Genomic DNA, 112233 nt, shown 5'->3' with positions numbered 1-112233 from the left:
TGGTGGAAATGAAATGTCACCCATAATCGCGGCAGTAATGCGGCAGCAAACGTCACTAATGTCGTCAGTAAGGGTAACATTCCATTTCTGACCGCAGCTACACTACCTACTGGTACTGAACGCGTCGCTGTCATGGTTAATTTCCATAGTAAAATTGACAGTAATACAGCTGCGGTTAGAAATGGAATGTTACCCTAATGTCGCAACAGTAATGCAGCTGCAGTTGACAGCCGAATGTCACCTTGATGTGGATCGCGGTGTGCGAGCGAGAAAGCCCTATACACTTATATAGCGATTTCCCGCTCGCGTACCGGAGCGGCGCGCGGATCTGCATCCAGTGTAAAGACCATCTAACGCAAATGTGAAAAATCGAAAAAAATGCCCAGAAAACCGACTGTAGACTAGTTCAGAGTGAGATGGAAGATATGGGAACTGGGAAGGGGAGGGAGAGAAAAAGCGGATAGTCTAAATTATTACATTATACATAAATATTCGGGAGGTTTCGCAGTATACGCGGGGGTGTGAGATTATTCTTGTTTTTTTTAAATAAATGGAAAACTACATAATTCACTTGTAAGCGAAAATTTTTATTCACTTTAATGATTTTAATATCCAATAAACATTATACAATAAAACCAACAAACAACAACAGAATAAAAACACACAACACAAACAACACACAAACGCAAACAAACAAAAACATTACTAAAGAAAATTTAAAAAACGTCAACTCGCTAAATATTAACGCTAGGAATTTTCTAGGTTTAGTCATCATCATCATCATCATTTCAGCCTATATACGTCGCACTGCTGAGCACAGGCCTCCTCTCATGCGCGAGAGGGCTTGGGCTATAGTCCCCACGCTAGCCCAATGCGGATTGGGGACTTCACATACACCTTTGAATTTCTTCGCAGATGTATGCAGGTTTCCTCACGATGTTTTCCTTCACCGGAAAGCTAGTGGTAAATATCAAATGATATTTCGTACATAAGTTCCGAAAAACTCATTGGTACGAGCCAGGATTTGAACCAGCGACCTTCGGATTGAAAGTCAGCCGTCATATTCACTCGGCCACCACTACTTTCTAGGTTTAGTGTGTTAGAGTATTTATTATGACATTATAAGCCCGGCATAATCATGTAACTGATTTAAGTCCCTAAATAATTAATATAAAAAAGTCGAAGTAATAGGAAACGTAAGGGGCCTAGGCAGATAAAGCTTATTTTGTATGGTAGATTTTTCGAACTGTTTTTATATGCCGAGCGGGGCCGTAATAATTTTCTCTTAGGGGAGACCGAGGTGAGTTATAACAGAGGAGAGTTGTGACATCGCCGATTTTTTGAAATCTATTAACTAGAAACTTGGTCGCAATAGCGCGCGTTTTTTAGTTCAAGTTACGAGCTAACAAACGCACACTGTTGCGACCTAGTTTCTATTTAATAGATTCCAAAAAATCGACGACGTCACAACTCTCCTCTGTCACAACTCACCTCGGTCTCCCTGAGAAATACTATTAAAATATTTACATACATTCCACCACTCTTCTGTTTCCGCACATAGAGTCTGTGCGGAAAGAGAAGAGTTGTGGAATGTATGGGGCCCCATACATTCCACAACTCTTCTCTTTCCGCACAGACTCTACTCTAGTATTTGTCCTACTTCTCTCTTGAGCAGACCAATGGGCCCATTTTTATTTTATTGTCGATTTTTTTTTGACGACCGGTCTGGCCTAGTGGGCAGTGACCCTGCCTATGAAGCCGATGGTCCCGGGTTCGAATCCTTATTTGTATGACGATACAGACATTTGTTCCTGAGTCAGGGTTGTTTTCTATGTATTTATATATTATATATATCGTTGTCTGAGTACCAACAACACAAGCTTTCTTAAGCTTACCGTGGGGCTCAGTCAATTTGTGTAAAAATGTCCTGTAATATTTATTTATATTATTTATTTATTATTATTTTAGATGGATACTTAATATAAAAATATCTTCATCTGCTATAAATGCATATACTACAATACTATAATCGTATTGTCTCCATTTTCTTAGAGGACGCCGAGCGAGCCCACAACACACCCCTTAGAACTGCCCCCCATCCACCCCAAATCCGACCTTCACTGGAGCGTATAAGACTTAAAATCGTTTGAACACGAGTGGGAGTTAGGTCTTTTAAGGGGGGGTTTGGTTGTAGACTCGCCGGCGCGCGGAGTCTCACCACATAATTTAGGGTTAAATTGTGGGGGGGATTCAAGGTCACGTCAGGTTCTCGTGACATGTCTGGGTTTAGCTCGTCTCAGCACTGATTGCATCGTAAAGGGTTTCAGGGTCTGGTGTAGGCGCTAATTTTTACAAAGCAACCGCCGTCTGATAACTTACTAGTATTCCTTTAAGACCTTTAAAGATCTTAAAGGAATACTAGGATTTAGCGGGATTAGGTACCCTGACGATGTTTTGTTTCGCTGAAAAACTCTCGGGGAATCTTAGGACACGTTTTTAACATGACTAATGGAAATTTTCATAAATTGTGAGGTTCTCCATTTAAAAAGCAATTTAAATTTCCACCATTTTATTTTGAACAGATTCTTTAAGTGCCATGAGATGGCCGTCAACGTCGTAACACTTTGGGGTTCTACAAGAAGCGGATATGAATGAATGAATGAATTAATGAATGAATAGGTAGATAGGTAGATATTCAATATTTCATTATAGGACGATTCCTGTTTTGCCATGACTGGCGTACAAATATTACTACAACTTACTAACTAGCTAAACTAAATATGTACAAATAATCGGATAATCAGGCTTCTAAAGGGTTAGCACCGCATAAGTGGCTTCTCCGATGTTGCTGTCCATGGGCGACGGTGACCTACTCCCTTCAGACGGCTCGTGTGCTAGTCAGCACATCACACAAAGAATTAAGGCCGAGCCACACCGGCTTGCGTGTGCGTGACGTGCGCGTGTGCGTGCGCTAAAATGTTGGAGCCGTACACGCACACGTCACGCTAGCGGTGTGCCATCTATCATAAGGATCTGTATACTACAACGCCGCACGCGCACGTGCACGTCACGCACACGCAGCCGGTGTGCACAGGCCTTTAAATGTCAACTTCCAGCGGTTCAGTAAAATTCCTTATGCAATAGGTATTCTGAAGATTGCAAGACTTTTTTTAAATTTAAAACAAATTCTGAACTACGCATAACTCAGTGACTCAGAGCATTAAAATATCGGCAAGGGAAGCTCTGAAATTGTACCATCTACAGCGTGTACCGCCGAAAACAAAAGTGCTGAAAAAAAACGTAAGTTCTACCCGCGACTTCGTCTGCGTGGAGTTATTAACCCTTATACCTTAATTATAGTAAGTAACCTTATACCCTTATTTGATATTTGATATTTATTGAAATCAAATTTTACAGCATTACAGCTAACACCAATGCACTGTAAAATTAAGTAGTAAAATTAAGTACCTAAGTAATAATAAAGCGATTAATAAGCTCATTACATGGTTGATTCACAAAAACGTAAAAAATCTTTAAAAAGTTTATGACTTTCGTCGGCTAACAAGTCGGAGTTAGGTGCAAAAGATAAGAAATTATTAAGGAGTGTCCGGGAACGGCCAAATTAGATTTTTCCAGTAATTAATTTCCAGCAAGCCGGAAATCATCTCAATGCCTTCATTTGGTCCTAAATTAGTGTAATCCGAGTTTGCTCCATTCCAGGAATCGTGGTTTTTTTTTGCTCTTTTTCAGTTTTTTGCTTGTAGTTCAAACACGGTACGTCTGACGGAAAATTTGCTCTACTTATGATAAAAATTGATATCTGAGGATCCGAAAGATACTTTAATATTAATTTGTAGGCAAAATATAGCAGATTAAAGATCAATTCGAACGTACACTGATATCAAAATGACATGTAATTGATAAATAAATGTGTCAATAAATAAAATAAATGATGCCATTCAGATAGAGTGCATTTCACTCGTACTTGTCCGTACAACGTATTGATGTGAGCGAAACGCACGATAAGTAATTAAATTATATTGTTTTAATGTTCAAATTTGCCTGTTTGTCAACCATATTTATTTGTCATGTAATTATTAATAATAACAGAAAAAAAGAACTAAGCGTTAACATTAAAACTAAAATATGACAAATTTCAAACTAAACTTATAAGTAAAAAATGGTCCCCAGGTCAGCTTCATACGTTATGGTGCCCAGGAGGCTGGCAGCGTTACCTTTTTGGATGGCCAGGCTTATCCTCTGGCCGGGGTAGCTGCCAGCCCTCCGGTCACCTGAGGTGTCAATGAGGCGCTGGAATATTTCCCTACAGAAGGTTTCATGTAATAGTTAAGTTATGTAGTAGTGTTTAAAAAATATATTCGTGGTAAATTAAAGTGAAAAGAGTCAATCATTTAACAAGCAGCGTTTTTAAATCGCTCCTATTCAAAAATAGTTTTAAGTGGTCTAAAGTGAAGTGATTACCTTGATATTTATATCAAATTAATCCGCAAAGAACAGTGAATATATATTTGTTAAAACAAGTGCAAACAGATATTGGATTGAAGTACAAATAACAAAAACATAAATCAAAACAAAAGTGCGCGCGAATCTAGGGACCGTCTCAACAAAACGCGAATGATATATGAAATCCTGCATCGCTTCCGCCCTTTTGGACTTCATGTACGCCAAAGCTAATTCCTAGAAAATTTAGGCGGTTTCCGCGAATTGACGAACTGTGTTGAACTTTGCGCAAACGGCACTATTTTGTGAATTTATGCGTACTCGTTAAAAGAAATGGATTCCAAGCAAATTAAATCACATGATTACTTAAAATGCACATCATGTAATAAAGTATATGACATATTGAATACTAACGTGTCTACGAAAAGATTTCTGTTGATGACTAAAGAAAATAAAAATAATTGGAAATGTTCCTATTGCCATAACCTCGCGCAAATATCACAATTGAAGTCCTCTCTTGACAACATAGCAGGCCCGAATAGAACGATGATCACAAGAGAACCTAGGCAGCAACCATCCTCGTTAGAAACATCTGCTACCTCAGAGCCAGATCGAGAGACCCCCAGTACTACTATAGGCGACGACACCTACCGCAGCCTACCAAATATTTCTATGGCGGAAAGTGTAATGGTAGCTGATCTACGACATCAAATCGCTTGCTTAACTACTCAGCTATCCAGTGCGCGCGCGGAAATAGATAGATTGAACCTAGAATCTATAGTCTTAAAAACCGAATTAGAAGATCAACGTAAACAATACAATATAGTCACCAGTACGAACAAAGTAGAGAGCACGCCTCAAACTATTGCACCACAGAAAAATCTTACTGGAGGCACGGATTCGGTTCGCCTAAATCCCAACATGTCCGTGATTAAATCACCTATCAAAACTAGAAACGAACCTGAGTGCCAACCCTCGCCGATTGTAAGCAAGCCAAGACTCCGAAATAAACAGAAGATACCATCACATTCGCATCCATATCAAATGCAAATCACGAAGGATCAAAAGAACGAACAAAAACCAGAGCATAACAGAATAACAATTATAGGAGATCAAGAAGCAAGAAACCTACCGACATCGCTGTTGCTTCACAGAGACAAATACAAGACTCCAAAGAAATATACAATAACAGGATATACTTACACCCATGCAACATGCGACTACATAACCCAACAGTCACTATCATTCACTAATGACTTTAACGAAAACGACTGGGTTGTACTGTGCGTAGGTTCCAACGAGAACAATCCGACAAAGTTCTTTGCTGAATTGTCGGTCCTGCTAAAAAAGCTAAGCAAAACAAATGTTATTATAACACCTGTAGCAAAGAATCGTCATTTGAATGAAAACAAGTTAAATGAAATGATGGCAACGTTAGCTAAACTCTTTCCAAATTGCAGCTACATTGGGTTAAATAATAATATCAGAGATTATGATAGTCAAATTCTGGCAAAATACCGACTTGAATCAATTAACAAGAAAATCGACACATCCGACTATGAGAAACTCTACCTGTCTAAAGAATCGTTGGCGCAGACATCCAAGCAAAATAGAAAAACTGCAGAACCTAAGCAGATTACCCCTAAAATAGACTCCGCGAAAGAAAAAAAAGACAGCCCCGCCATTAATAAAATAACAAATTATTTTAAGACATCAAGTAAGGCTAATGTGAGTCAAACTAGTAAGGAACCTACGATTATAGAACATAACACGACTACTAGAAAGACCTATGCTGAAATAGCAAGCAATAACAGTCATACATTTCGTGAATAAACATTCCATACAATATAATTTTTGTAACAATTTAAATATTCTATACCAAAACATACGCAGTATGAAGAATAAACGACATTTGATTGAAACAACATTAGAAGAAGATAAAAATATACACATACTTTGCCTCGTAGAAACATGGATAACGCCTTCGAAACTAGATCTCCTGCACGTCGACGGGTTCAAGCCAGCATCAGTTTACTGCAGATCAAATCAAGAAGGAGGGGGAGTCTGTTTGCTATTAAAAAATGATATAGACTATATAGAGTGTAAGGATATTGTATATTTGTCAATAGAGTCGATATTTGAAGTGTGTGCTATAGAAATACCGGAACTAAATAATGTTATAGTAAATGTATATTGGCCAGATAGAAAACGAAAGCCTGATATATTTTTCGAGTCAATGGACCTCCTTTTAAAACATATACAAAAAAAGTATAACAAGAGGAATGCCATAATTGGAGGAGATTTTAATGTAAATGTGTTTGATAAATCCATACTCACCAGAAGATTACTTAACTTAATGACTAGTTATAATTATAAACAACATGTTGATAAACCTACCAGAATAACAAAAAATAGTGCTACTTGTATAGATTTGATTTTCACAATTTTTTCTTGTAAAAACTTAAGCATAAATGTAAATGAGTATGGCTTTTCAGACCACATGGGAGTGTTAATTAATATACCAAACAAAAAAATAAATACACGAAATACATGGATTACATCAAAGAGGCAATTTAGTGACAAAAATATCCTAAGATTTAAAACAGAATTAAATAAAATAAATCTTTGTAACATAATCAATAAAAATAAAAGTATAAATGAAAATTATAACGCATTAAATAAAATACTAACAGATATTCTTAACTCATGTATACCAAAAACTAGTATAAAAATAAAAACAACTACAAAAAAGACCTGGTTAACAAAAGGTATAAAAATATCTTGTAGGCACAAACGACTTAAAAGTACTAGCATCTCAAGCCGATAACCACATACTAAATAAAAATTACAAGTTATATGAAAAGTTATTGAAAAACACAGTCACAGCGTCAAAAAAACTTCAAAATATTAAACGTGTGTACAAAACAGATAATGTAGTAAAAACAATGTGGCATATAGTTAAAGAACAAACTAACAAACTCACACAAAAGAATATAAATAATATTGAGTTGAACATTAATAACAAACTAACAGGAAATCCTATAGAAGTCGCAAACTCGTTTAATAATTTCTTTTCTTCTGTAGGCGCAGTGAGTTGCTACTCTGAGCCTCCGCGAGGGCGACCTGTTATCTCACCATCAGAAAACTCTATGTATCTAAGTCCTGTCACCCAACAAGAAGTTTTTAAAATAATTAAAGATCTAAAAAATAAAAAAAGCTTTGGCCAAGACGAGTTACCACCGTATTTAGTGAAAAAATGTGCTGAGGAATTAACGCCTCCGCTAACGCTTCTTATTAATCAGTCATTTAATGAGGGCACATTTCCAGATTCGCTTAAGACCGCCGTTATAAAACCTATTCACAAAAAAGGAAACCAAAACGACTGTACAAATTATCGACCCATAGCCCTGCTACCTACTTTTTCAAAAATGTTTGAGTCTGCTATGTCCAAACGATTGTATTCTTTTTGTGAGAAGTTTAAAATATTTAATGAATCTCAAAATGGTTTCAGAAAAGGTCGTTCAACAACGTCAGCCGTGTTCAAGTACATAAACGAAATATTAAACATAATTAACGATAAAAACTATGCTATTGGTGTGCTGCTAGACATGAGCAAAGCTTATGATCGTGTTTTATATGATATTTTATTGCAAAAATTATATGGAGTAGGCATTAGAGGGACAGCCCACAATTGGTTTATTTCATATTTAACAGGTCGCACCCAATTTGTAGAAGTAGAACACCATAATTATATTACAGGTATCATACAAACATTTAAGTCTGAAAAAACTGATATTTCTCGTTCAATTCCTCAAGGTAGCGTTCTCGGATGTATTTTATTCTTAATATATATAAATGATTTACCCAAAACTATAAATTCATTCTGCACTCTTTTCGCTGATGACTTATCTTTAATAATACCTTGCCAAAATGAATCCCATTTAAATAATAGCTTAGATTCAATCCTAATAAAAATTACATCCTGGTTAGATGATCATAATTTAATACTTAACTATGATAAAACAAAACTTATGCAATTTAGACCTTACCAGAAACGTAGCATAAATATAGAGTATTCATTCAAAAACACCACACTAGATTGCGTAGAAGCATTTCCACTACTTGACATACACATTGATTCGACAATCAATTGGAAAGAGCACATAAATGCAATATCAGTAAAGTTAAGTCGATTCACCTACGCTCTTTACGAGTTAAAAAAATGTACTGATGTAAAAACAGCGTTATGTGCCTACTATGCATATGCACACGCATGGCTACAGTATGGTATAGTCCTATGGGGGAACAGTTCCGATACAACAAAGCTATTTATTCTGCAAAAACGGTGTCTTAGATCTATTGCTAACATAGATATTATGACAAGTTGTAAAGAATACTTCATCAAACACAATATCTTAACTCTACCGTCCATGTACATTTTAGAAGTAAGCACTTTCGTTAAAAACAACATTTCGCTTTTCCCACAGTACTCTCGTCCATCTAACTTACGACCCAATACTAGATTAGCCCGCCCTAACTCCAACATGAAAATGATCCACTCTGGTCCGTTTGCCATGTGTGTCAATATATTTAACAAAATTCCTAAGACAATTCAGGTGGAAACAAATATACATAAATTTAAATTGCAATTAAAGCGTTTTTTAATTAATAAAGCATATTATTGTATACAGGATTTTTTAAGTGAGAATTAGATGTATTAGTTATTTAGAAAAAATACTAAATACCTACTGCTATTAATATTTAATTTGTTTTTTTTTAGTTTATGTTGCTATACCCTTGCAGGGTTCATGTTGAGACTGTATTTATATTATAAGATCCTCTGTACACATGAAACGCAATAAAATATATGAGTATGAGTATGAGTAAGTGTCAACAGATAAAATAGCCTTGTCAATAAAAAAGCAAATCGGGAAATAAGCTATGTTTTAAAGGCGGGATGTAGAAGTAAAAAAGCTATAAAGCACCTCGTCGTAAAACAGATCTATCGGTTTATAGGAAGGTTAAAAAAGAATCCGAAACATCGACCATATTCTCTATGGAAAAAGGTCTAAGTTACTTTGGCCGCCATGAGAATGAAAATTATATTAAAAAAACTTATTAAACCAGCTACAGTTTTTTCCAATGACGTAATCAATAGAAACACTAGCGGCGCAATCCGGAGGTCGCGGGTTCAAACCATTGTACCAATGAGTTTTCGGAACTTATATATTACGAAATATCTTTTGATATTTTAACAGTTCGCTTTTCGGTGAAGGAAAACATCGTGAGGAAACCGGAATAATCTCTGTTACATCAAGCAGAGATAATTATATATAACTCCGTATAAGATAAATAAAGTCTAAGAAAAAAAAGAAAAAGTCATTAATAGATGGGGCCATTAACTTGGGCCTATTCTTGGCTAAATGGCGTTGACCGTTTGATATTTAACAATTTTAACACATATCAGTGAAAGAACATGGGTCAGTACCTATGGAACAATAAAAATTAAGAATCATTTATCCGTAAACATATTTTGATTATTTTATACATTTTCAATTTTATTTTAAGTTTTAATCGTGTGTCGATAGATGGCAGTAAATGTACTGTGACTACAAAATTGACAATGACAGGACCCCTCTATACTATCTATTCTTTTTGATACTATCTATTCTCTTTGCATCAAGTAAGTAAGTAAACACTTTATTGTACAAAAAAAAAAGAATATTGGTTACATGACATAAAACATAACATGTGTAGTACAAAGGCGAACTTATCCCTAAGAGGGATCTCTTTCTATTAAAATTACATGAATAATATAACAATTGTGTGCGCGACTGTCGCCCTGCAGGACACTCGGCGCAATAAATGATTACGCACTTTACGCCCCATATGCCCTTGTTTATTACATTTCATGCCCAACAGTGGGCTATTCATTGATATATTTATTCATAAAATATAACATTTTACATCTAAAAAACATAGACAATTTATTCACTAGATCTTAGGTAGGTAGGTATTTAACAGGTATATAGGTATATTTCTGCTTCATCATCATCATCATCATCTCAGCCATAAGACGTCCACTGCTGAACATAGGCCTCCCCCTTATTATTTCTGCTTGCATTTCATTATTTTCTAAGTTTGAAAATAAGGTTCGTAAGTTTCGTAACTTAGATTTAAATATTTGGGTCACTACACCTATAGGTACAACTATATGTTACATTTCACGCCCAGAAGTGGGGTATAGGTACTTATTTGTTCATTTTTGATCTAGAATAGAATTATCATTCACAGGGATATTCGCCCTAAAAAGCGCTGGTGGCCTAGCGTAATGGCTCCTCTACACGATGGTTCTGGTTCGTACCAATGAGTTTTTCGGAACGTACGTTGTACGAAATATCATTTGATATTTACCAGGTTGCTTTTCGGTGAAGGAAAACATCGTGAGGAAACCGGACTAATCCCAATAAGGCCTAGTTTCCCCCCGGGTTGGAAGGTCAGATGGCAGTGGCTTTCGTAAAAACCAGTGGCTGCGTCAATCCTTGGGATTAGTTGTCAAGCGGACCCCAGGATGAGCCGTGGAAAAATGCTAACATAATATAATCGTATCTAAACGTAATATTTGACGTACATCATAAAGTTCGACGGCCCGAACGGGCAGCGAATCACGCAGACAGTCGGCGCGATTCGGGAAATGAATTAGAGATTAACTAGATACGAAATAGTAAAGATATGTGACGTCCCACGGCAAAAGGTACCTATTGCGGTTGGCGCATACGCTATTATTGACGCTGCTCCAATAATACGGCGCTATGCGACGTAAGCGCCAGCCGCCATAAGGTACCTTATGCCGTTGAACGTCACATATCTTAACTATTTCATATCTAGTGAATCACTAATTAATTTCCCGAATCGCGGCGCCAGCCGCCATAAGGTACCTTTTGTCGTGGAACGTGACATATCTTTACTATATCGTATTTAGTTAATCTCTAACTGCTGTATTCGAACTTCAAGATATTCACAAGAGACGACACGTACTAGATCCATTCTAGATACGTTATAGTTTAGATATGAACTAGTTTTCTTTTGCAGCGCAATTCGGGCAACTAATGTCACTTTTACGTTAGATAGAGTAAGATATCTATTAGATGTGAATTAGATCTCTAAGTCATTATCGTGTGGAAATCGTTCAAGAGTAGGTATCTCCAGAATCGCGCAAATGTCAAATTTAACAGGTTAGATCTTAAACATATCGTTATCGTATCTTGGTGATGTCTAATAGATGTCTATTTCATAATCCGAATCGGGCCTTAATTCATTTCCCAAATCGCGCCGTGTGTCCTTTTCATAGCCGCGTAGCACTTTGCTACGAAATCGTAGCGCGCAGCGCTCTTGTCACAGAATAAATAATAGTACTAGGTACAGAAGACTCACACTCTAACAAAACGCGTCTGTCACGATCACCACAGATATGGCCGCTAGGTGGCGACAGCGCCACGCGCGGCTTATGGCAAACCCCAAAATTGGGGTCGAACGGATGTACTTTTTAGCAGCAAAGCGACGAAATCGCGGAGTGAGCCACGCCTGGCCGCCTAGCCAAGGTTACAATCGCTATCGCTTCGACAACGAAAAGCATTATGTATCTCTATCACTCTTCCCCATTAGTGTGACAGTGACAGTTGCTTTTCGATCGCTACGGAGCGTTAGCGATTGGCATCTTGGCTACGCGGCCTTGTTCTTGTAGCCCGAAGGGCCAACGAGTTCTTATGAATATAATAGTGTAATATTTAAAACTTGTGAACACAAAAAAAAAAACATTAAAATTTTTATGGATTTTTTTATAGTTTCCTATAAAAATCCTCATCAGAATTGCTTTAATTTATTTTGAAAAATTACAAGCATTTTCGCGTAACAAGCAAAATAAATAATCTTGTTAGTATTTTCCCGAACATTTTGATGAAACAAATTTTCTGCTGACGATTTAATCAAGGATCACAAATCCACGCAAGGGCAGCCAAGGGCTAAAAAATAACCCGAACTAATAAGAACGGACGCACAACAAAAACGTTTAACTTTTCTGTAAATCTCAGCGTAACTCTCTTTCGTAGACCAGTCAACAGAGTATTTTTATCTTTAGACTAATTAATTTTGTTGGTGGTCACTAGACAAATCATTCTTCAAACTTCAACATTTATTCAGCAAATAAGCCACAATTTTTACCCGAAACTAATACATATATGTATTACGTAATTGTTTGCGGATTATGGGAAAAATGGTAAAAAATTATAACTACGATTTTCACTGCGAAATCTGTGTTAGAAGTTGAATAGGCTAAATCGTAATTTTCAGTAATAGATATATGAAAAATTTTACTACCATTGGAAGGGTACACTGTTTGTGATATACCTATGATAAAGATTTTAAATATAAAATAATTACAAACCCCGAAAACATCGTTCAAAATCACATACTAAAAATCATCAACTTCTGGGTTTCTCCAAATTTTCCGACATTTCGTCTTAAAACAAATTTAATTTTTGTAAATTAAGATACTGCGTAAATTTATGTAAAAAATCAGAAAATGGATTAGTGTTGAAAGTTGACAGTCTTAAAAATACATATCAATCACTTCCGAAAGCACCTTTATTTCATGAGGACAATGTTATGATGGAAAACTCGTCCGCTACCGCTCGCGCAAGGCAGCCGCGTTATTCTTGCTCCTCTTGATTTTAAATTATATTAGTGCATAAAAGCATCGGGACCACAGCTTTGTTTACATTGTTTTAAAGCCAGTGAAATAAGGAATGCAGTGCAAAAGACAATATCAAAATATATGGTGTAGTTTAAAAGTTATGAGCAAAAACATTTTAAATATCACAGCCTAACGTCTTTTAAACAATACTACGAGTCGAACAGCGATGAGTCACCAGTAACCTGTTCGCGCCGCTGGCTTAGCGCTGCGCGCGCAGCGCAGGCGCTGACATACGATTGAAGCGGACTTAAACACAAGAGCAAAGGACATCAGTGAAAATACACCCGAGAATCGGACCCAATATCTTGACGAAGAGCTACAGATATACTTATCTCTGTTATAATGGAGTGCCTAGTTTGCCATGAACAAATAAACCACCAATCAGAGCTGCTAATATGCATAGCTTGTAAGGAGCCGTATCACTACAGGTGCGTAAATATGACTTCGGCTTATTACAGGGAAAACGTACATGAGCTGCAGCACGCTTGGCGTTGCCCCACTTGTAACACACATATTGGAATCACACGCAGGAAAAATGACAATACACCAGTAAGACACAGATCAGCACTACTAAACGACACCACAATGTCAGTAGACGACATCTTAAACTTTGAGGAGAGCACAACATTCAGTGGAAATACCGTCGAGAACAGATATACGCTTAGTACTTCCGGTACCCAGACCACTGTACAAATCCAACCAGTCACACTGGAACAAATAAGTAGTTTGCTAGAACAAAATAACCGGGCCATTGTTACCGAAATGAGAAAAACAATAAACTCCGAAATAACGAATATAGTGCATCAATTAAAACAAGAATTCTCAACAGATATAAAAAACGTCACCGCAACCCAACAATCTCTGAAAGCTGAACTAGACAAAACAAACAAAGTTATATTGAACCTACAAAACGAAAACCAAAAACTGCAACATGAAATAAGCGAGTTGAAGCAACGGTTTCAAGAAATTCAGGACCCGCAGATAAATAAAGCAACCCCAGACAACACTAAAAAAATTGTTTTATTCGGGCTAGAAGAGCATATGTACGAAACTGAAGCGGACTTGTGCCAGCGTATCGACAATATGTTTTATGACATACTTAATATAAATATAAATGGCTTCATTGAAGGAGTGTCTAGAATTGGAAAGAGAGGATTCCGTCGCCCTATACAGATAGAGCTTCTAAGCAAGCGAATGGCTACGTATGTTCTTGATAACACCCACCTATTTAAAAGCACGGGATATTCAGTATCGATGTTCCTGGACAGCAAATCCCTAGAACAACGAAAAATCCTTAAAGACGAACTCATAAAGGCACGCCGAGCTGGAAACTATGCCATAATAAGAAACAATAGACTTTACATAAACGGGAAAGAAGCGACACGAAACGAAGAGAGCGTCCAATCGACTATCAACCAGTCCAATAACTCGGCTACAGATACAGTTCAAATAATAATAGACAATGAAGGGAAAGTTTCATCAAAGTTGCAACCTAACTTACCAGCAACACCTACAACACCAAGCATTAAGGACGAAAATCATTCCTTTCGTAAGTACAAGAATTTAAAATTCTCATCCAGAACACTCAGAGCCTAAAAAATAAAGTCTACATCATAGAATCATTCTTACATGAAAAAAATATCCAAGTAGCCTGCTTATCAGAGACTTGGATCTCAGATAACCAGAAAGATCTGTTAGCAGTGGACGGATACAATTTTGCAGCAGCTTATTACCGTCAACACCACCAAGGAGGCGGCGTGGCTATACTGACACAAAAACATATAAATTGCGTGGAGCGACCGGATATTTCTAACATGTCACGCGAGTGTATAGTCGAGTGCTGCGGTATAGAAATCCCCGAACAAAATATGTTAATTATAAATATTTACCGACCAGATAGAGACATTAACACATTCTTTGACTGTTTAAATCAGATACTCTCTAGAATTAAGCAAAAAGAACAAAAAAATAATGTACTTATTGTTGGCGATTTTAATATTAATATATCCTCAAATTCTATGTTTGCGAAAAGACTTTCTGATCTAATGTTAAGCTATAATTTACTGCAAATAGTCAATAAGCCTACACGAGAATCGAATAACTCACGATCATGTATAGATCTTGTATTTACGAACTCTAAAGATCATACCGTTGAAGTGGCGAACCATGGCATATCGGACCATAACAGCGTGTTGTATAAGGTCCAGAGTCAAACCGCACGGAAAGCACAACACCAAAACGTATGCTTCACAACAAAAAGAATATTTAATGAAAAAAATATGTCGTCGTTTAAACAGGCATTAGCCAGTATAAATTGGAATGAGATAATTTCTGATAAAAATGATACAAACATTAATTTTAATTTATTTAGTACCAAATAGCTTTTAAATAAACATATACCAAAGAAACGCTTAAAATTAATAATGCCTAACCGCGTAAAATCTTGGCTTACAAAAGGCTTACGCTTGTCGTGCCGACATAAAAGGCAACTTAAAGTCATAGTTAACAAAAGTAATAACGAAATAATCCGAAAGCATTACAAAATATACGAAAACATCCTTAAAAAATCTATTAAAGTGTCAAGGAAAATTGGTTATATAAATAAAATGAAAAAGTCCAAAAATAAAATGAAAACAATGTGGGCCGTCATAAATAGTATGACAGGGAGGCAAAAGGATCGCGCGTATAAAAATATGTCATTAAAATTAGCCGATACGATCGTAACAGCGCCAGAACAAGTAGCTCACATATTTAATGAACACTTCGCGTCGGTAGGCGAGACGGACTTTAGAGCCGGAGCGATAACGGCGCGCGCGCGCCGTGTGCATACCCCCACCACTAACTCAATATTCATACAACCGGTGACCGAAAACGAAACCATAAAAATTATAAGGCAGCTTAAAAATAAAAATAGTTTTGGTGTCGATGAAATACCGCCCGTTCTAATAAAACTGTGTGCATTAGAGTTAGCACAGCCACTGACAAAACTGATAAACCAATCATTTAATGAAGGAATATTCCCGGACTTACTTAAAATATCCATTATTAAACCTATATTTAAAAACGGTGATGTAACCAATCCAAACCAATATCGACCTATCGCACTCTTACCAACTGCGTCAAAAATATTCGAAAAATGTATGATAAATCGAGTCTACAAGTTTTTCGAAAAGTTCAACATCTTAGATAAAAATCAATACGGATTTAGGAAGAACCACTCAACAACACTAGCGGTTTATCAATATATACATAACATCTTAGGTCATATAGACAATAAAACATATAGTATAGGACTTTTACTGGATATGACAAAAGCGTATGAAAAAGTATCACACGAAATCTTACTATGTAAATTGTACGGGATGGGTATACGCGGCACTGCATATAACTGGTTCAAATCGTACCTCGGAAATCGTAAGCAATGCGTACAATTAGACCACTTCGATGAGGACCGCGAGGAATTAAAGACCGTGACGTCAAATTTGCGTCATACTACTTGTTCAATACCCCAAGGAAGCGTTTGTGGATGCCTACTATTTCTGGCATATATTAATGACCTGCCAAAAATACTCAACACAGACACAACCTGCGTTATGTTTGCTGACGACGTCTCTCTATTGTTTAGTTGCAATAACAGCTCCGAATGTACATCACAACTTCAGAACATTTTTAGTTCCGTACAGAAATGGCTCGGTGAACATAACTTGGAAATTAACTTGAAAAAGACCAAAATCATACAATTTAAGCCCACACAAAAAAAGCCATTGGAACTAAGTTTAGACACTGCCACATGTAATATAGAAGAGGTCGCGGAATTCAATTTGTTAGGTATAACCATAGATTCCGGTATGAATTGGAAGACCCACATACAAAACATAAAAACGAAAATGTCAAAATTTGTATGTGCCCTAAGCATACTAAAAAAGAACACAAATTACGAGTGTGCATTATCCGCATATTACGCATATGCCTACGCATGGCTTCGGTACGCCGTAGTCCTTTGGGGTGATAGTGTCGAGGCCGAACAGCTTTTTATAATGCAGAAAAAGTGTATTCGAATTTTGGCGAATGTGCGTATACCAGATAGCTGCCGTCCGTACTTTGTTCGTTACAAACTTTTAACACTGCCCTGCATCTATATATTGCAAGCTGCTCTTTTTGTTCGCGAAAACCCTCATTTATTTGAACTAAAACAGGATAAGCAAACAACTAGAGCACAGTACAGGAATAAATTGCTGTTACCCAAAACGAACTTACAAATGTGTAAAAATGGTCCACATTACAAATGTATCCTAATAACTAATAAAATTCCTGACTCGATTAAGCAAGAACCTCAAAATGCGATCTTTAAAAATAAATTAAAAAACTTATTACTGGATAAATGTTATTATTTTGTTACTGACTTTTTTAATGATAATTTATAATTCTTATTTTATTATTATAATTAACCTTATTTATTGTGACATTGAATTTTAAATTATTGCATGAAATGTTATTATATTACTTTGACTATTGCTAAAACTTAATGTGTGCTATGTTATTTAATTTATCTTTTGTTGACTTTTACAATGTTAAATTTATTGGACTTTTTTTTTTCTTATACACGCTAATTATACGGTAGATATATTATAATGAAATGTTTAATAGGTATTAGCTAGTAAGTTAAATATTGTGTGCCCTAACAGGGTGTCATGAATTGGCCAACTTGACTGTAACATCTTATTATGTAATTTATGTTCATGACTATGCAATAAATGAAATATGAAATATGAAATTTCCATCACCATGCAAAGAAGGGTTAACACATCCTGATGAACCGACTTTGATATCGACTAAAACTGCACCGCAATTAGTTTACCAGCTAAAAACTTATAATGTGACAGACAGTCACACACGCACATTTTTATATTAAAGAAACACACAACACATATACACAAACACATTGCAGACATACTCGCTTTTAATAGGTTCATAATTTGAATTTCTTTGCGGATGTATGCAGGTTTCCTCGCGATGTTTTCCTTCAGCGAAAAGCTAGTGGTAAATATCAAATCATATTCTGTACATTAGTTCCGAAAAACTCATTGGTACGAGCCAGGATTTGAACCCGCGACCTCCGGATTGAAATTGTACAAAGTACAATAAAGTACAAAAAATAAACTTACATTACTAACTAAACTTTACTTGATTTATTTGTATTTGTGTTGCGCAAATTCCTCGTTGACTGGACTACAAAGCAATAAGCGCGTTGTTTAAATTATGACATCTAAAGACGAGACGAAGCCGTCAAACTTTCCTCATCCCATCCGTCCCAACACTTATAAAAAGAACCAGAATAAACTGACCCCTAATTAGCCTTAGTTACTATGAAGTTAGAGACCAAACTTGGCCGGTCCTAAAATATAGCTATAAAAAAACCAGAATAACTTGATCCCTAACTAGCTTTAGTTACTATGTAGTTAGAGACCAAACTTGGTCGGTCTTTAAATATAGCTCGGCTAGTGACCGAAATTTAGCTGTCATTTCAAATAAACCTAAATGGAATATCCAAATATATCGCTCTTATTTCAAATTTAAACGGTTATCATGCAAATAAGAAAAAATCGGCCAAGTGCGAGTCGGACTCGCGCACGAAGGGTTCCATTTTACGCAGAAAATGGCAAAAAATCACGTTTGTTGTATGGGAGCACCAGTGGCGGCGCGTCAAACATATCCATAGGCAAGCCGGGGCTAATTTGACTTCCATATTTCCTTTAAAACTCTGCTCAACGTCCAAAAACAGGCAAGCCGTTGGGAATCGGCTTTAATGGACGCAGACTAAGTCTGTGTATGGCAGCCTCACTTAAATGTTTATTTTATTCGTTTTCAACCAAAATATACCACATTGTCGGTTGTCGATAAGGTTGATTTTAAATAGAAGCTATATAGAAAAACAGCGCCTTATTGGCCGGCAATAAGTACCCTATTGGTTGAGAATGACACATTTTTTGTTATAGCGGCAACAGACTGCCATATTCGAACTTCAAGATATTCACAAGAGACGACACGTACTAGATCCATTCTAGATACGTTATAGTTTAGATATCAACTAGTTCTCTTTTCCAGCGTAATTCGGGCAACCAATGTCACTTACGTTAGATAGTGTAAGATATCTATTAGATGTGAATTGGATCTCTAAGTAATATATCCTGAGCAAATCGTTCAAGAGTATCTCCAGAATCGCGCAAATGTCAAATTTGACAGGTTAGATCTTAAACATATCGTTATCATATCTTCGTGATGTCTAAAAGATGCCTATTTCAAAATCCGAATCGGGCCCAGAAATACATCATCTGTGAACATTTCAACTGCCTAGCTATCACGTTTCATGAGATTCCGCCTGGTGACAGATAGACAGGCAGAGGGCCCCAGACCCAGGCCCCGTTTTTACCCTTTGGGTACGGAACCCTAAAAAGTGTCTTGGGAAAAGTCACCCTTTCTGATTAAGGCTTTAAATTGGCAGCTCTCTTGGTTATAGACCGGGGTGGCACGTGACCGGGGTGGGTAAAGCTTGAAAATGTATAAGGGCTATTTTATTTAAAATTGTAACATTACACAACTAGGGATCAAATGAAATCATTTTAAATAATGTATGTTGCTTCAAACAATACATTTTAATTTGATTTTATTTTTATTATTGACAGTATCGATTGAAAATTTACTATTATTTTTTATTATTCTTTAAATTTATTGTATAATAAGTGTTTTAAAATGAATACAAAACTAAAATTAACTACAACTAAAAACTAAAGCTAAAAAATTAAAAATATCTATCAAAATTTTGCGCCATTGGTAAGGTGCCCATCACGCAGGCAGCGTTCCCGCGCTGGATTGCTATGGCCAATCTTTGCGCGAGAAAGCGCGGGGTCACCTGTGGCCTGCCTTAGGCGTTTGCTGAGCTCCTTGTGGAGCCCCCGAGCCCTCCTACAAATTTTGTTCGTATACACTTGACGATGTTTTTGCTATTTTTAAGGAAAAATAACATGTAAATTTTCAATCAGAAATAAATGACATTGATATTTCCGATACATATCGTAATTTTAGCAATTTTTTGACGTATCTTAAAGTTCGAATGAGATCTGTAGCCAAACATTGTGCTACGCCGTAGCGCGTAGCACCAAACTAATGTTGATCGTATTCAAGTCTTAACACATTCAATACCACTAAGTGCTACGGGTTACGCTCGTAGCGCGTAGCCACGGTTTCGTCGTATGTAGCGCGTAGTCGCTACGAACAGTGTACCCGACAGTCGGGTTCTTGGTGTTGAATGTGTTAAAATTCGAATCAGGATAGTGATTAGTGGTACTTAAGGGTGAGGAGAGTTAAACTGGTCCTCGAATAGGACCACTGTGACGTTCTAATGTCAACAGCAGCCATTGTAGGAAAAAAAAACAGAGAAACGATTGTATCATATAAAATATAGTTTATAAAGGCCCCTTACTTGTATTTTGTATATTTTTTTATTGAGTTGTTCAGCAATTATTTACAAATACTTAATACAACATCAATTTGGTATTTTTTATAATTTTCAGGCTATGGCTTCCCGCACCCCGTACCACTAATATTATAGTTCGTTTTTTTTAGCATTAGAAAGAACTTCAAAGAAGGTAAGCGATCTTGGCATATCTTTTAATTGAAAAACGCTTTTAAAAAATCAATAACTATTACTTAATTATGAAAGCAGAAGAATATAAATGATCGTATTAGATTCGTAATTGTAACATATTTGCCGTAACTTATTTTTAAAATGTGTTTTTCAATTAAAAGACACATCAAGATTGTTTACCTAATTTCTAATGCTAAAAAAAACGAAGTTAATTACCTACGCGGGCTACAAGTATTATAACTGCAGATAAACACATCAAATGCCATTATCATATTAGCTTTAAGTTTTCTTATATAGTGTTGTATATTCCCAATCACGCAAAGTTTCGAAACGTCACTGAAACTTAACCGGCTGCACGGTCGGATGCAGGCAGCGGCGCGCGCCAGTCTGCCCCGGGCCTCCGAGCGTGCCACACGCTATGCGCGCACCCGAACCCAGTTGTTGACAGTGTGTGTTACGGTGAAGTGTGTGCCAGCGTACCAGGCTCGTAAATTTATTACTACACGCATGCGAATTCAGTCATTAAAATAGGTGCGCTCCATTTTAGATGTCAGTAAAGCTTCGCAAAGTTACACGCTTCGCTGTAGTGATGCTTTGAACCCACGTGTGTCAGGTAAATACATAATTGGGGCCACGTGGTCCAATTAACCCCCCCGTTGCCACGCGCGCTGCTAATGGCTTTAACAACCTGTTATTATGTAATTGATTGTTATTGAAATCACGCTTGAGGCTTCACTGTTTCTAATCTCAAAAAATTGATTTTCCTATGGTAATTAGTTTATATTCATGCGGGATGGTTCATTTGGCAGAACACATTAGGCGTGCGTGTATGCGTGTCTATGCGTACGTGTGGGGTGGTGGGGGGTGGGGGGGAATGCGGCGGGCACATGGCGCGATCGATCGGGAGCCCGACGCTGTCATTTGCGTGTGGTTCCGCGCCCCGCCCCGTCTCGCTGTCTGTTATCGCTAAGGGACCATTTTTTAGGCCCCTGAGCGGCTAGAGGACAGCCTAAACATCTTCAGCACGCCAAACCTCATGCACCTTTAAAAGCCCACTGATTAACAGTCCGCCGGATATCGGCCTGTCAGTTGTTCGGAACTGTCGAAATTTTGTTCTAACTGACAGGCCGTTCCGGTAGACTGTTAGGGTAACATTCCATTTCTGACCGCAGCTGCACTACCAGTACGAACGCGTCGGTGTTATTATAAATTTCCCTATTAAAATGAATGGTAGTGCTGCTGTCGTTGGAAATGGACTGTCACCTTTAATCATGCCCCCCTTTACAGTATGGGAGTTTGGCGTGCTGACGATGTTAAGTTTTTAGCCGCCCAGGGGCCTGGTCTCACATCCCATTAAATAGCGTCCCATTTTATTCAATTTTGATCTTTATTATTACCGGGTACGTTTGGTCTATCCTGTAGCCACTTAGCCTATGAAAAGGACTTGTTCCATTCAATTTTGAATATTTATTTTGACCGGGTCTGTTTGGTCTATTCTTTAGTCGCCCAAAGGCAAGGGTCTTCCATTCAATTTTCAATTTTTATCTGGACAATTCAAAATTAAACTTGTCCTGGCAAGTAACGTGTCAGAGGCTAGAAAATATACTCGTAGTTCAAATTTCAGCATTTCTGTACAAGTAAATAGACCCGTCTATGTTCAGCAGTGGACGTCTTATGGCTGAGATTATGATGATGAAATAGACCCGATTAGTTTTTAGAACTGTCCTTCGCAGTTCAAATTCGACTGTACAGCTAAGAAACTTAATAGCTAATTAAAAATATTTGTTTAAAGCTTAATTCACCTTTTGTATGTGTACTATTATGTTATACTTAGGTAATTATGTCTAATAGCCATTTGATTTTCATTGATTATTTCACCCTTGAAATAAACACATGCTACATGAAAATAAAACTGCATTGCTATATTGAGATGTTTCTTAAAATGATTTATTTTAATGAATCGATTTATTATAATAGGTACTTTATCGGAAAAGGCATGACATTCTCTATATCGGAACACTGTTTTGCTAAATAAACTTTGTGAGACTGGCAATAGCATATATTTTTCAATAATTATTAAGTTTTCGGCACTTGCTCTTGCGTCTGGATATCGAGCTATTGAGATTTTAAGAAATCAATTAGTTTTTTCGTACGTGAATCAATAAATAAAGAAAAAACGTTTATAAATTAATTATTGAGCATTAGCAATAACTTTTGCCGTTTTTAACAGAACTTCGCACTTTGAGTCAAAGCATTTTGCCAGTAAAGAAACTAAGAGACAAGTAATTTAATATTATTTTATAGGATTTTAAATTCAAATCCATCATTAATAGAAAATGTACTTAATAAGAGGAAATATAGATATCAGATGTATCTTCCATATCTTTAATGAAACGGTTAGTATCGGCGCGATTCGGGAAATGATTTAGATGTTCACTAGATATGAAATAGTAAAGAAATGTGACGTTCCACGGCAAAAGGTACCTTATGGCGGCTGGCGCTTACGCTATTATTAAGGCCGCTTCAATATTCAGCCGGGGTACCTTTTGCCGTGGAACATATCTTTACTATTTCATATCTAGTGAATATCTAATTCATTTCCCGAATCGCGCCGTAATAAAAGAGGCAAACGAGCATGCGAATCTTCTGATGGTTAGCAAATACCGTAGTTCATTGATGCCTGCAACAGCAGACAGGCTACAAGTTCGTTGCCGGCCTTTAAGATAGGAACACGCTCTTGTCTTGAAGGTTTAAAGGTCGTATCGGACCGGAAACACCTTAGGTGACAGTTCATTACAAGCTTTTATTTAGTTTCACCTGACCGTTGTCTGTCTGTCTGTCTGTAATCAAATCTTGCAAGTTAAATTTGATCCACTTCCCGGTTTCCGGTTGAGCTGAAATTTTGCATGTATGTATAAATCGGATGACAATGCAATATTATGGCACCATCGAGCTGATCTGATGATGGAGACAGGAGGTGGCCATAGGAACTCTGTGATGAAACAACGTAACCTAATTGTGTTAGGGGATTTTAGAATTGTCTCGATGAGTATTAGTTGTCTGTCGTAAGAAAAGTAGAGTCAGCGTAAAAAGCTTGTACCAAAAATGAAATTTTTGCCAAAAACTTATTTCCTTCGATGCCTCCTTCCTTTACTTGGATGGATGGATAATGCGCCTCAAGACGCGAAACGGTCGAACGGGTTAAATCTTACGAGTAGGTACCTATTTACCAGTCATCAAATTAAATTAAAACAAGTGCGAGTTGGACTCGCGCACGAAGGGTTCCGTACCACAATGCAAAAAAAAAAAAAAAACGGTCACCCATCCAAGTACTGACCACTCCCGACGTTGCTTAACTTTGGTCAAAAATCACGTTTGTTGTATGGGAGCCCCATTTAAATCTTTATTTTATTCAGTTTTTAGTATTTGTTGTTATAGCGGCAACAGAAATACATCATCTGTGAAAATTTCAACTGTCTAGCTATCACGGTTCGTGAGATACAGCCTGGTGACAGACGGAAGGATGGACGGACGGACGGACGGACGGACGGACAGCGAAGTCTTAGTAATAGGGTCCCGTTTTACCCTTTGGGTACGGAACCCTAAAAAGAAGTTACGACGTAGCGGGACTCCTATTTCTGGGCAGTTTGCCCTTCGGGCATCTGAAGCAACCTAACGAACCTATCCTACCTATATATTGGTTTAATGTGACTATCGTCAAAACATTACACAGGAACATTACGATCTGCCTGATCTTACGATCGGCCGCCGACATATACATGACGTATGTACGCACATTATGTTTGGTAAAAAGCTGCGTAGTTACCTTGTAAATCACATTTAGTAATTGTTGAGCATTATTAGTATTGACAGATGTAAACTTTAATGTAATATAAGAGAGTAGAGACTGCACGATCCCACAGTCAAACCGTGTAAACTGTTTTGTGGGACATTGTATCTGTATAAGCTGTATACTTTTATGTTAATAAATAAATAAATAAAAAAAAGCTGCCTGTAGCGATACTCTCAGGAGTAAATAGAACCATGGTCGCTTTAGCTATTACACAAATGTATATTCCTTTAAAACGGGACACACGATCTCTCAAAAAAGGAAAAAAGGACAATCCAGCGTTCTCGCCAGACCGAAGTAGGTTGCGGTCACTGACCCCAGGCTAACTCGAAATAAAACGCTCTCCGGGACATTCGAAGCACTAGCTTGGACAAAATTGCGATTTAGATTTTGCGCTAAGCTTTTTGGTTTACTTAATTGAGTTTCGGTTGCCAATAATTTAAGATCGTATCTATTTAAATAGTTTCAAGCGTTTTTGATAAGGATTTTACGTTACCTTACGGGTACGGAACTCTTAAACATGGGTCATTTTTGGACCGTTAGCCATATTGTGCGAGGTGATTAGGTAGGTCATACTGAACAAATAGTGAATAGAATCAGGCGTTGCTTTGCGGAAATCCATATCCCACCAAAAACATTCTGTAAAAAACTAGCCAAGTCTCGATGGAGCTGCTTGTTTATCTCTAAAAAGTAATGAAATCTAGACAAAGTCGTGCCAAGTCTAAGGTTCCTTACTGCGATTTCTTTATTATTATAGTTAATGTTGTGTGACTTGGCCGTTGAAGGGTACACAAGGGTACAAAACCAGGTGCTCCATGACACCATTGCACCAATCTGTCGCCAGAACCGCTACCCATTGACGATGGAAAATTGCCACTTGGAAAACGTTGATTCAATAACCAGTCAATTGTAGGCTTGATAAAGCTGCGTATTTCAATAATACTTATGTATGGGCGAGCCTGAAACAAACACTTCTTTTTGGTGCAATGGCAGATTGGTGCAATGGTGTCATGGAGCACCTGGTTTTGTACCCTTGTGTACCCTTCAACGGCCAAGTCACACAACATTAACTATAATAATAAAGAAATCGCAGTAAGGAACCTTAGACTTGGCACGACTTTGTCTAGATTTCATTACTTTTTAGAGATAAACAAGCAGCTCCATCGAGACTTGGCTAGTTTTTTACAGAATGTTTTTGGTGGGATTTCACTTCTTTTTGTAGAAACCCCCTGGCACTGATTAAAATAACCGACTTGGTTTCACATTACATCTCAAAACTTTTTTGTAGTAAAAGCGTTGCGAGACTTGCACCTTTTTACATGTAATGTTTTTGATGGGATCTCATCTCTTTTTGTAGGCAGTCGTTCTTTTCGGGTACTCATACCCATACTATGTATACACATATCATAACTAAACATATCTTCATTCATACTCACATCGTACATCGTAGTGTACCTTTACTTTACCTACTATTTGTAGGAACTGCAACAGTAACTTTGTAATATCATATATTTATATGGGATTACAAACTTACTTATGCAGTTCTTAGATCTTTAAAACGTGACTGATATTGCAATATTTTTAGGTTTTCCCTTTATGTGGCCATTAAACCCTAACTCTGTACCAAATTTCAACTCTCTGAGTTTATGGGAAGTACTAGTTCTATTCTGATGATCATGAGTGAGTTTCATAAATGCGAAACTTTGCTTTCGCTTAACTTCGGAACTAAATGACCTACAGACCTGAAATTTTGGATTTTAAGTATGTGATCATAGCTTACTGGATGACCTAAATTTCTGCGTTCTGGCCTTATCCAGAGGTTCTCAAATAGGGGCCTGAAAATGCGGCGAAATGGTTCCAGTAAAGGATGGTACGGCAGTGTTTGCTTCGCGCTCGACTTGGCGGGGGCACTGCCGTGCCCCCCGATTCCTTCATCGTAAATTAGATTCAGCAGTGCCCCTCGCATCGAGTGTCACCAACTTTGTCATTGACCGATTGGTCCCAACCCGGGCAGTTGGCAAAAACCGCGGATATCAAATAACTACTCTAATAAAAGTTAGCAAAACATTTCACAAACTTATCTGATGCTGTTATAAAAATAGCTAAGCGACAAGATCTCATACAATATGTATCTTAACAAGAAGAGACAGCGCTTTCGTCAGCAGAAAAAATAAGTTTGTTGCTACAATAATGTTAAAGTTTTGGGGTGATCAAATATTGGGTCGCGTAGTTTTTTACAAGTTTTATGTTAGTGGACATTTGAAATGGGAGGTTTTTTGGCAGTAAATTAAACCTAGATTTAGGGGCTTCGGGAAGATCCGTTCTTATTAAAAAGGTTTGTAAGAAACTATGCCTAGCAAACTAAGATCTTTAGTGTTGGGGTTCAGCCGACTCACGATCGTTATCATTTTCGATCCCGTCTCTCTAAGAAAATTGTGCTAGATTTGTGCAATCCATTATATATTACAGATTAGTATGATTTATTTTATTTGTATGACTGTACGTATCGTAGTGGAAACTACAATCCCACCAAAAACATTCTGTAAAAAACTAGCCAAGTCTCGATGGAGCTGCTTGTTTATCTCTAAAAAGTAATTAAATCTAGACAAAGTCGTGCCAAGTTGTAACTAGACGCACTAGCTGATCTAGTTAACATAAATAATGATTGATACAGCTGATCAATCGATCTATATTATTTTCATAAACTTTAAAACCTCAATTATTATATACAAATGTTAATTAAAATAAATACATGTAAGTAACTATAATATATGCATTCAGTAAATTAATTTTAAATAACAGCAAAACATTCTCACGAGAAATTCGAAACAACAAACAAAAACTTAACTGAGTCAAGTTTGTAGTGGGCCATTAATCAGAAAAACTGATTCGCTGAATCCAAAGAGAATGGAATGTGTATAGAGAATTACTGTCGGTGAATTTTGTAGTCACGAAGATTATGCTGCCATCTGTTGACGCAGTATTGAAACTAAAGATGAAAATGTATAAAAATATCAATAAAACATATATATTTACATATAGACATAAATGATTTTTATTAATTTTGGAACGCCATGTGTTTTGATCCATGTTTTTTACATTGATGTGCATTAGAATTGTTGAATATCAAGAGAGTGGCGCCATCTGTTAGAGAGTGGCTTTGTCTTGATTTCCGAGGCAAGGGGTTTCTTTTGACTTTGCTTGTCTTATGGGATTCACATCTCTTTGCTAAAACTACTCAAGATTGGAACTCGAGTTTAAAGGAAATAAATAACAAAGTTTTTATTTTGAAGTGCGCCTAACGCGTCAAATGCGTCAAACGCGTTTCGTTAATGTCTTTTATGGTTATAAATACCCCCACGCCAAGCTGGGAACGGGGGATTCTATTTTTGTCCGTCGGATTGTCACGATCTCTGGCTCGCCCGTAGACGTTAAAACAAAGGTGTTATTTTTACGGTTGAATGTTTGACATTACGTAGCTACTATGCTGCTTTTTGTCAGACTGTTCAATTGTTAGTTCAGTGTAAATACTTACGTGTGTTTTGGTGTTTTTGTGTTTTAGAGCCAGATTAGTGTCTGATTGCACGGTCAATCAACCGAAAACGCCTAACCTAGCGGTGATAAGCAGGCTTTTCCGGGAATCCAGTAGAGTGTTAGGTCCAGGTCGCGAGAGGGGCCTGGCGTCAACCTTTTTACCTACACAGGTGACGATTATACCTCTTACGTTATCTTCAAGGTCTGACAGAGGGATGTGAGGATCTCACGTGTGGATCATTAAGAGTAATCTTTACTCACTGAAATCTGTTGGTAATTGAAGAAGCGTGGTCTTGTTATATATATTTATATATTCACATTTTATATTTGGAATAGGGCGCCTTATTCGTCAGTACCCTTGGCTACGGCCTATACTGCGGAGGGAGGCAAATTACACAGACACTAGGGTTTGCAATACCTCGGTTTTGTCGGCCGAACGTTTACAGCTTAAATTAGGGTCCCTCTCACACACTTCCCCCCCCCCTGTAATACTAGAGGTTCGCTTCTAGTCTTACACATTAGAATAGGTGAAATTGGGGTAGAGTTAGGGTAGAGTCATTATTTGGGTGTTAGGGTTAATTATTTTTTCTTTCTTTATTATTATTTATTCTTTCACATGTATTTTGGTTACATACAGTGTTAAAATCATTAGAGAGTTAATTGTTTTAAAATACAGAATAAATTAAAGTCTAGTTTTAGTAGCATATGGATGGGTTACTGAGGCTCGTATATTAAATATGATTTAAAGGTAATACATTTTTATATTTGGTGAGATAGGGGAACAAAGTTATTTGAGGACATACTAAATAATTTTGTTATAGGGAGCTAGTGACAGGCGAAGCAGTTCACTAGTGACAATTTGAGCTTTTCTATATTGGGTATCTAAGGGTTAAAAAGTCATGTTTATTAGACGATCGCTTCAGTATTCCATACATTTATAGTATATTCAGATAAGTTTCTTGGCGTTTCTTCTTGTCTGAAAATAGGTTCCGAAACGCAGATAAAAGTAAATATTACATAGTGTTTAGGAATACCTATTAAAAACAAAACAAAATAAAATAGGTATTATTTAGTTTAGAGACCCGACTTCATCCGAGGCGTGACAGTAGATAAAGTATGTTTGTACGTATTAATTTTTGCAACATTTACATATACATATTTTCCTTTAGCTAGCTAGATTAGCGAATGGATATAAAAGGAAAATATAATTACAAACAACAAGGGCTTACACTACTGTTCATGGTAACTGGTCACGGTAGGGCTCGGTAGAAGATAAATTCTAAAAAATATAATTTATTATTTAATTTTTTTCATATGATAGTGTTATAATATAGAAATACAGTAGAAATATTTACAATTACATAGGGTATTTTAGGGGTAGTATTTTAAATCCAAATCTAATCAGTCTGCACATAAAAGACGAAGGGTACTAAGGTTCACAACGTATTAATTTCACTAGACGATCACATGGCCAAATTTATTTATTTTTATTTATTTATAATTAATTCTGGATGAGTTTTATTAAAGTAGATTAGCTAATATTGGGTTAAGGTACATTTTTGGCACCGGAATGACCAGGATTAAATATATGAATAGTTTGTTACATAAAGTAGCCTTTTTGGCTACATTTTTGCTGCCGTAAGAAAACTGGAATGTGAACTGATTTGATTTGGAGTTAATTAAATATAAAATAAAATATTTCTATATACTAGTATCTAAATTCTCTTCCTCTGCTTCATTGTATTGACGTAGCTTGCGTGTTAGGGACTTACATCACCTGAAACAAACATAAAAATACGTTAGTGTAAATAGACAAATAAAACTACCTAAAAATACGAAGCGTTATACAAGTCCAAAAGAAAATAGGGGGCGATAGTAAATGTTATCAATCAAATATATGCATATTTGTATATGTACGGACATATACATATATGTATTAAAATTAAACTATTAATACAGTGTAGAAAACCAGTGAAAGTTAAGTGTTTTAAATAAGTGTTAAATTAGTGTTATTTTATAAAATTAAAAATAAGTGTTAAATAAGTGTGTTTCTTAAGTGTTTTAAATAAGTGAAAAATAGTGTTAAAACAGTGTCATAAAGTAAATTAATTAACTAAAAATATATTAAAATGGAGAGATCTACAAGACAGCGAAAGGCCGCAACCAAGTCTAAATCTACACGTCAAAATATACAACAAACTACGCCATCTATCAAGAGAAGCACTGTTGATCGAGTTAATCAAAAAGCACGAGTAGCTCGTAAAAACATAAAGAAGAAACCAGATGTTAGACGTGGATTGTTCTATCATTTGCTAAGACAGACCGAACAGAAAATGACAGCGGGGCTTAGTCAACTACGTAACGAGCTTGCAACGGCAATTAGTCCTGTACAAGTGGAAACTATAGAGACTGCGGTTACAACATCGGAGCAACCAATGGAAGATACAGAGCATGTTGAAACAGTTTCAGGCAGTGAAAAGGAGCTTTCTACTGAAGAGAAGAAGACAATCATATACAATATTAAAAACACTAATATTGAACGTCCCAAGTTTGGCAAAACTAAATCGCATCCAGTGACATGTAAGGTCGGAATAACATTAGTAGAAAGTGAGAAAAAAGCTTTACATTCGGTATTAACAAAACATAAAACATTATTTGACTCAAAATTAGGCAGGGCTAACTGTTATCAACATGTGATAAAAATGGAATCACATGCACCTGTAGTAAAGAGAACGTACCCCGTGCCATATGCGTATCGCGAGAAAATAGAATTAAAATTACGCGAATTAGAAGAACAGGGAATTATTAGTCGTTCACAAACTGAATATTGTAGTCCGTTAACATTTACATTAAAGAAAGACGGAACAATAAGAGTCTTATTAGATGCGCGTGAAATCAATAAGAATATGATTTCTGAAACCGAAAAACCAACTTTACAATTGGACGTATTAAACTCATTTCACGGAGCGAAATTTATAAGCGTAATTGATTTGAATAATGCGTACTTTCAAATATCACTATCGGAAGAAAGTAAAAAATATACAGGTTTCAGTTTCAATGGGAAATCTTACGTGTATAACGTGTTGCCGCAAGGACTCAAAACATCTGTGGGAAATTTTAGTCGTGCTATGGATTGCATACTTGGTCATGACGTTCGCGAATTTTGTGTCAATTACTTGGACGATTTAGCCATAATTACTACCGGTACCTTGCAACAACATTTAGAACACTTAGACATAGTGTTGGGAAAGTTAGAAAAAGCGAGCCTAACTTGCAATTTAGAAAAATGCAAATTTCTATGTAAAGAGGTGCACATGCTAGGATATATAGTATCGGTAGATGGAATAAAGACCGATCCGGATAAAATTAAAGCGATTCAGGAATTTCCAGCTCCAAGAAAAATTAAACAATTAAGAGCTTTCTTGGGATTGTGTAACTTTTATAGAAGATTTATCCCTAATTATAGCGAAAATGTACAATCATTGTGTCATTTATTGAAAAAAGGAGTGACGTGGCAGTGGGGCGTCGATGAACAAAAAGCTTTTGAGACAATAAAAAGGACTTTCGTAGATGTTATTCAATTGCAACATCCTGATTTTAGCAAACCTTATTATTTGCAAACAGATTCCTCAGGTATCGGCTTATCAGGCGTACTTTATCAACTTGATGATAATGGGCAAATGAGAGTTCTCGGGTTTCATAGTAAATCTCTAAGAGGGGCTCAGTTAAATTATTCGACGACTGAAAAAGAATTTTATGCCGTTATTAATTGTTTAGAAAAGTTCGAAACTTATTTGAGAGGTACAAAGGTTATTATTCAAACGGATCATAAGGCTTTATTGTTTGTCAAAAACTGGAAATTATATAATGCGCGAGTAATACGTTGGATCAATTACTTAGAGCAGTTTCAATATGAAATTGAACATATAAAAGGTAAAGATAATATAGGTGCGGATGTGCTATCTAGGTACCCACCTCAAACTGATCTTTTGCAGGAAGATAAAGTACGGCTGCCTGAGATTCTTTATACTGAAACAGAAATAAATAAAGAATTGATAAGTAAATTAAAAAAGGTTAAAGAATTACAAAAACAAGATCCCGAAATTGACGAAATAATTCAAGGCCTAGAAAATGATGATAGTAGTAATAAAATCGGTCGAATAATTCAAAGATGCTCGTTACATGATGGTGTATTGTACTTCACTCCGGATAATAGTTCGAATAAAGTTCTATTTTTGCCAAGAATGTTAGTATCGGATATTATAAAACAAATACACTTAGAAATGGGTCATCAAGGGGCTTACAAGGTCATAAAATACATAAAAGACAGATTTTATTGGAGGGGTATTACGCAAGATGTTAAAAAACTAATAAGAACTTGTCATACTTGTCAAATGGTGAAAAATGATAATATCAAACACGTAGGACCGTGCAAGTCAATAGTGAGCAATGATATCGGAGATTTAGTCATGGCAGATCTTTATGGGCCTTTACCATCAGGACAGTTCGGAATGAGTTACATTTTGGTAGTTCAAGATTCATTTAGTAAATTCATCAAACTATTTGCATTACGGAAGGCTACAGCGTTATCTGTGGTAGTTAGTATGAAAAAATTCTTTAAAATCATTCAACCAAAGGCAATTTTAACAGATAATGGCTCGCAGTTTATTAGTGATCAATGGAGGCGTTTTATGAAAGAAAGGGGGGTCAAAACTATATATACAACAGTTAGAAATCCTCGTCCAAATACGACAGAACGCGTGAATAGGCAACTTGGAGTATTATTCAGGACTTACTGTGAAAAACGACATCAAAGTTGGGTGAAAATATTACCAAAGATAGAAACTCTATATAATAATACGTTTCATGATAGTACAGGGTTCACTCCATGTGAAATAATGTATGGTCAGCCTACGCAATTAACATTTGACAAGGAAATTATTAGTCATATGAAGAAAAACATAGCGGACATTAGGCAAAAGGTTAGAGAAAATTTAAAGAAAGCAGCTGAGATAAGGCAGGCAAAGTTTAATCAAAATTATAGACTGATTCAGTTTCAAATAGGGGATTGGGTTAAAATAAAAAAATTAAATAAATCAAATGCTCAGCAAAAGATAACAAAAAAGTTCGAAGCAATTTATGAGGGACCTTATGTAATTGCAGCAATTCCCTATCCAAACGTATATATTTTAGTAGATCCATATACAAATATATACCGAGGTAAATACAATACAATACATTTGTCAAGATATTATAAAGGCGAATTTAGTAAAAATAGCTGATCCGGCAAACGTTGATTTAAATGTAATGTTTGACTGATATTTGTTAAAGACTGTATTTTTATTATTATGTATTAGATAAATGAATTGTTATGTTTCATGTTGATAAAAAGGTTTGTCTAGAAAATAATTGTTAAAAAACAATAGGTTAGATATTATAAGGATAGGTGTATTAGACATTGAATAATATTTTTAAATTTTTATAACATTGAGATTAATGACGTGTTTAGATGTACTTACCAAGTTTAGAGTAGTAGCATAGAGGTTTTATTATGATGAGTCGAGTGCGAAGGTGTTGAATGTTGTATTGTAGCTGAAATCATTAAGAATTTTATTTTATTAAATGTAAAAAAAAAAATATACATAATTATTATTGTTATAAAGGTTATAATAGAAAAAAAAATGTCAAATTAGAATAAGTAATTTTTTGGACTAAGTAATATTGTTATAGAGATTTTTAGTAGATGTTATAAAAAAAGTGTCGAATTAGAATAAAGATTTTTTAGAATGAAAGAAAAAAATGTAAAAAAAAATAAGTAGGTAGGTTAGAATAGGGTCTTCAGTCCACATCCGGCATAACAGTAGTCCGTATGTGTGAAAGTAACACTATTCACATATACAAGTCGTTTCATGCATATACAATTAGACTAGGTAACTAACTTTGGTTTTGATTTTGTAATAACTTTGATTTTGTGTAATGGTAATTATCATTTATAAAAAAAAATATATTAAATTACAGTAATCTTTTAAGCATGTATTCTAAAGGGTTGGACTACCTTATGTTACCCGAAGGCACAAATAGCGGTAGTGGATTATCTTTAAAAAAAAATATATATATATTATTATAAAAATTAAATAATTAGTTAAATATATAAACAAAATATTTTTAAAATAAAAGTGAGATAAACAGTAAATATTTTGAATTAATTAGTTATTCTGAAAAAAAAAGTATTAATTAAAAATAGTATCATTATTGGTATGTTAATAACAAGTAAGCATTTTAATTACCTTAAAATAAAAAGAAGGGACAGCATTCAGCGACACTCGGTCTCTTGTCATGTGGAACATCTGAAAAATGGGAAGTATTCAGTTTAGACAGAGAACATAGATGTTTTGTAATTATTTTGGCAGACATAAATTTCAGTGGATGAAAATTATCAATAATTATTAATTAGACATACATATGTAATACTTAAAAAAAAAGTAGTTGGAAAAAAAAAATCATTTGAAAAATAATTGGAGTAAATGTTTCATTATTGTGATATAGTTCATTAAAATTGTTTTATTTAAATAAAAAAAAAATTAGGTTATGAAAAACATACTTACTTAGAAAATGATGTTTCATAATTAGGAAGACTAATTACATATAATCATCTTACACGAACGCCTAATGTATCCTGAAATCATATTAAGTAAAAATTTAAAAATCTTAAATTCAAAACAAAAGTTCTAAAAATAGCTTAGTACAGTCATTATATCCAAAAAACCGACCCTACCCGTGAATAATTAGTTCTTGGATTTTTTTTTCGCAGGTCCCTCGGGGGGGTCACTGGGAGTCTAAATTCAAAAAGTAGGCTGAATCAGGCTCCTGCGTGTATTCGGAAAATGGTTTTTTTTCCAAAAAAACGGTTTTTCTTCAATAACTCGGCCATTTTTGATTTTACAGTAAAACCGTAAGGACAAAAATTGTAGGAAATTTGATTCTCTACAAGTTAGTCTAGTCATTATATCCAAAAAACCGTCCCTTCCCGTGAATAATCAGTTCTTGGATTTTTTTTCGTACGTCCCTCGGGGGAATCACTGGGAGTGTAAATTCAAAAAGTAGACTGAATCAGGGTCCTGTGTATATTCGAAAAACGGTTTTTCTTGAATAACTCGGTCATTTTTGATTTTACAGTAAAACTGTGAGGACAAAAATTTTAGAAAATTTGATTCTCTACAAGTTTGGTCCTCACAATTTTTCTTCTAGGATCGATAGTTTGGAAATAAAATTTGAAAAAAGTGACTAATTCAAAATATTTTCAACATCTCGTTTATTTTCAACTTTACGACATAAATGAAGAGGACTAAACTTGTAGAGAATCAAATTCTGAACAATTTTGGTTCCCACCTTTTTTCCCCCAAAATCGATATTTTAGAAATTAAACCTGAAAAACGCGACAAATACAAAATATTATCATTATCTCCTATGTTCCACGCTTTACGGCATAAATGAAGGGAAACAAACTTGTAGAGAATCAAATTTTCTAAAGTTTTTGTCCTCACGGTTTTACTGTAAAATCAAAAATGACCGAGTTATTCAAGAAAAACCGTTTTTTGAATATACACAGGACCCTGATTCAGTCTACTTTTTGAATTTACACTCCCAGTGATTCCCCCGAGGGACGTACGAAAAAAAAATTCAGGAACTGATTATTCACGGGAAGGGTCGGTTTTTTGGATATAATGACTGGACTAACTTGTAGAGAATCAAATTTCCTACAATTTTTGTCCTTACGGTTTTACTGTAAAATCAAAAATGGCCGAGTTATTGAAGAAAAACCGTTTTTTTAGAAAAAAACCATTTTTCGAATATACGCAGGAGCCTGATTCAGCCTACTTTTTGAATTTACACTCCCAGTGACCCCCCCGAGGGACCTACGAAAAAAAAATCCAAGAACTAATTATTCACGGGTCAAAATCTATAATGACTGTACTAGCTGAAATACATCGTGAGATGCATTCAGCCACTTATAAAAGATCGGGAAAAAAAAAGGTTAGCAGGTACTCCTTTAGTGTGTGTGACGACGCTTTCATGTCGTGTTAGTGTAAACAAAGATTTTAAACGAGAAAAATAATATGGTGTAAATCAATGAGTTGGATTTACTAATCATATTTATATACGTTATGAATAAATAAAATGACACTAAAATAGTATAACAGATTAAATGTTAAGTATAAATTAGCACTACGTAATACATACTATATACTGAAAGTTCTGATCGTGTGATACCAAATTGATATTCCTAGAAAAACATTGTAGTTTATATTAAAACAAAAATGTATGATAGTAGAAAGAACAGAGTATTACTTACATTAAATAGGATCATCTATGTCGTCTAATAATCCGGCTTCATTTATGAGGGCCTGAAAAAAAAAAATTAAAAATTAAATAAACATTATTAAGATTCTATGGAATCTGAAAGTAAAATAAATGTAATTCAAATTAAAACAACTTACATTGAAATCCAGCGGAGGTTCTTCGTTTTCATCTACTTGCTCCGGGATATCAAATAATAAATTTTGTAAACTTGGTGTAGGCTGTAAAATAAATAAACATAGTTAAATGCAATAAGCATGTTTATATGTACAACAATAACATTATTGATTTCTTAATCATACATACTTCAACATTAATAACAGCGTGGTGTGAAGACCCCGGAGCTGCTTGAATTATTTGTATAACATATCTGAATCGTTGTCCGTTGGCTACTAATTTTTTCTATAACAAGAAATATTTTGTTTTAGCGTTAAATAGTATTGTGATAAAAATTTACAGATTATTAAAATAAAATAATTGCCAAAACATTGATATAATATAATAATTATGTAAATAATAATATAATTATGCAATATAAATATAATTAAATAAATGTATACAAAAAAAAATTATATACCCTTAATCTGCGGAGACGGTCCTTGAAATTCCTGATTTTCTTGTTTAACATTTCAAAATTATAATGAGGTTCGTCATTCATACACAGTATTAAAAGATCTAGACGGGCAAGCTCGGTCAGAAATTCATCACCATGATATAAATTGTTGATGTCCCAAATTATTGGAAATTGCAATATCTTATAGTCAATTTTTTTAAGTTGCATTTTTAATAGTGTACACTTCACAAACACAAGCTAACACTTCAAATGAGGGTTTTTCGTTGCGTATAACCAATTGACAATTTGTAACCTATGGTTTGTGCCAGGGGGCGCCACTGTGGACACCATAGACAAAGCAAGGGAAGTACTTATAGTATTCACCAATGATGTTGCTAGCAAACAAATTAATTGAACAATTTCAATCGTTTACAATATTTAAACTTGGATTTAAGTAAATATCATTAAACACTGTCATGAAAACATGTTGAGGTCATAAAATTTAGAAAGTTGAAATCGAATCTATCGATCGTATAAACAAAGGACCGTTTAAGACAATAGAATTACAAGGAAGGGTCATATTGAATGCACATGTTGGAGTTTGTAGTAAAAAAATCAGCCAACGGTTCGAGGGGTTTTTTACCTGCTGTTGAAATGCGTGGTGTTTTGAGTACAAAGTTAGAGATAAAGTGTTATTTAGTTAATTTAGATAGTAAAAATACACACAATACATATTGAATAAATATATAATGAATAGTGATTTAGATTGAATACTGATTATTCAGCAAAGGTGGTCGACTAGGTAGAATGCCGAATAATTGCAAATATTTGTAGCATTTCTAGTATTTATAGTGTACAAAATAATAACAAGTTTAGAAATAGGCTATATAAAATATGAAAACAATGGTATTTTTGAATATAACATAAATACTTTAACCTGAAATTTGTTACATTATCATAAAATATGAAAACTATATATTAAATACATGAAATTAAATATTTATCTTACTCTGCATATAACAAGAGGAAAATCTATATTTGAAGTTATTACTTTAAAAATAATATTATATATAACAATAAATAATTTATGCGAGAATTGGTGATAAAATAATACACGTGGAATATATCATACAGAAACATTGGCATAAATGTACAAAATTAACGAGTTAATTTGTATAAATAAATAATTAGATAAGATATAGAATTAAAAAGTAAGAAAAACATTCAAACTTACCAATTATTTGTTCAACAGCAAAATACACTATAGCATTACACTTCACAATAGCACTCAACTTCACTACATCGGGTAAAATTCAAAACTGGTCAATGACAACGGACAGTTATGCGACGCATCTCCCTATTATCATTTCCGAGACGCATCTTTGCGGGGTTGCCATAATAAAATAATGAGTTATTGTATTACCATAGTAAGATATAAAACGAAACGTTAACTAAGATAGTATTAACGTTATTTCAATTGTTTTTTTTTAACTTTAAAATAAATAATTTTGCAAAAACAGATTCTGTTTAGTATTATTATTATTAAATAGGAGGGAGATTGGGGTTATGTCAGAAACATTGTTTTTATGTTTCATAAAAATTTAAGGTTTATTTGGTACATTTTATTATGATTGCAAATCATTGACGTTGGCTATCTGTAGAAAGGGCCTAGTAAGAGTTGAATGAACTGGCAATTGAAAGGCAATGAAAGATTATTAACTGATTTAATTATAATAATAGATAGATGGACATTTGTTAATTTTGCAAGAAGTGTGTGAAATTTTGTTTATTTTGTAAGAATGATTTTTACGGTTAGACAAATGTTAAATTGCAATCAACCTGGATTTGTTGGTATTTTGTTGCGAATAATACACAAAATAGTCAACAAATTCTTATCAGTAGGCTAAAATCGTATGACGATTCGACCCATTTCAAAGGGTAGTTTTTGTTGACTATACACTCCACAAGAAGCTAAGACCATGACTAATTACACACCTCATCGTGAATAAGATCTTTGATATCAAAACACGATGATGACATGTCAATGAACATGCATTATCACATTATTATATGCGAAAAGAGTTATTGAAGCATTATTTTTAAATATATTTTATCGAGTTATTTGAGATATGGTTTTGTATAAAAAATGGTTTTAAGTTTTTTTTTTTTTAATAGAAAGATAGATAGTTGTATTAAAATGTCTACAAGTAGGACTTATTTTCATATATTATAATGATGAAGTGTTTACAGTAGTGTAGGTATTTATAAATTAAATGTTTTTGTATGTTTTTCTTTATAAAGATTTTCAATGGGATTTATTTACAAACATTACATAGTAGTTTTGATTTAAATCTATGTTATGTTTGTGAAGGTAATATTTTGATACAAGTATCAGGATATTATCATGGTATTTTTAGGTTTCATTAACACTTTATTATTAATATGGGAGTAAGTCTGAAGTCAAATATCTTGTTCATGTATGTGACATTTTCCAAGAAAACTTGATTGGCAGGGGTGATTTGGTAATGGAATTTGGATTGAATTTTGATTAATGAAGTATGAGTATCCTAGTACTTATACCAAATGATTTTTCTACTTTGTGAGGGGAGGTTTTATTGGTTCATTTATTAACCGGACAATGTGGTTAAGTCGCCGGATAGAAAGATCCATAGACTAGGATGAAACCATAAAACCGAGCTACTAGAGTTTATTGGATTCACGACCCAATACCCTAGACCGGCAGGAAAATCGTGACGAAAAGATAATCATAACACATTATTAAAATTCAATGATCTGGGTTTCATATTGGATCAATCACAATCAATGAGTATTGGTTTAAACACACATCATACACCACACGTTTAGTATACAAGGGAGGGAAAAAGGGGATAATACCAACAAATTAAGGATATAATTTTCATTTTTTTATTGGAATAGGGTCCGAGAATTCTACATGTATGTGTATACGCATACATTGCAAATTCTCGAGGGGGCGACTGTAACTAGACGCACTAGCTGATCTAGTTAACATAAATAATGATTGATACAGCTGATCAATCGATCTATATTATTTTCATAAACTTTAAAACCTCAATTATTATATACAAATGTTAATTAAAATAAATACATGTAAGTAACTATAATATATGCATTCAGTAAATTAATTTTAAATAACAGCAAAACATTCTCACGAGAAATTCGAAACAACAAACAAAAACTTAACTGAGTCAAGTTTGTAGTGGGCCATTAATCAGAAAAACTGATTCGCTGAATCCAAAGAGAATGGAATGTGTATAGAGAATTACTGTCGGTGAATTTTGTAGTCACGAAGATTATGCTGCCATCTGTTGACGCCGTATTGAAACTAAAGATGAAAATGTATAAAAATATCAATAAAACATATATATTTACATATAGACATAAATGATTTTTATTAATTTTGGAACGCCATGTGTTTTGATCCATGTTTTTTACATTGATGTGCATTAGAATTGTTGAATATCAAGAGAGTGGCGCCATCTGTTAGAGAGTGGCTTTGTCTTGATTTCCGAGGCAAGGGGTTTCTTTTGACTTTGCTTGTCTTATGGGATTCACATCTCTTTGCTAAAACTACTCAAGATTGGAACTCGAGTTTAAAGGAAATAAATAACAAAGTTTTTATTTTGAAGTGCGCCTAACGCGTCAAATGCGTCAAACGCGTTTCGTTAATGTCTTTTATGGTTATAAATACCCCCACGCCAAGCTGGGAACGGGGGATTCTATTTTTGTCCGTCGGATTGTCACGATCTCTGGCTCGCCCGTAGACGTTAAAACAAAGGTGTTATTTTTACGGTTGAATGTTTGACATTACGTAGCTACTATGCTGCTTTTTGTCAGACTGTTCAATTGTTAGTTCAGTGTAAATACTTACGTGTGTTTTGGTGTTTTTGTGTTTTAGAGCCAGATTAGTGTCTGATTGCACGGTCAATCAACCGAAAACGCCTAACCTAGCGGTGATAAGCAGGCTTTTCCGGGAATCCAGTAGAGTGTTAGGTCCAGGTCGCGAGAGGGGCCTGGCGTCAACCTTTTTACCTACACAGGTGACGATTATACCTCTTACGTTATCTTCAAGGTCTGACAGAGGGATGTGAGGATCTCACGTGTGGATCATTAAGAGTAATCTTTACTCACTGAAATCTGTTGGTAATTGAAGAAGCGTGGTCTTGTTATATATATTTATATATTCACATTTTATATTTGGAATAGGGCGCCTTATTCGTCAGTACCCTTGGCTACGGCCTATACTGCGGAGGGAGGCAAATTACACAGACACTAGGGTTTGCAATACCTCGGTTTTGTCGGCCGAACGTTTACAGCTTAAATTAGGGTCCCTCTCACACACTTCCCCCCCCCTGTAATACTAGAGGTTCGCTTCTAGTCTTACACATTAGAATAGGTGAAATTGGGGTAGAGTTAGGGTAGAGTCATTATTTGGGTGTTAGGGTTAATTATTTTTTCTTTCTTTATTATTATTTATTCTTTCACATGTATTTTGGTTACATACAGTGTTAAAATCATTAGAGAGTTAATTGTTTTAAAATACAGAATAAATTAAAGTCTAGTTTTAGTAGCATATGGATGGGTTACTGAGGCTCGTATATTAAATATGATTTAAAGGTAATACATTTTTATATTTGGTGAGATAGGGGAACAAAGTTATTTGAGGACATACTAAATAATTTTGTTATAGGGAGCTAGTGACAGGCGAAGCAGTTCACTAGTGACAATTTGAGCTTTTCTATATTGGGTATCTAAGGGTTAAAAAGTCATGTTTATTAGACGATCGCTTCAGTATTCCATACATTTATAGTATATTCAGATAAGTTTCTTGGCGTTTCTTCTTGTCTGAAAATAGGTTCCGAAACGCAGATAAAAGTAAATATTACATAGTGTTTAGGAATACCTATTAAAAACAAAACAAAATAAAATAGGTATTATTTAGTTTAGAGACCCGACTTCATCCGAGGCGTGACAGTAGATAAAGTATGTTTGTACGTATTAATTTTTGCAACATTTACATATACATATTTTCCTTTAGCTAGCTAGATTAGCGAATGGATATAAAAGGAAAATATAATTACAAACAACAAGGGCTTACACTACTGTTCATGGTAACTGGTCACGGTAGGGCTCGGTAGAAGATAAATTCTAAAAAATATAATTTATTATTTAATTTTTTTCATATGATAGTGTTATAATATAGAAATACAGTAGAAATATTTACAATTACATAGGGTATTTTAGGGGTAGTATTTTAAATCCAAATCTAATCAGTCTGCACATAAAAGACGAAGGGTACTAAGGTTCACAACGTATTAATTTCACTAGACGATCACATGGCCAAATTTATTTATTTTTATTTATTTATAATTAATTCTGGATGAGTTTTATTAAAGTAGATTAGCTAATATTGGGTTAAGGTACAAAGTCTAAGGTTCCTTACTGCGATTTCTTTATTATTATAGTTAATGTTGTGTGACTTGGCCGTTGAAGGGTACACAAGGGTACAAAACCAGGTGCTCCATGACACCATTGCACCAATCTGTCGCCAGAACCGCTACCCATTGACGATGGAAAATTGCCACTTGGAAAACGTTGATTCAATAACCAGTCAATTGTAGGCTTGATAAAGCTGCGTATTTCAATAATACTTATGTATGGGCGAGCCTGAAACAAACACTTCTTTTTGGTGCAATGGCAGATTGGTGCAATGGTGTCATGGAGCACCTGGTTTTGTACCCTTGTGTACCCTTCAACGGCCAAGTCACACAACATTAACTATAATAATAAAGAAATCGCAGTAAGGAACCTTAGACTTGGCACGACTTTGTCTAGATTTCATTACTTTTTAGAGATAAACAAGCAGCTCCATCGAGACTTGGCTAGTTTTTTACAGAATGTTTTTGGTGGGATTTCACTTCTTTTTGTAGAAACGTGGGCATATTGATTTATTTTATTAGATTTTCTTATTTAACACATTTTTTTTCTTTTTAGGAGTAGTTTTTTTATTATTACAAATCTTTCTTTTCTTTTTTTCCGGTTCTGATTCTTGTACAGTAGCAACAGTTTTTCGTATTGCCCATTCATTAAATCTAATAATTAAATAATAATCAGTAATCCGTCACTAATCATCATATAATGACTTGGCAATCGCACATAATGCTTTACTCGTACCGTACTCGTAAATATATGTAATGCTCAAACAGCAAATAGCGCTAGCGTTATGTTCAATTAGAATTATTTTTAATAGGTGACGATGATCCTTTTGTCATTATGCAGCCGTGCGATGGCCAAGTCATTATACGTATTACAAATTAAAGATATCTTATTGATACGGTTTTAACACCCCCTGGCACTGATTAAAATAACCGACTTGGTTACACATTACATCTCAAAACTTTTTTGTAGTAAAAGCGTTGCGAGACTTGCACCTTTTTACATGTAATGTTTTTGATGGGATCTCATCTCTTTTTGTAGGCAGTCCTTCTTTTCGGGTACTCATACCCATACTATGTATACACATATCATAACTAAACATATCTTCATTCATACTCACATCGTACATCGTAGTGTACCTTTACTTTACTTTACCTACTATTTGTAGGAACTGCAACAGTAACTTTGTAATATCATATATTTATATGGGATTAAAAAACTTACTTATGCAGTTCTTAGATCTTTAAAACGTGACTGATATTGCAATATTTTTAGGTTTTCCCTTTATGTGGCCTTTAAACCCTAACTCTGTACCAAATTTCAGCTCTCTGAGTTTATGGGAAGTACTAGTTCTATTCTGATGATCATGAGTGAGTTTCATAAATGCGAAACTTTGCTTTCGCTTAACTTCGGAACTAAATGACCTACAGACTTGAAATTTTGGATTTTAAGTATGTGATTATAGCTTACTGGATGACCAAAATTTCTGCGTTCTGGTCTTATCCAGAGGTTCTCAAATAGGGGCCTGAAAATGCGGCGAAATGGTTCCAGTAAAGGATGGTACGGCAGTGTTTGCTTCGCGCTCGACTTGGCGGGGGCACTGCCGTGCCCCCCGATTATAATACACAATTAAGTATAATGTAAAAATAAAATTTTATCGACGTTTGAAAGTCAAATTTCACCCAACTCACCCCATTTTACGGTACTGAACAACTTTTTGTATGGGACTAACTCCGAATTAACATAATTTTTTTTGGCCGATTCATAGATTTTGGTCGAGTGGATGTCGACGTTTTCTATGGGGAGGTCAAATTAATTTTTGGGATTTCGGGCTTGGTCCCATAGAAAAAGTTGTTCTACATGACCTACCTAATCACCTCGCGCAATATGGCTAACGGTCCAAAAATGACCCCGTATAAATCAAAACATAATAAGGGGCCATCCATTAATTACATCACACGTTTAGGGGGGGGGGGGGGGGGGGGAGGGGGTCAAGAAAATGTGACACGTTGTGACAAGGGGGAGAGGGGAGTCACAAACTTTGTGACGTCACTTTAACTTCATCAGTAACCAAAATTTTATTTTTATCATTTTATTTACTGTACAGTTCAAGAACAAGTTTTTGGAACGATAATCGTTTTTATTAGTTAAAGTTTTTTTCATAATCAGTTTTAGGTTATAAATTTACTAATATTTTGACAAAACATTAATAATACTTAATTCGATTTGCCGATTTCGTTGAAAAAATGTCACATCACACCAGGGGGGGACGGGTTTGCCAAATGTGACCAAGTGTGACAACGAGGGGGGGATGGGTCAAAAAACCTTGAAATTAGTGTGACGTAATTAATGGATGACCCCTTAAATATTAAATCAAAGTTGAATCCCCAAACTAGGGCAACGAAAATTACCCACCGATCCATCAAAAGCATGCCCTTAACAATATTATCATTAATGATCCTTTTCCGTTTCCGCTAACTAGCGCTGTCACGCCTTAAGCCTTTTATAAGGCAGATGGAAAATATTTCTCAAATGATTTTGAACTTAGTTTCAAAGTGATAGGGTTCAGTTTTGCATAATTTCTGACACCCTTATGCCTTATAAAGGGCTAAGAGGGGACAGGGGCGGATTTCCCTTTAGTTTGTAGGGGTTTGTCTAACTTGCAACGATTCAGATTGACACGAGGCAAAAAAAACTAACTTTTTTTTTAATTTATGTATAGTCGCCATCAGATATATCGGAGCGGCCAATATGCTCACAAATATCTGAGCACGCCTCTATTGTCAAGGCGTTAGAGTGCGTGTTCAGATATTGTGAACACCTTGGCCGGTCGGATATATCTGATGGTGACTGTACCACGTTGACCACGAACGCTGCAAAGGGTCCGAAACATCGGGATGTAGTATGAATTCAATATACGCGATATAACCCGTTTCATTTTACATTTACGCTGAACTTGCGAAAAAAATATTTGGCTGTTTCATACATTTTCGCCAGTCCATTATTTAGGGTATTTTTTTTCACCATTTCGGCAACTAACCTCCCTTGCAAAGGGAATGCAATTATTTTTTTGCCACCTTATATTATCCATTACGGTGTCATATATTTAGAGTAAGTAATTGATATAAAATGTAGAAACCCCCGCGATGGCCATTTCTTCCGTCGCAAGTTTTGTGCCAATCGCCATATCTGTTATCCTCTTCTTTATCGAATTTAAACTGTCGCGAGTTATACTAACATTAAGCCAATTTTGAGGTTTAACTCACGTAAATTCGGAGAGCCTATCTCAATTTTCAAGCACTAACAGTGCATGAAAAGCGTTCACGATACGAAACGATAGTATAGAGGGGTCCTGTCATAGTTAATTTTGTAGTCACAGTAAATTTACTGCCTTCCATCGACACACGACTAAAACTCAAAATGAAAACGTATAAAATTATCAAAAAAATGTATATATATGGATAAATGATTTTATTATTTTTATATAATTTTGATCCATGTGCATTCACTGATATCTATGTGTTAAAATTGTTAAATATGAAACGGTGTCGTCACGCCATATAGCCGAGCATAGGCTAAAGGTGTGTGCGGCATCTATCCGAGAATGACTTTTTCCTGATTTCCGAGGCACGTTTTTTCCTTAGACTTTATTCGTCTTATACGAAGTTACATAATGTCTTTGCTGTCAAATAAGTCAAATATCTCCTTCTCAGCATCCACAACAACATTGTCTAAGATTCCCGCCTTCTATAAATCTCCCAAATATGCCTTATATCTGCATTTACATCTAAACAATGGTATCACGGCACCGCTTTGAATACCAACTAGGCTCTAGGCCGGTTCTAGACGTTTCACCTATTACTAGTGTCTAGACAGAATAAAATCATTAGGTCGTGATGGACAGCCAAAGCGATAAAGTCAGCTATTATGCTGAAGGCTATAATATTATCCGAGAAAGAGGGAAATGTTACCTATTTACGTTTAATGTCTTAACCTAAGGTTCTATTATACCTATAGTACAGTCGCCATCAGATATATCGGAGCGGCCAAGGCGCTCACAAATATCGCACGCCTCTATTGTCAGGGCGTTAGAGTGCGTGTTCAGATATTGTGAACACCTTGGCCGCTCCGATATATCTGATGGCGACTGTACCTACTTATTCAGTTTGATGTTTAAATCATATTCAATTGGAACAGAGTCGCATTTGTTTTGTTTCGTTCAATTTTCAAACAAAACTAAAATCAACTCTATTCCCTGCACTAAAGATTCTAATTTCATTGGCCAATTCTGTATTTTTATTTGTATGGCTGGGCCTTAGGAGGTTATACGTTTTATGGCTCTACACGATGGGCCAACGCCGGCCACTCCAAGGGACGCATTTATGCGTTAGAGGGAGCAAGTGATATTGCTATCTCATTCTACCGCATGGCTGCGTCCCTTGGAGTGGCCGGCGTTGGCACATCGTGTAGAGGAGCCATTAGGTTCTGAAGTTTGTGTTGGCACATGGGCGTATGACGGAAGATCTTGAGAGAGTCAGAGTTAAACAAGGGTAAGTAAGTAAGTAAATATTCTTTATTGCACTAATAATTATACATTTTACATACATGTAAAACTACAAATTAATTTTAATGGAACAATAGAACAAAAAATAATATAGGTAAATAAATGAGAATATATAATAAATAAATTAGAATAGATTAGAAGGGTGTGGAGTATATTGGGAAAATAAAATAAGTACATCTAAATTCAGCAATTAATTATTATTGATTACAGCGCCACCTGTGTATATTAGGACTTAGAAATCAATTTAAAAGTGAGACAATTCTTATCCTCTATCTAGCCGCCCCGACGTCAAAACTTGCCAATACAAATGCAATTTTGAGCTGTCAAAATAAAGATTCACAGTAGAATGGAATGTGAGACCTTTTTATAGGCCTCTGGGCGGGTTGAGGATACATTTTATAATACATCGGAAAACTGAACGTAAAAGTTAATAGTTACTAGGGAGACCGAGGTGAGTTGTGACATCGTCGATTTTTTGGAATCTATTAACTAGAAACTAGGTGCCAATAGTGTGCGTCTGTTAGCTCGTAACTTGAACTAACAAACGCGCGCTATTGCGACCTAGTTTCTAGTTAATAGATTCCGAAAAATCGACGTCACAACTCTCCTCTGTCACAACTTTCCTCGGTCTCCCTTACTCTAAACGAAGGTTACGCCATGGTTTAGTGACGATGCAGAAAATCGCGAATAACACTGAAAACTGGGTCAGTCTATCAAAACTAGTCCAATTTGGTACGACAGCAGATAACTTAAAGTTCACATATAGGGTAATTCGCCTGTCCACCACTTTTAGTAACTGGCCACCTCAAACCAAAAATGAATTCTATTCACCTGTAAATAGAATCGGTCACTTTTACGTTAGATAGAGTAAGATATCTATTAGATGTGAATTGGATCTCTAAGTCATATCCTGTGGAAATCGTTCAAGAGTATCTCCAGAATCGCGCAAACTTCAAATTTGACAGGTTAGATCTTAAACATATCGTTATCGTATCTTGGTGATGTCTAAAAGATATCTAATAGATGTCTATTTCAAAATCCGGATCGGGCCCCGAGAATCAGATACCGAAGTACCTGGTTAAGCAATGTTTGTGCAATAAAGGGAGGGTAGCCCATAAATCTTGAGGGAACGCCCTAAACGATGCTTTGATATGTAAAAATTCTCCGGTTTGTCGGCCTCTGCCAGTCGTACCGAGAGCTGAAAAAATATCTAAGCTGCTTACTCATTGTCCTTACTAACGACTGCATACGATTACACCCTGTATACGTCCCACAGTAAAAGTACAACAAAAACACACTTAGAATTACAAAAATAAACTTAATCCGGGGACAAGGAGAGTAACTAATAGGAACAAATTGACTTTTGCAATTTCTATTAGCACTTGCAATTTCTATTATCTGTTTGTTGAAATTATATTTGGGATTACTGAGCTGTTTGTAGAAATAAATAAACTTTACAGAAATAGTGAAACGTCCATAATTATTACTAAAACTTCATTTTTCCCCCCAGTACAGAACTGTTTTTTTAATTCCTGGTGATGATTTTTCTCTCAGTGCAGGCCTCCTCTCATGCGCGAGAGGGCTTAACGACTACTACTACTACTACTACTACTACTACTACTACTACTACTACTACTACTACTACTACTACTACTACTACTACTACTACGGGGGACTAACGACTGCATATAGGAAAATAAATAGAAAATATTTATTCGTGAGCACAGACACAGAATATAGAATTATACAAAAAATATGATCGATATTAAACTTTCGTGAGACATATTTCAAATTGTTTATACGACAACGGTTTCACTCTCTTGAATTTTTAGTCGCTATTGGCGACATGTTTCGGGCCCGTCGGGGGTCCTTCCTCAGGCTCGAGTGCTCGCGGCGACTGCAACTCGTGCACAATCCAATAGTGCTCGTGCCAATAGCGACTAAAAATTCAAGTGAGTGAAACCGTTGTCGTATAAACAATTAAAAAAAATATGTGAATAAGGCCAATGGACCAGACGGTATACCTGCACGTGTACTAAAGCAGTGTGCGCCTGAGTTGTCTCCTGTACTGACACGCCTGTACCGCCTCTCTCTCCAAACAAGAACGGTGCCGAAATCCTGGAAGCTTGCAAACGTGCAGCCAGTACCCAAGAAGGGTAGTCGTGCTGATCCCTGCAATTACCGACCAATCGCCATTACCTCCATGCTCTGTAAAGTCATGGAAAGGGTACTTAACGGCAAACTGCTGGCATACCTCGAAGCAAATGATCTGCTCAGTGACCGTCAATATGGCTTTCGCCGAGGTCGGTCTACTGGGGATCTTTTAGCGTATGTCACGCACTGCTGCGGCGAGGCCATCGAGAGGAACGGTGAAGCGCTTGCTGTTTCACTGGACATCTCGAAGGCCTTTGACAGGGTTTGGCACGCAAGTCTCCTTAGCAAGCTTCCTGCTTACGGCATCCCTGCTGATTTTTGTAGCTGGCTATCTGATTTCTTGAGTGAACGGTCGATCAGAGTAGTTATTGATGGCTGCTCTTCGGACCTCATGGCCATTGACGCCGGTGTTCCTCAGGGGTCTGTTCTCTCCGCAACCCTTTTCCTGCTCCACATTAACGACATGCTGCAACCCAGCATTGTAGGTTATGCAGATGACAGTACGGTTGTTGAGAGATATTTGGCTAGTGCAGGGAACAGCAGGGAGGATATACGTTCACAGAGAGAGGCCATGGTTGAGCGAATGAACTTGACCCTTAGTCTCGTTTCCCAGTGGGGTGATGACAATCTGGTCACGTTCAATGCCTCCAAAACGCAGGCGTGTCTATTTTCCGCAAAACGGAGTCCATTCGACCTGACTCCTTCTTTCCGGGGTGCATCTGTACCTATTACCGACAGCCTGGAACTCCTCGGCATGGAGCTGAGTTCAGTCCTCGGCTTCGGCAGCTTCATCGAGTCTAAAGCACAAACTGCGGCCAGAAAGCTGGGCGTCCTAAATAAGGTGAAGCGATACTTTACACCTGGACAGCTTCTAACACTTTACAAAGCTCAAGTCCGGTCGTGTATGGAGTATTGCAGCCACCTGTGGGATGGCTCAGCTAAATACCAACTCGCCGCTTTGGACTCAGTGGAGCGCAGAGCCAGGAGGATGATTGGCGACAAGAAGCTAACGGCTAAGCTTCAGACTTTGGCCCATCGGCGGAAAGTCGCCAGCCTGTCGGTATTCTACAGGTTGCACTTCGGGGAGTGTGCCCAAGAGCTACACGAGCTCATTCCACCGTCCCCATTCTACCATCGGACTTTTAGACGCACGGCCGGTTTCCATCCTTACTTGGTAGATATTCCGCCAATTCGCACTAAGCGCTTTGCTTCTACTTTCCTTATGCGCACTGCCAAGGAATGGAATTCCTTGCCGGCGTCTATATTTCCGTGCTCTTATAACCCGGCAACCTTCAAATCAAGAGTGAACAGGCACCTTCTGGGCGAGCTCGCTCCATCGTAGGCCACGTCTACGCCTCGGCTAGTCTGTGGCCATGAGTAAACCCATGCATAATAAAAAAAAAAAAAAAAATATGGTTGTCTGTAAAGTCGGTTTACGGACGATAATTTTGCGTGATAACGTCATAAGAAAACATTACCATTAGGTACATTACGTAACGTTACCACGGAGATCAGTCCACAACGTTACCATGGAGATCAGTCCACAACGTGACACTTTTTCGTGCATGCTACCGGTTTTCATCGATTTATAAGACGTTATCACGTCAAAAAAAAAAAACGTAGGATGAAGTGTCACGAAATGGTCATATCTCAGTTACATCAAAACGATGTAAGTAAGTGTAAATGATGTCAGTTCGTTTTTTTAGCATTATAAAGAAGGTAAGCGATCATGACATGTCTTTTAATTGAAAAAACGCTTTTTAAAAATCTGTAACTATTACTTATGAAAACAGAAGAATATAAATGATCGTATTAGATTCATAATTGTTACATATTTGCCATGACTTATTTTTAAAACGTGTTTTTCAATAAAAAAGGCACATCAATATTGTTTACCTTATTTCTAATGCAGTAAAAAACGAAGTATAGTTATAATTCAGACTACTACCAAACGCAGCTATAGCTATAGCTACTATTTTTCACTAATTTAATCCACAAGTCATAAAACGGTGAGCATTAAGTCAATATTCTCAGGAAGAGATTCTCGGGTTTAAACTTCCCGGGGTTAACGGCTGGAAGTAACGGCCGTCGTAATCAAGACGGGATATTGCTCTATAGAAGTTGTATAACAGTATGTTTGAAGGGTATGTGTGTTATGAAAAATATGATATACTCGTGATTGGACTGTAATTTTTTAAAATACAATAAGTATTCGTGTAATTTCGTATGTCGGATAATTCCGAAAATCAGATGAAAATGACCCAAAATCCCATCATAATAAGAGTCCGTTTTCGGAATTTTCCAACGGTTTTCGACATTCGTAATTACCCGAATATTATAGCATTTATTTACTTTAAAGATGTACAGTATGTAACTGAACGAAAAGCAATTAATTAATTAATGTTTTTAGGTCATACTAAGCAACTTTTACTATAGACCAACCCCGAAAACGCGAAAAAAAAATTAACTCTCCCATAGGAAATTTCAACATGAGACCAGCAAAATGTATGAAACATCGAATTGTTTTTCCGCGTTTTCGGGGTTGGTCCCATCCATAGTAAAAGTTGCTCAGTATGACCTAAACTTTAACGGGTTTAAGTAGTTAATAACTTTTCGTTTAGTTACATACTGTACACAGTGGTACTACTAAACTAAATTCGCTTAAATCTCAAATAGGCCCGTTCTCAAACGTTTAAAATAACACTTGCACTGCGTGTGCTATCAAAATCGTTGCAGACTTATTTAGATTCAACTCTACCAAGGTATCATCCACATTCCGATAACTTAAAAAAAAACTTTAACTCACTGCACTCACAAGAAACTTTTTCAAAGTCGGCTAACTTCTGATTTGATTTCCCATGGTTTCGATCGTAAAACACAAGTTACCTACTATGTTACTACTCAAAATCAAAATCAAAAAATCAAAATAGTTTATTGATACAGTGAAACATGATTAAACAAGGTTAGGTAAACTTATTCTAGTTTAACACTGCTAAAATTGTTACAAGATATGAAAATTGCCCGTGACACCTGCACTAGGCTATGCCTGACTCGCAGGATGGCACTTTTTCAAGTTTGCCAGTTTAGATTGATTACATTAGGCGCTAAAGAATTCACTACTAACAGCTAAATTAACAAAGTGCATGCTACCCTACAGTCTACTACTAAGAGTACTAAGTATACTACAATTTTTGTATCTACTATGACACTAACTTAAGTAAAATTAAAAGCTTAAAGCTAATAAACTACAAGAACTAGGCAAGGAAGGAGGAGGTACTTATGACTAGGAGGTACTACTAAGTTAACCCTTTCATAGTTTACGTAAGATATTGAAACTTGGATATGGGGGAGGCACTTTTGTATTCGTAAAGTATTTAATGCAGCTAAATCTCGAATAGTGGACCTAATTTAGATGTGTGTCTAATTGATGTTCTGCCTTTTCGTAGAACATTTATCGACCGAATTTCACTTGGCAAACAATGTTGGGCAAATATTACCTAATTATAAAGTTTTATGTATTTAGTTTTTTTATTAGTAGATCTTTCCCATCACGGAACAATGGTGTTCCGGACCTTTGGGAGGCGTGCGCGGAGCCGAAGCCAACACGTAGAGGCCCTTTTAACACTTTAATGAAATGTAAGGGCTACACCGAGCGGATACTGCCCTTACCCGTGTCATGGGACGCACGCAGAGGCAGCACCCGCCAGGGTGTAAGGGCTATTATTGAGAGTTGATGAAATCTAAAATGAACTAGGTTATTGGGTGAAAGCGATGGACTAAGTACTGAGCTTTTTAAAAGTAAGTTCGGCTTTGCCAGCCATATCAGAGCTCACGCTCGTAATTAGCTAGGGTCGCCGTTGCCGATTACAGTATGGATAACTATATATATATATGGGGTAAACAATTATTATTATAATATACAAGATATGGCCTCGTCGGCGATGGCGGGATGGCTTGGACTCCTTCTTGAGAGGCTGGCCAGATGTAGCACTGAACAGGGACGACTGGAAGGAGAGGGGGGAGGCCTTTGCACAGCAGTGGGACACAGTGGGCTCTGTATAATATAATATAATAAAACAAGATATGGAATAGCTACAACCTATAATATACCTACTTATGAATGCAAATGTGTAAGTATTAATGTTATGGACACCAACTGAAAATTTCTATACAAAGCTATATTTTTCAAAACTAGCTTACAGACGGACAGACAGACGGACAGTGGAGTCTTAGTAATAGGGTCCCGTTTTTACCCTTTATGTACGGAACCCTAAAAACCACCAACAAAAGCAGTACCGAGATTCAGAGAAAAATAAATTAGGATATCGAAAAGTTCACAAATCGGTTGATACCAACTGCCGTATTCGAACTTCAAGATATTCACCAGAGACGACACGTACTAGATCCATTCTAGATAGTTATAGTTTAGATATCAACTAGTTCTCTTTTGCAGCGCAATTCGGGCAACCAATGTCACTTTTACGTTAGATAGAGTAAGATATCTATTAGATGTGAATTGGATCTCTAAGTCATATCCTGTGGAAATCATTCAAGAGTATCTCCAGAATCGCGCAAATGTCAAATTTGACAGGTTAGATCTTTAACATATCGTTATCGTATCTTGGTGATGACTAAAAGATATCTAATAGATGTCTATTTCAAAATCCGAATCGGGCCCCTACTTATACGTCTCTAACGCATTTTGCCCAAGTTTCATGACCGTTTTCACCTTGTCGCGAGCGAGATGTCGATATCCCCCCTCTTTAGGGGGTTTCAAGGTTCACTTTGATTGCAATCAAGCGGAGTTTTACCCAAAGTCGGTTGATAGTGGTTATCACCAGACATATAACTTTTCCTTGGAGAGATCGACAATGTGATATGTCGACATGTCTGTTTCTTTTCGTTTTCTACAAACGATTGTCATCGGTTGAAATTCGGTATGGAGATAGCTTAAGATCTAAGAAAGGACATAGGGTAATTCGCCAGTAACTGGCCACTTTTAGTAACTGGCCGCCATAAACTAAAAATGAATCCTATTCACCTATAAACATTTTATCTATTCTAATTACCCTCGAATTGTTTTTTTATTCATTATCATCATTCCACGGCACATTCTTTAATTTTGTGATAAAAAAATGCTTAAAAACGCCCCGTACATTTTATGTGATTGTAAAATACCTAATTTAAATGGTGTAAGTAATGATATACGGCGCGATTCGGGAAATGAATAAGAGATTCACTAGATATGAAATAGTAAAGATATGTGACGTTCCACTGCAAAAGATACCTTATTGCGGCCGCAAAAGCGCCAACCGTCATGGAATGTCACATATCTTTACTATTTCATATCTAGTGAATCGCGCTGATATTATTTTCAATGACGTTTAAAATATTACCACTAGAGTATAAAAAAATACTCAGGCATTATTTTTCTTGTACAATCCAATCTAAAAAACTTGTCAATTGACTCTATATTTTATAGGCAATATAAATTAAAATCATGTTAAAACTCAATAAATATTGATTTATAAATTGGTAATGTATATTAACGGCGTCTTCTACAACTTATTATCGATACTTTGTCATCTTTTAATGACTTTGCTAAGACAAAGACCGCATTTATCTAAGTTTCCACGGCTTTCTATCTAATACTGATATACAACTCCAAGTTTCCCAAATATTCGGCAGTATGAGTAAAGAAACGCAACAGAGCAACATTTTTACTCACAAATTTTATCTCTTATAGTAACATTCCATTTCTAACCGCAGCTGCACTACCGGTACTGAACGCGTCGCTGTCATTGTCAATTTCCATAGTAATATTGACAGTAGTGCAGCTGTCGTTGGAAATGGAATGTTACCCTTATTCTTCTTCTTCAATTTAAGAGGTATCCTCTTGTCGGTGGGGTATTTTCCATTTCTCCCTCTCATAAGCCATAGCTTTGACCTCTTGATACGACACGACACCAGCTTTTTCTTTTATTTTGTCTACATAGCTACGTTTTGGTCTGCCCCTGCCTCTCTTTCCTTCTACCTTGTCTTCTCTTTTTAATAAATAAATAATATTATGGGACTATTTTACACAAATCGACCTAACTCAACAGTACCTACAATTCGTATGCCTGAAATTAGTGTCAGCACTAGTTTTTATGAAAGTGATTTTTATTCGACCAACCAATCATAATGAAAAAAGTTCCTCAGAATTTCCGATACGACCTTCAAGAAAAGCGTTCTGCCTTTAACATCCCCGTACATCTTAAAGGCCGACAACTCACAAGCTCGCAGGTATCCATGGGTGACGGTAATTGCTCCCTATCAGGCAATGGGGTTGGCCGGTGGAAGTTTTAAGCAGATGGCGCCATCATAGCTTGCCCTGTCAATCCCTAGAATTATGTCAATTTTCTGTTTTTTTAATACCCTGGATGCCAGCCCTTTAAGCCAAAACTCATAGAAAAAGGGGCAAGCTATGATGGCGCCATCTATGCAAACGTTTGACAGTTGCCAACCCCATTCCTCTGCAAGTGCAGGGGTGTTGCAGGTGACTGTACCATCACGCTCCGCGATTGTTGCGCCATCTATTGGTCCTAGCTAAATTGGTTGTTCAATACTTACGCTATAGAATTTCCAATTTAGCAAGAACCCTAAATGGCATAAACATCAGAGCGAATTCACATTGTCCGATCCGATATCGGGTGTCGGTAGGAAGTAAAATGTAAGAAATATGTGTTTCTTTGTATTTATTTATACATTTAATAAAGCATTATTACTAAAAAACGATAAACAACACAAGAAAGCCGGATCAATGCCAATGACACTCTCCTGCTGCTGTTTTTGTCATAGGCACCTTCCGATATCCGGTATCGGAAAGGCGCTTCCGATAAATTCTGCCATGTCGGAGCCCCACGTCAGCTGTCGGACCAAAAATATTTGTTTGGGTGCGTCTGTGTAGGCGTAATGTTTATTGTAGTGTGCGTGACCGCAAAAAACCGGCGCCCGGGGCCTGACTTTGAGGATATAGGATCCTCTGAGGATATAGGATATAGGATCGATATCGGATCGGACAATGAGAAAACGCTCTCACGGAGCGTGACGGTACAAAACTGTTACTCTGTCCCCTTTCCCGTAGTTATAACAAACGAGCGAGTTTCGACGATTTGTCTGTCCCCTTGTTATGTTTATTTGTTTCGCCTAATGGGTTATTAACTGGGCGGCCATTTTGTTTTGTGGGCTTTGGTTTTCAGACATAATAGTTCTTTTGACCTCTGTGTTGTCGTAAATATGATATTTGTTTAAGATTTGAGATTTTGGGATTTATTTAGGTACAGATAAAAAAATATGTTTACATCTTATTGTTTGTCTAATCATATACGAGTACAGCTTAGGGATCGAATGAGATTTTGTTTTACTTAATACCATATAAGGTGTCCCTAGAACTAACGCCTGGGCTTAAAGGGCTTATAAAACAGCTGAACTACAATATTAAGCAAATTTACCCTCAATGAAAATGTCATAGTTCTGGAGATACCTATCTGCAATTTTATATACATTTTATAACCAGTAGAATTCTTATAAAAGTGCCGAAATCCAAAAATAAAGAGATTTTCATTAAAGATATGCTTAATTTTATAGCCCGTCAGCTGTTCTATAAGCCCTTTAACTCTTGACGTTGGTTTTAGGGAGACCTATTCAGTAATTTAGTTAACAATTACTATTTTCTCAGGAAGAAGACTTATTTTCACTCGACAAACTCGTTAAAATACAGTCGGTAAAACTAAAAAAAAATGAGAGAGGCTGTATCAGGGACACAGCCGCTATGGCTGACGTGAAACGTGGTATGGACCGCCAATGCGAAGGCCGAAGGCCGAGCTCCGCGTAGGGCCGAAGGCCCGAAGCGTCCAGGATTTAAGTGCTTTAACATAGAACAATAGTAAAAGTGTCTAAATGCGAAGGCCGAAGGCCGAGCTCCGCGTAGGGCCGAAGGCCCGAAGCGTCCAGGATTTAAGTGCTATAACACAGAACAATAGTACAAGTGTCTAAATGCGAAGGCCGAAGGCCGAGCTCCGCTTAGAGCCGAAGGCCCGAAGCGTCCAAGATGTCAGTGCTTAAACACATAACAATATTACAAGTGTCTAAATGCGAAGGCCGAAGGCCGAGCTCCGCGTAGGGCCGAAGGCCCGAAGCATCCAGAATGTTAGTGCTTTAACACAGAACAATAGTACAAGTGTCTAAATGCGAAGGCCGAAGGCCGAGCTCCGCGTAGGGCCGAAGGCCCGAAGCGTCCAAGATGTCAGTGCTTTAGCACAGAAAAATAGTAAGTGTCTAAATGCGAAGGCCGAAGGCTCGAAGCGTCCAGAATGTTAGTGCTTTAACACAGAACAATAGTACAAGTGTCTAAATGCGAAGGCCGAAGGCCGAGCTCCGCGTAGGGCCGAAGGCCCGAAGCGTCCAAGATGTCAGTGCTTTAGCACAGAAAAATAGCAAAAGTGTCTAAATGCGAAGGCCGAAGGCCGAGCTCCGCGTAGGGCCAAAGGCCCGAAGCGTCCAGAATGTTAGTGCTTTAACACAGAACAATAGTACAAGTGTCTAAATGCGAAGGCCGAAGGCCGAGCTCCGCGTAGGGCCGAAGGCCCGAAGCGTCCAGGATTTAAGTGTTATAACATCGAACAATAGTACAAGTGTCTAAATGCGAAGGCCGAAGGCTGAGCTCCGCGTAGGGCCGAAGGCCCGAAGCGTCCAAGATGTCAGTGCTTTAGCACAGAAAAATAGTAAAAGTGTCTAAATGCGAAGGCCGAAGGCCGAGCTCCGCGTAGGGCCGAAGGCCCGAAGCGTCCAGAATGTTAGTGCTTTAACACAGAACAATAGTACAAGTGTCTAAATGTGAAGGCCGAAGGCCGAGCTCCGCGTAGGGCCGAAGGCCCGAAGCGTCCAGGATTTAAGTGCTATAACACCGAACAATAGTACAAGTGTATAAATGCGAAGGCCGAAGGCCGAGCTCCGCGTAGGGCCGAAGGGCCGAAGCGTCCAAGATGTCAGTGCTTTAGCACAGAAAAATAGTAAAAGTGTCTAAATGCGAAGGCCGAAGGCCGAGCTCCGCGTAGGGCCGAAGGCCCGAAGCGTCCAGAATGTTAGTGCTTCAACACAGAACAATAGTACAAGTGTCTAAATGCGAAGGCCGAAGGCCGAGCTCCGCGTAGGGCCGAAGGCCCGAAGCGTCCAGGACGTCAGTGTTTTAGCACAGAACAATAATACAAGTGTCTAAATGCGAAGGCCGAGCTCCGCGTAGGGCCGAAGGCCCAAAGACTCCAGAATGTTAGTGCTTTAACACAGAACAATAGTACAAGTGTCTAAATGCGAAGGCCGAAGGCCGAGCTCCGCGTAGGGCCGAAGGCCCGAAGCGTCCAGAATGTTAGTGCTTTAACACAGAACAATAGTACAAGTGCCTAAATGCGATAGCCGAAGGCCGAGCTCCGCGTAGGGCCGAAGGCCCGAAGCGTCCAGAATGTTAGTGCTTAAACACAGAACAATAGTACAAGTGTCTAAATGCGAAGGCCGAAGGCCGAGCTCCGCGTAGGGCTGAAGGCCCGAAGCGTCCAAGATGTCAGTGCTCTAACACATAACAATAATACAAGTGTCTAAATGCGAAGGCCGAAGGCCGAGCTTCGCGTAGGGCCGAAGGCCCGAAGCGTCCAGGATTTAAGTGCTTTAACATAGAACAATAGTACAAGTGTCTAAATGCGAAGGCCGAGCTCCGCGTAGGACCGAAGGCCGGAAGCGTGCAGGACATCAGTGCTTTAGCACAGAAAAATAGTACAAGTGTCTAAATGCGAAGGCCGAAGGCCGAGCTCCGCGTAGGGCCGAAGGCCCGAAGCGTCCAGGATTTAAATGCTATAACACAGAACAATAGTACAAGTGTCTAAATGCGAAAGCCGAAGCGTCCAGGATGTCAGTGGTTAAACACAGAACTGACAGACTGGACGCTTCGGGCCTTCGGCCCTACGCGGAGCTCGGCCTTCGGCCTTCGCATTTAGACACTTGTAATATTGTTCCGTGTTAAAGCACTGACTTCCTGGACACTTCTTGCCTTCGGCCTTACGTAGAGCGCAGCCTTCGACCTTCGCATTTAGTTAGCTAGACTCTTGTACTATTGCTTTGTGTTTGAATACCGAAGTCGCACATATTTGAGTAATATCTACATTTTATCTGTAAAGATTATTTGGGGTCATAATGATTCACTGTATCTAGATGAACTTGAATACAGCATTTGATGGGTAATTTTAAAATAATTAATTACAGCGTCACACCTATTTAAATAATTAAATGATCAATTCATTTTGGAGTAATGAATGTAACGATTAGGTACAATTTTTTTGTAAATAACAGACCAAAATTACGAGAATAGATATTTTATACGGGTAATACACGTTTTATAGCAAACTCGTTCGTGTTTTTCCTGTAGCCATCGCATTTAAGGGAATCTAAAAGCAATTTTTTACGCAGCACCTTTACAGGCTGAATATTTCATTCAATACTTGAGACTCAAATGAGAAAAACGGGATATATATGAACCACAGTCGTTACCTTTTATAGTACCTATTGTCCACAGAAGTGACCTTTTCTTAATTATGTTTTACCCATTACATCAGAAAGTACCTAACTAAGATTACTATATACTTACTAGCATTAGGAACTCGGGATTGTCAAGCAGCCGAGCCGTCATACGTTATATGTGTTCTATCATAGTAACTCGCGCCGTCGCGCCGCCATAGATGCTAATGCATTATTTGAGGAGATGAGCATGTATTACTATGGTGAATGTAGTATTAAAAGAACCGTTATTGCTTTATCTTACTATTTCAGGTATATTTTGTCAGTTTTGCGCCCTTTTTTTCGCACACGGTGGCCTCAAACAAGAGCAGTGATAAAAATTCTGTAAAAACTGTCACATTTTTATTTTTTAACAGCTTATTATAATTCCACGTACTTTATTTTACTCATATTTCATTAAAATAAAGTAAGATCTATCAAATGACATGAATTTTACCGAAATCGGTTAATGGGCTGATGAGTCATTACTAAATGAACACTGAAAATAGGGGTCATTTTTGCTCCGAATACGTCGTGTCTAGCGCAGAATCAGCGCCATCTATGTCAGCGGCACGTGCTGTTCCGAGTAATGGCTACTTTCTTCTACACATCTGTATCAAAACTATGTTTATAGGTATTATAGTTTCGGAGATATAAGCCGCCGCGCCATAACACTTTTTCGTTACATCGGTTTTTGATCCGAGCCCCTCTACGGGTTTTTAAAGACGTTTACCTACGTTTCACGTCAAAAATGGATGCGACTTTGCACTTTAAGTATGCAGAGATGAAATGGAATTTGTCACCTCAAAAACCTCAACTTCGTCAACTTTTGTCTGAAAAATGAATTTTCACCGAAAGTTACCAACTTTAAAAGGCAAATAAACTACAAATATGCAAATCAAAATCGAGTTGGTGTGAACCCGCTAGATGGGAGTTTACGAAACAAACTACTATTGTTACATAGCATTGTTGAACGCCCGGGTTTCTAGTGTTCAAGCCATAGACTACTTGCGTGATAGACCATTATGACGAAAGTGAGGACCCGCGTGAATCGCCTTTTCATACAAACGTAGTTCTTCGTCATTTTCCTCTCTGGATATTAGCATTATTGAAAATATTTTTTGACACAATTAGTTGTATATCTATGGCCTAGCTTGTTTTTTTCGACTTTTTAAATTTTTAAATTGCGGTCCAAACATACCGTACGTAACTGTTAGATTGGGAATTCATACGTATTATTATGTTAAGTTGCCATTTGATCACTCAACTAAATTGCTTAAAAAGCGAAAAAATTGTTGTCAAATGACATTCGGCAATGATTTAGAAAACACACTTGGACATTTAAGACCAAAATCAATTGAAGTAAAAAATCACCTAATTTGGCCTACTTTCATGGTCTCCAGAGTGCTGGAAAAGACATTATATTACTTTATAAAATTGACAAAACCCGTGCAGTGGGGTAAAAAGCTTACCAAAACCACAAAATTTCGTTCATGTCTAGGTACACCTTATAAAATAATCAATCAATCAATATTTTATTTGTCATAATACGATTTACATGTGATCTTAATCTAAATTAAAATAGTACATGCGTATTCAACCTGCATGCAGGTGTACAAATATTGCAACGTTCTACATGGTGTGTCTGACCATGGGGCTTTAAATCCAGGGCTTGATTTTAATTGCTAAGTAAACTGAGCTACTTTTACTATGGGACGAACCCTAAAATCAGGGAAACATTTTTGACTTTCCCATAGAAAACGTCGACATCTGATCAGCCAAAATGTATGAAAAAGTGAAAAAAAAATTCGGGATTTCGGGGTTGGTGCCATAGTAAAAGTGGCTCAGTTTAGCGAGTAGAATCGAGCCCTGGATTTAAAGCCCCATGGTCAGACACACGCTGTATACAATAATAGGTCAATACATTAGTAATATTAATTTGTTTACATATTATTGCATCCATTTAGTCCCTATTTATATTATCCTATATATATATGTACATATTAACAAAGTGTCCCGCCGCGTTTCTCTGTTTGTATGTTCGCGATAAACTCAAAAACTACTAAACGGATTTTCAGATGGTTTTCACCTATCAATAGAGGATATCTATTCTTAAGGGAGGTTTGTGTATAATTTTTAGCTTCGTGAAAGCCACCATGTTTCATAAAACGGAATCTGTATTAGGGAGTCTATGGTTCAAACCATTTCTATGCAATACACGCTAGGTGCAACGCTTCTGCATTTGATTATGTAGTAAACTTTGTCTTTCCTTCTCTGTATTGCATATACATAATCTTATTGCATATTATTATTTATAACCTTGAACCATATACATATAAACCTGAACCAACCATAATGACCCATGATGATGATGATGATGTTGTAATGAACCATAATTATGTATGTGCCTTTTAGTCTGTTTTTTTTTGTAATACTCGTAGTTGTTTATGTTACATTCGAATACTTTTTGTACACTTTTCCAAATACACGCTGTCGTTGACCCAAAAATAGGTACCTACGTTGACAAATATTTTTTGACATTTTTTTCTTACATAAACCTTTTATTTACGTAAATGCATTTAAAACTTCTTTCTTTCTTTCAGTTTAAGAGCTGGGCTCTTGTCGGTGTAGCGTGATGAAGTTGTCTCGGGTTGGTCTCGGACTGTCTAGAACACAAAATGACTAGTGTAATAATTTGCCTATATCCCTTTTAGTCTACATCGCAAACGGTCTAGAACACAAAATGACTACAATTATTTAGACCTTTATTTACCTACATTTCGTCGGTTTATCTTTACGTTAGCGATGTCGATGTCCTATTTCTGTGCTGTTTGGCCTTCGGCCATTTGAAGAGACCTAACGAACCTAACCTACCTATATGTGGTCATTTTGTGTTCTAGACCGTTTGCGATGTAGACTAAAAGGGATATAGGCAAAATATTACACTGGTCATTTTGTGTTCTAGACAGTCCGAGATCAAAGCATTGTCTCCACCTTGGTTGGTTCAAAGCCAGCCCCTTAATGTCCTGGTACGACACGGCCCCTACATGCTCCTTTATTTGGCTCATATAACTTTTCCTTGGTCTCCCCCTCCCTCTCCTTCCATTTATTTTCCGTTTTATGATGTTTTTGGTCGTATCGTAGCAGGTGGCCTATCATTCTTCATCTTCTATTTTGAATAATACTCATTAAACTTCTCTTTTCTTTCACTCTGTTTAGGACGGGTTAGTTAGCAACTTCATTAAAAACTAAATTAGAATAATTTAACTTCAAATTCGTTAAAAAAATTGCGATAGAAAATGTCAAAAATGTCATTTATCGAGCTGTAACGCTGTATTTAGCAGTAACGCTAGTATTGTTTGGATCCGGACGGCTCCCAAAAGGTTAACTCCACTTTATTCAACAAAGTAACATTTTTATTGAATTGACCGCCGAGGCCATGTAGCCAAGTCTTAACGACCACTTATTTGCAAACCAAATTGTCGCAACGAGAAAAAGCTTTTATTTCTTCTTGGAGAACATTCAAACGCATAAGTTTTAGCGTTAATTGTAGGATTCTTTGAATATAGTTTGTAGCTGGGTTTTTACAGTGAAGGAAGTAAAGGGCTTGTTAATCCTTCCTATATTTAGCATACTGATTTTGTCATCTAATTTAAGGATGACTCGCGTTAGACCCGGCCAGGGCCGGGCCGGAGCTTACGGCGCTTACTTTTGTATGACAGATGACCGGTGACCTCGTGATGCTATGAGCATCCATAGAAAATGAAGCGCCGGAAGCTCTGATAGACCCTAATGGTAACATTCCATTTCTAACCGCAGCTGCACTACCGGTACTGAACGCGTCACTGTCATTGTCAATTTCCATAGTAAAATGAACAGTAATGCAGCTGTCGTTAGAAATGGTCTGTCACCTAGACAACCATGACGTTTACGTTGACAATATTGAGCGCACTAACAATTTGCCTTCGGCAATTTGCAAGACTGGAATCGCAGATGTGGGTGTAAAGGCCAAGCTCAAGTGGGATTGGGCGGGACATATCTATCGGATGCACCCGGACAGATGGGCCAAAATAGCGACCGAATGGGCACGACAGACCCGAGGCCGAGGCAGACCAAAAATGAGATGGCGAAAAGACCTGGACTCATTCTGTGGCGACTGACGGAAGCATGCACAAAGCCGTGACGAGTGGCGAAAGACAGGGGCCTTTGCCCAGCAGAGGGACACAATATAGGACACAATAGAAGGACACAATATGACACAATATACTAAAAAAATATACTATTTATTGGTATAACCTTAACGCATAAAATTTAGATATATATTAACAGCAATAGTCTCTGATGGACCTTAAGTCCTTACAATAAGGTCGAGTTTTCGATCAACAGCCCATTTGCCAAACTTTACACACCACATAAACAACCCTACAATACTGACCACCTAATCACCCATACACAATACGTTAGCAGTCACACAGTCACAGATCACTTACTTAAAAGGCGAAGTCATGATAATAATAATAATAAATATTCTTTAATATACATACAGTTAAAAATACACAGAAAATTAAATGTACGTTAAAAGCTAGGTAACAAAAGGCGGTCTTATCGCTAAGAAGCGATCTCTTCCAGACAACCTTTCGGTAGCAGGAAACTAAGGACTTACAACATCCTCATCATCATGATACTTTGGCTCCAATAATTTGGAGTCTGTGCTATTGGTAAAACAGTCTAAATTATAGTTATTTGTTTTACAAGGGGACAAAAGTTGTTGTTTAACCGCTCGTGCATATATTGATACCCGAGCAAGCGAAATATTCCATAATTGAACCACGAACGTAGCGAGTGGTTCGAAAAATGGAATCATGAGCGTTGCAAGGGTTTCAAAGTCTCAAAAGTTCAAAGTTTCAAAATCAAATCCAAATGAATGTTATTATTAATTATTAATTATTTATCAATCACCAGCAAACCATACTACCAGCAAACATAAGAATCAACTAAAATTTGCTTCACATGTGAATGAAATGCAACTTAGCTATCAGTTTTTGAACAGTCAAGAGAGCCTTACCGGTTGGTGTGGTGAAAATAAAATTATTATGTTAAAAAAATTAAAACCAAAATATTACTTTGCTAATCCGCGTAAATTTTTTTACGCGGATTAGCAAAGTAATATTTTTGTTTTAATTAATATGGATTTCCGCAAAGTAACGCCTGATTATATTAAATTATTATGTATTTTGTTTTCCATAAACGGTGTCTGTCGCTAATAGTCTATGTGCACAGTCATCGGGCACATTCGGCCATCTTCGGTACCATTCGGCGCTGTCTGGGGCCCATTAAATTTGCAATAATGCAGCGCGAGAGGGCTTTGATCCAGGGTTGCCAGATTGGAGAAAAAAGTTTATGCGGGGGCGATGGCCGGGGTAGGGTTGACAGTGCGAAGTTAATGCGAAGTCCAAACTTCCTTATCTGTTGGTGGACGTGAAAATTAGATCCCAAACTCTCTTTTGACAATGAGATGGCGCAACAGTGGCGGCGCGATTCGGGAAATGAATTAGAGATGAACTAGATACGATATAGTAAAGATATGTGACGTGTCACGTGTAAAGGTACCTTATGGCGGTTGGCGCTTACGCTATTATTAACGTCTCTCCAACATTATTGCGGCGCTTTGTGACGTAATAAGGTACCTTTTCCGTGGAACGTCGATCACATATCTTCACTATTTCATATCTGGTGAATCTCTAATTCATTTTCCGAATCGCGGCGCCAGCCGCCATAAGGTACCTTTTGCAGTGGAACGTCACATATCTTTACTATTTCATATCTAGTGAGTCTCTTATTCATTTCCCGAATCGAGCCGCGGGTCGTAAATTACACCTAATAATAATGTCGTCATAATAATGCGATGATGTGCGTGTGCGTGTGCGTGTGCGTGTGTGTGTGTGTATGTGTGTGTGTAATGAGGATTTGATCGTCTCTGCACCCTGCCTCGATTATGGAACTGTAGGTGTGTAAATTTCATTCGATTCCGTGACGTAACGTACGTACGTACTTAGTGGCGTTAAGTGTCATTTTGTATGAGATTTTTAACCGACTTCCAAATCTCAAAGGAGGTTATCAATTCGGTTGTATGTTTTTTTTTATTTATTTTTTTTTATTTTGTTACTCCATAACTCCGTCATTACTGGACCGATTTTGAAAATTATTTTTTTGATTGAATGTATATGCATACAGAATGGTTCCGTTTTTGTCAAAACCCAGTTCTGATGATGGGATCCATGAGGAATCGAGGGAACTCCTCAAATCTTAAAGGCATACACATAGTGATTTTTGGTTTTTTATCAACGAATCAAGCACATACATCCAAAAAAGTGACATTTGATGAAGTGGAACTGCTGATGATGATCAGAACGGAACTCTTCAACGACGCATAGTTCACGGTTGGCGATTTGTCCTCTTCGTTATGTTTGTTAAGCAAGTTAAGTTTTTAAGCCACATTTTTGTCAAGCTCGAGTTCTGATGATGGGATCCATGAGGAATCAAGAAAACTCCTCAAATCTTAAAGGCATGCGTATAGAGATTTTTGTATTTACATCAGAAAATCAAGCATTTTGATTAAAAACTGTCGCATTTGATGAAGTGGAACTGCTGATGATGATCAGAACAGAACTCTTCAACGACGCATAGTTCACGTTTGGCGATTTTGTCTCTTCGTTATGTTCGTTAAGCAAGTTAAGTTTTTAAGCCACACTTTTGTCAAGCTCGAGTTCTGATGATGGGATCCATAAGGAATCGAGGGAACTCCTCAAATCTTAAAGGCATACGTATAGAATTTTCTGTATTTTCATCATAAAATCAAGCATTTACATTAAAAACTGTCGCATTTGATGAAGTGGAACTGCTGATGATGACCAGAACAGAACTCTTCAACGACGCATGGTACACGTCTGGTGATTACGAATTTCGATTTTGATTTGGACTGGGACCCGGACTCGGACTCATACCCGAACCCGGACCTGGACTCGAATCCAGATTCGAACCCGGACTCGGACCCGGATTCGGATCCTGACTCGGACCAGGACTCGGATCTGGTCTGGGATCCGGACACGGACACGGACCCGGCCTCGGATCCGGACTCGGAACCAGACTCGGACCCGGACTCGGACTCGGACCCGGACTCGGACCTGGACTCGGACCCGGGCTCGGACCCGGGCTCGGACCCGGACTCGGACCCGGACTCGGACTCGGACTCGGACCCGGACTCGGACCCGGTCCTTGGCCCGGAAAACCACTACGATACCTTAACTAAATAAACCACTATGATTACCTACCATAAAATGTAGGTATAAAGTATGATGATGCCAATCTTACTAACCCCTCCCGCTTAAACCCCCGTACACCGCACCGCATGCGCCATTAAGTGGGTTAGGTTAGGTTTGAACTGCGATCCTCACAGAACCGAACAAGGGTTAGGTTAGGTTGAAACTGCGAGCCTTACAGAAACGGAATGCTACTTGAAAAGTGGGTTTGATTAGGTTCGAACTGCGATCCTCACAGAACCGAACTGCTATCTGAGAAGTGGGTTAGGTTAGGCTAGAACTACGACACTTATGGCTCCTCTACACGATGGGCCAACGCCGGCCACTCCAAAGGACGCATTTATGCGTTAGAGGGAGCAAGTAATATTGCTATCTCTTTCTACCGCATGGCTGCGTCCGTTGGAGTGGCCGGCGTTGGCCCATCCTGTAGAGGAGCCATTACAGAAGCGAAATGCTAGTAGAAAAATGGGTGGTTTTACCTCCTTTTCTACATAGTGTACTATCTACTATAATCTTTCACCGGCCCCCAAAGAAGTCGGTTTTTTTTTCTTAAAAATTATAAGTTATCTAAACGTCCCGTTTGGCGCGCTGTTAAAAATACAATTAGACTGGTCATATTTTTCATAAAATCGATTTCGACTGGCAAAGCATATTACTTTTTGGCAACCGGGTTTTTTAACCTAATTAGACCCTCCTGAATCCGAATTTGCCGGTTGCTTGATCGAAATCTTGACCGGAAGTGAGATATTTGACATTAAAAGTCCCTTTTTTTCGTTTTTCGTAAATAACTCTTAAACGGTGGCACATAGCAAAAAATGTTCTATTACATAAGTATTCTGCATAAAATTGCCTACAAGAAAAATTCAGTACAATTTTTTCGCTAGGATCAATATTCAAAGAGATTTTAACGCGGGAAATTTAATTGTAATCACTTCTAAGGTCTCGTTTTTTAGGTTTTCGTAAATAACTCATAAACGGTGGCCAATATCAAAAAATGTTGTTAGACGTTAATAATCTACACAAAATTTTGAACTAAAAAGATTCAGTACACTTTTCGCAGGGATCAATATTTAAAAAGATAATAAAGAGGGAAAGTAAACTTTATTATAAATTCTAAGGTTCCTTGTTTTTATTTTTTCGTTAATAATTTGAAAAGTATGACTCATAGCAAAAAAAAATCTTATACATAAATAATAAACGTAAAATTTCCTACAAGAAACATGTCGAAGACTTTTCGCTAGGATCAATATTTAAAAAGACAAAGCAGCGGGTAAGTTAATTATAATCAATTTTAAAGTCCCTTTCTAGTTTTTTGTAAATAACTCGTAAACGGTGTCCCATAGCGAAATAGGTTTTTAAGAATAAATTGTCTACATAAAATTTCCTCCAAAAAACATCTAGAACACTTTTCTCTAGGATCAATATTTCAAGCGATATTAAAGGAAGAAAGTTAATTACAATCAGTTCACAGGTCACTTTTTTTTAGTTTTTCGTAAATAACTCGTAAACGGTGGCCCGTTGCAAAACAATATTCTACATAAATATTAAACATAAAATTGTCCACAAAAAAGGTTCTGTACACTTTTTCGCTACGATCAATATTTAAAGAGATATTAAAGGGGGTAAGCTAATTATAATCAATTTCCAGGTCCCTATTTTTAGGTTTTCGCAAATGACTCGTAAAATAAGGCTCATAGCAAAATAAGTTCTTAATGTTCTTGTAAATAAATAATCGATATAAAATTTTCTACGAAAAACATATGGAACACTTTTCTCTTTTTAGGGTTCCGTACCTCAAAATGAAAAAAAAAACAAAAACAAAAAAAGCTAAAAAAAAACGGTCACCCATCCAAGTACTGACCCCTCCCGACGTTGCTTAACTTTGGTCAAAAATCACGTTTGTTGTATGGGAGCCCCATTTAAATCTTTATTTTATTCTGTTTTTAGTATTTGTTGTTATAGCGGCAACAGAAATACATCATCTGTGAAAATTTCAACTGTCTAGCTATCACGGTTCGTGAGATACAGCCTGGTGACAGACGGACGGACGGACGGACGGACGGACGGACGGACAGCGAAGTCTTTTAGTAATAGGTTCCCGTTTTACCCTTTGGGTACGGAACCCTAAAAAGGAAAGAGTGCTCCATACATCAGTTTTCTTCCCAAAATGCGAGTTATTTTCGTAGTCGACATCTAGATGTCGCTATATGTCGATTATAGACACTAGCTTCAAGTAGCGAATTTATCAGTAAGTACTACAAGTTGACAATAGATGTCTCGACGAACAAAAAGTCTAATGCTCAACAATTTTCAGCTAATATTATAACAGGATTAACCGGAACTCTATTTTCAACTCCTGCTTGTAAATTTTTAACAATACATTTTTCGTCAGTCGCGACACACGTGACATCTGGTGTCAAGTGACGTAGTGGAGTGACTGAGTGATGTGAGGAGTGAACATCTAGTTCGCTACGAATAAAACTAATGTATGGAGTTAGCACCTTTTCCTTACTTATACACGGTGTAACATTAGGAAACCGAATAATTTTAATCACGCATTTCTGAGGTCAAAAGAAGTAAAAAATAATTCTTTTTTTGTTTCGTTTTTTCAATTTTTTGAATGTATTTGTACATAAAAAATAAATGTTATTGGTAAATTTGTCACTTAAAATTGATATTTAGGTTTTTTTTTTCGTAGAACCTACTTTTTGCAAAGTGTTACTTGTCACTTTTTGACATCTATCAATAAGGATATTTAGACTACGTCCCATAGCAGCAACATCACCATCAAAAAGGCCTTTTACACTATGTAACAATAAAAACTTTTTTTTTTAATTAATAATATCTCTGAAACTAGGCGAGTATCAAAAAAGTTTATAGGACATTTTTGTCTCTAAATATGATCAGGAATACGCTGTTAAAATTATTCGGTTTACTCATGTTACACCGTGTATTATGTATAGTTCTCAATGCTACTACCGAGGGTGACATACGTACTCGTTGTTGGCTTTATTGACTTCCACCACTCGCATGGTTAGATGACACAGTGTGATAAATTATTCTCAAATCGCATATAACCCAAGTGTCCTATTGAATCTCAAGAAATGTCAATTCAACGTTTATTCTCTGGAACTTCGAAATACTCGTAAACGTAACAATGTTCAGATTTTATGATCCTGTGACTCTTTCAACTTTCGTGTAATATCACACTATGTAGCTTTCTGAGTTGGTAGCTTTAAATGTCAAAAGATGGATGTCAAAGCGAGCGTTTTCACATTGTCCGACCACAAAGTATAGTCCGACAAGAAATTGTAGAAAATTATTGAGGGCGTAACTGTCACATTATTGACGTAAAATGCTTAAACATGGCAATAATTTAGTATGGATTTTTAGTTCGACTTTATTTAATTTCTACTATTTTATGTCGCACCATAGAAAACATTTAAAAACGCCTTTTTTATATTTAAGTACATAATTTAAAAACCATTTATTAACATAATTAAATTTAAAGAGGTACTAGATTAAACTAGGTACTCTATAGTAACTAGCTTAAATCTAAAATAGGCCCTTGAGGTACGAAGAATGCTGCCGGCGTTTCTTCGTTGTCTGAATACGTGCGAGGAAGCCGCCAGCTTTTTGGTCACCTGTTACATCAACCATACGCTTCGCGATTTCTTATTTATTTATATTTATATAATATTTCTTTATATCGAAATATGTATATTTTAACCTTATTAAGACGAAGTGGCCAACGATTCCCTTCACAGTTATCGAGTAAAATTTTGACCACCACATCTCGAATAATATTAACATAGTACTATGTCGCGGGGTAATGCTTTCTCAGCAAGATATTTAAAAACATTTTTTAGTTTTTTTTGGTGTAAACAATATCGTGCGAAACTGAAAAACCTCTTTAAATTATCGTCGCCAACCCTAACAACAAGCGCGTCAGTGTGCGTGCGTCCGTCCACAGTCAATGTACGAGTAGTAGGGCGCCACTCGCTTGGCAAACTCTCAGTCCAACATATATATGTGTGGGTTTAAGTTTAAATCTGGTTTATTTTTCGGAGTTAAAGGCATTAGCGCGTTGACCGATTTTGTAGCTGATTTATATTGGGATTTGTGGAGCTCTGTATCGTTACCACGTAATGGTTACACACTAGCTGTTATATATCAGCAAAGATATACGTAACTTCGTATAAGATGAATAAAGTCTAAGGAAAAAACGTGCCTCGGAAATCAAGAAAAAGTCATTCTCGGATAGATGCCGCACAGACCTTTAGCCTATGCTAGCAATGTACAAATTGCAGAACATTCCCAAAAAGCGGAAACGTTCTCGAGAATGTTCTCAGAACATTCCTGCAACATGGAAATTATTGTTTAAACAAGAGAATAAATAAATAAATAATAAATAAATATTTTTAGGACATTCTTACACAGATTGACTAAGTCCCACAGTAAGCTCAAGAAGGCTTGTGTTGTGGGTACTCAGACAACGATATATATAATATACAAATACATACTTAAATACATAGAAAACACCCATGACTCAGGAACAAATATCTGTATCATCATACAAATAAATGCCCTTACTGGGATTCGAACCCAGAATATACTTGAAATTAAATTTAAATAGGCACAACTTAAAACTAAATGTTATTATGCATATATTATTGTCTATTACAGTTAGCTATTTTGTTGATGTGATAAATTTACCAATAAGTTGCTTAAATTCTCACTTTATATCAGAGAACATTTCGGCTTTCGACAATATTTTCCAAAAATTTTTTTTTGTTTCATTAGAATCTAGAGGCCTCTATCTCCCGCCATGCCAAATCTCAGCGCGCTCGGACCAACTTGAAAAAAATTAAAAAAAAAGTCGGCCATTTTGTTTTTTTTTAATGCAGATTGTTTTGTCTTGGGACCCTCTATGACATTTGGTCGAGCACCCCCCACCTATCACGCACCGTTTAAAAGTTGCCATACAAAATAAAAGTGGCCAGTTTTCCCGCAATTGTAGCATTTTTCCATAAAAAAATTTTTCATAAGTATCTAGGGGACCCCGAGATTTCGTGACCAAAATTTTAGCGCGCTAGGACAAAATTAAAAAAGTAAAAAAAAAAGTCGGCCATATTGAAAAAAAATGGCGGCGTCAAAAACTACCAGGGTCCCTCTATGACATTTGGTCGAGCACCCCCCACCTAAGTCTGACCGTTTGGCCGGGCCGTCATACATTTTTCTGACCGGAAGCGGACGACCAAAAGTCGGAATTTTCTGGGGGTAAGGACTACACCTAAACTATCGTGAATATTCAAGGTATAAACTACGATAAATAAATAAATTCTCGTTCTCGAGAACATTCTCAGAAGTTACCGAGAATTTCTCATGTGGAAAGTTTCGCAACTTTGGAAAGTTCTCGTGCGTGCATTGCTAGCCTATGCTCGACTAATTTAACAATTGGGTAGGTAAAGTTTTTTGAAGATAGGCAAATTATATTTTTTCCCGATAGTATTCATTATAGCGATCACGGAAATGCAGCTCTTTTATTTTTATATCATTTTATTGATTAAATATAATTTTTTAAATGATCGATATGACGTTTGTGAGGTGAAATGGCAGACTCGAGTAATTAATTCCTTTGCGCGCAGTAAATGGGCCGAGATAGAAAAAAAATCGATGTCAACTGTCAGTGTCATTCTTGGAAAATAACTTGCAAATAATTGGAAAATAATGGTCGGACGAAACCACGGACGAAACATTTGTGTTTTCTTGTAATTGGATGTCGGTGTGATTTCTAGAATAAGTATTTTTAACGTCCCTAGCACGATCAACACGGATATTTTGATAATGATAACGATTGCTTTCGACTAGGCACTGCTTCTTGGAGAACATTTTCACCTTCACCACGACTCTTGGACTGCTACACGAGTCACTTTGGATCTCAGTATCAACACAATAGATGGAGACGATCCCGGAAACGTTCGAATGGAAATAGAATATTACAGAGATGAACTCAAAAGTGCGTCGTACCGTCTTGTAGGAAGTACAGACGTTACTTTCCAAATTCAGCGTATTTGAGCACACCAAAGTCTTTAACAGCGATTCGGTGCCAAACTTTGAAGATATATTGGCCAAAATGGTAACTTATACGTTTGTGAGGACTATATAAACGTGATTGTTGTATTATACATACATGATGATTAAGATTGTAATAGTCTTATAACTAGGTCGTTATTGGCTATTATATATGGGCTCGGCAAGGTGTTCACAATATCTGAACACGCACGCCCTGATAATAGAGGCGTGTTCAGATATTTATGAGCACCCTAGCTGCACCAATATATCTGATGGCGACTGTACTTTAGAAAACTTATAATATAAATCCAAAATAATATAATATAAATCCAGTAAATTCCGTTTCGTTTTATTTTGTAAATCCACAAATTATTATCCTTGAGCATTAACATTACAACAGTAAGATATAGGATCACGCTGTGTGGCGTGCCCTTGAAGAGAGTTGAAAGGTTCAAATATGGTCAATATGGATAAGTATGTCTGTATGGTAAATGTGCTTCACGTTGGGGCCTGTTTACATATTGATTAGTGTTGATTGCGGGTTTAATACATTTGCCACTATACACAAGTAGCAAGTGTATCAACTCGCAAAAATACTACATTTTTGCTTCCATTGAGGTATACATAGTAAGCACTATTCTCAAATTATGTGAGGAAATAAAACAAATTCAATTTAGTAAAGCGTATTTAATAGGGGTAAAGTGACGCGAATACAATTAAAAAAACAACGCATATTCTTAATTTATATTAAATGTAGATGGCTTTTTAGTTTTCACTTGGTCACAGAAATACGCTAAAAACCACTTTCAGAGTAGGTGTTTCTTGCGTTTTGGCTGTCCTTCTTGTGTCCTTCCACAGCATGAGCATGTCGTAAGTCCTGTTGTATTTGTCCCTGGACTTAGCAGGAAGCTAGTTATTCATTATTAAGTTTGCTTCTGCTTTCAAATGAGGCGGTGTGCCGTCTATTCCAGGTCGTTTTCGTCACTTGAACTCATTTTGTTTATTACGAGTATTAAAATAACAAGCGGTAACTTATTGAGTATTGCACAACGAATAAACTTTGCCGCCTTTTATTTGCATATTTTTTTAAATTATATTACCATAGATACTAAGCATACGGTACGCGCATGCGTCAATCCGCGCGCACCGCGCAGCGCCCTTTCGCGGTGCTAAAGCGGTATCCAGACGGGACTGATAAAATCGGTCGATTTGATCAGAAATGAAATTGGCGTCAATCTCCAATTTTAGATTTATGGTGATATTAGAGACATTTAAATTGAAAAAATGCCCCATAACGAAAATACTAGCCTCACAAATTGGTGTTCTTGTGTCCGCAACTCATTTTATCGGTCATTATCGGCGGTTGAATTCGGCGAGCCAAATTGGCGTTTGCGTCCGTACGTCCCGATTCGATCGGGCAATTTAATCAGATTGGCGAAAAATTGACTAATCTGGATACGCCTTAAGCAACATCGAGTTCACGATAATTTGACATATAATAATAATAGATTTTTAGCATAAGTTGCATTTCATAAAACTTAACCCAAATCATTTGTACATTTTCAAGTCAAAGATAAAGACATGTTGGTTTTAAAATTTTAATAAGTATAGACCATAACATTGTCATGATCTTGTAACATTGTTAAAATAAGAGAGTCTCCCATTTTCATTTTATTGCATTTTTTATAAAATGTCTTTAGATTCTCGGGATATCTTGGTCCTAATTCGATTGCTCTTTTTTATGGAAATAATTATATCCTTCAGATTCACAGGATGCTCGAGGCTTAGCCGAATAACACTGCAAGGAAGTATGTCATGGCTCAATGGTTCTAATTAGCCATCAGTATAATACCGCCAATGAATGTTTACATCCACCTGAAAATAAGAACAACATTCATAAAATGAGGATAACCACACAAAACTAACAGATGGTTGAAATTGTTAGAAAAAATTAGACCGATTTCTTGTTTACGAACTTAACAGCTCATGGCAATTTAATAATAAAAATCAAAACACAAGTGAAGATAGTTTTATGTACCTACATATGTATTTCACGGATACGTACTCCTGTACGGCCATTGCTCCTCTAATTCAACGGCATTGTGCTTATCACTGTTATGATAATAATTTTAAATTTGTAGAATCTGCTCGCAATCTCGTATGAACTCGCTTATTTTTCTTGCAAAACTCTGTCCAAGGGTCAGCGCAGGGGCCGTCGTGTAGGGGTGGGGAAGAAAACGTTGTCCAATAATTATGCAGTGCCAAGTTATCGAAAGTAAACTCAATCTTTGTCCAAATACGCGCAGATGTCGTGGGGAATCAGAAGTCCGTGGGTCGTGCTGAGGTCGTCGAAAATCTCAATGATAACATTAATAGCAATTCGCAAGGTAACATGAGGCTTGTCCGTTATTTTTCGGGAATGAGAGCTAAGTGACACTGACAGTTGACATCGTTTTTTTTTCTATCTCGTACCATTTACGACGCGCAAAGGAATTATTGGGATCTGCCATTCCACCTCACAAACGTCATATCGATCATTTAAAAAATTATATTTAATCAATAAAATGAAATAAAAATAAAAGAGCTGCATTTCCGTGATTGCTGTAATGAATACTATCGGAAAAAAATATAATTTGCCTATCTTCAAAAAACTTTACCTACCCAATTTTAACACATAGATATCAACATGGATCAAAGTGATATAAAAATAATAAAATCATTTATCTATATATATTCATTTTTTTGATAATTATATTATACGTTTTCATTTTGAGTTTAAGTCGTGTGTCGATAGATGGCAGTAAATTTACTGTGACTACAAAATTTACAATGACAGGACCCTTCTATACTATCTATTCTTTTTGGTAATAGGGTTTCGTTTTTACCCTTTGGGTACGGAAACCTAAAATCTGCCAAGGCCTAACTTCGCTTCGGTGAAGATCAAATGGCGATCACATTCGTAAATTACTTATGAAAGTTACGGCGCGATTCGGGAAATGAATAAGACATTAACTAGATACGATATAGTAAAGATATGTGACGTCTCACGGGTAAAGGTACCTTATGGCGGATTTTATTAACGCCGCTCCAATATTATTGCGGCGCTATGCGATGTAAGCGCCGGCCGCCATAAAGTCCCTTTTTCCGTGGAACGTCACATATCTTCACTATTCCATATCTATTGAATCTCTAATTCATTTCCCGAATCGCGGCGCCAGCCGCCATAAGGTACCTTTTACAATGGAACGTCACATATCTTTACTATACTAGTGACTGCCGTATTCGAACTTCAAGATATTCACAAGAGACGACACGTTCTAGATGCGTTATAGTTTAGATATCAACTAGTTCTCTTTTGCAACGCAATTCGGGCAACTAATGTCACTTTTACGTTAGATAGAGTAAGATATCTATTAGATGTGAATTAGATCTCTAAGTCATATCCTGTGGAAATCGTTCAAGAGTATCTCCAGAATCGCGCAAATGTCAAATTTGACAGGTTAGATCTTAAACATATCGTTATCGTATCTTGGTGATGTCTAAAAGATGTCTAATAGATGTCTAATTCATTTCCAGAATCAAGCCGTTAGGCATTCTTGTAATATAGTATGATAGTATCGGAAAAAACACTAAATAAAGAAGATACGAGTATCCTTCGTGTGATTTGTGATTTCGGTGCGTTGTACTTTTATTAAGAAGCACACAAATACACTTCTGAAGCTAATAGAAAATAACATACCGGGTGTGGCCTGTAACACGAGCAAATAATAAAACATAGATTGTACTCCTCAAACGGTGACACTTTTGTTCAACAACTATTAAAAATTGCGAAGTATTTAGATTTTAGACTCCCTATTTTTCATACAAAATAAAAATTATCTTCAATGGACGCCATCGCCACGCCATATCATTGTGATTGACGTTGCTTGTCACGCCTTAAACATAACAAAATTCGCAATACATTTCGTCTTAGAATAAACTTTAAAGTGTATTAAAAATCAAACCACAAGTTATTTTTAAAAGTCGCTGAACAAATGTTGGTCAGTACGAGGAGTACAGCCTACAGTTTAATTTTTTGCTCATATTACAGGCCACACGCGGTATACCTACCTACCACGTGGGGTTTTTAACATATGGATACTAAGTTCGTAGGCGCTTTTCGCTACATACGAGTTTTCCCGGGTCATCGGCTACACTCGTAGCGCGTAGCTCGCGCTGGCACTGATTGTGTTAGATAAGCGCAAAACAGCAGTGGATATTTGGAATTAAATCATATTATTAGGTGTTTTATTTTTGTATATAGTAAAAAAATAGTATAAAAAATCAAATTTCCTGCAATTTTTCCTTTAGTACCGTTTGGTAACCAAAATTTCGTAACCAGCTACGGAATGGGAATCAAGATTCCCAGTTTGTAGCCGGTTACGTATTGGGCCAGCGTGGTACCGCTTGGTAACTAAATTTGGTAACTAGCTACAAAATGGGAATCTAAAATTCCCTGTATGTAGCCAGTTACGAATTAGGCCAGAGTGGTACCCTTTGGTAACTAAATTTTGTAACCGGCTACAAAATGGGAATCCAAAATTCCCTGTTTGTAGCCGGTTACATATTGGGCCAGAGTTACTGATCGGAGTTTATTCTACCAAATCGAGGCTAATACGGTATAGGTACATACGAAAGCACTTCAGACCTATTGTCGTTGCATACGTTTATTTTAAGTTTTAATGATAATTTCTCGCTGACTGTACATTTTATCAAAAATCTGTGAATGCCAATTGCTGCCTTTTCTGCCCCATCTCTACTTTCCACCCTTAATACAACTTAATGAACCACTTCAAAAGTCCCATTTTGTAACCAGTTACAACGTGGGATATTTTTTCCCGTTTGGAAGCTGGTTACCAACCGTGGCTATGAATCGGTAATTCAAAAGTCCCATTTTGTAACCAGTTACAAACCGGGATTTATTTTTCCCGTTTCGAAGCCGGTTACCAAACATGGTTACAAATCGGTAATGGAAAAGTCTCAATTTGAAGCCAGTTACGAATTGGTATTTCTTTCCCGTTTCGAAGCTGGTTACCAATTTTTAGTTACCAAACAGTACTAAAGGCAATTTTTGTCCTCACGGTTTAACTGTAAAATCAAAAATGGCCGAGTTATTCAAGAAAAACCGTTTTTCGAATATACACAGGAGCCTGATTCAGTCTACTTTTTGAATTTACACTCCCAGCGACCCCCCCAAGGGAACTACGAAAAAAAAATCCAAGAACTGATTATTCACAGATCAAAATCTATAATGCCTGAACGCTCGAAATAATACACTATTACTAATTTTAATACAAATATTTTTCAAAACTTTTGATAAATATCTTTAATTTCGTCAAATTACTGTTGTTTACTTGTTCACGGGACAGAATAACAACAACTTTTATAGTACTGTCAACTACAAAACTAAATAACAAATATTATGTTTGATAAACTAGAAAAGGGAAATAGGAAAGTTTCTCGAGGGGTCTAGTAAAAGTGGGTAATAAACTAGGAAAGGAAACCGGCAGAAATGTATGTATCTTAATTTGTAAGGCATGTATCTATGGGCCTTAGTTGCGTGATAATAACAAATATTTAATTTAATAAAAAACCGGTCAAGTGCGAGTTGGACTCGCGCATGAAGGGTTCCGTACCATTACGCAAAAAACGGCAATAAAATCACGTTTGCTGTGTCACTTAAATAAAATAAAATAAATAATTAAATAGTTTAGCCTATATACGTCCCACTGCTGGGCACAGGCCTCCTCTCAAGTACGAGAGGGTTTAGGCTATAGTCCCCACGCTGGCCCAATGCGGGTTAGGGACTTCACATGCACCCACTTAAATATTTATTTTATTTTGTTTTTAGTATTTGTCGTTATAGACAACAGAAATAAATCATCTGTGAAATTTTCAACTGTCTATCTATCACGGTTCATGAGATACAGCCTGGTGACAGACAGACGGACAGACTTTGGGTACGGAACCCTAAAAAACAAAGAGAGCATAATGTTTCCCCTTAACTTGCACGTGTTTCGATTATATTGACCCTTGTACGTGAATTCTGCCTAGTTTCGATAAGAATAGAATTGAAAGTTAGCCAAAAGTTACCCAGACAGCCGAAAAAAATGTTAATGCAGAGGTTATTGACCTTCATGTTCCAGTTAAGTCAATGTGCCACTGATTTTCAGCACGTGTATACGTACGTCACTTTCATACTACGGCACGTGTATACGCACGATAGTAAAGTCGACGTCAAAGGTTATGTTTATACGAGTACATATTCTGTTTAAAAGTTAACCTATAGCCGCCCAGACGTCAAAACTTGCCAATATGAAAGCAATTTTGATCTGTCAAAATAAAAATTCAAATAAGAATGGAACGAGAGACCTTTTATAGGCCTCTGGGCGACAGGAGGTTAAATTAGGAGATCGACATGTTGCGGTGTCGATATTTATCTAAAGGGGCCCATAGATTACCAGTTCGCCGGACGATGTCAGTCTGTAAGCTGTTCGCCACTACTTGTCAGCTTTTGCGAGTAACTCACAGTGTCTCCAGAGTGCTGGAAAAGACACATTACATAGAATAGATTATACCTACAGTTGACAAAACCCGCACACACGCCGCATCTGTCTGTTTGTATGTATGTTCGCGATAAACTCAAAAACTACTGAACGGATTTTCATACGGTTTTCACCTATCAATAGAATGATTCTTGAGGAAGGTTTAGGTGTATAATTTGTTAACCCGTGCGAAGCCGGGGCGGGTTGCTAGTCGTTTTATAAGTACAAAAAAGTACAGAGTAGGTACCGCCGCAAACATAGACCGAAACCGGGTTAATGTCTCTGGAACGCGCGTACCCTGCGGATAACGGAAACGTTACACGATATCCTACTTTTAATTAGTTTAAGTCAGATTGTAGATAGTATTATCTTCGGTTACCGCGATCGGTTACTCATGAAATAAAACTATGGAAACGGATTATATCGCGTATAATAAATTTAAAAATAAGTACATCCCAAGCCGTTGACCACGAACGCTGTAAAGTAAAGAATTTGGAACGTCCGGATGTAACTATTATAAAGTGCATTGTTTTATTTCAGATTGTAGATTTTTTGGAATTGAATAATATTTAAATTTTTAACAAGCAGAAACGGCTGCTAACGATGTTCAAGTCTCACCCAAGACAGTAATTTTTCCACTTTTTTATTCTAAGCTGAATGATATTTGAACTACTTTTGTTTGCGTTGTTTTATCACAGAGTTCATATGACCACCTCCTGTCTCCATCTTCAAATCAACTCGATGTCATCATAATATTAGATTGTCATCCGATGTAATGTACATGATGTGTTTGCAAAATTTCAGTTCGATCTGAAATCGGGAAATCGGGGTCCAATTAAGTTTGACTGACATAGGTACCTACCTAACCGAAGGTTAAATAAAAGCTTGTAAAAAGAGAAGAATAAGCAAAAATTTTTTTCGAGTAAAGATTTAAAATTTTACAAAAAAAAAATATGATATGAAAAAGTGCGACTAACGGCTGTATTCTGAAAATATATATATCTCTACTAGACCTCAACAAGTTACAATATGGATAATTTAAAGATATTTGTAAGATAGATATGTCAAATTTGACGTTTCCGCGATTCTGGAGGCCCTCTTAAACGATTTCGACAAGTTATGACTTAGATATCCAAGTCACATCTACAGTTGCCTCCAGAAACTCGCGAACTAAATTGACATGCGTTTGACAAATAAAATGATACCAGGAATAGCAAAGAAAAAATAGTCAGGGGTATATGTCGATAAAATGATATCGATAAGTAAGATGCACTTACTACCCATGTGATAGTTATACGAGTAAAGGGGTTGTGACACGGCACTTTGTATGGTTAGCTCAGTTTAACGTTTTTAGGATTGTCTCGAATATAGGATAGTTTTGTTCTATGGCAAGGAAGTCTTTGATGTAGCAACAATATAAAGCGATTTTGAAAGCCCATGCAGTGCAACTGTTATTTAATACGTCATAATTTCATAGAATTTTGACGTTTAAAATAATACTTGCACTGCGTGGGCTAATAAAATCACTGCAGACTTTTTTTGGTCTAACTGTATTGGTGTAACTGTATTTGTTCTAACTGTCTGACCTAATTGTCAACTTGAATGTCCAGTTTAGGGACTGGTCTTCTTTACAATTGAAGCAATAGGGATCACCGAGACGATTTAATTTTTACGTCCACACCACACAAAATAAATGAGAAATCTTATCTTATTTCCCCGTCTGGGTCGGCCTTATTTGTATTTTGAGCCAAAATCACTGTTTCTATGTTATCACCCACAACTTGTTACACTAGCTGTAAGTTTTCCTAACAAATAAAATAAAATAAATAGAATAAAATATTAACTTAATTACCTACAATATGTTTATCCAATATCCTTGTATCTATTATTATTATTAAATTGCACAATTTTCGAAATACCAAGTAACATTTGTAAAATAATATAAATTACTTAAAAATACATTTTAACTGACCGGGCAACAGTAGCGCCGCTAGCGGTGAATTTTCGCGTTATTCTCTAATTCAAACTTTTTTGAAAATATCGATATGAACAGCACTGGCCAAACTGTGGTATCATTTGTGCACATTGACCTGTCAATTTAGTTCGCGAGATTCTGGAGGCAACCTTAGTCGATATCTAATGTAAATCTAGTTGATCTCTATATCGTTTCTAGATCTTGTGATTATCTCGTTTCCCGAATACGCGTGTAAGTTTGATGCGGATTGTAGGTACTACTTCAGTACAGTCATGCAAATCACGTTTGTGTCAGGATGTATATTTTGTAGTTTGAATGTATGAACTTGGTGAAAGTGAACTTTTAGAATGGAAATTCGGGGGTGAGGAGAGGAGTTATTTTAGTTTGAAAAGTGTAGTTTGCATACACTTGTAACTTTTGAACAGCTTATTATTATGCTAAAGACGCAAATCTATGAAAAACTGTGAAACGAATTGAATTACAATGAAAATATTTTTGTGTTCTCAAGTACGAACGGTCCAGGCATTTGCCGCGAATGCAAAGGAGACTGGTTCGTTTCCAGCCTTAGGCACTTGGTCATTTTTTTTCATATTACACATCTATTTCAGTTAAAAACTCTGAATGTGATTTTTTTTTTGATAAATATGAGTTTTACGGAACTTTTATAATACGAAATACCATTTGATATTTACCAGCCGCTTTTCGGTGAAAGAAAACATTGTGAGGAAACGGGACTAATGCCAATAAGGCCTATTAGTTTACCCTCTGGGTTGAAAGGTAAACTGGGTTAAAACGGGAAACAATTGAATATAACAGACGGACAGGCAGGTAGATGAAATAAAATATTTATTTTACTTCGTTGTTTTTAAGACAGCATAAAACATCAAACTACATATTATGTCATAAAAATCATAATAACTGCAACGTTTTATATGTAGTTACTGCTTTTTTTATTGTTTTTGTGACCCCCTTTTATTCCCTTGACACACATTAATGTGGCAATCACATTAAATTTATAAACTTTTAATGGAATTATCCATTAGAGGCGCATTAAGTTACAAAAACCGGACAAGTGCGAGTTGGACTCGCCCACCGAGGTTTCCGTACCGTTTAGTATTTGTTGTTATAACGGCATCAGACATACATTACCTGTGATCAACGGTCTAGCTATCACGGTTTAGGAGATACAGCCTGGTAACAGACAGACAGACAGTCAGTGGAGTCCTAGTAATAGGGTCCCGTTTCTACCCTTTGGCTACGGAACCCTAAAAAAGCTGATTTCAATTTATTAGTTCATCCCTTTCTTATAAATCCCAATTATAACATTATAAATGCCAAAATAACCATGTCTGTAACCTCTTCACAATCAAACTGCTAAATCGATTACGATAAAATTTGGTATGGAGATAGTTTGAGGCCCGGAATGAAAATATAATTGAAATTATAATAACGAAAATGATAGTTTTTAGCAATCATCCTCATTCCCAGCAGCGGCAGCGTCCCTAAAATTCGGTGTACTCGACTGCGATCGCCAACCCGCCTGCCAAGCGCGGCGATTATGGCGTTCACGCCCCATCCGGCACGTATGGAGGTCCAAGGGGGAGGCCTATGTTCAGCAGTGGAGGTCTTATGGCTGAGATGATGATGATGATGATGATCCTCATTCCAGAAAATACGGGCAAAAACTAGTACAGATGTAGTGCATAATAATTATTTTCCATCGTATTTTCACGGAGACGTACGAACGTGTCTTGTTATTGTAGTCAGTCTCGGTACAAACAGTACTGCCATTGACTGAAGAAGCATGACAAATACCAACGTTTCCGAGAAAATACGATGGAAAACAATTATGCAGTACATATACATGAAACTAATCACTATCGATCCATAAATGGTTGAACTTTGAAAACACTTCAAGGCCACACGGCTCTTCACGACCGTGACACTGTACCACAGAATAAATAATAGTACTATCGTACATAAAGTACACTTTCTACAAAACCGAAGTTTGACAGCGATTCAGGGACGTATCATGCTATTCTTATGGCTCCTCTACACGATGGGCCAACGCCGGCCGCTCCAAGGGACGCAGCCATGCGGTAGAATGAGATAGCAATATCACTTGCTCCCTCTAACGCATAAATGCGTCCCTTGGAGTAGCCGGCGTTGGCCCATTGTGTAGGGAGCCATTATAATGTATGACACTATCCCTTTCGGCTATTTATAATTGTCTAAATTCAACTTATTATCTTATCTGTGGTCGTGCACGCAAAAGGACGTCATGTGGTGCCAACCCTAAGACCGGCGCCCCACTGTTGCGCACGCTATGTACACGACCCACGTTCCTATACAAAATTTCGTGGGCTTGCCCACGGTTTGTATTAAAACGTGGGCTATGAATGTAGCGTGCGCAGCAGTGGGGCGCCGGCGTAATAGTTGCTCGGAGTAATGCTGAGCCGAACGGAGCCGAGTTTGCCCGAAGTCAGGAGTGTCTCCCGACTAACTGTACCTTGACGCTTATTATGCAAAGTTAACTGTTTTAATCCAAAACAAGGAGGGCGCCACCTTGAGGTGATAATGATAAGTTACGTCATAATGTTGCCAACATTAATACAATAATAAATACAACAATCCCGAAACGATAAACGGAGAACATAAAAGGACGGGAATAAAAAAGTGCTCGTAAATATTTACGACTATTAATTTGTATGGAATGTGGGGGATTCCGTCACAGTAGATATTGAGGTAGAACTAACCGTTTATTCTATAAGCGGCCCGGTTCGATCTTTAAGATACGTCAAATTTTACGTCTAGATACGATATATGCATTAGATATGTCAGTGTCAAAAGTGACGTTTCTTCAAACAAAAACAAAATAGTTTCCCAAGTAGCAAATTCTTGCGGTTGGTAAACTTTAAATCTCGCTACTATAACAATACCTAGTATTTTTGATTTTGAGTTTAAGTATCATTTAATAGTTTTAAAACGGAAAAATCGCGGTAAATAACATTTTCCCAAACTAATACATTATAATTATTTATTGTGTGTTTATACTCCATTTGTTACTTTTGGCGCCCAACGTGGGGCCCGCAGCGTGAAACCTATGCCACAAAATATCAAATATCCGTGATAAACATACAAATGAAAGCCTTAGGGGATTGAAACCCAGTATTTTTAGCATTGTAAGCAAGTCCACTATAAAATGATCTATTATTTTAACAAAGTAATTTTTACTCCAAAGTCTATAATATTCAAAACCAAATTGTTAATATTTCAATTCGTCGAAAGTCAGGGTGGACAAAACCATCTTCCCTACGGAACACTAAGTTTGCTGTTAGTGCTCAACTTTGCCCAAACACATTTTTCAAATAACCTGTTTCGCTAGAGTCGGACCAAGTTTAGTCTGCAGCGGATTTGATAGCCCACGCAGTGTAAGTGTTATTTATACGTCATAATTTCATAGAAGTTTGACATTTAACATAACACGTGCACTGCGTGGGCTATCAAATCCGCTGCAGACTTTTCTTGGTCTGACTCTACCCGTCCACAACTTCCCCTTATCACATATTTTTAATGAAATTACTAAAACTTATTCCTAATCCTAAATGTTAAATACACCTATGAATCCCATGACACAATTTAATGATTTAATGCTATAGTCTGTATCTTTAGGTATTTAAATAAAAGTAAACAAACAATTTGTAAATTTTCGGGTAGTTATAACATTTATTGGTTAACCAAATAACCAACTAAATACAAAACCACCTGGACCAGTCGACTGAACGACCTGACTTTAACCTACATTATTTGATCATGTAATGTTTTCATCTACCCTCAACTGGCTTAAGGAGCCATTTGAGGGTAGATTTTGTTTACTTTTATTTAAACACCTAAAGATACAGAGTATAGTTGAGGCGAAGATATATACTAAAGCCGAATTTAGGGTACATTAATTTGCCAACCCTTTTCAATGAAACGCAATATTAACAATGGGATTTGATAATATTATAATGCTCTACCCCTTTTGCTGCAAATGGCGGGTAGAAATTTCAAGATCGTTACTCATCAAATGATATTATGCCAGGGCGAGATCGCTTGGCATGTATATAACGGTAGTTATTCGCCAAATAGGTCATCAATATATCACAGTGTGTTTCCGATAAAAATAATAAATTGGCCTCTTCTTGAAAATCAATTTGAAGCAAGTAGGTAAAAATATTTTCGTAAGATTTTATTATTACATTGTTAGGAGAGTTCCTGTTTTGATATTTGGAAACCATTTTAGATCACTTCTCAAAAAGTTATATATTTCGATAGACTTTATCTCGGAATCTATTAGATCTACACAAACAATTTTAGCTTCGTATTGTAGAGAATTGAGTTAACTTTAAAAACGCTTGAGAAAGTACTGTCAAAGACTGGTCCTTTATTGCTCAAATCTAAAAAAATCAGAAAGATTCGCGATTTTTTAAATTTTTCCAAAGTTTCGTTCCGCGTTCGCAGATAAAAACTTAGATTATTCATTGGGCCAACATCATAAACAAGTCTGCAAAACATCAGAAGCACCGGATTTGATTAAAACGCTAAATGTATAAAGTTACTGCGTATTCTAACCCGCAAATAGGAATAATTTGGTACATCTTTAAAACGTGAGTGTTAACGTGAGTGTGACTGAACTGATTTATTTTGATACGCAGCATACGTCAACCGTCTGTATATTAACCTCCTAAGACCCCGCGTACAAATTTATGTACACATTCCATAACCTACATATTTTGAACTTTTATTGTGTAACAAGGGCCACTTGCACCGTTCCGCTAACCCGGGATTAACCGGTCAAGCCTGGAGGTGCCATGGTTACCAGTACAATTTGACACTAGGTTAGCGGTTTAACCGCTAAACCCCGGATTAGTGGGATGGTGCAAGTGGGCCTAAGGGTTCTAAATTCAAAAACAAAACAACTGTCATTGGATCTCAGGAGGTTAAGCCATAATGAACATATATTTAGGTATATTCAATTTTGAAACACATGTAACCCAGTTTCTATCTAGGTTACTAAGGTTTACTTGATAAATTAACTTTGCGAGAAAACTCGGGAAAAGGCTACTTTTCTTAATTCTACAAAAGCAGAGCATTTCTCTTAGAATTGTTGTTCAAATGGTACGAATTTATGTTGAAAAATTAAATGCGCAGCAATTTTTTTACTAATCATAATTATACCTTTAAACGAGGAATTCTTGTTTATTTATTTACCTATTTATATTTATATTTCTGGGATCTCGGAAACTGCACTATCGATTTCGATGAAATTTGCTATATAGGGGTTTTCGGGGGCGAAAAATCGATCTAGCTAGGTTTTATCTCTGGGAAAATGCGCATTTTTGAGTTTTTATATTTTTTCCGAGCAAAGCTCGGTCTCCCAGATATTGGCTACACAAGCAAGTACTTAATTATATGAGGAATTCAGTTTAAATGAATATATCTAAGTTAACGCAATAAAAATCGTTTACTAACGGTTTTTTCCACTTTAAGGATACTTACATGTTTTATGCACCATTTTGAATGTTTTACAGTCAACAAAGTATTAAATTTATATTGAAACGGAAAAATAGTATGTGTACACCTGCCTTACTGCCCGTACATTAAGGTAGTGTATATTATTGGCATTATGTCCTTATTTAATGCCTTGACCGTACATAGTTGAATCAAATAAGAAGTTTCCAAAATCTTAAATTCACACCTTTATATCGTTACACACAATTTTATCTAAAATTTCCCGCCATTCGCAACCTAACTATTAATCATAAGCCCGGCGTGACCTGTAAACCATACACGTGCAAGCACTGCTTGTAAACAGGTAAGCGTTGAAAGGGTTACGCAACACGTGACGAGTCCGCCCTTGACATTAGTTTCGGAGGGTTAAATTGGAATTTATTGAGCACTCTGAGTTTACTACGAGTTTAATTGTTACATGTTACGACTGGAGTTAACATCTGTGTTGCTCATTCTGTTTGTCTTAGTAAGTAAGTAATAATTTTAATTACTTATACCGGGTGTGGCCTGTAATATGAGCAAAAAATTTAACTGTAGGCTGTACTCCTCATACTGATCAACATTTGTTCAGCGACTTTTGAAAATAACTTGTAGTTTGATTTTTAATACACTTTAAAGGTTATTCAAAGACGCAATGTATTGCGAATTTTGTTATGTTTAAGGCTTGACAAGCAACGTCAATCACAATGATATGGCGTGGCGATGGCATCCATTGAAAATAATATTTATTTTGTATGAAAAGTAGGGAGTCTAAATACTTCACAATTTTTAAAAGTTGTTGAACAAAAGTGTCACCGTTTGAGGAGTACAATCTATGTTTTAATTATTTGCTCATGTTACAGGCCACACCCGGTATGTACTTAATTTGTATTTACTGTGTTTTGTTATTTGTGTACAAAAAAAAAACATTTGTGTAATAATTATGTATTATTGTAACTTGCGCAAAATAGACACCGGGACAGAAAAAAGTCCCTTACCTCTTTTGAGCGCCAAAAATCATTATTTATTAGCAATTTTGGTACTTTTAAATATTTCTGTAGGTATAGTCTGTTTAAAAACCTAATTTCAATCAATTTGATAATTTTTATACCACGTCTTTGGAAATCAAGCATACAGCCCGCCTTTTGGTTAGCAGTCTCGGTAACCTATGGACGTCTGCAACTACATGCGCGTTGCCGAAGGGGCCCACTGATTAACAGTCCGCCGGACGGTATCGGCCTGTCAGTTGTTCGGAACTGTCAAAAGTTGTTCTGACAGGCCGATACCGTCCGGCGGACTGGCAATCAGTGGGCCCCTTAATACTCCGCACCCTCGTTGAGCTCTGGCAACTTTTCTTGTATTTAGTTACATCAATAACATCAGTTTGTTGTTGTAACTTTGTTATAAGAATGTTTACGTGCAAACATATTATAAATGTTGTAATTTTAATTCCAGAAATCGTCCGTTGGTCCAGTCATCCGTCACTCCAGTATTCGGCGCTCTGTTGAAATTGTCGGCATATACAACAAAAGAGTAAGTTTTTTTTTAAGTTAAAACTTCTTTAGCGGCGCTGTGCACTTTTTGTGATGGTGAAAAAATGTAAAACTCGCGACAGGTCACGTGTCCGTAAGACGTAAGATTTCGTGATGGTGAAAAAATGTAAAACTCGCGACAGGTCACGTGTCCGTAAGACGTAAGATTTCGTGATGGAGAAAAAATGTAAAACTCGCGACAGGTCACGTGTCCGTAAAACGTAAGATTTCGTGATGGTGAAAAAATGTTAAACTCGCGACAGCGTAAGACGTAAGACGCTTCGTAAGACGGACACGTGACCTGATCGAAAAAGTGTTACAATGTTATTGAGTTTTCACTTCTGCCAGCACTCCCGGAGTGCAACCCGTTGTTTTTTTTTATTGGCTAAACGAACTTAAGTTAGAACATTAATACAAAATAAAACAAATTCCTAATACTAACAACATTATACACTATTCCTTGTAATAACTAAAAATAAAAAAAATCGAATGAAGGGGCATAGCTGTAGTTGGCTGTAGTAAACGTATATCTACTTTTGTAACAAAAATATAATTAATATTTGACACTGGGTTAACGGTTTAACCAATTAACTCCGGGTTAGTGGGATGGTGCAAGTAGCGCTAAGACCACGCAAGATTTGACCCACACAAACAACATAACTAAATAAGACAGCTAAATAAAACCTCGTAAAAAACCGTATTAAAAATCACACGCGTCCCACCCTCAGCCTAGACTGGCCACCCAAACACCCCCCACCCCCCACCCCCCTCCGGCAGACGCAGCGGCGCCAGTCAAGGATGTCTGCTCGCGGAGGTTAAGGACTGAGGATTGATTTTAGGGCCTAGCCAGCCTTAGGGCCCCATTTATAGTACATTTAGGGCATAGACGAGGGATATGACGCAACTTTTTTCTAATAATGGGGGTCTACATGCCAATTCGAACTCGCACTGACATCGGAATGATATGGGAATAATATTTAGCAGTAGTAGTAGTAAATACTTTATTGTACAAAAATAAAAACAAAACAGGAAAAATAACATTCGTCATTAGTATAAAGGCGAACTTGTCCATTTAAGGACTTTTACTTTTTAGTTTTATACTTACTTTTACTTTTTACTTTTTTTTACTTTTTACTTTTTTTTTACTTTTATATTCAATTACACAACCGGGTCTACCGCGATATAATGTCATTGTTATTACTTAAGGGCTATTTAGACGATGCGAGAACTCGCATGCCAGTTTCATTACATTGCGGTTTTTGATCGGTCAGTTGAATTGAACGTAACCAACAGTCCGCAATGTAACTAAAATCGCATGCGAGTTCGCGCGCCGTCTAAGTCAGCTCTAAGGTAGACCCGTATGTGTAATTACTAATTAAATATGTGTAGAAAACGCGGAGTTTAAAGTGTTATATCGGAATAATGCCAATAAGTTAAACTGCTTCGCACTCGCGCCACTACATGTACGGGCAAGTACGAGTGAAAAGCACGATATCTATATATGTTCTGTTTACATTTATTAATTTTAAGATTGTGTTGTTTCAAATAAATTATTTTTATTTAATTTTTCATTTCATTTCATATTGATCTATTACTTGAATTACATATACAATACAAAATATTGCTATCCACTATTAATTTGTGACCTAATTTTTTTTCTGATCTTTACAAATTACAAACTCTCCGCTTTGCCTTAAGGTTGACTGGTAGAGAATGCTTTTGTCATTAAGTCCGCCTTTTGTACGATAAGTTTTCTTTTGTGCAATAAAGTTTAAATAAATAAATAAATAAACTTGTATCCAAAATTAGCGATAATATCCTTGTTTATCAATATCAAAATAATTATCAATGGACCGGACGAAGCCTGCGTTGCGGATTTCTTACATATAACTACACTATTTTTTAACATTGCAATAAAATTAAATTTTCAATATTAAATCAAGATCACATTTTAGAACTCCGAATCGGCCTCCAGGACGAATCTTGGCGAGCGTCCCCAAACAGAAATATCCGTAGTATGTAAGCTGGATTTTACTATTATGACGAGAAGTGTAAATTGTTACATTGTTGGATCTGGGACACTCGCTGGGTCGCGGGATTAAAGTGTAGACTCTTCTGTCCTTATTTATATTGTTGTGAGAAAAGCAATTTGATAGTTACATATACCAGAAAATCGGGTTACTTTAGCCCTGGAGGGTAACTTTGGCCGTTGAGATTTACTCAGTCCTGGTTATATTATTGCACTATAATTATGGACATTCTTGAAGACCTGATTACATCGGGAATGTTGCTATGGATCTGAACATTGTTGGGTCCAGAGGAAGAAGGAGACCGAAGATGAGATGGGCAGACACTATAGCAAAAGACATGGGGTCCTACGTTTCAGTAGACGACACGTCAGATCGCGCGAAGTGGAGAGAAAAGACCAGAAAAGCAGACCCCACAATCAGAAGGGAATAATAATGCTGAGGAAAGAGAGAGAATTATGGACATTTTATGTTTTTTATTAGACCCTTTGAAATGAGGTTTTCATGTGGGTCAAAGTTACCATCCATTGGGTCAAAGTAACTCGAGCTTACGGTACTGGGTTTTTTAGTTGGGAAATGCTATGGCTAAGTACTAAATATAATATTTATTTTGCGTGTTTCGGACCAAAATTTGTAATAGCTCATAGCGTGATTCAATTTAGTGTTAAGAAGCCTATAACTCACTGCCCGGGAACCACTTAGCCCCCGCAGCGACAGTGTTAACTCTCACACTTGAGAGAAATGGATAAAGAATTAAAACGCTTGATAATATTTTTCTTTTATAATAATAAAACAGCACATATGGTAAATTTATTCGCATTATATTAAATTACATAAATTTAAATTACTAAAAGACATAAACAGGAATATAAAACTAAAACTAACTACAATTAAATGATAATAAGGTATTTCTAAGCAAAAGTTAAGGATGACTCACGCTGGACCGGGCCGTGCCCGGGCCGAGCCGATCGACATGTCATTTTCAATGACGGCTGATCGGTGATCACTGTTGGTGCTCATAGAAAACGAAGCCCCGGCCAGGCCCGGTCTAGCATGCGTCATCCTTTATGTCTAACTAGAATTACATAATAGTCTGACTAGAGAAAAATAATTCCAATGGAATTGTGTCGCTTAACTTCAAACTCGGACCCTCTCAGTAAATATTTACCCTAAAATTACCTTTTCTGAATACCAAAATCTCATAATCTGACAGATGGATTTACCCGAGTTCGAAGTTAAGCGATTAATTTGTGCCTCCAGTGACTCAAGTGTACAGTCACCTGCAATAATATGTTACACAACGAAGGCAGCAAAAATATCTTGACACGGTCTTCCTTGTAGAGCCATACTGCATACTTTTTCTAAATATTACTGTACATCCCGTAAGTTTGTCTATCTGACCTGACTGGAGTTTTCCTCTCATCTAATCGAAGGTTAGCTGGAAGAGATCCCTTATAGGGATAAGTTCGCCTTTGTACTTCCATTACTGTAATTTATTTTTGTAAACCTGTGTTGTGTACAATAAAGTGATTACTACTACTACTACTACTACTACTACTACTACTACTACTACTACTACTGCCGTATTCGAACTTCAAGATATTCACAAGAGACGACACGTACTAGATCCATTCTAGATACGTTATAGTTTAGATATTAAACTAGTTCTCTTTTGCAGCGCAATTCGGGTAACCAATGTCACTTTTACGTTAGATAGAGGAAGATATCTATTAGACGTGAATTGGATCTCTAAGTCATATCCTATGGAAATCGTTCAAGAGTATCTCCAGAATCGCGTAAGTGTCAAATTTGACAGGTTAGATCTTAAACATATTGTTAACGTATCTTGGTGATGTCTAAAAGATATCTAATAGATGTCTATTTCAAAATCCGAATCGGGCCCATAAGAGCGTGTCACATATTTTTGCGGCGTTCGAAGAGTAACATATTATTGCAGGTGACTGTACGCGCAGCTTAACAACGTCAATTATTGTAATGCTGCGCAAGAGGGTTGACATATAGATTTTTTTTTTTTTATTTATTTAGAACACAAACAGTCACATAATACAAATGGATTTTTAGTACAATGTAGTGTACGTAACATACTTAAGAAACAGACCTGGAGGTTCATTAATGAGTAGGTATATAATGTTAACATACATAATAACCGCAGAAAGAAAAAATAAAATTGTAATTATGAGCCATATCTACTTAAACTGTATTTACCAGTCTTCCAAACAAAATCAATATTGTTTTAGATTATAGTAGGGTAGGTAAGTAGAAAATTGGTAAATAAGTTCAAGATCAATATCTATTTTAGTATTATCGGATAAGTTGTCATCAATTTATTTTACTAGTTGGTAGGTAGGACAATCTGAAAGTTACATTTATACATTTTGTCATTTAAAACGATTTTTAATACTTAAAACTAAAACAATTTACGCTTAAGTTCAATTTTGAGACTAGACAAGGAAGAGTGAAAAGGATCAATGTCATGTAAGTGCCTATTAACATAACTAGGGACTCGTCTGAAAAAAGTGTGCCGAGAGTAATTCTTACGAGCAAAGCTGATATGAAATAGAGATCTGGAACGTAGGGGGAGGTGCGGACAACTAAAAGTGACTAATTCTAAGAGATTCGGACATTTTATTATTCCATTAAGAATTTTAAATAAGAACATTACATCTAAATAGTGTCTTCGTTTATAAAGGGAAGGAACACAAAAATGCCTCGCTGCTAACGAAGTACGTTCGAAATAATTGCCCGTTCTGTAACAGAGAGATTTTAGAAAAATATTTTGGATCCTTTCCAGGCGATCAATATGAACTTGATACTGAGGTGTCCACACAACACAACCAAATTCAAGTATACTCCTAACAAAGGAATAGAATAATAGTTTATAAGTATTAGGGCGCCTAAAAGAATTTTATTTTAATCAATCAATACTTTTTATTGGGAAGCGCTGGTGGCCTAGCGGTGAGAGGACGCGGGTTCAATTCAAACCCGGCTCGTACCAATGAGTTTGTCGGTACTTATCATTTGATATTTACCAGTCGCTTTTCAGTGAAGGAAAACATCGTGAGGAAACCGGACTAATCCCAATAAGGCCTAGTTTACCCTCTGGGTTGGAAGGTCAGATGGCAGTCGCTTTCGTAAAAACTAGTTCCTACGTCAAATCATGGGATTCGTTGTCAAGCGGACCCCAGGCTCTCATGAGCCGTGGCAAAATGCCGGGATAACGCGAGGAAGTACAAGAATACTTTTTATTGCATATCACAACTTTTTTTAATACTGATCGGGAACTTGTTTATTTGATGATATTAAAAGCCGCGTGTGGGGTACATATTTTATCTTATATCGCGTATTAATTTTATATGAGGCATTATTGTTCATAATGTGATGGCTTCTCTTTTAACTAACTAACTAACTAATATGGCTCAGCGACCCAAAGAGAGTCTTAGCCACCGAAACAAGAGCACCCCACTTTTCCCGATCCTGCGCCGCTTCCTGCCGATTATCAGCTTGAAGCTGACGCAGATCCGCTTCCCTTTTGCTCACTTAATAGTACATTAGGATACAAGCAAAGAGAATAGATAGTATAGAGGGCTATTGCCAAAGTAAATTTTGTAGTCACGGTACATTTACTGCCATCTATCGACACACGATTAAAACGTAAAATAAAATTGCAAATGTATAAATTAATCAAAATATGTTTACAGAAAAATGATTTTTAATTTTTATTGTTCCATACTGGCCCATGTGCTTTCACATATATCACATATGTGTTAAAATTGTTAAATATCAAACGGTGTCATCAACGCCATCTAGCCGAGAATAGGCTAAAGGTGTGTGCGCCATCTATTCGAGAATGACTTTTTCTTGATTTACGAGGCACGTTTTTTTCTTAGACTTTATTTATCTTATACGGAGTTATATATATCTCTGATACAAGTGCGAAAAGTAGGAAATTCGCAACGACCGGCGATAAATTAAAACGCGACCGAAGGGAGTACCTATTGTATAACGTTTTACAGTACATAATGGCCCTTTAAATTTTCGACTTAGGCATGTATTGCGCTAATTACCGCTCTATGGTAGTAAAGTATCAACATATGTACTGTAAATTATATTTCAGTCAGCCTAGAGACGCGAGTATTAACTGTGACGACTTTACCTAACAACTATAGGCAAACAAAAAAAATCTAACTTTTTGATAATGTTACCATACCAGGCGTGGCTCACTCCGCGATTTCGTCGCTTCACTACAGGTAGCTAAAAGTACATCCGTTTCACTCCAATTTTGGGGAAAGCCATAAGCCGCGCGTGGCGCTGTCGCCACCTAGCGGCCGTATCTGTGTACGTAACAGACGCGTTTTGTTAGAGAGTGAGTCTTCTGTACCTAGTACTATTATTTATTCTGTGATGTTACTTAAAATTCCATAATTAATTCATAATCACTAAATCATGACTGTATTATATTAACTAGGTATGGGAAAAAGACATAATCCACTACACAAGCAACAAAACCTTGTCGACATCGGCTTTACGGCCATTCTAAATATAAAAACAATATCGATTGAGCCCAAAGCCCCTTGGTCCGCTGCATACTTTATATTCCTTGATGTGATGTAACTATCGTTAACACGTGGCGACATCTAGTAGTTAAACTAGGTCAACATTGGAAAGTAATTTGTGTTATTGGAAAAGTTTGCGGAATTCCATTAGTTTGGCAAATGAACTTGTAAAACTCGTTATTAGCAGTTCTGAATGATTTCGGCTATTTTGTATCCTCTAGCGGCCCACCATAGAAGGAAAATTGGCAATCGAATTTGAATCAACGGTATTAGAAAATAGAGTTGAATTTGTTTTGTTTTAAAATCGAACGAAACAAAATAAAAGAAATTTTATTCCATTTCATTAAGATTTAAATTTCTTTGGAGGTAATTTGTACTAGTATTAGGACATTAAACCCCAAGAGGGTATACCTAAAATTTGTGTTAGTACACTGTACAAGTTTTATGAAAGTGACTGCTATTTGACCTCTTGTCTGTGTATATTATTATGGTAAGAACGGTATTTTTTTCATTTCAATAAATTATAAAATCGCGCTTTCACGTTTTTAGAAACGAAATAGAGATTCTGTAACACTTAATGCTTGATCCCACGATAGTAAATTTATATAACACAAAACCCTTGTTTCTTCCGCTGACTTAACATAAACAATTTAATTATAGGTATTTTAATATCCGTCACCAGGCCCCAATTTCACATCGGTGACAGGTGCGACAATTGTAAAACATCACTGTTGCTGACGCCACATGCATCCATGGCCTACGGTTACCGTTTACCATCGGGCGGGCCGTATTTCTGTTTGGCACCATCATTGTATTATAAAAAAAAACTTTATTATATCTAAAAAAAACATATATTACTCTTGCTAAGTTTATGACAGTTGTCAAGATTTAGAAGAACTTTACCCTGCAAAGCTAATTTTTTTTTAATGTCCACTCGTTTCATTGTTGTCTTGAGAAATGCTTTTTTACAGTTATTATTGGCCTATATCAAATAACTATTGACCTGAAGAACTATAAAAACTATTCGGAACACACAAAATAATCTTCGGAAGATTAAAACAACATAAAATAATTCGATACAACCCTTCCCCAAATAAAAACCAACCTTATTTCCTTGATCATTCCCTTCATTTTGCAATGACTCGCTCACAATAATAACCTGATAATCCATCAACTCATTCTGATCCCTATGTACATGTGTTAAGATTGATATTCGGATGGGATTATCCTGAGGAGGGTGGATAAGCAGTACTATGCACATTTGTAAATAAGATTTATTATGGCTTCGTACTGTGGGGCAAAAGAAAATCGGAAGGAAATGTATGTCGAGGGGCTCGTGTTCCATTACATCGGGTTGGGTGTTTTACTTGTATACAGGGTGATTTTTGTAAAAGTAAGAAGTACGAGATTTAGTACACAAAATGTAGTAAATAAAATTATGTCAATAAGTACGTCTAAAGATGATAATCGTACATTGACAAATGCCAAATGAAAAGATTTTTTTAAAGTATCTGGATGATAAATGATTTATAAAAAAGGAAGTTTGTTAGAACCCTAACTAAGTAGAAATCTGTGACCGCTGCTTAGGTACCTACGCCCATTATGATGACGTATTTAGGTAGGTATATTTGTGCTGTCAGCAAAAATATTAGCTTAGCACTCTTGTATGCATATTTATGCATACATAAGACGTGAATGGAGCCGAAGCCAACACGTAACTAATAGTTTAATCAATTTTATGTAATAGTTATTCATTTATTTATTTTTCTACTTAAGTTAGGTTGTTTATAACATGAATATAAAAGTAGAATACAAAAGCACATAAAAAACAATAAAAAATACATATAAACATAGTTATTATTGTTACAAAAGTTAGCTTTCAAAGTCAATACCGATTGTAAATAACTATCAAAAGTTTTTAGATGAAAATATAATTCTCTTAATTTGAACTTTGATCGATCCTTGTACCTTCACTCAATTCTATCTCCCCTTACATCTCCTTGAAACTTATAATGATGCTAATAAAATTTAGACGCCATTTATAATCTTGAATCTGCGTTTAACAACTTGTCATTAATACAATACCGTCTGCAAAGTTCGCCAGATTTGCGATCCATCAATCCAAGACAAACGGAGAGGAGAAGTCCATTAGGACTAACTCAAACATAGCCTTCGGTTTGGGAAAGTCAATAATTAGGGAATATGTCTTGATCTAACACTGATGTCAAAAATATCCCAAGTCATAGAGAAAATAATACATAGATTGCTCACTACATACATCAGTTTAGGTGCCAAAAAGACTAATATTTTCATAGTCGACATCTAGCATCGAGTAGCGGAATTATCGGCACTGCTAGCTGCTGCTACATGTCTACTATGAAAATATTAGTCTTTTTGGTACCAACACTGATGTATGGAGTGAGCACTCTTATCTTACTATATTTCTCTATGCCCAAGTATAGTCCTTATACTACAACTGAGTGTGTTCATAGTTGTAAGCACTTAATTTTCCTGCTTCCCAACTGTTGTCTGGAAGAGATTGCTTTTAGCTATAAGACTGCCTTTGTTACCTAGTCTTAAACTTGTATTTCATTTTCCGTGTATTTTTTAAATTTATTGTGCACAATAAAGAATATTTACTTACTGTGATCCACAAGTTCATGACGTGATTAAGGAACAATACTATTCAATACCAATTTCCTTATTGGTGTTATCTGAGTTTTTTCTTCCGTTTATAGCTTTCCTTTCAAATGTGATGTGACAATCAAATAATAATCACAGCTGAACGAAGATATATTCGAGTAAGGTTTTGGACCAAAGTACTTAGTCTCAATTTACTTCTTTGGATACCTTGTTTTAGACAGTTTGATTTATTATTACAACTCTAATACATACATATAGATATGTAATACATATGTATTAGAGTTGTCATTATTTGTATGAGAGTTGTCCACTTTCCTATTAACAAGTTGAGTACCTTTACATCACTTTTCAAAATGTGTAATAACATGTATGTGTCTGTGATGAGTATTGTTTTTTTGGTGATGGTTTGTTATATTTATTTGCGTATTTATTTTTGCGGTGGGAGGGTGGGAACATTAATTGCATGTAACGGTATAACGGGTTAGCACCGATTGACTAGCACATTATTTTTTTGCAGATTAGCAAAGTAATATTTTGGTTTTAATTAATATGGTTTTCCGCAAAGTAACGCCTGATTCTATTCACTATTTAATAACATCCGTTATATCCGTCCGTCTGTCTGCGCCCCCATATGTTCCAAACCGTTAACGGTATGGCGAACTTTCTTAAGCCATTACGCTCGAAACTTCCAGAAAGCTGCGGAAGCTTGGTCAGAGCTTTGGGCTATTATAATACCAATTTAAGAAATTGCTATCAAGACCATTCAACTCTTTTATATTGAATTCTAAAATAATTTAAATTGTATTTTTTAATGAATGCAAGTTTATTATAATATGTAATGTTTTAATAACGTAATCAAAGATATAATAACGTGCTTATAGCCAGCACTAGTGTTATTATATAATTATACAATAAAGGGGGAGGGGAAACGCCAGCAGCGTGCTAGGTACATTTAGCCGGGTACCTATGGCCTAATAGCATATAATACCCTTAATTTTTATATTTACCTAGTTATAAGTTTGTAAATTTCTGTATCTATTTCCATTAATTAGTCGAATAAACACATCAATGTTAGTACAATAATTTCATGTCTTTATACCAGTTAAAATGTAAACATAAATAGGCATTAATAAATCTTAATATAACAAAATCAAATTATAATTAATAACTACATCATAACAGGTAATATTATATGAAATGACATTATACAAAAAACATTATGTAAAGTATAGTCTGTAAAGTATTTGTAATATGGGCCTTGTTGCCTGAATTAAATTTCTAAATAAATAAATAAATTATAGCAAAGTGCCTGACAGGTTTTTTTATAGTATTAAACATTACACACACATCACATCACACACCCTTTGAAAAGGTGTGTTCTTGCCGGTCCCATATTGGAATATTTGGGATACCCTCCTACAATTTAGGAGAGATATAAATCTTCTTGAGTCAGAGGTGTACAGTCGCCATCAGATATATCGGAGCGGCCAGGGTGCTCACAAATATCTGAACACGCCTCTATAGTCAGGGCGTTAGAGTGCGTGTTCAGATGTTTTTGAGCACCTTGGCCGCTCCGATATATCAGATGGCGACTGTACAAATAGGGTAAGAGCCGACGTAGCTTTATTTGACGTTGATAAGGGTGGTATTCCACCTAACCAATTTCTTTGTCCAATGTGTATTGTGTCTCATATTTTATTTTAATGAAAGAGTGAGACGCACTGACATTATACAAAGAAATTGGACAGATGGAATACCACCCTAAGGGTATTGTAATATGCCTACTTAAACATAATCTTTATCTTCTTTATCTTTATAGAACAAAAAACTCCTATGTTTTTTTTTTGCCAATCTACCAAAAGGAAGGTTTTATTTTTACACAGTATATATTAGGGTAGCCATGATTTTTTCACGGTTTTACTACAGTATAAAAATATGACTCAGTTGTTGTTGTTTATATCTGCATGTACCTAAAAAAAAATTAAAGTCTTCACATTTAAATATGTTTAACTTTCATCTTCAATTACTTACGAATCTTCTTTTAATCCGCCAAAGATCAGAATAAATAATTGAAGCCGAAAAAAGGAATTCAAATTTTAGAAATCTATTATGTTAATCCACCACACGATGGATGGATGGATGGATGGAAGGACGTCCACCCACAAGATGGACGGACGACCTTGTTAAGGCCGCCGGAAGACGCTGGATGCGGGTCGCTTACAACCGGTACGAATGGAGGTCAAAGGGGGAGGCCTATGTTCAGCAGTGGACGTCTTATGGCTGAGATGATGATGATGATCACGTTAATGCTTCATCAACATTTTTACAATAGTTTCATAATATTCGAAATCGCTTATGGCATGTCAAGTCTTATCCTTTGATAAACACTTGTCCTTATCCGTCATTTCGACATTTGTGTTTGTTAGAAAGGGACAAAATTTAACTGAGGTTTGCTAAGTTTGCAAAGGAGGATAAACTACTCCACTCTTAAGTCTTAAGTAGATTACTGTTGTAAATATAAACTTCGTAAACTTCCCCAGTTGTGCATGATCTACAAACATAAATAACTTGTTTACAAGTTGTATTGCTGGGTTACATTGTTACCGAAACTACATGCAACTGTATCTGAAAGTGGGTCATTTCTTACATTTTTATTATCTTATTTATTTACTGAAAGCCGGCAGTTTCTTTTAGATTTTCTTCAGTATTTTTTTCGATTCAGTAAAACGATTGCATTTACACGTTTTAGATTTTTTTTATTTAATATACAATTCAATTCTTCCGTTCTAACATGAAAAAGTGTAAAAAAGGTTTCCGCTAATAATAAGGCTTTACTTAGAATTCAGCTCGTCTCTGCTCTGTTTTCAACATACAAGTTACCTAATCATCAGGTAGAAGTTTGAATACAACTTTAGTAATTATATGCCGTGTGTGCATCGTTTTGGTCTGTGTTGCTAACCCGGTAATCTTGACTTTGAATACAACGTGGGACGACTATTTGCACATATTTTATTCAATTGTGTGAGAACGAGGTGTAACTTTAGTAGAACAAACATATCAAGGTCCGAGATATGTTCAAGGTGATAGATAATATTTTTTACTACTTTTGGGATAGGTCGCTATACCGTCACTTCTGAGATAGATCATTTTCTAACAGCGTCACTTTCGACGTTGATCACTTTCTTAGAACGTTACTTTTGAGGTGGGTCGCTTTTGTACCGAAAATTTCGTGGTAGATAACTTTCTTAGAGTGTCATATTTGTAGATCGTCACTTTTGAGGTAGGTCAAAGTATTAACACTTTAGCGACGTCTTTGAAACTAATTTTAAGGTTGACAAATTCTAAGGTACTTCCGTTCTAACATAAAACGTTAAAAAAGATTTCCGCTAGTAATAAGACTTTACTTAGAATTCAGTCCCTGCTCGGTTTGCAAATTGGAACATCATCATCATCATCATCATTTCGGCCTATATACGTCCCACTGCTGAGCACAGGCCTCCTCTCATGCGCGAGAGGGCTTGGGCTATAGTCCCCACGCTATCCCAATGCGGATTGGGGACTTCACATACACCTTTGAATTTCTTCGCAAATGTATGCAGGTTTCCTCACGATGTTTTCCTTCACCGAAAAGCGACTGGTAAATATCAAATGATGTTTCGTACATAAGTTCCGAAAAACTCATTGGTACGAGCCAGGGTTTGAACCCGCGACCTCCAGATTGCAAGTCGCACGCTCTCACCGCTAGGCCACCAGCGCTTCTGTAGCAGGTGTTCATGGGTGGTGCTGGTGTAAAACTGGCTGGTGAAAGTAAGACGTCATATCCACTCGGCCACCACTGCTTGGCCGAATTGGAACATGTATGAATTATACAACTTCAGTAATTATATGCCAAGGCGTGTGAATGGTTTTGTTCTATGTTGCTAACCCGGTAATCTTAACTCTGAATATAACGTAGGACAGCTATTTGCACATATTTTATTCAGTTGTGTGAGTGTAGTGCAAATTTACTTGACGACCGGTCTGGCCTAGTGGGTAGTGACCCTGCCTGCGAAGCCGATGGGTTCGAATCCCAGTAAGGGCATTTATTTGTGTGATGACACAGATATTTGTTCCTAAGTCATGGTTGTTTTCTATGTATGTAAGTATTTATATACCTATTATGTAATCGTTGTCTGAGTACCCACAACACAAGCCTTCTTGAGCTTACTGTGGGACTTAGTCAATCTGTGTCAGAATGTCCTAATATTTATTTATTTACTGTACGAAGGCTGAAAATTTATTCAGTTGTGTGAGTGTAGTGCAAATTTACTGTAATAGGCTGCAAATTTTATCATTGGAGATTGACCAAGATAAGTCTTCAACGATTTTGACAACAAGTGCAAGTATTATTTATAGCAGACGAAGTTGCGGGCAAAACTTAGTAATGTATAAACAATATCAATCCTTGATTGAGACAAATCTAAACCCGTATTGCAAATGTTATCGATATCTAGAACTGATTTCAAGAATTAATTTTAATATTTAAACATGTATATTGTTCGTTTAAATCGGTGTCCAGTAAGGTTTATAGCCGCATAAATCCTTGTAAATCAAGAGTTTTCGATCAGAAGGGTTTGGGGCAAGGGCAAACCAATTAGTTCAAGAATAACCTCTCAATTACCTCTACAAGTAAAAGCAATTGCCATTTTACTACAACCACCTGTAGCTAGCAAATGCTTATTTACTTGAAGTTACCTCTGAACGACCCTTAAAGGTCGATAATAAAAATTCATTGACAAAGTTCACCAGCTGGGGCGTTTGCGCTTTGATCTTCGCCGCCCACGCCTCGGTGGACGATATAGTTTTACTGGATGTGGCATCAAACATCAAACATCAAACATCAACATTTATTCAGCAAATAGGCCACAAGGGCACTTTTACACGTCAACATTGAATTTACATAAAAGCAAAAATAATAACATCAACAATTTTATAAAATAAAACTAACAATTCAATCTAACGTATTACAATTACAAAGAGATGTATATGGTCTCTTAATGTCGAATTACATACAAAATACAGATAAAAAAACACACACAAAAAAAATCTATAATATTTAGAGGTGTAAATGTCTCTAGGTGTCAGAACTATAAGATTATATAGTTTATCAAGTTATCCTTAGAGATGTATAAGGTCTCCAAGAGTCAATATCCTGTATAATTAATACATTCATTAAAAGAAAAGAAACATACGAGAACAGAATGAGGCGTCTCACTGTAATTAATTAATAAAAGTTACTAAGTATAATAGCTCGTGTTAGCTTAACAGACCAGTCTCCACAAACAGCACCCGGCAAAAGTTCATGTTAAATCAGGCGTGGCTCACTCCGCGATTTCGTCGCTTTGCTACACGTAGCTAAAAGTACACCCGTTCGACCCCAATTTTGGGGTTTGTGGTAACATTCCATTTCTAACCGTAGCTGCACTACCGGTACTGAACGCGTCGCTGTCATTTTCAATTTCCATAGTAAAATCGACAGTAATGCAGCTGCGGTTAGAAATTGAATGTTACCCGCCTCGCGTGGCGCTGTCGCCACCTAGCGGCCATATCTGTGCTGATCGTGACAGACGCGTTTTGTTAGAGAATGAGTCTTCTGTACCTAGTACTATTATTTATTCTGTGGTTGAATCCAATCCAAGACTGTATTGTTTAGTCCCCCTATATAGCGGAAGCAGTTATAAAGTTGACCCAAAAAATTTTTATTAAGCTATGAGCTTCATCACATATGTTCCTTGAGTAATTCTAAGCATTTCAAGCCTGGGAGCCAATAAGAAATGTGTGTCTACTCGGATTTGTAATGGATTCAAACTTTCAACCCCTTTTTAACCCTGTTAGGGGATGAATTTTACAAAACGCTGAAATTACTTTTCCTGTCTTTTAATAATATCCCCAAATACAAAGATTCAAGTCCCGCGTTCGAAAATTTTTTTGATATCCATACAAACTTTTAACTCCTTTTTCACCACCTTAGGGGATGAATTTTCAAAAACGCTGAAATTAGTTTTCTTGTATTTTAATAATATATCGTTTTACGAAGTTTCAAATTCCTAGCTTAAAATAAAACTTGAACCCCATACAAACTTTCATCCCCTTTTTAACCCCCTTAGGGGTTGAATTTCTCAAAATCGCTTCTTATCTCTTGTACACTTTATAAATGTAATCTAGTGTGCAAATTTCAACTTTCTATCTTTTGTAGTTTCGGCTCCGCGTAGCAAAAATCTCCAACCAAATTTTTCACCTTTTTACGTTTTTCTTGTAAAATTACTATGAAATTGAAAAAACAAATATCAGCAATGAATTCTACGTCTTTGGTTTATACGAAAATGATACCAAACTTGCCCTAGTACCCACCAGGATCAGAGTAGATTTTTTTTAAAGATGACGGATGGCGGCCGTCTTTGTACCCCACCCTCCCCCCCACTTCACGCTAGAAATGCTTAGAATTACTCAAATATCAGATGTGATGAAGCTCATAGCTTAATAAAAATTTTTTGGGTCATGTATGGCAGCGTTACATAACTGACTCCAGTATATATTAAGTAAAATATAAATAAATAAATGATTTAGCCTACGTATATACGGCCAGCAGTGGGAGCTGGGCACAGGCTTCCTCTCAAGCACGAGAGGGTTTAAGCTATAGTCCCTACGCCGGCCGAATGCGGGGTGGGGACTATGGTTTTCGGAGGCACTTGCGAATACCCTTCGACCTATAGGCCCAGTGCATGAACTATAGGGGGCAGTATAGGAGCCGTCAGATTTTGGCACGAGTCGTAAATGTGTCGTTTATGCTTCCGATGTGGCCCACAAGATGTCAGAACCTACTATAGCACATGGAAACGTAATACCGACGAGAACAGTAGATGGTAGCACTTGCTTTGGCAATGTACATGTGCACATAAGTTTCCGATTCAAGCCACAAGATGGCAGACCCTCTGACGCGCACGGTCCCTTGTGCTAGGTACGGATCTTTTGTGCAATTACCCCCCTACTCTATTCACCTAACCACCCTATTCATTGAGCCAAAAAGAATAGATAGTATACTTAGAGGGGTCCTGTCATTGTAAATTTTGTAGTCACAGTAATCTATCGACACACGACTAAAACTCAAAATGAAAACGTATAAAATTATCAAAAAAATGTATATATATGGATAAATGATTTTATTATTTTTATATCACTTTGATCCATGTTCATTCACTGATATCTATGTGTTAAAATTGTTAAATATGAAATGGTGTCGTCACGCCATCTAGCCGAGGATAGGCTAAAGGTGTGTGCGGCATCTATCCGAGAATGACTTTCTTGATTTCCGAGGCACGTTTCTTCCTTAGACTTTATTCATCTTATACGAAGTTACATACCTCGGAATACCCAACTGGCGCGAAGTGGCGCAGAATAGGGCAGAGTGGCGCTCTCTTGTGTCAGAGGCCAAGATCCTTTTTGGGTCACTGGGCCAGTGATGTATGTATGTATGTATGTATGTATGTATGTATGTATGTATACGAAGTTACATATGTCTTTGATTGAGCGTACCCCAGCCACTTCTAGTACACTTACTCCGCTGTTACCAGGGCTGCTAATATTAATATAGTAATTGCGTGGGAGCACCCCGTTATATATTTAACCCCGGCCCTGTTGCCTTCAGTCGTTCGCCGGGATGCTGATAAACGGTCATATATCTCACATATACTTAGCTGTCATCTTGTGATATAACATATGATTTCAAGTTTCCTAATTTAGTAATAGTTTATCTAAAAAGCCTACTTTTATTTATTTTTATTCGATTTGCTGCATTAAAAAATGTAAGTATAGATTTTCATGTAACTTTATTTGTAAATTACGTGTTTTGAAAGTAAACTTAAGTAGAAACTTAAGTAAGTTTGGAAATGACAGTAACATTACAAAAAATCTTTTATAAAAACATTGGAGACGCATAAAACTAAGTTTTATATATATTGTATGTAAATAATTGATTTAGTTTTTAATTTGATATTATGTATTAACCATAAAACTTTACATTTTTAATTTTTAACATAATTTCTGAAAGTTTGATTTATCGGCCTCCTAGCCGAGTCGTTAGTAACGAAGCAGGAGGTCCTGGTTCGAATCACGGTAAGGGAATTTATTTAGGTACTTATCACGAAAATTTTATCCTTAGTTATGGATATTATCTATGTATATAAGCTTGTATTGTATAGGTATTGTCGCCTAGTTTAAGTACCCATAGTACAAGCTTCGCTTAGTTTGGGGCTAGGTCGATTTGTGTAAGTTTGTGTCTGAGTTTAAACGAGCAGTTCTTGTATACATATTTATAAATATTCAGGGGATCTCGGAGCCGGCTCTAACGATGAAATTTGCTATATGGGGGTTTTCGAGGGCGAAAAACCGATCTGGCTTACCTCTGGGAAAACGCACATTTTTGAGTTTATACATACATATATGCTTTCCGGGCAAAGCTCGGTCTCCCAGATATTATTTATTTATTTATTTATTTGTATTAACATTTTTATTTATTTATTTATCATACAAAGTACACAACAATTTTCGAACAAATATATTCCTCACCCAACTGCAATTGCAGTTTGTTGGCGAGATTTATAAAGTACCTTTTGAGACTCCACGAAGCATGATGAATCACACACAAGGTGCGATCTGCTGCTTGCGTGCAATGCTGTGGATCTTTTGATTTTGCTTTGTCACATTTATCATTTGAAGTCTGTCAAATATACATTTGAAAAATACAGCAGTCACATAGAAAAGTATGTACCTGATGGCCAGTTCCAACAATATCCATAGGCGACGATGATCGCTTCCCATCAGGAGGCTCGACTGCTCGTTAGCTGACAGTTAAAAATTGCCTAAGCACATATATGTGGCTTTCCATAGAGAAGGGTCCTTATGGACATGATGGAGCATGAAGACCCTAGAACCCTTCTCTGATGGAAAGCCACATATGGATTTGATTGCGTAGTTAATAATTAAGTTAAATTTGGTTTTCTACAGAAAACAAAACAATAAGGTAGGCCAAGGACGCTTTGTGACATACTAAAGTTAATTAGGTAATAATTATAGGGTCATCATATGTGGCCATCGGGTGTGGCCTGTAATACGAGCAAAAAATTTAACTGTAGGCTGTACTCCTCATAAACAACACCAACTCACCAACATTTGTTCAGCAACTTTTAAAAATAACTTGTGGTTTGATTTTTAATACACTTTAAAGTTTATTCTAAGACGCAATGTATTGCGAATTTTGTTATGCTTAAGGCATGACAAGCAACGTCAATCACAAATGATATGGCATGGCGATGGCGTCCATTGAAGATAATATTTAATTTGTATGAAAAATAGGAAGTCAAAATGCTTCATAATTTTTAAAAGTTGTTGAACAAAAGCGTCACCGTTTGAGGAGTACATTCCATGTTTTAATTATTTTCTTGTCTTACAGGCCACACCCGGTACCTATATTCAGTAAATATTCATAATTTTCTATTTTTGAACGACATGACATGTTGAATATCATTTGAAGTACATATGGTGCTCCATTACGACACCCTGTGCTATAATAAGCGCATTAGTGTAACTAAGTCAAAAATTTAAAGGGCCATAATATGTGCTGTAAAACGTTCTACGATACACGTGCGAATAGGTTATTCGATTTACCTATTTTTCGCACGTGTACCGTAAATAATTATTCTGTAAAACTGAGGGGGCTCAGAAAGTTTTCGAACATATATCACTTTAGATATATCATGATTCATGAGATAAAACAAAAGACGAAAAACACTATAATCGTTTTCACAGACAACTTTATCTAAGAACCTTAGCTCCTCACAACTGTAGATATCAATAAATAAGCCCTTTTCTACAAGTTTCTAGAAGCAAAGCAACATCAAAATAATAAAACGGTCGATAAGATTGGGAGCAACAAGCTCTACTGTGAATATATCTTTTCGACGGTTGAAAGCGGTACAAAAATCATGCACGCTACTCAGTGAAAGGGAACTTTATTCTGTAGGTAGGACGGTTGTTTTTTCTACACATCGAGATGGATGGTTCTGAAAATTGGTTGATACTTGAGTATGCAAGGCCAACGGTTTGTGGAAAAATTTGATATTATTCAAGATATTAGTACCTTTGCTTCTTTAATGTGAGGACTCTTCTATCTTCTGTCTTGTTTTGATAAGTTTTAAATGTAAGATATATTGGATTTTGATGAACAGGAAATTGGATACCTATTTGCGCAGCCGAACTGCTCGCCATTACCGCCGCATGTTGAAGATTTTTTTACAAAAAACTAGTAAAAGAAAACGCTTGACTTCGAATCTAGTAGCAGGCCGTTTCGGCTTTAGCTATATTTACTTATCTACTCTGTATGAAAACCGGGAACATACTTTATTAATAATATATTTGTATTAAATGTAATTTTAAAATGAAAATTGTAACTAATATATCTACAAAAAAGAAATAAAAACATGGGTGCCTTAGCCTAATATATTGGTATTAGGCTAGATCTCCCAGAAGCTAATATCCTTGCGGAAGGGTTCCCGTACCTAAGGGTTGATGTGGTGTTCCCCATTTCGATCGCTATGCCAATCCGTTGGCCGAGGAAGGAGCCAGCCCTACGGTCAGCGATGACTTACGGCTCGATTCGGGAAATGAATTAGAGACTCACTAGATATGAAATAGTAAAGATATGTGACGTTCCACTGCAAAAGGTACTTTATGGCGGCTGGCGTCGAAAATAAATTAGAGATTCACCAGATATGAAATAGTGAAGATATGTGACGTTCCACGGAAAAAGGTACCTTATGGCGGTCGGCGCTTACATCGCATAGCACCGCAATAATATTGGAGCGGCGTTAATGATAGCGTAAGCGCCAACCGCGATAAGGTACCTTTAACCGTGGAACGTCACATATCTTTACTATATCGTATCTAGTTCATCTCTATTTCATTTCCCGAATCGCGCTAATTTACTTACAAGTCTGATAATATAATATTATGGTCATCAGACACCAGACAAGTTGTGAAAGAAATTTCAAATAAACTTGTCTGGCATATTTATTTTTATGTTTAATATTTATCTTGTAAATTTACTTTCAATTTAAATAAACCAAAAATACCCTGGCATTAAATTTATTTAAATCCAGAATTCTTTGTTGCGCAGGCGCGGAGATGTCGCGTTGGCGCGGCGTCAATGGCGCCGGCTGAGCACGCTCGGCTAGGCGCCGATGCGCGCCTGGCTGCTCGTGTGTGCGGCGCTCGCCTTCGCGCCCGGACCGACGTCGGCGACCGCCGCGCACCCGTCTCGCGTCAGAGACGACCATATCAAAGGACAGATACTCGCCAAGGTTGGTGCAATAGTCAAGTACCTATGGCTGCTCGTGTGTGCGGCGCTCGCCTTCGCGCCCGGACCGACGTCGGCGACCGCCGCGCACCCGTCTCGCGTCAGAGACGACCATATCAAAGGACAGATACTCGCCAAGGTTGGTGCAATAGTCAAGTATGGCTGCTCGTGTGTGCGGCGCTCGCCTTCGCGCCTGGACCGACGTCGGCGACCGCCGCGCACCCGTCTCGCGTCAGAGACGACCATATCAAAGGACAGATACTCGCCAAGGTTGGTGCAATAGTCAAGTATGGCTGCTCGTGTGTGCGGCGCTCGCCTTCGCGCCCGGACCGACGTCGGCGACCGCCGCGCACCCGTCTCGCGTCAGAGACGACCATATCAAAGGACAGATACTCGCCAAGGTTGGTGCAATAGTCAAGTATGGCTGCTCGTGTGTGCGGCGCTCGCCTTCGCGCCCGGACCGACGTCGGCGACCGCCGCGCACCCGTCTCGCGTCAGAGACGACCATATCAAAGGACAGATACTCGCCAAGGTTGGTGCAATAGTCCCATTCCATCCCACCGGCCGGCAAGCACCCGTCTCGCATCAGACGACCATATCAAAGGACAGATACTCGCCAAGGTTGGCGCAATAGCACAGAATAAATAATAGTACTAGGTACAGAAGACTCACTCTCTAACAAAACGCTTCTGTTACGATCAGCACAGATATCTGTGCTGATCGTAACAGAAGCGGCCATATGGCCGCTAGGTGGCGACAGCGCCACGCGCGGCTTATGGCAATCCCCAAAATTGGGGTCGAACGGATGTACTTTTAGCTACCTGTAGCAAAGCGACGAAATCGCGGAGTGAGCCACGCCTGGCAATAGTCATACATTCATCCCACCAGCCGGCAAGCACCCGTCTCGCGTCAGAGAAGCGTCTGGTTTTTCCGGGAGTCTGGCCTAGTGGGTAGTGACCCTGCCTGTGAGGCCCATTGGTTCTGGGTTCGAATCCGGGTAAGAGCATTTATTAGTGTGATGAGCACAGATATTTGTTCCTCAGTCTTGGATGTTTTCTATGTAGGTATTTAAATATTTGTATATTATATTTATCGTTGTTTGAGTACCCACAACACAAGCCTTCTTAAGCTTACGGTGGGATTTAGTCAGTTTGTGTAAGAACGTCCTTATAATATTTATTTATTTATTTCATTTATTTATTAACATTTGTTTCAGCTGGGGCTTACATCGAGACCAACGCCGCTGCGCGCGCCGCCTCGAGACGTGGTGCGCAAGATCCTACAGCGAGCGGCCGATCCTGCGCCAGCGCATACCGACACCGAGCCGCACGACATGCGGGAAATCATCGCCATTGCACATAGAGGTCCACACATACACACATTTAACATAACATACACCACACAAACACATCAAACTCCTACAGAAGATTGAACACAAATAATTTACCTAAGCGGTGATCGAACTTGAGTTGAGTAACACCATGAGTTTGATAATTCAACGCCTGGCACGTTTTCATTTATGCACAAATATAGGAGTAGGTCTATAAGTTTTCTCAGGCGGTTGGTAAAGAATTTGGGCGGTGATTTTCTATGGTGATGAGTGTTGGGATTAACACTAATTTTTTTTTACCACTATATAAATGTTAAGATAATTCCTTAAGCATAATAACTTCTTACTAACCACCTCAGTTAAACGGGAAATTTGTCTTTCATGGTATGTTACTTAAAATAGGTAATATATGGACATGTAATCCTTGATAACCTACGATTCGGACACAGGGATTAAAATATTTTTAAAGAGCTATATTTCAGTAGCATGAAAGTTACTGTGAACAGTTCTAAGTACAGAGTTTCTCCTTTCTTAACTAAATTTCTAATGCCTAACTACCTACCTGCTACATCATCATCAGGGGTCGTACAAAAAGTGCGGATGACGTCAAACCACTTATAGGATGATTTCAAATAGTATTTTTGATTTTCATAAATAATTATCACTTATCATTTATCAACCTCTTTATTAAACGATATCGCCACTTGAAATGAGTAAGTACGTTTTGACTGACACATTGTCAATCAGATGAACAATAAATTGATTTCGTTATTGTTTAGCTATTGTGTCTTCACGATTATATTTAGCTAAAATTTATATTTACTAATGTATAAGAGAACGCTCTAAATGTCATCTTTACTCGAATATTGTGGCAATTTTCCGTTTTTGGAGGTACGTGACACGGAAGTTTAAATACAAACTCAAACATCATCCTGTGTGCAAGATTACGTCATTTTTACGTCATCCGCACTTTTTGTCCGACCCCTGAATTCATCATATAACAAATATTAATATAGCTAATCGTTTTGCGACGGTCCTGGTCAAAATGACAATCTACTAAGAATCACACTAGCTACGAGCCCCGATGCAAATTATTTCGTCTAGTTCCACGCAAAAATTTTGTTTATTTTAATAAATTTTACACATTAACATAAAATGATCCAGTAATGGGAACCATAATAGTAATGTTTAATGTAGTTTATTTTGATCGTATAATTAAATTGCATGAGACTTTTATTGCTGAAAAAACGTACTTTTCAAAAACTTTGTCCAAATCATATTGTCCTCTCCTACAGCACTGCTGCATGCATGGGCTCGAAACAA

The 112233-nt window shown here is 36.9% G+C and overlaps 1 long non-coding RNA gene across 1 annotated transcript; it reads left to right on the top strand.

Moving 5' to 3' along the window:
- The first annotated feature begins 21422 nt into the window (after window positions 1-21422).
- Window positions 21423-109584, top strand: LOC134675564 (uncharacterized). Its single transcript, XR_010099768.1, has 3 exons — window positions 21423-21471; window positions 88871-88948; window positions 109401-109584. It is a non-coding gene; the product is annotated as an uncharacterized LOC134675564 (long non-coding RNA).
- Window positions 109585-112233: the final 2649 nt, after the last annotated feature.

The sequence above is a fragment of the Cydia fagiglandana genome, chromosome 22 (assembly GCF_963556715.1).
Source record: "Cydia fagiglandana chromosome 22, ilCydFagi1.1, whole genome shotgun sequence".
In the NCBI taxonomy this organism is placed as follows: domain Eukaryota; kingdom Metazoa; phylum Arthropoda; class Insecta; order Lepidoptera; family Tortricidae; genus Cydia; species Cydia fagiglandana.
The sequence above is the reverse complement of the archived record's forward strand: the minus strand, read 5'-3'. Positions and strand labels throughout refer to the sequence as shown.